The sequence below is a fragment of the Salmo salar genome, chromosome 13 (assembly GCF_965601325.2).
Source record: "Salmo salar chromosome 13, fSalSal1, whole genome shotgun sequence".
Classification (NCBI taxonomy): Eukaryota; Metazoa; Chordata; class Actinopteri; order Salmoniformes; family Salmonidae; genus Salmo; species Salmo salar.
The window spans coordinates 99953659-100097837 of record NC_138303.1 but is presented as its reverse complement, the minus strand read 5'-3'; the positions used below and the strand labels follow the sequence as shown (position 1 = coordinate 100097837).

The 144179-nt window shown below is 43.3% G+C and overlaps 5 protein-coding genes across 18 annotated transcripts; 1 reads left to right on the top strand and 4 right to left on the bottom strand.

Annotated features, from left to right (window-relative positions):
• Positions 1-28458: 28458 nt before the first annotated feature.
• LOC106568351 (protein prune homolog 2) lies at positions 28459-49789 on the bottom strand. Of its 5 annotated transcripts, none has more exons than XM_014138628.3 (11): positions 49684-49789; positions 44524-44599; positions 43992-44201; positions 40047-40223; positions 39593-39695; positions 38794-38925; positions 36835-36921; positions 30862-30960; positions 30729-30767; positions 30203-30250; positions 28459-29973 (listed from the first exon to the last, which is right to left on the bottom strand). In XM_014138628.3, the coding sequence occupies exons 2-11, from the start codon at positions 44576-44578 to the stop codon at positions 29943-29945; spliced, it is 981 nt and encodes a 326-aa protein (XP_013994103.1). In that variant the 5' UTR covers positions 44579-44599; positions 49684-49789; the 3' UTR covers positions 28459-29942. The 5 variants fall into 5 exon arrangements, with proteins under 5 accessions (XP_013994103.1, XP_013994105.1, XP_013994100.1 ...); XM_014138630.3 differs by lacking the exon at positions 49684-49789 and adding an exon at positions 47856-48057 and having other exon boundaries at positions 30199-30250; XM_014138625.3 differs by lacking the exon at positions 49684-49789 and adding an exon at positions 47856-48057.
• Positions 49790-49817: 28 nt separating this feature from the next.
• Positions 49818-67589, bottom strand: LOC106568350 (guanine nucleotide-binding protein subunit alpha-14). Its single transcript, XM_014138624.3, has 7 exons — positions 67336-67589; positions 53683-53867; positions 53375-53529; positions 53027-53155; positions 52539-52668; positions 52129-52282; positions 49818-51800 (listed from the first exon to the last, which is right to left on the bottom strand). The coding sequence occupies exons 1-7, from the start codon at positions 67454-67456 to the stop codon at positions 51607-51609; spliced, it is 1068 nt and encodes a 355-aa protein (XP_013994099.1). The 5' UTR covers positions 67457-67589; the 3' UTR covers positions 49818-51606.
• A 1449-nt stretch (positions 67590-69038) lies between these two features.
• LOC106568348 (guanine nucleotide-binding protein G(q) subunit alpha) lies at positions 69039-90466 on the bottom strand. Of its 2 annotated transcripts, XM_045692505.2 has the most exons (9): positions 90163-90466; positions 89603-89780; positions 88506-88690; positions 87617-87771; positions 87469-87525; positions 87166-87294; positions 86771-86900; positions 73635-73788; positions 69039-70948 (listed from the first exon to the last, which is right to left on the bottom strand). In XM_045692505.2, the coding sequence occupies exons 1-9, from the start codon at positions 90223-90225 to the stop codon at positions 70761-70763; spliced, it is 1239 nt and encodes a 412-aa protein (XP_045548461.1). In that variant the 5' UTR covers positions 90226-90466; the 3' UTR covers positions 69039-70760. The 2 variants fall into 2 exon arrangements, with proteins under 2 accessions (XP_045548461.1, XP_013994098.1); XM_014138623.3 differs by lacking the exon at positions 87469-87525.
• Positions 90467-93462: 2996 nt separating this feature from the next.
• Positions 93463-104925, bottom strand: LOC106568347 (heterogeneous nuclear ribonucleoprotein K). 9 transcript variants are annotated; one of them, XM_014138613.3, is made up of 16 exons: positions 104663-104925; positions 103232-103341; positions 102426-102523; positions 102132-102188; positions 100809-100852; positions 99619-99691; positions 99387-99500; positions 98980-99108; positions 97591-97898; positions 97334-97387; positions 96847-96889; positions 94789-94804; positions 94557-94589; positions 94375-94442; positions 93873-94120; positions 93463-93756 (listed from the first exon to the last, which is right to left on the bottom strand). In XM_014138613.3, exons 2-15 carry the CDS (start codon positions 103290-103292, stop codon positions 93917-93919), a joined length of 1302 nt encoding a protein of 433 aa, XP_013994088.1. In that variant the 5' UTR covers positions 103293-103341; positions 104663-104925; the 3' UTR covers positions 93463-93756; positions 93873-93916. The 9 variants fall into 9 exon arrangements, with proteins under 9 accessions (XP_013994088.1, XP_013994090.1, XP_013994091.1 ...); XM_014138615.3 differs by having other exon boundaries at positions 93951-94120; XM_014138616.3 differs by having other exon boundaries at positions 96847-96886.
• Positions 104926-114156: 9231 nt separating this feature from the next.
• LOC106568346 (BDNF/NT-3 growth factors receptor) lies at positions 114157-141117 on the top strand. The gene is made up of 16 exons (XM_082960515.1): positions 114157-114426; positions 117696-117770; positions 119495-119566; positions 121837-121905; positions 122008-122168; positions 124134-124270; positions 124677-124809; positions 125901-126215; positions 127111-127145; positions 127259-127358; positions 127605-127796; positions 128692-128822; positions 129109-129281; positions 133552-133792; positions 137173-137331; positions 139701-141117. Exons 1-16 carry the CDS (start codon positions 114221-114223, stop codon positions 139884-139886), a joined length of 2385 nt encoding a protein of 794 aa, XP_082816641.1. The 5' UTR covers positions 114157-114220; the 3' UTR covers positions 139887-141117.
• Positions 141118-144179: the final 3062 nt, after the last annotated feature.

The following is a 144179-nucleotide window of genomic DNA, read 5'->3' as shown; positions in this document are numbered from 1 at the left end:
ACCAATAGTAAGCGGAATAATAAACATAACCTAAACCAATAGTGAGAGGAATAACAATCCAAATGTAAAAATGTTTTACTTCAACTCCCATGAACCACAGAGTAGAAAGGGGCATGTCTCCATCTTTGTGTGGGCGTCGGGTAACGGTGTGCGGAGCGTGGACCACTGCTCCTGTTATGGCTACACCAACAGCATCTACACCATCTCCATCAGCAGCACCACCCAGACCAGGGTCAGCCCTGACTACCTAGAGCCATGCCCCTTCATACTGGCCTCCACCTACAGCTCCAGCTCCACCAACAGACAGAGAGCCAGGATGTTGAGTCTGGATACATACCGCATTTGGGGATCAGTTCCATTTCAATTCAGTCAATTCAGTTTACTTTCTGAATTGACTTGAAATGGAATTGGCCCGAATCTGTAACGCCCTGGCCATAGAGAGGGGTTTTTAATTCTCTATTTTGGTTAGGCCAGGGTTACATGGGTGGGCGTTCTATGTTTATTTTTCTATGTTGGTTGGTTTCTTTGGTTGGCCGTGTGTGGCTCTCAATCAGGAACAGCTGTAGTTTGTTGTTGCTGATTGGGAGTCATACATAGGCAGCCTGTTTTTCCTTTGGGGTTTGTGGGTGATTATTTTCTGTTTAGTATTGTACCTAGCAGAACTGTAGGCTGTCGTTCATTTTCGTGTTTTGTTTAAAGTGTTTCTATTAATTAAATATTGAATATGAACACTCACCACGCTGCGCTTTGGTTCCCTACTTCCACAGACGACGGTCGTTACAGAATCACCCACCAACAACGGACCAACAGCGGAGGAAGGAGAAGCACCAGGAGAGGGGCAGTATGGACTCGTGGACCTGGGAGGAGATCAGAGCCAGAGTGGGCCCATGGAAGAAGGCAAAGGAGGACCGGGAATATTACAGTGGAACGCCGATAGCGTTCAAACTGGAGAGGCAGCCCCAATAATTTTTTTGGGGGGGGCACATGGACAGATCGGCGGAGCCGAGGATGGAACCAGAGCCAGTCGGGGTAAAATTGGAGGGGAGCGAAGCAGAGACTGTTAAGGAGTTGATGGGTAAATTGGAGGAGAAGAATATGAGAGAGCTATTGTGTTGGTGTATTAGGCACGGCATTCGCCCTGCAGAGCGTGTCCTAGAAATAATGTCACCTGAGTTAATACTTCATACTTGTCCTGAGGTGCGTGCTAGCCGTCTGGTAAAGACAGTACCAGGCCCACGCACCAGGCCTCCAGTGCATCAGCCCAGTCCTACTCATCCTATTCCTGCTCCTCGCACTAGCTCTGAGGTGCATGTATCCAAACTGGTCACTTCCAGTACCAGCACCACGCATCAGGCTTCCAGTGAGGCAGCCCAGTCCAACTCAGCCTGTTCCCGCTCCCCGCACTAGCCCTGAGGTGCGTGTCTCCAGCCTGGTACCTCCTCTACCAGCCCCATGCATCAGGCTTCCAGTGCATCAGCCCAGCCTCAAGAGTCCAGAGACAGTGCCCCGTCCAGAGGGTCCGACAACAGTGTCCAGTCCAGAGTATCCGGCAACAGTGGATCGTATGCAGACTCACTAGTTTGCTCTGGACGTTCGTAAATCCAGAGCTTTGTGAGATTGTCCATTGGTAAATTCAGAGCCTTTCACTCTCGCAGCATTCAGAGCGCTCTGAAATCGGAGTGGATAGCCAGAATTAACAATGTCTATTGAAATGCACAATGCCTATACCACTTAGCTAAGAATGATGTGAATAATCAAGTCAATAAACGTTGGGTAGTTAGTTTGATAGCAGGTAGTTAATATACCGCCTGGCAAGTTTGACGTATTAGTAGCTAACTAACGTTAGGTAACTAGCTAACATACCGGTACAAACTGCTGCAATGCAATGCGGTTCGTAAGGATAGTGTAGCTAACAAATTATTAGCCAACATAATGTGTAACATAACTTATTTGAAAAGTCATTACTTTATTACATTGATCAACGTTTTCTTAACATTTGTCGTAATTTGTTAAAGCAATGAATTTGTATCCGCTCTCATCGGACTTCGGCTGTATATTCTCCTCAAATTTGAAAACGTTGTGAAGCCACGCCCATTTGCTGAAGAATTGCCTTATGGGTGTCACGTCCTGACCAGAAAAGGGGTCATTTTGTTATTGTAGTTGGTCAGGACGTGGCAAGGGTGTGTTTGTTTTGTGTGTTTCGGTTTTTTGGGGGTTATGTTCTATATTAATATATTTCTATGTTTGTTCTAGTTCTTCTATTTCTATGTTTAGTTTATTGGGTTGACCTTCAATTGGAGGCAGCTGTTCCTCGTTGCCTCTAATTGAAGGTCCAATTTAGTAGGGGTGTTTTTCCATGGGTTTTGTGGGTAGTTGTTCCATGTATAGCTGTGTAGCCTTACAGGACTGCTTTTCGTCGTTGTTTTTGTTTTGGTTTCCTTCTAATAAAAGAAGATGAGTATTCATATACCCGCTGCGTTTTGGTCCACTTTTTATGACGTACATGACAATGGGCCCTAAAAGTACTGTTGTATACTTTGTATTTTGGTGATTTTAGTACGACATCCGGGAACTTTTGACATACTAACTATACCCATACTATGACCAATAAGCATACTATATACTCAATTCACATCACAAATAGTATGGTTAGTGCGGTTAGTATGAGTATTCAAACACAGCTAATGAGAGAAGTGATTTTTTTTTTCTTTGTTGTTGATTTTCTCGAGTTTCATGCATACGCAGTTCGGCACGACACGACCATTAGTCCTGATGACATCGCCTACGAGTGGCGAGCGTAATCAGGGATTTTTATTGGAGAAGCAATTTTTAGGCATCTTCATAGTAAACTATTTGATTTTATAGTTACACAGGCCCTATAGTTACAGGCCCTAGTTACAGGCCCTATAGTTACAGGCCCTAGTTACAGGCCCTATAGTTACAGACCATAGTTACAGGCCCTATAGTTACAGGCCCTATAGTTACAGGCCCTAGTTACAGGCCCTATAGTTACAGGCCCTATAGTTACAGGCCCTATAGTTACAGGCACCTATAGTTATAGGCCCTATAGTTACAGGCCCTAGTTACAGGCCCTACAGTTACAGGCCCTATAGTTACAGGCACCTATAGTTACAGGCCCTATAGTTACTTGCCCTATAGTTACAGGCCCTATAGTTACAGGCCCTAGTTACAGGCCCTATAGTTACAGGCCCTATAGTTACAGGCCCTAGTTACAGGCCCTATAGTTACAGGCCCTATAGTTACAGGCACCTATAGTTACAGGCCCTATAGTTACAGGCCCTATAGTTACAGGCCCTATAGTTACAGGCCCTATAGTTACAGGCCTTATAGTTACAGGCCCTATAGTTACAGACCCTATAGTTACAGGCCCTATAGTTACAGGCCCTATAGTTACAGGCCCTATAGTTACACAGGCCCTATAGTTACAGGCCCTATAGTTACAGGCCATATAGTTACAGGCCCTATAGTTGCAGGCCCTATAGTTACAAGCCCTATAGTTACAGGCCCTAGTTACAGGCCCTATAGTTACAGGCCCTAGTTACAGGCCCTATAGTTACAGGCCCTATAGTTACAGGCCCTAGTTACAGGCCCTATAGTTACAGGCCCTATAGTTACAGGCCTTATAGTTACAGGCCCTATAGTTACAGACCCTATAGTTACAGGCCCTATAGTTACAGGCCCTATAGTTACAGGCCCTATAGTCACAGGCCCTATAGTTACAGGCCCTATAGTTACAGGCCCTATAGTTACAGACCATAGTAACAGGCCCTATAGTTACAGGCCCTACAGTTACAGGCCCTGTAGTTACAGGCCCTGTAGTTACAGGCCCTATAGTTACAGACTCTAGCTACAAACCCTAGTTACAGGCCTTATAGTTACAGGCCCTAGTTATAGGCTAAAACTTGGGCTGCAAATATTTCATTGTCAGAGAAACTCCTGGCTCTATTTATAATGTACTGAGAATATTATTTTAGTATTACGACATTATAATATGCTATACAGTCTTGTATGTGTGACCCTGATCCAGCCCACTGCTGACCTGGAGGGATGTGCAGCACATTATTGTCAAAACGTCACAGGCCAGTCACCAGACCGCCCATGACTGGCACTACAACGGAGCTGGATACAAGGGTATCTGGTTTGATTGAATTTGTTCCCCATACTCTGTGCAAACCAAAAATGTAGTTGTTGTTCCTTTAACACTTAGCCACAGAACACTTAAGGGGCTTTCTTTCATTTATATTTTTATTGTCATTTTCTATTAACATTCAAGGAAACATAGAATGACTTGATGTAAAAAGGAACAACCATGACTGTAACACTACACAACAAATGACAAACAACCACATTTAGGCTTTCCTATCTGATTGGCTCACTAATTGCTTCATTGATTGAGTCTATTGGTTTGTTTGTGTATTCGTTCTTCCTTCCTTCCATCCATGCATCCTTCCTTCCATACATCCTTCCTTCCTTCCATCCATACTTCCTTCCTTCCTTCCATCCATGCATCCTTCCTTCCATCCATGCATCCTTCCATCCTTCCTTTCATCCTTCCTTCCATGCATTCTTACTTCCTTCCATCCATGCATCCTTCCATCCATGCATCCTTCTGTCGTGGAAATTACCACCAGAGACACCTGAAGTCAATCTTAAATTAATCATTCTTTATTAACTGCAAGCTGGAGAGGGCACAGTCAAACTTAGATGCATAAAGTACCGGTCTGAAGTGAGCTCTGCCGGGGCAGTCCCGTTAGTTATTTTATAAACTGCTTACACAGACAAGCTACATAGGCATTGTTCATAGGGTTTGTTCCTGCATGTGTCTGGCACCGTATCCTATCTTAACTTATAGAACATATTCTGGGCGTTCTGCCAAAAGGTCTGAGGAAAGGGTATGACCGTCTCTCCCTCATATCTCTACCCAGCACCTACAGGAACCAATGATTGTATGTGACAAGATGTACAATTCAAGGCTGTGTCCAGACTATACATTTTTCCTCCACAATTCCATCCTTCCATCCATCCATCCATCCAGTCATTAATTAATTGAACCGTTCATTCATTCGTTCATTCATTCATTGGTCGTGAGTAACCTGTATGAATTTGGGCTGTTGAATGCAGAGAGTACGGTGAAGAAGGCTGAGCGATGGAGACTGGTCCTCTCCCAGCATGTGTGTGAAGAGGCTTCCATCCAACACAGCAGGAATGGGACTGGCTGCTACCCATCATAGATAAAATCCTCTATTTTCTCTGAAGCATATTCATCTCCACAGATAATTATTAAGCACCATCTCTCTCTCATCCCCCTTTCTCTCCCTTCTCCCCTCTCGCTCTCTCCCCTCCCCCTCTCGCTCTCTCCATCTCCCTCTCTCTCTCTCTCCATCCCCCACTCTCTCCCTCCCTTCCCCCCCACCCTCGCTCTCTCCCCTCTCCCCCATCTCTCTCTCTCCCCATCCCCCTGTCTCTTTCTTTCCCCCTTCTCTCTCACCTCTCTCTCCCCTCTCTCTATCTCTCTCCCCCCTATTTCTCTTCCTCTCTCCCCCCCTCTCTCTCTGCCCCCTCTCTCTCTTTCTCCCTCTCTCCCCCCCTCTCTCTCTCTCCCTCCCCTCTCGCACTCTTTCTTTCTCATATAACACAACTATTTCTTCAGGCCTTGTGATGAGGTCTGTGTATGACTCCACTGGCTGCTCCAGCCATCCCCTGCAGCACATTGTCTATCTGGAGCACGTCGTCATCCAAGTCACTATCACCCAGAGTCACAGAGGTGACCTCTCCTCTCCAGGTCACTCATTTCACACGTATGGGCCAAACCGAGCTGAACTGTACTGAGCTGTCTTGGTTACACATCCACTCATAGTTGCTGGAACCGTGAAAACGACAATGTGAAAAGGGACTATCTGAGCCAACACAATAGGGTTCAGGTTGGCATATTAGTGTGAAAAGGGTATTATACTGTAGTATGGTCACTCCACCCACTCATAACAAACTCTAAATATATTTTGATGATACTAACTGACTGATGTGCTGAGTGAGTTAAAGTGATAGTTACTTAGAAATTAGTCTGTACGATTTTTTCTTACCTAAAACGTGGACCATGTCCCACACCATCTGCTGTAGAAGCCAGATACATCCCTCAATGCCAAATGAATAGGAAATGTAGAATCACACAACAGATGGCATGGGACGTGGACTCATGTGGACATCGGATGACATTGGGTATGAAAACGTACTGACAAAGTTTGTATTTGGAAAGAATCCAGAAGTGACAGTGTACCAAGGCCTATGTTGAATCTTGGTTTGGGTCACAGTGGCAGTATATCATGCAATGGTTGCATTTTTGTCCTGGTCATAATGGCACTATATGTAGGATCTGAGTGTACAAAACTTTAAGAACACTTTCTTAATATTGAGTTGCACCCCCACCTTTTGCCCTCAGAACAGCCTCAATTCGTCGGGGCATGGACTCTACAAGGTTTCAAAAGCATTCACAGGGATGCTGGCCCATGTTGACTCCAATGTTTCCCACAGTTGTGTCAAGTAGGCTGGATGCCCTTTGGGTGGGGGAGAATTCTTGATACACACGGGAAACTGTTGAGCATGAAAAACCCAGCAGCATTGCAGTTCTTTACACAAACCGGTGCGCCCTGTTCAAACGCACGTAAATCTTTTGAGACTCATCATCAGTCATACCTGGACTTTATTACTCCCTTGATTACTTACCCTTTATATAACACTCTTTTGTTATCAGTCATCAGGTATAATTGTTTATGTTTCTATATCAGACGCTTCTCTTGGTTTGTATCGCTCCATGTTCGTTATTATTAAACTCACTATCTGCACCTGCTTCCTCAATCCTTGCGTCTACGTTACAGAATACTACCTCAACAAATGGAAGCAGCAGTTAACCAAGACATCTCCCAGATGGTCGGTGAACAGGGACACCTCCTTCATCAACACCATGACCAGCTGGCTCATTTGGGGACGGCTACGGATGAGGTCCCCCGCGTTCTTTCAACATTACTCAAGAGGCATCATCTCCAAACAGGGGAGGATTCTCTATCACAAATCGACCCAGCGAGCCAGTAATCGCGATGGCCATCCGTCTGGATAACCTTCTTCGGGGGCATTGGTACCCCCATCGCCTCTCTCCCTCCTCCGTTGATCATTTCGAGTCAGAGCCTGAACCCATGGAGGTGGGGGCCACATGTCTCTCCGCGGCTGAGCGACGCCCTCGTAGACAGCTGGGGCTCTGTCCTTATTGCGTACAGGTGGGGCACCAGTTTCAACGGTGTCCAATATGTTCTACCCAGGGTCCACAGGAGCAGAGGGACAGCCACGTGTTCATCCAACGAAGCCTTCCGCCTACTAAAGGGTCGTTTCACCTCCACCCATTGCTTAAACATCCAGATCCTTCCCTGCCCTTCATGGTGTTGGTGGACGCTTCAGAAGTAGGTGTGGGGGCTGCTCTGTCCCAACGTCAAGGTAATCCACAGAAATTGTATCCATGTGCATATTACTCTAAAAAGCTGTCTCTTGCAGAGACAAACTATGATGTTGGCGATCGGGAGCTCCTGGCGGTGAAGTTGGCATTAGAGGAGTGGAGATACTGGCTGGAGGGCGCCCAGGAGCCATTTCTCATCCTCACCGACCATCAGAACTTGGAGTACATATGGACAGCGAGGCGACTGAACCCGCACCAAGCCAGGTAGGCCCTTTTATTCACCAGATTCGATTTCACGCTGACATATCGCCCAGGTTAAAAAAACATCAAAGCTGATGCCCTGTTCCGTCTCTACGATTCGGGAGAGGTTCCTGTCTTGAGTGCACCCATAATCCCACCCTCTCGAGTTGTAGCCCCCGTGCTCTGGGACATGTGGACATTCGCAAGGACCTGGAGAGGGAACCCGCACCTGCCACCTGTCCTCCTGAGCGCATCTATGTTCCCACGGGGATATGGGATTGGTAATTGACCTGAGTCATAGCCCCCGTGCTCTGGGACATAGATGTGGACATTCACAAGGCCCTGGAGAGGGAACCCACACCTGTCACCTGTCCTCCTGAGAGCATCTATGTTCCCACGGGGATATGGGATCGGTTATTGGCCTGGGTGCACACAGCTGTTGTCTCTGGACATCCATGTATTACCCGCACCATTCAAATCAAATCTAATTTTATTTGTCACATGCGCCGAATACAACAGGTGTAATAGATCTTACCATGAAATGCTTACTGACAAGCCCTTAACCAACAATGCAGTTAAGAAAAAAGTGTTAAGAAAATATTTACTAAATAAACTACAGGTTAGGGGTACAGGTTAGTCTAGGTAATTTGTACATGTAGGTAGGGGTAAAGTGACTATGCATAGAAAATCAGTAGCGAGTATCAGTAGTGTGAAAAAAAGGGGGGGGGGGGGGTCAATGCAAATATTCCCGGTGCCCATTTGATTAATTGTTCAGCAGTCTTATTGCTTGGGGTTGAAGCTGTTAAGGAGCCTTTTGGACCTAGACTTGGTACTCCGGTACCACTTGTATTGTGGTAGCAGAGAGAACAGTCTGACTTGGGTTACTGGAGTCTTTGACAATTTTTTGACACCACCTAGTATATAGGTCCTGGATGGCAGGATGCTTGGCCCCAGTGATGTACTGGGCGGTACACATTACCCTTTCTATGCCGAGCAGTTACCATACCAGGCAGTGATGCAACCGGTCAGGATGCTCTCGATGATGCAGTTGTAGAATGCTTTGAGGATCTGGGGACCCATGCCAAATCTTTTCAGTCTCCTGAGGGGGGAAAGGTCTTGTTGTGCCCTCTTCACAACTTCCTTTTGTGTGTTTGGACCATGATAGTTTGTTGGTGATGTGGACACCAAGGAACTTGAAAAGCTCGACCCGCTCCACTACAGTCCATCGATGTGAACAGGGGAGTGTTCGGGCCTACTTTTCCCGTTGTCCACGATCATCTCCTTTGTCTTGCTTACATTGAGGGAGATGTTGTTGTCCTTGCACCACACTGCCAGGTCTCTGACCTCCTCCCTATAGGCTGTCTCATCGTTGTCGGTGGTCAGGCCTACCACTGTTGTGTCATCAGCAAACTTAATGATGGTGCTGGAGTCGTGCTTGGCCATGCAGTCGTAGGTGAATAGGGAGTACAGGAGGGGACTAAGCACACATCCCTGAGGGTCCCACATGTTGAGGATCAGCGTGACAGATGTGTTGTTTCCTACCCTTACCACCTGGGGGCAGCCCGTCAGGAAGTCCAGGATCCAGTTGCAGAGGGAGGTGTTTAGTCCCAGGGTCCTTAGCTTAGTGATGAGCTTTGTGGGCACTACAGTGTAGAACGCTACGGTGTAGAACGCTACGTTGTAGAATGCTGAGTTGTAGTCAATGAAAAGCATTCTCACATAGGTGTTCCTTTTGTCCAGGTGGGAAAGGGCAGTGTGGAGTGCGATTGTGTCATCTGTGGATCTATTGGAGTGGGTCTAGGTTTTCTGGGATGATTGTATTGATGTGAGCCATGACCAGCCTTTCAAAGCACTTCATGGCTACCGACGTGAGTGCTACTGGGCGGTAGTCATTTAGGCAGGTTACCTTCACTTTCTTGGGCACAGAGACTATGGTGGTCTGCTTGAAACATGTAGGTATTACTATTATTTCAGGGAGAGGTTGAAAATGTCAGTGAAGACAGTTGCCAGTTGGTCCGCACATGCTCTGAGTTCACGTCCTGGTAATCCGTCTGGCCCTGCGGCCTTGTGAATGTTGACCTGTTTGAAGGTCTTGCTCACATCGGCTACGGAGAGCGTAATCACACAGTCGTCGGGAACAGCTGTTGCTCTCATGCATGCTTCAGTGTTGCTTGCCTCGAAGCGAGCATAAAAGGCATTTAGCCCATCTGGTAGGCTCGCGTTACTGGGCAGCTCACGGCTGGGTTTCCCTTTGTTGTCCGTAATAGTTTGCAAGCCCTGACACATCTGACGAGAGTCAGAGCCGGTGAAGTAGGATTTAATCTGTTCTGATTAAATCCTACTTCATAGTCCTGTATTGATGCTTTGCCTGTTTGATGTTTCATTAGAGGGCAGAGCAGGATTTCATATAAGCATCCGGATTATTGTCCCGCTCCTTGAAAGCAGTAGCTCTAGCCTTTAGCTCGGTGCGGATGTTGGCTGTAATCAATTGCTTCAGGTTGGGATAAGAGCGTAAGGTCGCTGTGGGGACGACGTCATCGATGCACTTATTGATGAAGCCAGTGACTGATGTGGTTAACTCCTCAATGCCATCGGATGAATCCCAGAATATTTTGTAGTCGGTGCTAGCAAAAAAGTCCTGTAGCGTAGCATCAGCGTCATCTGACCACTTCAGTATTGAGTGAGTCACTGGTACTTACTGCTTTAGTTTTTGCTTGTAAGCAGGAATCAGGAGGATGTAATTATGGTCAGATTTGCCAAATGGAGGGCGATGGAGAGCTTTGTAAGCATCTCTGTGTGTGGAGTAAAGGTGGTCTAGAGTTTTTTCCCTCTGGTTGCATGTGACATAGAAATTAGGTTAAACGGATTTAAGTTTGCCTGCATTAAAGACCCCGGCCACTAGGAGTGCCGCTTCTGGATAAGCATTTTCTTGTTTGCTTATGGCCTTATACAGCTCGTTGAGGGCGGTCTTCATGCCAGCGTCGGTTTGTGGTGGTAAAAAGACGGATATGAAAAATATGGATGAAACCTCTCTTGGTAGATAATGTGGTCTACAGCTTATCATGAGGTACTCTACCTCAGGCGAGCAATACCTAGAGACTACCTTAAAATTAGACATTGCTCACCAGCTGTTTAGTCCATCTGGAAAGTACTGGTAGCCCACCTTGGCGCAGGAAGTCACTCATTATGTCAATTCCTGTTCTGTATGTGCCCAATCCAAATACCCCCGGAACGCTCCAGCAGGGAAACTCCTTCCCGTGCCTCAGCATCCCTGGTCTCATCTGTCGATTGACTTTGTCACTGATCTCGCCTCTTCTGTTGGTTTTATCACAATTTTGATGATAGTGGAAAGATTCTCTAAATCATGACGTTTCATCCCTCTCTCTGGTCTACCTACTGCTCTCCAGGTCGCTGAGGCACTGTTCCAGCATGTCTTTCAGCACTATGGCCTTCCCGGAGGATATCGTCTCCAATCGTAGCCCCCAATTCACATCACGTGTATGGAAGGCTTTCATGGAGAAGCTGGGGGTCACAGTCAACCTCACTTCCTGGTACTGGCCTCAGTCTACGTTACAGTCCTGCCCATTCACCCTCTGAATGGCACACATACACAATCCATGTCTAAATTGTCTCAAGCCTTAACAGTCCTTCCTTAACCTGTCTCCTCCCCTTCATCTACACTGATTGATGTGGATTTAACAAGTGACATCAGTAAGGGATCATAGCTTTCACCTGGATTCACCTGGTTAGTCTATGTCATGGAAAGAGCCGGTGTTCTTAATATTTTGTACACTAAGTGTATTACACCATGGTTGTGTTTGGGTCCAGGCCTCTTGACCACTCTACTGAAGGCTGGGACCACTCACTGCTGGGAGGAGAAAGCAGCAGGAGAATGGAGTCTGGAGATCCTGGATACTACCTCTCAACAGAAGGACAACAGTGAATCAGGTCTGCCAAGCTATACTTTTACCACCATTCAATACCACAAGAAGTACACCAGATATCAAATAATGCAATTCATGAGTAGGGCCCTGGGGTATTTCCTGATCATGTGACCATGCCAGGAAAAACTCAGGGCCCTAGTTGATCCTGGTCAGGTCATGTGATCAGGAAAAACGATAGTTTATTTCAACTCTTGTCCACAGGGAAATTGAGTGTTCTTTAGTGCTTTATGGCACCTCAGAGAACACATACTCCCTGCGGCGTGAGCAAGTCCGCTCAGCAGAGCTGCCAACTGATGGTGGTGACCTCACTGAGGAATACAGAGGTGAGTCACCTTACCCGCTGTCACAGAACAACTCTGGTACAAGACAACACACAATTATCACACCCTTTTATAGCCAAGCCAACGGAATCCAACTACTAATTGTAGCCTGTATCAGAGTTCTATGTGTTTAAGGAGTAGCTTTTCAATTCCTCACACCGCAACCTCTCTTTTGTAGCCCTATTTTTTTATCCATATTGTTGTCCTATTTTCTTATCCATATCTCACAATATACCGCGCAGCTCTGCGGCTTTGAAATCTGTAGGATGGAATATTCAGTATATGTCCCATATGGAGACAATCCTAGTAATGCAACATCATCCAACCAACCAACGAGGCATGTGTTTTTTCTCTTATAGGATGTGTGTGTCTGCATGCCTGGCAGGGTTCTGGTGTGACAGACGCCGCTGTAAGAAGTACTTCTCTTCCTGTGAGAGCTACACGAGCAGTCACAGTGACCAGGGTTCCAAAAAGGTTATTCGGCTATCCCCATAGGAGAACCCTTTTGACACCATCTGACCATGGGAACCAATGGCTGCGCGGTCAGCTGTGGCAACAACTACCTGGACCACGGTATGTCCCGGGATGCATTCCGAATGAGACCCTATTGCCTAAGTAGTGCACTACTTTTGGCTAGAGTCTCATAGAGGTCTGGTCCAAAATAGGGCACTGTATAAGGAATAGAAGGCGATTTCAGACTTGCCCCCTATGTTGTGAGGCTGAGAGATGAAGACAGGTCTCCTCCCACCAGTAGTGTAGGGAGGCCATTATATCTCCATTGTATGTCCCTATTGTGGTCCCATTTTGGGATCCTGGTGACTTGGGAGGGGTAGAGAATAATGCGTAGGCAGTTTTTTTTAATGATATTATGCTGTATTGTAAAAAACAAGATGATGTCTCTACTGAATACATGCTTAATGAACAATGCATTTACGTCAACTGGAGTGGACTTATATTTAGCAGATATGAACGCTTCTATTGTTGTGTTTTCCCCACAGATGTGAATGTGTGCAAGAAGTGCAGTGGAAACTGCTTGAGATGCACCTCTGCGAACATCTGTACGGAACGCAAACCAGGCACAACCGATCCCTCTGATGACGCCTGAATTACCAACTCATGCATTTCAACTCCGTACACAGTGATTCTCCATCTCAGCCACAGAGAATACTAATTCACACACTCGCAGAGATTCTAAATCTATTGCAAACAAAACAAACTCCTATCTTTGTCATATCATTTTGGAGTGTGTGCTCTAGGTCGGAACACTGAGCCAAGATAATGGTTGCTCTCTCTAGCTCTCTCTCTCTCTGCCTCTCCTCTCTCTCCATCCCTCTCTCTCTCTCTCTCTCTCTCTCTCTCTCTCTCTCTCCATCCCTCTCTCTCTCTCTCTCTCTCTCTCTCTCTCTCTCTCTCTCTCTCTCTATCCAGCTCAAATCAAATTTTATAGGTCGCATACACGTATTTAGCAGTAATATCTAACAATTCACAACAATACACACAGATCTAAAAGTAAAATAATGGAATTAAGAAATATAGAATATTATGACAAGCAATGTCATTATATATATGTCATTATATATATATATATAATATTTAGTATATCTGTAGAATACGTAGGATAGAATAGTGTATATAGAGCAATAGTTGAATAGGATGGTATTGACTAAAATACAGTATAAAATGAGTAAAACAGTATGTAAACATTATTAAAGTGACCAGTGTTCCATTATTAAAGTGACCAGTGATTCCATGTCTATGTACATAGGGCAGCAGCCTCTAAGGTGAAGTATTGAGTAACCAGGTGGTTGCCAGCTAGTGACAGTGACTAAGTTCAGGGCATAGTACTGGGTGGAAGCCATTTAGTGTTGGCTATTTAACAGTCTGATGGCCTAGAGGTAGAAGCAGTTTTTCAGTCTCTCGGTCCCAACTTTGATGCACATGTACTGACCTCGCCTTCTGGAAGATAGTGGGGTGAACAGGCTGTGGCTCAAGTGGTTGTTGTCCTTGATTATCTTTTTGGCCTTCCTGTGACATTGGGTGCTGTAGGTGTCCTGGAGAGCAGGCAGTGTGCCCCCGGTGATGCGTTGGGCAGACCGCACCACCCTCTGGAGAGCCCTGCGGTTGAGGCCGGTGCAGTTGTGTACCAGGCGGTGAGACAGCCCGAAAGGATGCTCTCAATGGTGCATTTGTAAAGGTTTGTGGGTCTAGGGGCCAAGCCAAATTTCTTCAGCCTCCTGAAGGACCTTCTTCACCACATTTTCTATGTAGGTGGACCATTTCAGATTGTCAGTGATGTGTACGCCAAGGAACTTGAAGCTTTTCACCTTCTCCACTGCGGCTCTGTCGAAGTGGATGGGGGCATGCTGTCTCTGCTGTCTCATGAAGTTCACGATCAGTTCCTTGTTTTGTTGAGGGAGAGGTTATTTTCATGGCTCCACTCTCCCAGGGCCCTCACCTCCTCCCTGTAGGCTGTCTCGTCATTGTTGGTAATCAGGCCTACTACTTTTGTGTCGTCTGCAAACTTAATGATTGAGTTGGAGGCGTAGCTAACAAATTGACAGCCAACATAACGTGTAACGTAACTTATTTGAAAAGTTATAATTTTTTTACATTGCTCAATCTTTTCTTAACATTTGTCATAATTAGTTAAAGCAATGAATTTGTATCCGCTCTAGTCAGACATCAGCTGCATATTTTCCACCATTTTCTTCAAATCTGAAAACGTTGTGAAGCCACGGCCATTTTCTGAAGAATTGCATTATGGGCCCTAAAAGCACGGAAATAGTGTCCACTGCTTGTATACTTTGTATTTTGACGTATTTAGTACGACATCCGGGAACTTTTGGCATACTAACTATATCCATACTATGACCAATAAGAATAGTACGTACTCAATTTACGTCAAAATGGTGCGGTTAGTACGGTTAGTATGAGTATTCGAATACAGCTATTTTTGGGGGGAGTTTAGCGGTGTGACTGCATCTGGGGCATTACGCAAGGTTAAGTTTAGATCCTCAGTTAGGTGGTTAACAGATTTTTGTACTTCGACGTCCTTGGGTAAGGGAAGGGAGTCTGAAAGGGCATCAATGGAATCTTTGGGTTGTCCTCGAATTTGTAGCGCGGCTTTTGATAATCCTTGGTTGGGGTCTAAGCAAATTATTTGTTGCGATTGCAAACGTAATAAGATGGTGGTCCGATATTTGACTATTATTTGCCATGACTACAAGTTCTGATAGGAATTCAGGGAACTCAGTGCCTTTGTGTTTTCCATGTAGAAAAGTACCAGGAAAGCCATGGGAAGTGCCATGCATGTGACGCCACGTGTCTGAAGTGTACCGGCCCAAAGACAGAAGACACCCCTCTAGGTGAGTCTATGGTGAGGACTGTATCAGCTGTAGCCTCTCTAGGTAAGTCTATGATAGGACTGTATTATCTGTAGCCCCTCTAGGTAAGTCTATGGAGAGCTGTATCATCTGTAGCCCCTCTAGGTAAGTCTATGCTGAGGACTTTATCAGCTGTAGCCTCTCTAGGTAAGTCTATGGTGAGGACTGTATCAGCTGTAGCCCCTCTAGGTAAGTCTATGGTGAGGACTGTATCATCTGTAGCCCCTCTAGGTAAGTCGATGGTGAGGACTGTATCAGCTGTAGCCCCTCTAGGTAAGTCTATGGTGAGGACTGTATCAGCTGTAGCCCCTCTAGGTAAGTCTATGGTGAGGACTGTGTCAGCTGTAGCCCCTCTAGGTTCATTGAAGTGACATACTGTACAGTTCAGCCATGGATGTAAAATGGTGATGTAATATTATGTTCCTCTCTGACCTCTGTTGCTCTCTTCCTGTGTTATCCTGTCTGAGACACTTCTTTTTACAAATAAAAAGTGCATTCTGGTAACTTTCCATTCCCTTTTGGTAACACTAGGAAACACAAAAACACAATTGTCCAAGAGGATAAACAAAAAGGTCCAGCGCTTTTTACAGGCAATGAAAGTTCCAGATTGCACTTTTTAAGAGTTTCAAGTGTTGTTTGTCACAAGCACAAGTAAAGTGAAGTATCGGAAGCAAATGTAGTTTAATAGTTAGGTGCTGTTGACTCATTGTCTCAGGTCTCTGGATGAGGGTCTCTGTGTGCCCAGGGGAAGTACCAGTCTGATAGGCAGTCCCACCTGTGTGACCACACCTGTGCCAAGTACCTGGATGGAGGGCCTGCCAACTGCACCATCTGTGACACTGGTGTGGGCAAAGGACAGCTGTCATTCAAACTGGCATGGTCCAGTGGACATGTGCTCTGGCTCTGGGACAAACAAAGACACGTGCTTCTACATCTGCGTTGCTTGCTGTTTGGGGTTTTAGGCTGGGTTTCTGTATAGCACTTTGTGACATCGGCTGATGTAAAAAGAGGTTTATAAATGCATTTGATTGATTGATCGCATTTATACCACTAACAAAATTATATTTTACTGTAACAGACTCATTTGTGTAATCTGCCTGCCTGTCTGCCTGCCTGCCTGCCTGCCTGCCTGCCTGCCTGCCTGCCTGCCTGCCTGCCTGCCTGCCTGCCTGCCTGCCTGCCTGCCTGCCTGCCTGCCTGCCTGCCTGCCTATTTGTTTCCCTCAGATTCAACATGGACCGCTGACTGCGCTGTAACTCCTCCTACTACATCACTGATGGAGTCTGCAATCGACTAGTGTGGAGAAGGTGACAGACAGAGCCAGAATGTTGTGATGTTTGATGTTGTTATTATATAATGCCTTTTTCTGCATAACGTATGAACATGAAAAAGAAAAGCATTTCTGTCTCCATAGATAATCGTAATTCCCCTTTTCCCATCTGTCTGTGTTGCTCTCTCTCTATCTCTGTATGTCTGTCTGTCAAATCAAATCTAATCGTATTCATCACATGCTTCGTAAACGACAGGTGTGGACTAACAGTGAAATACTTACTGTCTGTCTGATTCTCTCACTCTCTCTGCCCCCCTCCCCCCTCCCCCCACACACACACACCTCTCTCCCCTCTCTCTCTTGAAGGTGAGGGGAGGATCCAGATTGGGAGGACTGTTTGGCCTGTGAGGAGGGCTGTAAGAAGTACTGTGTAAGTTAGTCTATCCCATGTGAACCTTTCCTGAACTCCTATCTAACAGTTTGAGCACGGTTGTTGAGGGCCATGGGGAGAGAAGTAGGATGAGAGGATGTCTGAGTGTGTTCCTCAGATAACCCCAGGCATTGCCTATCCTGCACTGACAGCTTTTACAAGTAAATAGGAATGAAAATGTTACAAAAAATATTCTTAATCTTAAAGCTGAAATCTGTAACGGTGAAACTGTCACCTCCGTTTGCGATATTACAACAACCAAGAAGTTACTTCGAACAACAAACACAGTTTTATTTTTTCACTCCCTGCTGCTGTTATCTTGGACCAGGTGTCTCTTGAAAATTACATATACATTTTTAACTAACCTTGATAACTAAAGCTTGAATAAAAAGTATAATTGCACGTGCGATAAAACAGCAGATAGTGTACAGCTATTTTCTTACCACGATGGGCCTCTTCTCTGTTTCTTTATGTGGATTTAATGTTAATGAAACTCCCTTTATATTATCAAATGTGACCCCAACTCTTAATTAATGTGTGATATGTAAAGCTATGGGTAAGTGTGGAAGATGACACAAACCAACCTCTCCCATGGGTTTAAATTCCAAGATGGCTACTACAAGAACTGCCCAGCGAAGACATACAGGGTAGAGGAGGAGATGACCTGTGTGCCGTGTGATGAGAAGTGTATTAGCTGTGACGAACATGAATGCTACTAGTGTCAGACCGACCTCTTCTTATCAGGTAAGGATTGTGTGTGTGTACTATTGTGTGTGTGTGTGTTCTTGAATGTTTTAAGGTATGCTCTGTTCCACCCAGAGGGGAAGTGTGTGCCAGAGCATCCAAACGGTTTCTACGGAGACGAGGACACCCCGGAGTGTGAGGAGTGTCAATCTGACTGTGTGACGTGTAACGGTTCCAACATTAATGATTGTGTGTTGTGTGAGTAGGGGAAGAGCCTGGAGGAAGGAGAGTGTGAGGAGGGGAGGAGCCTGGAGGAAGGAGAGTGTGAGGAGGGGAGGAGCCTGGAGGAAGGAGAGTGTGGGGAGGGGAGGAGCCTGGAGGAAGGAGAGTGTGAGGAGGGAAGGAGCCTGGAGGATGGGGAGTGTGAGGAGGGGAGGAGCCTGGAGGCAGGAGAGTGTGAGGAGGGAAGGAGCCTGGAGGATGGGGAGTGTGAGGAGGAGAGGAGCCTGGAGGAAGGGGAGTGTGAGGAGAAGAGGAGCCTGGAGGATGGGTAGTGTGAGGAGGGGAGGAGCCTGGAGGCAGGAGAGTGTGAGGAGGGAAGGAGCCTGGAGGATGGGGAGTGTGAGGAGGAGAGGAGCCTGGAGGAAGGGGAGTGTGAGGAGAAGAGGAGCCTGGAGGATGGGGAGTGTGAGGAGGAGAGGAGCCTGGAGGATAGGGAGTGTGAGGAGGAGAGGAGCCTGGAGGAAGGGGAGTGTGAGGAGGGGAGGAGCCTGGAGGATGGGGAGTGTGAGGAGGAGAGGAGCCTGGAGGAAGGGGAGTGTGAGGAGGGGAGGAGCCTGGAGGAAGGAGAGTGTGAGGAGGGAAGGAGCCTGGAGGATGGGGAGTGTGAGGAGGAGAGGAGCCTGGAGGATGGAGAGTGTGAGGAGGGGAGGAGCCTGGAGGATGGGGAGTGTGAGGAGGGGAGGAGTCTGGAGGAAGGAGTGTGAGGAGGGGAGGAGCCTGGAGGATGGGGAGTGTGAGGAGGAGAGGAGCCTGGAGGATGGGGAGTGTGAGGAGGGGAGGAGCCTGGAGGATGGGGAGTGTGAGGAGGAGAGGAGCCTGGAGGAAGGGGAGTGTGAGGAGGGGAGGAGCCTGGAGGATGGGGAGTGTGAGGAGGAGAGGAGCCTGGAGGAAGGGGAGTGTGAGGAGGGGAGGAGCCTGGAGGAAGAGGGTGTGAGGAGGGGAGGAGCCTGGAGGAAGGGGAGTGTGAGGAGGGGAGGAGCCTGGAAGAAGGGGAGTGTGAGGAGGGGAGGAGCCTGGAGGAAGAGGGTGTGAGGAGGGGAGGAGCCTGGAGGATGAGGAGTGTGAGGAGGAGAGGAGCCTGGAGGAAGGGGAGTGTGAGGAGGGAGGAGCCTGGAGGATAGGGAGTGTGAGGAGGAGAGGAGCCTGGAGGAAGGGGAGTGTGAGGAGGGGAGGAGCCTGGAGGAAGGAGTGTGAGGAGGGGAGGAGCATGGAGGAAGGAGAGTGTGAGGATGGGAGGAGCCTGGAGGAAGGAGAGTGTGAGGAGGGGAGGAGCCTGGAGGATGGGGAGTGTGAGGAGGAGAGGAGCCTGGAGGATGAGGAGTGTGAGGAGGAGAGGAGCCTGGAGGATGGGGAGTGTGAGGAGGGAAGGAGCCTGGAGGAAGGGGAGTGTGAGGAGGGGAGGAGCCTGGAGGAAGAGGGTGTGAGGAGGGGAGGAGCCTGGAGGAAGGGGAGTGTGAGGAGGGGAGGAGCCTGGAAGAAGGGGAGTGTGAGGAGGGGAGGAGCCTGGAGGAAGAGGGTGTGAGGAGGGGAGGAGCCTGGAGGAAGGGGAGTGTGAGGAGGGGAGGAGCCTGGAGGAAGGGGAGTGTGAGGAGGGGAGGAGCCTGGAGGAAGGGGAGTGTGTCTCTGAACAGGACTCCTGCCCTGCTAACACCTTCCTCAGTCGTGAGATTTAAAGGATCACTTTACTGTAAAAATATCCAGAAAAGGGGGTATTCAGAAGTTCACCTATACTGCAGAAAACTATTTGGTACGAAGTGGATATTACCGCACTTGCAGGGCAATTTCATAAATGTATTTCATTACACAGGTTATTGTTAGATAATTGCTAATGAAGTTGGCAGTCTTGACTTTACCCTGCAAGAGAGTTTGTCACATTGGTGATGTACCTTGCTGCAGCGAAGGCATTTTGTAACAGCAACTTTTTAATCCCACCGACTGTGGTTGTAGGCTATGATTATAATGAGAATCATTTGTTGGTACTGTGTGATCTTTCCCCTGCAGGGGAAGGAGAATGTGAGGCCTGCCATGCCTCATGTGACTCATGTTCAGGAGAGGAGGAGAACCAGTGTAAAACCTGTGTAAATGGTCTGTCATACCATAGTTCTGCCTGTCAATTTGTCAGTGTGTGTAGTGTCAGACTGTGTGTGTAGTGTTTGTTTCCTGTGAGGTCAGCTTATTAACCCTGTGAAAAGAGAAAGATAAGCACATCTCACTAGTTCAGTTGCAGTCCTCTGACTGCATTAAAGCATTCCATTCTTTCTGACCGTGGCAGTGTGTGTTCTGACCGTATCCTCCCTGTGCTCCTCTCAGGGCGGTTCCTGTCGGCAGAGCAGGCGTGTGTGTTGAAGTGTCCAGCAGGCTTGTTCGCCAGCCGGCTGAGCTGTGTGTGTGTGAGGCATGTCCTCAGGGCTGTGTGCAGTGTGTGGACACGCAGCGCTGCTCCTGCTGTCAGGTGGTACGCAAGGCCCTGCTCTACCTGCAGGATGGACAGTGTGTTCGTCAGATCACTGGATTGCTATGTATTGGCCATTGAGAGTCTCTGAAGCCTTCGGTCGGCCATAGTGGCACTCTCCAGAAGAAGCAGTCCTACATAGGAATGAATGGAATTCTACAGTATTTCAATAAAATATTTCATGGCCAAAGTTAATGAGGTTAAGAATTAACAAAAATTAAGGAGAGGACCAGACTTGAATGCAACCACTTTAACTAGTTACCTTGAATGTACAGTAGCTCTCTAGCAACTCAACAAGCACCAGCTGCTACCAATTGCCTCCACGCCTGTTTGCAACGCTTTAACTAGTTGCCTTTAACGCAGCTCCTCAACAAACATCATCTGCAAATCATTGCTAATCAGCCTCCCCACCTGTCCTCACTCTCCTTAATCACCTGTCACCCTACTTAAGCCTGACCAAACTAGCATTCCTCCTCTTTGTTCTGCAATGTCGCGTTGCACAGCTCTGTGCGTGACCATCCTTATCAAGAGTCGCCGCATAACAAGTTAATTGTAATGTTTTGTTACAGCTCACACCTGCTCCCGTCAGGCTATCTCCCTAACCTCTACTCTGTTCGTCTCTCAAACTCGCTCTTGGTGTTTCATTCTTTAGAGTTTTATTTAGTTTTCAATTGCTGTCTTCAGTCTCTTTATATCCATCGTTCTTCTCATATCACGGACCAGCAAGCTACCTGCTTTCACCACATTTCTCCTCTGCCAAGCCGGCCAGCTCCGCGGCTTATTTCCCATCGTGCTCTCCTGAGGGCATTTCCCGACTATCCACTGCCCTGTTTCACCAAACGCACTAGCACATCTCCGGGCCACATGCAAGCCGCATGGCCCGCTCCATGGTGGACCTGTGAGACCGTGCTGCCAATCATCGCTTCTGAGTCCCAGCTATTCAACCATCATCAGTACAATAATTAATTTTGTAATACAATACATTCATTTCCATTCACATTAAGGGTAATTGATAAAAGCTGTTTGGCACTCTTCATTATGCCATTAATTAAAGTGTGTCCAGGGTCATGTGCCACACTTCATGTGACTGCAGGCCACACAGTATCATATTGCATACTTTTTTTTTAATGGCATCTGTCCAGCCATGATTGTTCTCACTTGTTATTTTGCTCTCTTGTGCCCCTTTACTTCCACTAAACTACTTCTCTCTCTCTCCGGTTGGTTGGCTATGGCTGCCCCTCCTGCCGGGACCACAACCACCTCCACCCATGTTGCCTACCGCATGATGACACCACTCACCCGAGAGCCACCATGAAATCCCCTGATGCGTCTGCTGCATATTCATTCCAACACCACCAACTCAGCCTCCAAGCCTCAGATAAGGCCTCAGACTTCAACCCAGGCCCCCAAACCATCTTCGGCAGTGGCTTCTCTCCCAGCCTCCGATTACAACTTGGCATCCGACACAGCCTAAGCCCTTGCAGCTACAGCTCCCCTTGATGGCCCAGCAGGCCAGCTTTCTCACTCCCCCGTCTCTAAATACCTGACACAGCTACACGTTCCTCTCCCCTGCTGTCTTTTTATTTATATATTTTTATTTCCCCTTTATTTAACCAAGTTCTCATTTACAACTGCGACCTGATGACCGACCTGCGACCTCTCACTACCCCGGTCTCCATGCCGGCAGTGAACTACCTGCATCCAACAGCTGCTCTGGCCCCCCAGCTCCCTTTCCTCTTGCTACTATTTTTCTCTGGTGCCACTGGACCTGTGACTGTTGCTCAGGCAGTGGCTCACTTACCCTCTGCCAGCGATGGCCTATCTCTCAGCATACTGCTTCCTCTACTCCCCTCTCATGCTCTGTCTCTGCTGGCCATTGCCTGCTCTAGCCTCTTGACTACATCTTCACAGCCTCTGGCTCCTTTTGGGTCTCACTGGCCCTGTGACCGTTGCTCCGGCAGTGGCTCACCCACTATCTGCTAGTGTTGACCTCTCTTTCCCTCCTTGTCTTGTTGACTTCTGACTCCTGGCTACCTTGCCTATCTTCACAGCCTCTGCCCCCCCCCCCCCCCCCCTCCTCCCACTCTCACTGTCCCTCTGGTCCCACTGCACCGTCTCCCCTCTCTGCCAGCAATGACCTCTCACTTCCCCACCTACTCAGTCAGTTATGTGCCCACTGCCACCACAGTGTTCCGGTCCCTGGCCCTCCTAGCCGCGACCCTGTCGCAGTTCAGTGAACCAACCGTCTCGCTGTTCCAGGCTTCACTGCTGGCCTCTCTGGCCTCCCGGCTACATAGCCTGCACCATCACAGCCTCTAGCAGTGCTCCCCCTCTCAGGTCCAACTGGCGTCGTGTCCACTGCTACAGCAGTGGCTCATCCCCTCTCTGCCAGTGACGACACTCTCTTCCCCCCAGGGATCACTAGCCCGGTGAGTGCTGCAGCGGCTCACCCCCTCTTTCTGCCAGTGAGGTCCTCTTCCCACCTCGGGCTGGCCTTTGACTGCTGCTCCCATGTTGACACAACCTCCCTCTCCACCAATGACCACCTCAAACTTCACCTCTAGTCCCACTTGTCCTGTGACCGCCACCCCTGCAATGCCTCTCCTTCTCAGCCAGCGATATGTGCCTGCCCCCCCTTCTGTGGCTTGGCTCCTGCCCCCCCTCCTGTGGCTTGGCTCCTGCCCCCCCTCCTGTGGCTTGGCCCCTGTCCACCTCCCCTCCTGTGACTTGGTTCCTGCCCTCCCCTCCTGTGGCTTGGCTCCTGCCCCCCCTCCTGTGGCTTGGCTCCTGCCCCCCCTCCTGTGGCTTGGCTCCTCCCCCCCCCCCCCTGTGGCTTGGCTCCTGCCCCCCCCCCCTGTGGCTTGGCTCCGCCCCCCCTCCTGTGACTTGGCTCCTGCCCCCCCCCCTTCCTGTGGCTTTCTTTCAGTTCAGTGAGCTGATTGCTTTGATGTTTTCACTGCTGGCCCCAGCCCCGCCCTCTGGCTCACCATTCCCTCTACTTGAGACTCCAAGCCAAACTCTACAGTCCACCCTCTGGATCTTTCATCTGCTGCCCTTGGCTTCGTTTATCTGGTCCATGCTCATTCCTGACATCATTCCATTTCCTCATACATATTCTAAACCCATTTCAATGTCTGGTTCTTAAACTCATCAACATGTATTTGTCATTGTAGTGGGGACCGTAACATTAGTATTCTAAAGAAATGCATGTTTTATTTGTATGTTTAGCTCACATAATTTAATTTAAAATAGGCATTAAGGTGTACCAAAACATTGCTGAAGGTCCCCAAGAATACAGTGCCCTCCATCATTCTTACATTTGAAGTTTGGAACCACCAAGACACTTCCTAGAGCTGGCCGCTAGGGGCCAAATTGAGCAATCGGGGGAGAAGGGAGGTGAGCAAGAACCTGATGGCCAGTCTGACAGAGCTCGAGTTCCTCGTGGAGATGGGAGAACCTTCCAGTAGGACAACCATCTCTGCAGCACTCCACCAAATCAGGCCTTCATGGTAGAGTGGCCAGACGGAAGCCACTCCTCAGTAAAAGGCACATGACAGCCTGCTTGGAGTTTGCAAAAATGCACCTAGAGGATTCTGATCATGAGAAACAAGATTCTCTGGTCTGATGAAACGAAGATTGAACTCTTTGGCCTGAATGCCAAGCATCACATCGGGAGGAAACCTGGCACCATGCCTACAGTGAAGCATGGTGGTGGCAGCATCATGCTATGGGGATGTTTTTCAGTGGCAGAGACTGGGGACTGGTCAGGATTGAGGGGGAAGATGAACGGAGCAAAGTATAGAGATCCTTGATGAAAACCTGCTCTAGAGCGCACAGGACCTCAGACTGGGGCGAAGGTACACCTTCCAACAGGACAATGACCCTAAGAACACATCTAACACAATGCAGGAGTAGTTTCGACACAAGTCTCAATGTCCTTGAGTGGCCCAGCCAGAGCCTGGACTTGAACCCGATCAAACATCTCTAGAGAGACCTGAAAATAGCTGTGCTGCGACGCTCCCCATCTAACCTGACAGAGCTTGAGAGCATCTGTAGAAAAGAATTTGAGAACCTCCCCAAATACAGGTTTCCCAACCTTGTAGCGTCATACACAAGAAGACTCGAGGCTGTAACAAAGTTACAGGGTCTGAATTAGGGTTGGAAACTTTCCAGTAAATTTCTGGAATTTTCCATGGGAAGTTAAGCCCTGGAATTTTGGGAATTCTGCTTAAATTCATCAAAAAAGTTAGCTTATAACGTGAACCTTTTTTGTGGGATACACAAGGCAATTCTAGGTATTGTGGCATATTTTGGTTAAACTATCCCCAATCCAATGGAATTGCAACCCTCTGCATGCACAGTGCATTCTTCCATCACATGTGCAGTGCACTCTTCCATCACATGTACAGCTGATTCTCAAGATCTTGCACACTAATGAGATGCTATTGAGCCCACACTAATACACTGTCTGAGCCAAAGACTACATGCTTTCTGGTAAGTTGTGATTAATACTGGATGGGGTGAATATATTTTATGACATGGTTTTTTTGTTAACTAGTAAATAGTAGCCGACAGCAAAGCGTGTTTTAAATCATTTCTAACTTGTTAACAAGTTCTGCTAGTTAGTTTTTGCTACCATGTGGGTTTTAGCTTGCTTGAGCCTGCTAACTGAGTGTTAATTCACTGGTTTCCATACATGTTTCATTTTAAAACATTTATCTTACAAAGGAGTTGTTTAATCTAACTGCTTAACTATTTATTTGTAAAAAAAATTCTAATCTTTACAGGAAAATGCCACGGGCACTATCTGATGTGTGGAGACATTTCACGCAAGCTAATGTAGAAGGAAAATCTGTGTACATTTGCAAATATTGTGCCAAATCATATGTGAAGAATGCAACAAAGATGCAGAATCCTCTGGCCAAGTCCATAAAGTTCCCTCAGTGCTCACAACAAGTGACCTCTGACAAAAGTCCCTCTACTTCTGTTCGAGGTGAAAATGATGAATCAGGCACCTTATCGATAGCAACAGCTCATGGTCCACCTGGAATCAGAAGTTTTTTGACTCCATGGAGGAACGTAGTCAGAGAAATGCTGATGAATGTCTTGCTCGAGCTGTGTGTGCAACTGGTTCACCTCTGATGCTCACAGGCAATGTGTATTGGAATAGATTTCTGAATGTTCTTCACCCAGCATACACCCCTCCAACCAGACATGATTTATCTACTCATTTGCTGGATTCCGAGTTCAACAAAGTTCAAGTGAAGGTCAAGCAAATCATAGAGAAAGCAGACTGTATTGCAATCATATCTGATGGGTGGTTGAATGTTCGTGGGCAAGGAATAATGAGCTACATCTCCACCCCTCAACCAGTATTCTACAAGAGCACAGACACAAGGGACAACAGACACACCGGTCTCTACATTGCAGATGAGCTGAAGGCAGTCATCAATGACCTTGGACCACAGAAGGTATTTGCACTGGTGACAGAACTTGAAGGCTTGCGAACTTGAAGGCTTCTTGGTCTAAAGTGGAGGAGTCCTACCCTCACATCATACCCATTGGCTGTGCTGCTCATGCATTGAATCTACTCCTCAAGGACATCATGGCACTGAAAACAATGGATACACTCTACAAGAGAGCCAAGGAAATGGTTAGGTATGTGAAGAGACAAGTTATAGCAGCAATCTACCTCACCAAGCAAAGTGAAAAGAATAAGAGCACCACATTGAAGCTGCCCAGCAACACCCGTTGGGGTGGTGTTGTTATGGTTGACAGGCTCCTGGAGAAGGAGTCTCTCCAAGAAATGGCCATATCACAGTCTGCCGATATGGACAGCCCCATCAAGAGGATCCTCCTGGATTATGTATTTTGGGAGGGAGTGGTAAGCAGCCTGAAACTCCTGAAACCTATAGCAGTAGCCATTGCACGGATTGAGGGAGACAATGCCATCTTGTCTGATGTTCAGACTCTGCTTGTAGATTTAAGAGAGATCCGTACTGCCCTGCGCATTTCACTGTTGCTCCTTGCAGATGAAACTGCAGTTCTGAAATACATCAAAAAGCGTGAAGACTTCTGCCTGAAGCCCATACACGCCGCAGCGTACATGTTGGACCCCAAGTATGGACCCCAAGTACTTACCCCCTGAATCAAAGAAGATACTTTTGAGATTCACCCTGTTTGTATATTCGCCTCACCCCTTGTCATCCTCAGCTTTGGTCAGGATTATGAGTACTGTGACGGTTCCTGTCTGGACTGTAGGGGGCCTGGTCCATACAACTGCACCATTTGTCCTGCCCATGCCATCCTCACAGCCGGGGGGCTCTGTCTGCTCTGCTGTCAGAACGAGTAGAGGGACTCCACAGCATCGGGAGTGCTGCAACTACAGAGACGAGGTGGGCTCTGTTCCAACATCCCGACTAGGCATACCCCTTAGAGCAGACCAGGGTTCAAACACTATTTCAAATATCTTGATTGAGCTTGCCTGGTGCAATAGAACCAGTAGAAAAACAAATTGAAATGTATTTGTCACAATGCTTCATAAACAGGTTTAGACTAACAGGGAAATGCTTCCTTACGGGCCCTTCCTAACAATGCAGAGGCCAGTCGATGGATCTCACAGAGGGCTGGCCGGGCCGGGTTAAAGATGTTAAATACATGGGTCAGGATGGAACAGTCTACAGGAAGTTCAGGTACGGGCAGCCAGGGGAAAATGACGAGAGCTATACATTTGAAGGGTGATATATCTTTAGCAGGATTTTTCTCTTTCTGCCTCATCTCTCACGCTCTCTCTCGTTGAATCTCTCTTTCTCTCAGGGCTTGCAGCCATCTTATTTGTCCTTGTTTGATATAAAACACGAAAAGCTATTTGATGCTGAGGTGTTTTATTATTAAATGCTGTTCATACACAAAATTGTATAGGTTGTCAAATACCAGTTATTTTTAACATTTAGGGAAAAAGTATATTTTTTTATTTGACTTTTTGGTTTATTTTGTCTGACTTCAACCACGGCCCCTGAAATACAGTATCATGTGCAGTGAAATCAGTTTCAAAATATTATTCCTCTTTCGTAATTGTGGGGGTGTGTCACGTCCTGACCATAGAAAGCTCTTATTTTCTATGGTAGAGTAGGTCAGGGTGTGACTGGGGGTTGATCTAGTTTATTTATTTCTATGTGGGGTTCTAGGTTTGATTTTCTATGATGGGGATTTGTATGATTCCCAATTAGAGGCAGCTGGTTATCATTGTCTCTAATTGGGGATCATACTTAAGTAGCATTTTTTCCACCTGTGGGTTATGGGATATTGTTTGTATATTTTGAGTTAGTGCACGTAGCATTCTCTGTAGTCACGGTTCGTTGCGCCTCGTCGGTCCAGGATATCCTGCGCCGGCTCTACGCACTGTGTCCCCAGTACGCCTTCACAGCACAGTGCGTCCTGTGCTAGCTCGCCGTGCGAAGGTGGTCATTTGTCCAGGACGAACGACAGTTTTTACCTTGTCAGCTCGGGGACTCGATCTAGCAACCTTTCGTTTACTGGCCCAACGCTCTAACCACTAGGCTACCTGCCACCCTGTATACATTGGGCACCAAATAGCAGAATAGACAATCAGGCAGGAGCTACATGGACTTATCCAATTAGAAATGCTAAGGGCTGGATACAATCTGTATCGTGGAAGATCTGCGTTAAAATGTAAAGGTAATTTTAGATTGAGCCAACATATTCAGCGTCTACTGTGAATGCAGTCTCCGCAAACGCAGGAACATTGCCTTTTAAATTTCAATCGCAAATTTTCCCGCAATACTTCTGCGATACACATTAAATCCAGCCCTAAACCTTAAAGAATATCACCCTGGTGGTGTGATAGGAAGGCCAATGACCTTCAAGTATGGCTAATAAGGATGCAAATTCATCACTGGCCATTTCATTCACAAATGAATGCAACTGACATTGGCATAGATGGCACGTGAGGAAAAACACAGGAGAATTGCTCAGGGTAAAACAATTTATTGATTTAGTGTTCCATCATATTACACACAATGTTGAAGGCCATCAATCTGAGGAAACATGCATTGACACACGCATACACCCACACATGGGATGCGAAATTGTGCTTTACAGAGACCCACGCTGCTCTCTCTGTCCCACTCTGAGGTCATATCCTGTTTGGTGCAGCAAGAGCCCTAGACGGTGAATATGTAGAAAGTCTGACGGAAGCACACACTGACAGGACACACACACACACACACACGGCACGCTCAACTTATAGGACAGGTATCTGAAAGGACATGCTCTCACAATTTACTGACAGCTTGTTTTCACACATTATCACTTGGTTACACACAGAAATATATTTCTATGGTTACACACGGCATCCTCTGTATTTCAGATTAATTCAACGTGAAAACATCTAGAGATTTTAGTGGTAAAACACTTTCATCAAGATCCATGGTAATAAGATCAACAACAACAAAAAAGATTGAGACGTGTAACTTGGTCATTTCCTAAGGGGACTAGGTTTTATCATGCCATCGATATGTCAGATTGATTTTTGACATACCATCGTTGATGTGCTGTTGTCTCAAGGACATAATGACTTGTCTAAATTCCAGATGGACTAACATTAAAGGTAGACGCAGCGATATGATGTAGATGCAGAAAGTCAACAGCATGGTGGGTCAATTTCCGCAAGAACTAAGAGCAATGAAGCGTGAAACTCAACTTCCCCGCTGTTTTGGTCCTGTGGCTACCATACTGTGGACACCGTGAAGTGTGCACCTGCACAGATACTGTGTGATTGAAGTCTTGCATTTCTCTCATTTCAATATCTGCGGTGCTGCTTGTGGCAACGTCAGTTCACTGAGTCTACCTTTAAAGGATGAGATATTATTGCTTCACTGCTGCTCATGCATTATTACCAAAGTACAACATTAACTTCGATGCTAAGAATGGAAGTATGTACTGTACTGTGAGAGACCATGTGTTATTATGTCCTTAACAAACTATCATGTATGTGGATTTACAGTGTCAAGCATCTTAATACTGGTCCTGGGCAACCCACTTGTGTGCAAATTCTGTTACAACCCAGCACACACACCTGATTATTCAACTAATCAGCTAATCATCAAGATCTTGGTGTGCTATCAGGTGTGTTAGTGCTGGGAAGAAACAAAACAGTGCACCCCTGTGGGTCCCAAAGACCAGGATTAAGAAACCCCTGGTGCTAATCTAAAGTCTGTCAATGGTGTTGTAGATGAATGTTATGGTGGTGTTATAGGATACTGCGTCGGAGTGCTAACAGGGATTATGGAGTGTTTTCATAGTCGTCTCCGTGTCTGACAAACACACAGGAATAGTACATCGGTCTTAATGTTTCTAGTGTACGAAACATTCAGGAGTTTTAAAACAATGTGAAATTCCATTTTGAAGCAAAGCCACAACCATCCATTTCCAGTGGTGTTGAACACCACTTTGTCTAGGAGCTGTTCATGTTGGTTTTATCGGCTCTGCAGAGGAAGAGAAGCCAATGAAACAGAGGCAGTAATGTTAGAGGCAGCATCCCAAATAGCAAACTATTCCCTAATATAGTGCACTACTTTTGACCAGGGCCCTATAGGGAATAGGGTGCCATTTTTTGGACGCTGCCTTAGTGTTTATATGAAAGACAGACAAGCCAGACAAGGCCATCTCTCTTCAGACTGCACTTAAACAAGTAGCTTTAGTGGTCTTACTGACTCTGGTCTCCCAGACGTCGGCTCAGGTCCCTGGAGGAAGCTGCTCACGCTACAGAAGAAAAAGGAAAACAAGTCAGAAGGGAATCTGGGGTGCTGTGGTAAATATATCAAGGGCTACATTCTGTGGACCATATTGAATCAATGGTATTCCTTGTGGGGAAAGCCGAACCAAATATAGTCAAACGAGTATGTTTCTCATTGGAATTCTACATCTCTTTCTCAGACTCATCTTACTCACCATCTGTGATATATCACCATAATTAATCATCAATAAACCATAGATTATGGTAATACATGGAAGACAAATGCCTTGCGGGATACATTTATCACATTTCCATATTATTACAGAGTATGAAAGTAGTCAGAAGAAACACACAGGCGAGAAGGCTGATCCAACCTACAAGCCTTTCTGATCTTAAACAGGATCATGTGATAGATGGGAGTCTAATTAAGAGAAAACAGACATGGGGGGTACATAGTTTCTGTTTCTACAGCCGTAATAATAAGGGAAGGGAGTCAATGCTTACGTCGAGCTCAGCGCCGCTTCCTTCAGCTCCTCGTCAAGGCTAAGAGGGGAGAGTTGACGACGGAAGATAGTCAGTTACAGTGAAGAGGAGGAGAGGAGAAGAAGGGAGAGAGGAATGTGTAGACCGGGCTCACCTAATGATGCACTCTGGGATGTGGACGTACTCCATGGGAATGAGTTCCTGCAGCTCAGCCAGGCTGTTCACGTACTTTATCTTATTACTGAACTTGGTGCTGTGACAAAACACACAAACACATATGTAAGTGGATGTGCACACTCCTGCTATCTTTATCTGCCAGATTATTTTATTTGAACAGAAATGTACAGAGTGTACAAAACATTAGGAACACCTTACTAATATTGAGTTGCACCCCCTTTTGCCCTCAGAACAGCCTCAATTCGTCTGGTCATGGACTCTACAAGATGTCAAAAGTGTTCCACAGGGATGCTGGCCCATGTTGAACCCAATGCTTCCCACAGTTGTGTCAAGTTGGCTGGATGTCCTTTGGGTGGCGGACCATTGATACACACAGGAAACTGTTAAGTTTGAAAAACCCAGCAGCGTTGCAGTTCTTGACACACACCTACTACCATACCGCATTCAAAGGCACTAACATCTTTTGTCTTGCCCATTCACCCTCTGACTGGCACACATACACAATCCATGTCTCAATTGTCTCAAAGCATAAAAATCATTTTTTAACCTGTCTACCTCCCCTTCATCTACACTGATTTAAAGTGACATCAACAATTGATCATAGCATTCACCTGTTCAGTCTATGTCATGTAAGAGTAGGTGTTTTGTACACTCAGTGTATACCATGCTTTCATGAAGTATTCACATCCCTTGACTTTCTCCACATTTTGTTGAGATATTTTGTCACTGGCCTACACAAAATACCCCATAATGTCAAAGTGGAATTATGTTGTTTGAATTTTTTTAAGGAAAATAATTAAATATGAAAAGTTGAAATGTCTTGAGTCAAGTATTCAACCCCTTTGTTATGGCAAGCCTAAATAAGTTCAAGAGTAAACATTTGCTTGACAAGTCACATAATAGTTTGCATAGACTCACTTTGTGTACAATAATAGTTTTTAACATGATTTTTGAATGACTTCCTCATCTCTGTACCCCACACATACAATTATCTGTAAGGTCCCTTAGTTGAGCATTGAATTTCAAACACAGATTCAACCACAAAGGCCAGTTAGGTTTTCCAATGTCTCGCCGCAAAGAAGGCATCTATTGGTAGATGGGTAAAAAAAGCAGACATTGAATATCCCTTTGAGCATGGTGAAGTTATTCATTACAATTTGGTTGGTGTATCAATACACCCAGTCAATACAAAGATGTAGACATCCTTCCTAACTCAGTTGCCGGAGAGGAAGGAAACCACTAAAGTAATACTGCAAAAATTGGGCAAAGCAATTCACTTTTTGCCCTGAATACAAAGTGCTATGTTCGGAGCAAATCCAATACAACACATTACTGAGTACTACTCTCCATATTTTCAAGCACAGTGGTGGTTGCATCATGTTATGGGTATGCTTTTATTTAACCAGGTAGGCCAGTTGAGAACAAGTTCTCATTTACAACTGTGACCTGGCCAAAATAAAGCAAAGCAGTGCAACACAAACAACACAGATTTACACATGGGATAAAGAAACGTACAGTCAATAACACAATAGAAAAGTCTATATACAGTGTGTGCAAATGTAGTAAGATTTGGGAGGTAAGGCAATAAATAGACCATAGTGGCAAAATAATTACAATTTAGCAATTAAACACTGGAGTGATAGATGTGCAGAAGATGAATGTGCAAGTAGAGATACTGGGGTGCAAAAGAGCAAAAAATAAATAACAATATAGGGATGTGGTAGTTGGGTGGGCTATTTACATATGGGCTGTGTACAGGTGCAATGATCGGTAAGCTGCTCTGACAGCTGATGCTTAAAGCTAGTGAGGGAGATATAAGACTCCAGCTTCAGTGATTTTTGCAATTCGTTCCAGTCATTGACAGCAGAGAACTGGGAGGAAAGGCGGCCAAAGCAGGAGTTGGCTTTGGGGATGACCAGTGAAATATACCTGCTGGAGTGCGTGCTACGGATGGGTGCTGCTATGGTGACCCGTGAGCTGAGATAAGGTGGGGCTATACATAGCAAAGACTTATAGATGACCTGGAGCCAGTAGGTTTGGTAACGAATATGAAGCGAGGGCCAGCCAACAAGAGCATACAGGTCGTATATGGGTCTTTGGTAACAAAACGGATGGCACTGTGATAGACTACATCCAATTTTCTGATTAGAGTGTTGGAGGCTATTTTGTAAATGACATCGCCAAAGTCAAGGATCGGTAGGACGGTCAGTTTTACGAGGGTATGTCTGGAAGCATGAGTGAAGGATGCTTTGTAGCGAAATAGGAAGCTGATTCTAGATTTAATTTTGGATTGGAGATGCTTAATGTGAGTCTGGAAGGAGAGTTTATAGTCTAACCAGACACCTAGGTATTTGTAGTTGTCCACATATTCTAAGTCAGAACCATCCAGAGTAGTGATGCTTGACGGGCGGGAGGGTGCGGGCAGTGATCGGTTGACGAGCATGCATTTAGTTTTACTTGCATTTAAGCGCAGTTGGAGGCCACGTAAGGAGTGTTGTATGGCATTGAAGCTTGTCTGGAGGTTTGTTAACACAGTGTCCAAAGAAGGGCCAGAAGTATACAGAATGGTGTCGTCAGCAAGAGCAACATCACTGATGTATACAGAGAAAAGAGTCGGCCCGAGAATTGAACCTTGTGGCACCCCCATAGAGACTGCAAGAGGTCCGGACAACAGGCCCTCCGATTTGACACACTGAACTCTATCTGAGAAGTAGTTGGTGAACCAGGCAAGGCAGTCATTTGAGAAACCAAGGCTTTTGAGTCTGCCGATAAGAATGCGGTGATTGACAGAATCGAAAGCCTTGGCCAGGTCGATGAAGACTGCTGCAGAGTATTGTCTTTTATCATTGGCGGTTATGATATCGTTTAGGACCTTGAGCGTGGCTGAAGTGCACCCATGACCAGCTCGGAAACGAGATTGCATAGCGGAGAAGGTACGGTGGGATTCGAAGTGGTCGGTTATCTGTTTGTTTACTTGGCTTTCGAAGACTTTAGAAAGGCAGGGGGATGACCGCAGCCGCTTTCCATTCTTTAGGGATCTCAGACGATACGAAATAGAGGTTGAACAGGCTAGTAATAGGGGTTGCAACAATTGCGGCGGATAATTTAAGAAAGAGATGGTCCAGATTGACTAGCCCAGCTGATTTGCAGAGGTCCAGATTTTGCAGCTCTTTCAGAACATCAGCTATCTGGATTTGGGTGAAGGAGAAATGGGGGAGGCTTGGGCAAGTTTCTGTGGGGGGTGCAGAGCTGTTGACCGGGGTAAGGGTAGCCAGATGGCCAGACGTAGAAAAATGCTTATTGAAATTCTCGATTATCGTAGATTTATCGGTGGTGACAGTGTTTCCTAGCCTCAGTGCAGTGGGCAGATGGGAGGAGGTGCTCTTATTCTCCAAAAACTTTTTTGAGTTTGTGCTACAGGATGCAAATTTCTGTTTGAAAAATCTAGCCCTTGCTTTCCTAACTGCCTGTGTATATTGGTTCCTAACTTCCCTGAAAAGTTGCATATCGCGGGGGCTATTCGATGCTAATGCAGTACGCCACAGGATGTTTTTGTGCTGGTCAAGGGCAGTAAAGTCTGGAGCAAACCAAGGGCTATATCTGTTCTTAGTTCTACATTTTTGAATGGGGCATGCTTATTTAAGATGGTGATGAAAGCACTTTTAAAGAATAACCAGGCATCCTCTACTGACGGAATGAGGTCAATTTTCTTCCAGGATACCCGGGCCAGGCCGATTAGAAAGGCCTGCTCGCTGAAGTGTTATAGAGAGCGTTTGACAGTGATGAGGGGTGGTCTTTTGACCGCGGAACCATTACGGACGCAGGCAATGAGGCAGTGGTCGCTGAGATCCTGGTTGAAGACAGCAGAGGTGTATTTAGAGGGCAGGTTGGTCAGGATGATATCTATGAGGGTGCCCGTGTTTACGGATTTAGGGTTGCACCTGGTAGGTTCCATGATAGTTTGTGTAAGATCGAGGGCATCTAGCTTAGATTGTAGGGCGGCCAGAGTGTTAAGCATATCCCAGTTTAGGTCACCTAATAGGACAAACTCTGAAGATAAATGGGGGGCAATTAATTCACATATGGTGTCCAGGGCACAGCTGGGGGCTGGGGGGGGGTCTATAACAAGCGGCAACAGTGAGAGACGTATTTCTGGAAAGGTGGATTATTAAAAGTAGAAGCTCGAATTGTTTGGGCACAGACCTGGATAGCATGCCAGAACTCTGCAGGCTAACTCCACCCCCTTTGGCAGTTCTATCTTGGCGGAAAATGTTGTAGTTGGGGATGGAAATTTCAGAATTTTTGGTGGCCTTCCTAAGCCAGGATTCAGACACGGCTAGGACATCAGGGTTGGCGGAGTGTGCTAAAGCAGTGAATAAAACAAACTTAGGGAGGAGGCTTCTGATGTTAACATGCATCAAACCAAGGCTTTTACGTTTACATAAGTCAACAAATGATAGCGCCTGGGGAATAGGAATGGAACTGGGGGCTACAGGGCCTGGGTTAAGGAGGAGTAGGGTAAGGGTATGGCTAAAGGCTATAAGAACTGGTCGTCTAGTGCGTTGGGGACAGATAATAAAAGGAGCAGATTTCTGGGTGTGGAAGAATAGATTCAAGGCATAATGTATAGACAAGGGTCACTACTACGCTAGCAGGGGACACAGCGTTCAGAAAAGATAGTGGGCCGGGGCTAGTAGATGCTTCTTTGGCGAAATCGTAACAGAATAGCCTGTTGAGACCACATCGAGCGATCACGTCGGCAGTCCAGTCGTGATGGATCGGTGGGGCTCCGTGTCGACAATAAAGGGACCAGGCCAATTGGCAAAGGAGGTATTGTAGCCCTGGAATTAGCTGATAGATGGGCCTATCTCGAGGCTAGCTCAAGGCAAGCTGCTGCTTACTTCAGGACAGTGGCGTTAGCTAACAATAGCCACTCGTTTGCAGCTAGCTAGCTGCGATGATCCGGTGTAATGATCCAGAGCGGCAGGAATCCGGTGATATGGTAGAGAGAAGCAGTCCGATATGCTCTTGGTTGATATCGCACTGTGCAGACTGGCAGGTGTTGTCCGAGCTAAAGCTGGCTGATGACCGGGAAAAAGGTGAAGACTGCTAGCCATGGCTAACAAGACTAGTTGCTAGTTAGCTGGCTAGCTCCTGATGGAAGTTCCAGTTATAAGGAATAAAAATAGCAGATCCATACTACATTGGATGAGGTGGGTTGCAGGAAAGTATATTTAGTTCGTAGATAGAAAGTGAGATTAAGATATATACGAAAAAGACCGGCTATTTACACGGGATAAGACACGAGAACAAGACAAAGACATGGATGCTTGTGATTGTTCAGGATAAAAATAAAGTTAATGGAGCGAGGCACAGGCAAAATCCTAGAGGAAAACCTGGCTCAGTCTGCCTTCCACCAGACACTGGGAGATGAATTCACCTTTCAGCAGGTCAATAACTAAAACACAAGGCTAAATCTACACTGGAGGCATTTAACTAGAAGACAGTGAATGTTCCTGAGTGTCCTGGTTACAGTTTTGACTTAAAACTGCTTGAAAATCTATGGTAAGACCTAAAAATGGTTATCTAGCAATGATCAACAACCAATTTGACAGAGCTTGAAGAATTTTTTTAAATAATAATGAGCAAATGTTGGACAATCCATGTGTGGAAAGCTCTTAGAGACATCCTAAAAGACTCACAACTGTAATCACTGCCAAAAATGATTTAATATATCAAGATATACTAGTTTTCCTTTTCTTTATTATTTTTTTTCTTTTTTCTTTTTTTTTTTTTACAAATGTTAGACTTTTCTTGCACTTTGACATTAGAGTATTTTGTGTAACTCCTTGACCAAAATAAATGACAAATCAATTTTAATCCCACTTTGTAACAACAAAACGTCATGGGGTGTGAATACTTTCTGAAGGCACTGTCTACATGTGTTTACCTTATGAATGGCCTGGTGATGGCGAGGATGGTCCGTATAAACCAGGACGGGTGGACAATGATGAAGGATTTCAAATTCTTCCTGAGCCTGTAACCAAACATTCATAAAAATTATCATATTCAGTGTTTGTATGTTGTGACATGATACAATGTTATTACAGTTGAACACATGGGGAAATACAGTTCAAGTCGGAAGTTTACGTACACCTTAGCCAAATACATTTAAACTCAGTCAGCAATTGTGAAAAATACAGTTTTTCACAACTCCTGACATTTAATCCTATTAATAATTCCATGTTTTAGGTCAGTTAGGATCACTACTTTATTTTAAGAATGTGAAATGTCAGAATAATAGTAGAGAGAATGATTTATTTCAGCTTTTATTTCTTTCATCAGATTCCCAGTGGGTCAGAAGTTTACATACACTCAATTAGTATTTGATAGCATTGCCTTTAAATTGTTTAACTTGGGTCAAACTTTTCGGGTAGCCTTCCACAAGCTACCCACAATAAGTTGGGTGAATTTTGGCCCATTCCTCCTGACAGAGCTGGTGTAACTGAGTTAGGTTTGTAGGCCTCCTTGCTCGCGCACGCTTTTTCAGTTCTGGCCACAAATTTTCTATAAGATTGAGGTCAGGGCTATCTGATAGCCACTCCAATACCTTGACTTTGTTGTCCTTAAGCCATTTTGCCACAACTGTGGAAGTATGCTTGTGGTCATTGTCCATTTGGAAGGCCCATTTGCGACCAAGCTTTAACTTCCTGACTGATGTCTTGAGATGCCTTAATATGTCCACATAATTTTCCATCCTCATGATGCCATCTATTTTGTGAAGCGCACCAGTCCCTCCTGCAGCAAAGCACCCCCACAACATGATGCTGCCACCCCCGTGCTTCACGGTTGGAATGGTGTTCTTCGGCTTGCAAGCCTCCCCCTTTTTCCTCCAAACATAACGATGGTCATTATGACCAAACAGTTCTATTTTTGTTTGATCAGACCAGAGGACATTTCTTCAAAAAGTACGATCTTTGTCCCCATGTGCAGTTGCAAACTGTAGTCTGGCTTTTTTATGGCGGTTTTGGAGCAGTGGCTCTTCCTTGCTGAGCGGCCTTTCAGGTTATGTCGAAATAGGACACGTTTTACTGTGGATATAAATACTTTTGTACCTGTTTCCTCCAGCATCTTCACAAGGTCCTTTGCTGTTGTTCTGGGATTGATTTGCACTTTTCGCACCAAAGTATGTTCATCTCTTGGAGACAGAACGCGTCTCCTTCCTGAGCGGTATGATAGCTGCGCAGTCCCATGGTGTTTATACTTGCGTACTATTGTTTGTACAGATGAACGTGGTACCTTCAGGCATTTGGAAATTGCCCCCAAGGATCAACCAGACTTGTGGAGGTCTACAATTTTTTTGAGGTCTTGGCTGATTTCTTTTGATTCTCCACTGATGTCAAGCAAAGAGGCACTGAGTTTGAAGGTAGGCCTTGAAAAACATCCACAGGTACACCTCCAATTGACTCAAATTATGTCAATTAGACTATCAGAAGCTTCTAAAGCCATGAAATCATTTTCTGGAATTTTCCAAGCTGTTTAAAGGCACAGTCAACTTTGTGTATGTAAACTTCTGACCCACTGGAATTGTGATACAGTGAATTATAAGTGAAATAATCTGTCTGAAACAATTGTTGGAAAAATGACTTGTAACATGCACAAAGTAGATGTCGTAACCGACTTGCCAAAACTATAGTTTGTTAACAAGAAATTTGTGGAGTGGTTGAAAAACGAGTTTTCATGACTCCAACCTAAGTGTATGTAAACTTCCGACTTCAACTGTAAGTACATGTTATCACATTTTATCCCGTGGTCCTGACTCTATCCCCTTGCACTTTTTCATACAACAAATATAATTAATTCCTCCATCTACTCATCCATGAATCAAACATTGTAAAAAGCAATCTACCTTCTGTCAATCATCTGGTAGCACTTCTTGAGCCAGCCCATTCCAGGCATCCTCCTGTGGGGCGTGGCTCCGTTCAAATAGACAATCATATAGTCCTCTGCCACCATCAGCTCCAACGTGCTGATCACATACCTGCCGGCAGGACATACAGCAGGGCAAGTACACATCAAACTACTATCACTGACTTCGCTGATAACTACTTTATTGAGGGAAAATGTACTTACTACCACTGTGATATGAGGTTGCCTCACCTAGCTATCTTAAGATGAATGCACTAATTGTAAGTCATAAGAGCATCTGCTAAATGACAAAAACGTCAAATGTAAATCAATCTAGTAACTAGATTGTAGTGTATGATTTAAAACATGTCCAAAGAGTAGAGAAACATCTGAAATATCACTGAAATGAAGAACAAGCGAGGAGTATGACAGTGAACGATTGGAAGGTACATGTAGAATAGTTACAACATTGCTCTTCAAGTTATTTTTCTTGAAAATAAAGACAGACAAGAACTTAACCATAAAACGCAATTAGTTATCAGTATATCCATCAAATAATCTACAAATAATGTGTGTATTTGTTAGGTCACAGGTCTACGTTTCAAACCAGGGATAGGGGAGTAAGGTCGGGAATCATTCCGATCCACACAAGATCTGAGTAATAGCTTGCTTGACATTTAAAGGTAATTTCAGATTAAGCCGAAATATTCAGCATTTATAGTGAATGTGATCTCCGCGTACATCACCTTTAAAAGGTGCCTAAGCCAGTACTAATGAGAGTGAGGATAGGTGCAACTTACAGGAAGAGGTTCTCCATGACTTCATGGTAGTCCTCACTGTCACTGTCTGGGAGGAAACACGCTGCAAACACTATGATGGCGTTCACTCCGTTTCCATAGTACCCTGATGAAGGAAAAATAACACTTCAAAAGAAATATTAAAATATTACCCACACTACAACAGTTTACAAGAGTACCCTGTCTCAGAGGCTAGATCGTGGGTTGGGTGTGGGTTGGGTGGGGTGTTTGGCTGTTTCGTTTCTCAGTTTGTTTGTATTTCTTTCTGTCATCTGCCATCAGTGTGTCAGTGTATGTCTGAATATTACATTTTTTACCTGTAATTAAGTCCCATTACATTCCATGAGATGAAAATCTGTTTTGTATGGGAGACCCCATCAAGAGAAAGGAGGTACAATAAGGTATATAACAAAAGAAGGTATAAAAACACCAAACAACAATCAGAACTTTCCTGTACCTCCATGGGATATAACTCTCTGGTAGGGCTCGATGATCTTCATGTTGATGCGGTGTTCCTGCTCTCCGATGACCACAGCCCTCCACAGCTTCGCATCCTGACGCTCCTCCGCTGCACTGCACGTAGGAATCGGCTCACACGGCTCTTTTGATGTGTTACGATTGGCTGTCAGGGGTTCTGGTTTGGGGAAAAAAACAGAAACACAGCTAGTAGAAAACAGAGACGTACTATAAATCCAACAACAAACATTTTCTCTGCAATGTTCCGGAACTCCAATTTGAGCAGCAGCAGCTGAAAAATGAGCTCCTACAAATATTGAAATTTACATGGTTTTTAGAGTGAAGTACATCGGAAAAAAGCAAAAGAAAACTGCAAGACTGAATAGGAGAAAAAACAAGCAACAAACAAAGAAGATAGGCTTTTGAAAAATAACTATTTTTCCTAAAATTGTAGTTATCTTAGCAAGCTGAATTGTTTACCAGTTGCTAAGCAGTTGCTAGGGACTCTTTTGGAAGAAGCTAGCTAGCTAACGAAGAACAACAAAGAATATCTAGTTAACAGAAGAAAAGAAAGAGAAAATCAGGACAGAAGAAAAAGGATATCAAAGTGAAACAGTTCTCTAAATACACAGGAGACAATAATACAAGAAACAACACTTCTGTAGCTTGTCAACTATGTGTCTGTCTATCCCTGTTCTCTCCTCTCTGCACAGGCCATACAAACGCTTCACACCGCGTGGCCGCTGCCACTCTAACCTGGTGGTCCCAGCGCGCACGACCCACGTGGAGTTCCAGGTCTCCGGCAGCCTCTGGAACTGCCGGTCTGCAGCCAACAAGGCTGAGTTCATCTCAGCCTATGCTACCCTCCAGTCCCTAGACTTCCTGGCGCTGACGGAAACATGGATTACCACAGATAACACTGCTACTCCTACTGCTCTCTCTTCGTCTGCCCACGTGTTCTCGCATACCCCTAGAGCATCGAGCCAGCGGGGTGGTGGCACTGGAATCCTCATCTCTCCCAAGTGGACATTCTCTCTTTCTCCCCTGACCCATCTGTCTATCTCCTCATTTGAATTCCATGCTGTCACAGTTACCAGCCCTTTCAAGCTTATTATCCTTATCATTTATCACCCTCCAGGTTCCCTTGGAGAGTTCATCAATGAGCTTGACGCCTTGATAAGTTCCTTTCCTGAGGATGGCTCACCTCTCACAGTTCTGGGTGACTTTAACCTCCCCACGTCTACCTTTGACTCATTCCTCTCTGCCTCCTTCTTTCCACTCCTCTCCTCTTTTGACCTCAACCTCTCACCTTCCCCCCCTACTCACAAGGCAGGCAATACGCTTGACCTCATCTTTACTAGATGCTGTTCTTCCACTAATCTCATTGCAACTCCCCTCCAAATCTCCGACCACTACCTTGTATCCTTTTCCCTCTTGCTCTCATCCAACACTTCTCACTCTGCCCCTACTCGGATGGTATTGCGCCGTCCCAACCTTCGCTCTCTCTCTCCCGCTACTCTCTCCTCTTCCATCCTATCATCTCTTCCCTCTGCTCAAACCTTCTCCAACCTATCTCCTGATTCTGCCTCCTCAACCCTCCTCTCCTCCCTTTCTGCATCCTTTGATTTTCTCTGTCCCCTATCCTCCAGGCCAGCTCGGTCCTCCCCTCCTGCTCCGTGGTTCGACGACTCACTACGAGCTCACAGAACAAGGCTCCGGGCAGCCGAGCGGAAATGGAGGAAAACTCGCCTCCCTGCGGACCTGGCATCCTTTCACTCACTCCTCTCTACATTCTCCTCTTCTGTCTCTGCTGCTAAAGCCACTTTCTACCACTCTAAATTCCAAGCATCTGCCTCTAACCCTAGGAAGCTCTTTGCTACCTTCTCCTCCCTCCTGAATCCTCCTCCCCCTCCCCCCCCCCTCCTCCCTCTCTGCGGATGACTTCGTCAACCATTTTGAAAAGAAGGTTGACGATATCCGATCCTCGTTTGCTAAGTCAAACGACACCGCTGGTCCTGCTCACACTGCCCTACCCTGTGCTTTGACCTCTTTCTCCCCTCTCTCTCCAGATGAAATCTCGCGTCTTGTGACGGCCGGCCGCCCAACAACCTGCCCACTTGACCCTATCCCCTCCTCTCTTCTCCAGACCATTTCCGGAGACCTTCTCCCCTTCCTCACCTCGCTCATCAACTCATCCTTGACCGCTGGCTACGTCCCTTCCGTCTTCAAGAGAGCGAGAGTTGCACCCCTTCTGAAAAAACCTACACTCGATCCCTCCGATGTCAACAACTACAGACCAGTATCCCTTCTTTCTTTTCTCTCCAAAACTCTTGAACGTGCCGTCCTTGGCCAGCTCTCCTGCTATCTCTCTCAGAATGACCTTCTTGATCCTAATCAGTCAGGTTTCAAGACTGGGCATTCAACTGAGACTGCTCTTCTCTGTGTCACGGAGGCTCTCCGCACTGCTAAAGCTAACTCTCTCTCCTCTGCTCTCATCCTTCTAGACCTATCTGCTGCCTTTGATACTGTGAACCATCAGATCCTCCTCTCCACCCTCTCCGAGTTGGGCATCTCCGGCGCGGCCCACGCTTGGATTGCGTCCTACCTGACAGGTCGCTCCTACCAGGTGGCGTGGCGAGAATCTGTCTCCGCACCATGCGCTCTCACCACTGGTGTCCCCCAGGGCTCTGTTCTAGGCCCTCTCCTATTCTCGCTATACACCAAGTCACTTGGCTCTGTCATATCCTCACATGGTCTCTCCTATCATTGCTATGCAGACGACACACAATTAATCTTCTCCTTTCCCCCTTCTGATAACCAGGCGGCGAATCGCATCTCTGCATGTCTGTCAGACATATCAGTGTGGATGACGGATCACCAGCTCAAGCTGAACCTCGGCAAGATGGAGCTGCTCTTCCTCCCGGGGAAGGACTGCCCGTTCCATGATCTCGCCATCACGGTTGACAACTCCCTTGTGTCCTCCTCCCAGAGTGCTAAGAACCTTGGCGTGATCCTGGACAACACCCTGTCGTTCTCCACTAACATCAAGGCGGTGACCCGATCCTGTAGGTTCATGCTCTACAACATTCGCAGAGTACGACCCTGCCTCACACAGGAAGCGGCGCAGGTCCTAATCCAGGCACTTGTCATCTCCCGTCTGGATTACTGCAACTCGCTGTTGGCTGGGCTCCCTGCCTGTGCCATTAAACCCCTACAACTCATCCAGAACGCCGCAGCCCGTCTGGTGTTCAACCTTCCCAAGTTCTCTCACGTCACCCCGCTCCTCCGCTCTCTCCACTGGCTTCCAGTTGAAGCTCGCATCCGCTACAAGACCATGGTGATTGCCTACGGAGCTGTGAAGGGAACGGCACCTCCATACCTTCAGGCTCTGATCAGGCCCTACACCCAAACAAGGGCACTGCGTTCATCCACCACTGGCCTGCTGGCCCCCCTACCTCTGAGGAAGCACAGTTCCCGCTCAGCCCAGTCAAAACTGTTCGCTGCTCTGGCACCCCAATGGTGGAACAAGCTCCCTCACGACGCCAGGACAGCGGAGTCAATCACCACCTTCCGGAGACACCTGAAACCCCACCTCTTTAAGGAATACCTAGGATAGGATAAAGTAATCCTTCTAACCCCCCCCCCTTAAAAGATTTAGATGCACTATTGTAAAGTGGTTGTTCCACTGGATATCATAAGGTGAATGCACCATTTTGTAAGTCGCTCTGGATAAGAGCGTCTGCTAAATGACTTAAATGTAAATGTAATGTAATGTAATTTTATTACAGAGAAATTAGGTATAGGGAATCAAATTTTCATTTTCCTTGATACAGCTTCCCAAGTGGTGAAATAACTTGTTTGGTATATTAGTCTGTGTCTGAAATGGACCTATACTGTAAAGTGCACTTAAGAGTGCCATTTGGGATGTACTCCTAGACTGACTCACCCTCCCAGTCCAGCTCATTGTCGGTGTAGTCCAGATAGTCTGTGTCGTCAGGCGTATCCAGGTCGTCCACGTTAATGTCCAGGTCATCGGGTGTCTCTAGGGCGTCGTCTTCACTCTGGTCCAGCGAAAGGCTGATACGCGGGGCGGAGAGCTTCTTCCTTTGTGAGGGGCCACCCGGCGTGCCCTGCAGGGGCAGCGAGTTGGGAGGGGCTACAGGGAGAGAGGGGGAAGAGTCACTGTAAATGTTAGAATGATCCATCTATCTCTTGTGGAGGGGTGGGTTATGGCATTTTGTCTGGATGTCTTCTGTGCTAAAGAACATTTGGACTTTTACATGATATAGCAGTAAATGTGCATTGGGAATGAGATAATGTGTCTGTATGAGTAACTAGCCTCATCATGCTGCTGTATGTAACTGTGAGAGTGTGCCTAATTAAGTAAACTGACAGCTCAGTCCTGCAGGTAGCCAAAGAGTAATGATGGAATAACAACCTATCACACACAGAGTTGCCGGTGTCTAACTGAGACTCACCTGGTCTGCCCTCGGCCACCTCTGAGTTCATCTTACTGTGAGATGCCAGGTCCATGCCCTCATCACCCAGCGGGACCTGAAGAGAAGAGACCAATGACATACTGAATACAGACTCAATAAAGAGTCTGTGTGTGTGTGCGTGAGCGTGAGCATGTGTGAGTTTGTCCATGTCAGAGAAGGCTGGTGGGAGGAGCTAACTCCTCTGGTGCAACTGTGTGTGTGTGTGTGTGTGTGTGTGTGTGTGTGTGTGTGTGTGTGTGTGTGTGTGTGTGTGTGTGTGTGTGTGTGTGTGTGTGTGTGTGTGTGTGTGTGTGTGTGTGTGTGTGTGTGTGTGTGTGTGTGTGTGTGTGTGTGTGCCTTATCTAAACAACAGGGCTTTCATTTCTTGCACCACAAAGATAGAATAGATTTTTCACTTCAACAGACAGGTTACAGGGTCACAAACCCTCTACTGTGGTCCTTCAACCTCTACATTGCTGGGGAAAATCATCATCCACAATAGTCCCCATCCTAAAACATCATCCACAATAGTCCCCATCCTAAAACATCATCCACAATAGTCCCCATTCTAAAACATCATCCAAAATAGTCCCTATCCTAAGACATCATCCACAATAGTCCCAATACTAAGACATCATCCACAATAGTCCCTATACTAAGACATCATCCACAATAGTCCCAATACTAAGACATCATCCACAATAGTCCCTATACTAAGACATCATCCACAATAGTCCCTATACTAAGACATCATCCACAATAGTCCCTATACTAAGACATCATCCACAACAGTCCCAATACTAAGACATCATCCACAACAGTCCCAATACTAAGACATCATCCACAACAGTCCCAATACTAAGACATCATCCACAATAGTCCCAATACTAGGACTATTGATACTGCGTACCAGTGAGAGCCTGACTGTGTTTTGTGTTTGCTCATACACACAGTGAGTGAACTCAGTTGGCAGTACTGTAGTACACACAGTCACACAGTCACATCTCCTACAGGCACACTGTTTTAAAGGATTGTGTCTCTATCATTGCTGCCGGGATTATTTGAATTTACCCCACTAGAGGGGAGAGGAGGAAGAGGGGGAGAGGGAGAAAAGGGGGAGAGGGAGAAGAGGGAGGGTGGATGAGGATCAGAAAAGGAAGGGGAGTAGAGTGGAGGAAGAGGGAGGGGAGTGGGAGGGAGAAGAGGGGAAGAGGAAGAAGAGGGGGAGAGTGGAGGAAGAGGGGTGAGGGAGAAGAGGGAGGGGAGTTGAGGAAACGGGGAGAGGGAGGGATGGGTGGGAGGGGAGTAGAAAAGAGGAAGGGGAGTGGAGGAAGAGGGGGAGAAGTAGATGAGGGAGGGGAGTGGGGGGGAAGACAGGGAGCGGGGGGAGGGAGGAGAGAGGGGAGTGGGAGGAAGAGGGGGAGAGGGAGAGGGAAAAGAGGGAGGGGAGTGGAGAAAGAGAGGGAGAAGAGGAGAGGGAGAACAACTGGAGCACCATGGCAGAGGCTGTACAGAACCTGTACAGAGCCTTCCCTGTAGCTCAGTTGGTAGAGCATGGTGTTTGCAATGCCAGGGTTGTGGGTTCGATTCCCACGGGGGGCCAGCACAGAAAAAAATGTATGAAATGTATGCATTCACTACTGTAAGTCGCTCTGGATAAGAGCGTCTGCTAAATGACTAAAATGTAAATGTAAAAATGAGAAGGAAGAGGGGAGAGGGAGAAGAGGGGAGGGAGGGGGATGAGGGTTGGGTTAAAGGTCGTCAGTTCTCTCCTTCTCTGTGAATTATCCATCTGTTTCTTGCGGGAGGAGGTGGAAAGAGGGAGGGCAAATCTGTTACATCATCAGCAGCCCATTCTCTTCTCTCTCTGCTGATTCAAATGTCCACACGCTCACTCGAGCACAGATTGGGCACAGATGCAAATGAACCAACGTGCACTCACGCACATGAAAATACTGAACTGATCCTAGTTTCTCTTCCAGACGGGAGAAGAAAAATTTGATTGCATTGGCAAATGCAACAAACAAAAAACATGCTGATTAGAATAGCTGAATTCCGAACAGCAAAGATGAATTACACACTGCTGATTGACACATACACACAGACACACGATCGGTATAGCAAGACCAGCATCAGCTGCTTTTCTCCATGGACGGCGATGAACCGCCTAATACACACACCGCAGCACAGCAACACAGTGCTGATGACAGCAGCCCCTCCCTCTCTCTCCCTCTCTTCCTGTCTGTAGAAAATAAATACATCTCTCTCTTCTGCCTTTTTCTTTATTCTGCATCACATTTAACCCATTCACTTACCACTACTGGGGCACAGGAAACTCTGTCCTTCTCTGTCTCAGAGCATGGATTTCAGCTGTATCTCCCTTTTTGTCTTTATTTTCCTCCCAGGCTCTTGGTAGAGATGCTCAGCTTACAACTGCTCACAGCTTCCGCCATTTTGTGGTCACATGACCCAGGCTGGCACCAAATAAGGGCAATCGCCTGCTTCTCCAGTTGTGCATGCGTGCGTGCGTGCGTGTGTTATTATTAGAGGCCAACTGAGAGCAGTTGTAAGCCTGACTGCGCAGCTAAAAGAGGTTTATATTATCCCTCAGGGCTAAAAGAGAAACAATGAGTTGAAAGGAAGCGGTAGAATTATAATGCATCCCTTGCTTTCACTATTTAAGACAATCAATGTATTTTAGAAGCCATTCCATGTTCTTTGATTAATCGAAATAAATCAATCAGAAAATATTGTAAATACGTAGCAGTGCTTTATGATGAGCATTAAACTGTATGACTACCACCGTTACTAATGTTCTAATTTTACGACCATTTTCTAGTTCCACCCACTATAAATGTTCAGTTATAACTACATCATGTCTGGTCACCTTAAATTGCTTCAGTGTCTCCTAAATAAACACACCTAGCTACATTCTCATTCATCTCCCATATTTCTCCATGTACAGTATCTGCCTTATTGTCTTCATTATAATATATATAATATAATATAATGCATATATATAATATATATAATATAATGCACTACCTAAGGATAACAAACACTTGATATTGCAAATCAAACAATAGAAAAGGAATACAGCATCTCCTCACCTAATGCAATCAAGAATTTAAAAAAATTAAAAACAGGAAGATCGAGCCTACTACACAATAGAGATGTGTAACTTTAAATTATGAGCAGGGATTTCAAATATACAGTAAATAGTTGAAAACACTGGTTGTTAAACCACAAAACTTCATTCTACATAGTTGGAAGACCTTTCCTCTGAGGAGAGCCTCTTTGGACGGCGCATGTTTGTTTGTTTAGTCACTCACCTCTGTTCTTGGTCTCGGTCTCACCAGTTAAACAGGAAGAGATAGGAGCCTGAAAGTGCAGCACACATGACTGCTGCCTTTTTGGTACAAAGGTCGTTGCCACGATGTCCTGCCACCGTCATACCTGTCTATATGTGTGTGTGTGCGTGTGTACACGTGTGTGTGTGTGTGTGTGTGTGTGTGTGTGTGTGTGTGTGTGTGTGTGTGTGTGTGTGTGTGTGTGTGTGTGTGTGTGTGTGTGTGTGTGTGTGTGCGCACATGTGTGTGTGTGCACACATGTGTGTGTGCGCGTGTGTACGTGTGTAAAAGAGAGTGTCAGACGAAGAACTGGGAGTACTGTTGTTAATTAACACCAGAGCTTGACTTGTGATAGAAGTGCAGGAGCTATCTTTTCCCAAGTTATCCATTATACTATGTTCACTGAAATTCACAAATTACATTATGCTATAGATACCTCTGATTATTCACTGTTAACGGTTAATACATATTTTCCTTGACTTCTCCATGACTTTTAACTACATTTTCATTAATATTAATATTATATATAGCTTACATGAAAAAGTAAGCATTATTGACACTGGAAAACTGCTGTGTCCAATCCCATGTAGACCTACCACCTCCTGCCATTGTGCCCTTGATCAAGGCACTTAACCCCCCACATAGAACGGCACTGTTAGTCACGTTGTCAACATGTGGTCAACGCTCCATCTGGAGAGCTCCTGGGTGTGCAGGCTTGGCTTTTTCAACATTACAACCAAATACATTTGTCTTTATAAAATTATTCCTGTTTTGGGGAGATCTATGCACACAAAGTTATTTGTCTATTAGGCTATTCTTAGAATATTGTAACTATGTCGCAGTTATATTGCTTCTGTTTAATCGAGGGGAATCCCAGTTTTCTAACAGTGAAGATTTATTTAGGCTATGCAGTGCTGGTGGAAAGGCAACAACAAAATGAATGCTTAGTTAGCTATAGGTATGTTTTGAATTGGCTATCTAGTTAGTCTGTCATTATTTTATACCTGCTGCTGAAATGTGGTTCTCTCTCACTCCTCGGGCAACCGCCCACTCGCAATGGCACACAAGCAGCACCACAGACATGCACTGAAGGGTAATTCCGATAACGGCTGATATGTAGTTTTTTTATTGATTGATCATATTTACAAGTATGCTTTCATGAATTACATTAACATTTAGGAAACTAATTTACATGACTTTCCAAAACCTGATTTGACCATTGGAACAGCACATCATGCCATTCAGGTTGGCACATTTTCAATCTGCGCAATCTCGAACAGTGTACTGTCATTCACAGATTCACAGACTAGCAGCAAATACATTTGAAGAAAGAGGAATCAGAAAATGAATGCCCACTCTCCATTGTTATTAAATGAAGATTCCGCCTTCCTTCTGCTTTGATTATTTGTTTTGCCTTGGTGTGTGAATCTGGGCCAGCGATAGGCTACTTGGTTTTTATAGAGGAATTGGTATGCAATTCCCCAAAAATGTCAAGTGCTGGTACGGTGTTCTGGACATCTCCAGCCCAAGTCAAGCACTGAAATACACAATCTGGGTTGTTCAAAAAGCCAATAATGAGGTGACGTACTATTCCTTATTATAATCCTTCTATTATATATTAACGCAATAAGGCACAAGGGGGTGTGGTGTAGGGCCAATATACCACAGCTAAGGGCTGTTCTTATACACAATGAAATGCAGAGCGCCTGGATACAGCCCTTAGCTGCGGTATATTGGCAATACCCAAAGTTCCTAATTGCTATTATAAACTGGTTAAACATAATGAGTAAAAATAAATGTTTTGTCATACCTGCTTTCAGCCAATCAATCCACCGGGTTTATAATAAATTACATAGACTATCATGAACTATTACAATATTAAACCACAGGTTAGTTCCCTACTCTACATGTCCTGTGAGAAATGAGACAGAACTCTCCATAGGGTCGATTTTAATGATTTATTGCTAAGATACCTGCACAAACATTGACAAACCAGTGACCATTCCAGAATCCTTTGAATGTGTTGATAATTGTGTTGATAATTTATTTGAAGTTTTATAGATACAAAAAAGGAGGAAAGTGTCAATTATAAAACATACACAATGTGAAACCACCTATTACAACAAAAATGTAAACTAAGGAACTTTGACTCTGTAGGCATATTTTCCCTTTACTTCCTCTTAACTTGCAGGGACTGTGCAGGCAGGATCGGCAACATTCTTCCCAGGGTATTTTTCTCATCAACCATGTCATACAGATGGAATAGCCTACTGATACCCCATCTCATAATATGGTAGATGTTCAGGAGACTGTCTGTTAGTTCTTACAATTCATACTTTTTACAATCAAATTCAATCAAATGTATTTTATAAAGCCCTTTTACATCAGCAGTTGTCACAAAGTGCTTTACAGATACCAAGCCTAAAACCCTAAAGAGCAAGCAATGGAGAAGCACAGTGGCTAGGAAAAACTCCATGGTTGTTCTTTGGGGGTTTAGGCTGGGTATCTGTATAGCACTGCGACAACTGCTGATGTAAAAAAAATAAAAAAATATATATATACACACAACCGTTCAAAAGTTTGGGGTCACATAGAAATGTCCTTGTTTTTGAAAGAAAAGGCCATTTTCTGTCCATTAAAATAACATCAAATTGATCAGAAATACAGTGTAGACTTTGTTAATGTTGTAAACGGCTGATTTTTTTATGGAATATCTACATAGGCGTACAGAGGTCCATTATCAGCAACCATCACTCCTGTGTTCCAATGGCACGTTGTGTTAGCTAATCCAAGTTTATCATTTTAAAAAGCTAATTGATCATTAGAAAACCCTTTTGCAATTATGTTAGCACAGCTGAAAACTTATGCTGATTAAAGAAGCAATACAACTGGCCTTCTTTAGACAAGTTGATTATCTGGAGCATCAGCATCTGTGGGTTCGATTACAGGCTCAAAATGGCCAGAAACAAAGAAAATTCTTCTGAAACTCATCAGTCTATTCTTGTTCTGAGAAATGATGGCTATTCTATGCGAGAAATTGCCAAGAAACTGAAGATCTCGTGCAACGCAGTTTACTACTCCATTCACAGAAGAGCGCAAACTGTCTCTAACCAGAATAGAAAGAGGAGTGGGAGGCCACGGTGCACAACTGAGCAAGAGGACAAGTACATTACAGTGTCTAGTTTGAGAAACAGACGCCTCACAGGTCCTCAACTGGCAGCTTCATTAGATAGTACACGCAAAACACCAGTCTCAACGTCAACAGTGAAGCGGCGACTCCGGGATGCTGGCCTTCTAGGCAGAGTTCCTCTGTCCAGTGTCTGTATTCTTTTGCCCATCTTTAATTTTTTTTTTTTTATTGGCCAGTCTGAGATATGGCTTTTTCTTTGCAACTCTGCCTAGAAGGCCAGCATTACAGAGTCGCCGCTTCACTGTTGACCCGCAAAACACCAGTCTCTATGGAGAGTTCTCAACGTCAACACTGAGCATGAGGACAAGTACATTAGATTCACAATAATTTGATGTTATTTTAATGGACAAAAAATGTGATTTTCTTTCAAAAACAAGGACATTTCTAAGTGACCCCAAACTTTTGAATGGCAGTGTACATCAAAATGTCTAGCTATGGTAAGAAAGTGTGTTATTCACGACCACAGTTACTCCGTAGCAAAACTGGAACCCCAAACTAAAATAACACGTTTGTAGCATATACAGATCTTTGACCACGCTAGTCCTAAACCCCTAACCCGAACCGATCCAGGTTTTCTTGGAAGACTGTGTCCCTGACAGCTTTGGAGACAACTCTGATGTTCTCTGTATCGGTAGCACAGGTGAAGTGGTTGTACAGAGATTTGTGACGCCCTATGTGCTGCTCTTTGTACATATTCAGGATGAACATCTTAGCAGACTCTGCATCTCTCTGTGGACCTTTAAAAAAAATACATTTATGAAAAATAATGTACGTAAAATACACTGGGAGTCGCTTCGGGCATAATACGGTCAGAGTTGGGGTCAATTCCAGTTCCTGTCACTTGAATTGGATATGGACTCTGTTTTTTTATATATAGGAATGAACTCTAATTCACTGGAATTTAGGTGGAATTGACCCCAACCATGGATATGTAAAAGTTATTGACACACACATATCAAGGCATAACTATCCAGTGTACTTAGGAAAGTACTCAGCAAGGTTGGAGTATACCATGAATATACAACTAAATGCATGACTACCAGTGTACTAGTCTAGTGTACTAACCAGTGAACGCTGAGAAGTAGTCTGCTAGGTTGGAGTGTAAGATCTTGTCCGCTAGGAGGTCTGTTTTGTTGAGGAAGAGGATGATGGAGGACTCCTGGAACCAGGGATAGGTGACGATGGTTGTAAACAAGGCTTTGCTCTCCTCTAATCGATTCTGCAAGGAACATAAACACATAGGAAGATTCAGATCGTGTTCAAATTTGTTATTGGTAGAATAATATACATCTAAAAACACTTAGGCTTGGAATTAAATTGAACCCTCCACAGCAGTGTTCACACAGCATCTTTGATTATACACTACTGCACACATACACAATGAAGGGAGTCTACCTGGCTGGTAGTGGTAGTACATTTTACAGTACCCCAAATAATTTATTTGACTTTATATGACCACGGGAGAAACAACTCACCACATTGGCGCTCTCATAGAGGACCTGGTCGTACTCGCTGAGAGCCACCAGGAAGATGATGGAGGTGACCCTCTCAAAACAGTGGATCCACTTCCTCCTCTCTGACCTTTGACCTCCAACATCCACCATCCTGGTAAAAACAACACGGAACACATCTCAAATCACACTCTATTCCAGCTATAGGGCACCACCTCTAGGGTGTCATTTAAAATGCTGCCATGGGGAATACTTCCTTCCCTCATTCCCTCCACTCTTCCTTGAAGTAATCACTGGTCTAACATTACTAAATAAGTGGAGGTAAGAGCTCAACTACAGTACATAGCTTTCAAAGATCCAAACAAGTTAGATCAGAGATTACTGCAAGGAAAGAAGGAAGGAAGGAAGGAAGGATGGGTGGAAAAAAGTATAGTAGAAGTATATAAACAGAACCATAGCCTCAGTGGACAACAAGGCTCTGACACCATTACTCCAATAGAGAGGTCACTGACCTGAAAATGACAGTCTTGAGGTCAAAGGGATACTCTATGATGCCAGTGGTAGGGACCCTGACCCTGAGGATATCCTGCAGAGTGGGGAGGTATGAGGGCGCAGCGATTCTGTCCAGGTCACTCAGGTAACTGTCATGAAAATAACAAGAAAATGCATTGGCAGTGGCACATACTTTGCTAAATACCCTAACACTAGATACCTGACTTATTATGGAGTGCATAGTCACATCTATCTATCTATGGATAAAGATCACACATTTGGCAGAATCAAGGAGCTGGGACTTGTTGAGTGTACACGCATGTATACCTTAGCTTGGACTGAGTGAGTGGGTAAAAGACAAATCTCACTATTTGGTAGAGTCAGAGAGCTGGTACTCCCTCCTACGCTCGTAGCACGTCTGCATGCCCTGGTCACTCCACAGTCTTCTGATGCCATCCACCTGCCATGGTTCCAGGTTGGTCAATATGTCTGCCTCCACCCTGCTCAGCTTGTCTGCATGGCTCTGGAACGCACAGAGATGTCGTTTTAGATATGGAAATAAAAACCTATTCATAGAGTAGATGTTCCTAGAGATTGATACTTAAACTTATGAACCAGCAAGCCCCTTTAGAAAAACACAATCATATGATATTGAATCTTCTGACAAGCTGCTTGCAATGTTCTGGTGATCTTTGAAATCAATCCGTAGGGTCTTCATGGCTTGGATCATTTTCTGAACAGCAATGACGATGTTCCCGTACACCAGTTTGGTGAAGCCTCGCTTGTCCTCCTCGGAGTAGCCAGTCCCATGGATAATCCTCATCTGCTTGATGAAGGTGCTCTTCCCACTCTCACCAGTCCCTGGGAAAGGAGAGACATGAGTCTGTGAATGTCAGTGTGTGTCAGGATTGGGCTCAATTTAGAATTGAGAGTGCCTCACAAATCCCAATTCAATTCTTGAATTTAAGTAGTAAACAGGATAAAGAATTTCAATTCAAATTTGAATTAAAGAATTTCACAAAATTCAATTCTATTTCCTATGAAATTCAAAATGCCTCTTCTAAATTAGGTCTAGTCGTTACAAATATACATATTGTACATAAAACATCAAACATGTTGTTATACACATGCATATCAAATATTGATGAAACAATAGATTTTCAGGACAATCTTAGAAGGAATGATCAACGAAAACAAACATTTATGCAAATATTCTACTAATTTCCTGTTTTTGGGACTACAAACTGTGGAGGTCTATTGGAGTCAATTCCAAAATTGTGAATTGAGCACAACCCTGAGTGTATGTGTGTTTCGTTTTACTATCCTTGTGGGGACCAGAAGTCCTCACAAGTATAGTAAAACAAGGAAAATATTTTGCCGGTCCCCACAAGGAAAAATGGTATTTATGCTTATTTTTTATTTTTGAATGGGATTCAATTGTTTAGTCCAGACAAGGATAGTAAAACAAACGTGTGTGTGAGAGTTTATGTACGCATGTGTACGAGAATGTGTGTGTTACATGTGGGTGTGTGTTACATAAAAGGTACCACTGTATCCACATGCATTGCATACTTTGGCTTATTGGCCAATAATATGACCTTTAGAGCAGGAAAACATTGAGAAGTTTGTTAACTAAAGCTGAAGGATAAGATTGGTTTGACCTTTCTTCAATGTCCTGTAATGCTTAACGCATTCCTAAAATAACCTAAGAACAATCCATGTTTTGATAGTAAGTAGTAAAATGCACCGTGTGAACATTTTGCAATAGTGCAGTAGGCCTTCATGTAGCTATTACAATAGTACGGTGTGGCTAGTAATCATTTCACTATGAGAAATTCTGACATTAAATTGCATTGTAGTTGGGCTCACATGTTGACTGTTGCATTAAAATGCAAGCCAGGATCAACTACTGCCACTTGTCCACATACCACACATAGCCATAACTGCTGATCAGAGAGATAAAATGTGCTAGATGACAGATTGGATAGAAGAGAGATGCAGGTGACTCAGTTTATTTAGATAAGTGTGACGGTAGGATAGAGGCTTTCAGCAAGTGCTTCTTGGTCCCTCTCCAAGTAGTTTTGAAGGATTGTTCTATGAATGATAATGCCCACTCACCATCAGTCACCTCTAGACTACACATTCAGTCACACTTTGTACAGTACATTTAAACTATGTCATGCAGAGGTACAGACAGTCATTTAAAAAATGTAGCCTACTGTTATTCGACCTGACTGTAATTACTCTGCCAGTAATACTAACCTTTTTCAGGACTGAAAATCACCAAGACAAAAAGTGTAGCCTTGTTCTGAGTGTCTGCTCAATTATCTACTGGTTTAACAGGTTTCTATGTGGAGAATGGGGTTTGGAGTGACTCATACCTATTCAACTACCCAGGGCTTCTCTGGAGAACAACTATGATAAGAAAACTTGTTCTGTCAGGGAAGATGCAGCATACTATTCCATAGAGGTGATATATAGACTAGATGTTTATCTCATGGTGCAGGAGGGGATGGCTGCTGTTTTACGGGTCCTAACCAATTGTGCTATTATAATATTTATTTGCATGGTTTGTAACAAATTGTGTACATAATGTTTCTTCTAATTTCTCTTATGACTGAAAATAGCTTCTGGATATCAGACCCCCTGTATATAGCCCAGTGGCTGCTGAGGGGAGGATGGCTCATAATAAAGGCTGGAAAGGAGCAAATGGAATAGCATCAAACCATGTGTTTGATGTATTTGATACCATTCCACAGATTCCGCTCCAGCCATTACCATGAGCCCGTCCTCCCCAATTAAGGTGCCACCAACCTCCTGTGATATAGCCTTGTTATTGTGTTACTTTTATGATTCATTTTTTTTGTAAATATTTTCTTACCCCTTATTTTCTTAAAACTGCATTGTTGGTTAAGGGCTTGTAAGTAAGCATTTCACAGCAAGGTTGTATTCAGCGCATGTGACAAATACAATTTAATGTGATTTGATTTGATGATTTGATGTCTAAAGAAAGCAAGTTTATAGGCTACATTGTTTTCAAATAAATATAAGGCTATTTTAATTATTAAACATGTATATGGTGGATTATTCAGAACTTCCACAGCTTCGATTTACTTCTAACTGAAAGCCTACCGCCCCCCCCCCCCCCCCAAAAAAAAAAAAACGACAAAATTGTTATGTTCTTCCATGATTTCAAGTTAGTAGCCTTTTATTGGACAGACTAAATGGTAGGCCTATGTGGGCCGCAAAATCAAATCGTACCTAGCACCCTGAATACCCCTGCAGATTTAGAGGTCCAATGTAGCCATTTTATCTCAGTATTTCTGGGTAACAATAAAGTACCTTACTGTGATTGTTTATTTTTCACAATTTGAATTGAAAACAACAATAGCTTCTTAGCAAAGAGCAAATTCTCAAGCAAGAATCTTGCTAGGAGTGTCTGGGAGTGGTCTGAGTGGGTAGGGGAAACAAACATATTGGGGAAACAAACATTTGATTTATTGATTGAGACGGCAGAAACAAACATGGCATTTCACAAGTCTTCTCCTTGCCTTACTGATGTTTGCATTTATTTACATTCTGTATAAAAACAGATTTTCATAAAAACAGATTTTATGACAATGGCTAGGTTTCAATCCAATTTTGTGACAGATTTTCATGTGAATATTTTACAATTAACTGATAAAGTGGACACTGGACAGGTTTAGATATTGGCAGAGAGGTTCGAAACTCTAAATGTGACCCGTTTCAGGAAACTAGGCATATGTCGTGGGTCACTACCTCACAGGAGAGCCATTTGAACTTAAACCTTTTTTGTTTTTATCAAAATAGTTTTGGGGGCAGAAATGCCTTCTCAAACACATTAACCTTCATGTGCCTTAGTAAAAAACTTGTATGTAAATACGAAAAAAACATTTTAATTATGAGCCTAGTTGGTTAGGCCACAGAAAAAGGCAGCAACCTTCTCGCTAGCCATGATTGCCTGAGATAATGAGTGCCGAGAGATGAATTTGGATTGGTGTGCCATATAGCACGCTTCTGTCTATTTGAGCTGGTCAGTAGGTAATCCTGTCAAAAGCAACTTTTTTTAAAGAATTGCGTATTAAAACGTAACAAAAAAAGAGTCGACTATGCAAGTATCCATTTTATTAGAACTTCACTGCAACTACTGTTCAGATTACTCTCGTCTGAGTGTGCCAGAGTGACTTGACACAACAACGGGCCAAGCAATGGAAACGACACAGGACGTCTTATGCATTCATCCATGTATACGGGTAAGTCTAGCAACAGTTTCAGATATTACACATTTCTAATTTTGTCAGAAAGTTGCTAAAGCATACTGTTAGCTAGCTAGGCTTGCTTGTTAACATTGGCTTGCTTGCTAACATTACGTTTATGATCTGTGTGTAGTAATGTTATCTCAGAATACCATTTCGCATTGCTAGTTATAGCCTAATGTTAGCTAGCTAACTAGCTAACATTTAACCTATTTGGTTAACTTTAGCTAGTTATGACAATCGGTTTCTATTGCTAGTACTCTATGGATTAAGATTATGGTTCAATGTTTAGCTAGCATGTCTAAACAAAAGACTCCACTTTGCCAGATGATTACATGACCCATCAAGTTAGCCAGGTATGTCTGACGGTGATTACGGCTATCTATTGTATAATAATGCCAAAATATTTGTATCTGGAATTTGTCTTTCAGCATCAGTAGAACCCTCCTGACTCTCCTCCACCAGTCATACAAGGAGAATGGTCTAATGCCTCCCATCAAAATAAGAGCTGGCCCAAGCAAGCACAGGTTACACCTGAAGAATGAGGACGAGTGGTGAACTTCATCAACAACTACGCAGAGGATAATGCAATAGTATTACCAGGACGCCACCCAGGACACAAACACTTTGGTGGAAAGCTACTGCCATTCCATGTGACAAAAGCAGAAGTGTGGAGTCTCTACAAGGAATCGATGACAACACTTGGTATGTAACGCATAAGCAAAACGTTTTGATTATTTAATTGACCTCAAACACGATTGGCACTACTTTTATTGTTCTAACATTATTTCTGTATTTTCTAGAGATGCGTGTAATCGGGCTGTGTGTTATTTTAATTTCCAGTTTCCAAGATTATGTTTCCGTATACAGTGCTGCTGCTCTGCACATTTGTAGGTAAGTGAAACTTACCTGATAATGATTCATTAAAAAATGATCTTACGTTTTACGTTACATTTTCTTTTCATTTACTTAATGTTCTTTTGTTTTTTGCAGGTGCACTATCATTCTGGACCCTACGCAGCCAGGTCCCATTTCCTTTTAAGCTCCTTGCAAGTGTGGCTTGTTTGGTGTCCACTGGCTTCCAGTTGAAGCTCGCATCTGCTACAAGACCATGGTGCTTGCCTACGGAGCTGTGAGGGGAACGGCACCTCCGTACCTTCAGGCTCTGATCAGTCCCTACACCCAAAGAAGGGCACTGCGTTCATCCACCTCTGGCCTGCTTTCCTCCCTACCTCTGCGGAAGCACAGTTCCCGCTCAGCCCAGTCAAAACTGTTCGCTGCTCTGGCACCCCAATGGTGGAACAAGCTCCCACACGACGCCAGGACAGCGGAGTCAATCACCACCTTCCGGAGACACCTGAAACCCCACCTCTTTAAGGAATACCTGGGATAGGATTAAGTAATCCTTCTAACCCCCCCCCCACCCTCCCCCCCAAAAAAGATATAGATGTACTATTGTAAAGTGGTTGTTCCACTGGATATCATAAGGTGAATGCACCAATTTGTAAGTCGCTCTGGATAAGAGCGTCTGCTAAATGACGTAAATGTAATGTAATGAATACCACAACAAGTCAACTACTTGATTGATGAAGGCATGACATCCAGCAAAGGCATCAGCGCAATCAACTACAAGCCTAATTTCTTCACCAACTACGGAGTTTGGGAAAAACATATGTACCTAATTTGTGATAACTGCAGTGGCCAAAACAAGAACAAGTTTGTGCTCTGGTATTGTGCCTGGCGGACCCTGCACAAGCTCCACCACAATCTGGACCTTCACTTCCTGATCACAGGCCACACCAAGTGTGCCCTCGACTGGTGCTTCAGCCTCACCAAAGCAGCGCTTCAGAAAGACCAGAGTGAACACTGTCTGAGATTTCTGGTGTTGTGAAGGACAGCACTGTGACAGGGGTCAACATCCCACAGCTGGTTGGACTGGAGGATGGTACGGTGCTGGTGGAAAAATACTGTATGGCTGGCAACAACACGTTACTCTGTACTCCGCTGCCACAGTTCAAGCAGTACCAGCACTTCAGGTGAATATTATTTTCATTGCATTGTATGAGGTTATTCTTCTAATCTAAACTTGGAAGGTGAAATGATGTTGTGCAAGGTTGTAATTAATTTTTTTGTTGTTATTTCCTGTTTTACATTTTCGATGCTCTGGAGCCTGGTGTTATTGTCGCCAAGGAGTGTTCGGACTCAGTCGGGACCAGGTTTCAGCTGCTGCGCAACGCTAACACCCTTCCTCCCATAGATGGTCTGCCTGTACAAGCACAACCTGGACTGGACACAGCTAGACAAACATGTTTTTGAGAAGATCAGGGAGTTTTGCGCCGAAGAGGCTATGGACATCACATGCCCTACACCAAAGTCAAGGGCAAGAGAGAAACAGGCTCTCAGAATATAGATCCCCTTGTTCATGCGTGGTTCGGACGGCCCAGTCATCAGTACTATCTGCAGTGCCTCTATTCTAATGACTCTCTCCTAACACACACTCCATACGTTGATGCTACAATTATAATTTATTATCCTGCTGCTCAGCCACTTTATCGCTGATTGTATGTATATAACTACCCCATCTATCACTGATATTGTTCTTGTACATACTGTATATTATTTTATTTCTTTGACACTATCTATTTCTGATATTGGTACTATGCAAGTAACCATTTGGCTGTACCGTTTACACCTTCTGTAGACACCCATCCACTTGGAAATATGTGGCTGGGGGTATCATGTATCATGGTGCCGGAGAAGATGGCTGACATTTTACGTGCTCCTAACCAATTGTGTTTTTTTGCCCTTTTTTTTTAGCGTTCTTTGTAACTTATTTTTATTTTTTTACTTATTCTGTACATAATGTTGCTGCTACCGTCTCTTATGACTGAAAATAACTTCTAGACATCAGAACAGTGATTACTCACCACGAACTGGAAGAAGCTTTTTTTTCCTTTAACCTGTCTTGGCTAGGGGGCAGTATTTTCATGGCCGGATGAAAAACGTACCCAATTTAAACAGATTACTACTCTGGCCCAGAAACTAGAATATGCATATTATTAATAGATTTGGATAAAAACACTCTGAAGTTTTTAAAACTGTTTGAATGGTGTCTGTGAGTATAACAGAACTCATATGGCAGGCAAAAACCTGAGAAGAATCCAAGCAGGAAGTGGAAAGTCTGAGAAATGTAGTTCTTCTTTTGATTCTCTATCGAACCTACAGTGTCTGTGGGGTGACGTTGCACTTCCTAAGGCTTCCATTGGCTGTCTAAAGCCTTCAGAAAGTGGTTTGAGCATTCTCCTGTCACTGGGCAGATAATAGGAGCTCAGTTACTGACTGGTCTGCCTGGCAACAAAGGGATTGGATATGCACTGTCACACGAGCACACCGTTCCTACTTTTTCTTCTTGAATGAATATGCTATTGTCCGGTTGGAATATTATCGCAATTTTACATTAAAAATACCATAAAGGTTGATTTTAACTTCTCTAGGGCCAGTGGGACGATTTCGTCCCACCTACGTAACAGACAGTGGAATCCCGTGGCGCGTTATTCAAATACCTTAGAAATGCTATTACTTCAATTTCTCAAACATATGACTATTTTACACTATTTTAAAGACAAGACTCTCGTTAATCTAACCACAATGTCCGATTTCAAAAAGGCTTTACAACGAAAGCAAAACATTAGATTATGTCAGCAGAGTACCCAGCCAGAAATAATCAGACACCCATTTTTCAAGCTAGCATAGAATGTCACATAAACCCAAATCACAGCTAAATGCAGCACTAACCTTTGATGATCTTCATCAGATGACAATCTTAGGACATTATGTTATACAATACATGCATGTTTTGTTCAATCAAGTTCATATTTATATCAAAAAACAGCTTTTTACATTAGCATGTGACGTTCAGAACTAGCAAACTTCCGGTGAATTTACTAAATTACTCACGATAAACGTTCACAAAAAACATAACAATTATTTTAAGAATTATAGATACAGAACTCCTCTATGCACTCGCTATGTCCGATTTTAAAATAGCTTTTCGGTGAAAGCACATTTTGCAATATTCTAAGTAGATAGCCCGGCATCACAGGGCTAGCTATTTAGACACCCACCAAGTTTAGCCCTCACCAAAGTCAGATTTACTATAAGAAAAATGTTATTACCTTTGCTGTTCTTCGTCAGAATGCACTCCCAGGACTTCTACTTCAATAACAAATGTTGGTTTGGTCCCAAATAATCCATAGTTATATCCAAATAGCGGCGTTTTGTTCGTGCGTTCAAGACACTATCCGAAAGGGTAAATAAGGGTTACGTGCCCGACGCGTTTCGTTACAAAAAAATTCTAAATATTCCATTACCGTACTTCGAAGCATGTCAACCGCTGTTTAAAATCAATTTTTATGCCATTTTTCTCGTAAAAAAGCGATAATATTCCGACCGGGAATCTGTGTTTTAGTACAAAGAGAGAGAAAATAAAAACATGGTGTCGCCCCGTGCACGCGCCTCAACTCATTGTCCTCTGATAGACCACTTAACCAAAGGCGCTAAAGTTTTTCAACCAGCGGCTGGAATTACATAATTCAGCTTTTTCCCGGGTTCTGAGAGCCTATGGGAGCCGTAGGAAGTGTCACGTTACAGCAAAGATCCTAAGTTTTCAATAAACAGAGCCAAGAAGCCCAAGGAATGGTCAGAGAGGGTACTTCCTGTACAGAATCTTCTCAGGTTTTTGCCTGCCATATGAGTTCTGTTATACTCACAGACACCATTCAAACAGTTTTAGAAACTTTAGGGTGTTTTCTATGCAAAGCCAATAATTATATGCATATTCTAGTTTCTGGGCAGTAGTAATAACCAGATTAAATCGGGTACGTTTTTTATCCGGCCGTGTAAATACTGCCCCCTAGCCCTAACAGGTTAAACAGCGTTTGACATGCTTCTAAGTACGATAATGGAACATTTTGACTTTTCGTCTCTCATTCTGCGCTCGTGCGTTATACCTTTGGATAAGTGATCTGTACGCACGAACAAAACTGAGGTATTTGTACATAAATATGGATTATTTCGAACAAAAACAAAATTTATTGTGGAAGTAGCAGTCCTGGGGGTGCATTCTGACAAAGGTCAGCAAAGGTAAGAGAATATTTCTAATACTTATTCTGAGTTTAGGTTGCCCCGAACTTGGCGGGTGTCTGAATAGCTCACCGTGATGGCTGAGCTATGTACTCAGAATATTGAAAAATGTGCTTTCTCCATAAAGCTATTTTAAAATCTGACACAGCGGTTGCATCCAGGGTTAGTCTATCTATAATTCTTTAAATAATTGTTATTTATTTTGTCAACGTTTATGATGAGTATTTTTGTAAATTGATGTGCACATTCACCGGACGTTTTGGCGGGAATACATTTTCTGAACATCACGCGCCAATGTAAAATGCTGTTTTTGGATATAAATATGAACTTTATCGAACAAAACATACATGTATTGTGTAACATAATGTCCTAGGAGTGTCATCTGATGAAGATCGTCAAAGGTTAGTGCTTCATTTAGCTGTGTTTTGGGTTTTATTGACACATGTCCTTGCTTGGAAAATGGCTGTGTGATTATTTTTGTCTATGTACTCTCCTAACATAATCTAATGTTTTGCTTTCGCTGTAAAGCCTTTTTGAAATCGGACAATGTGGTTACATCAAGGAGAAGTGTATCTTTAAAATGGTGTAAAATAGTTGTATGTTTGAGAAAGTTGAATTAAGACATTTTGTTGTTTTTGAATTTGCCGCCCTGATATTTCACTGGCTGTGTCCCGCAGGTGGCGTAGCCCATAGAAGTTAACAAGTCCGACAAGCCCGAAGCGAAGGACATACTGCTTTCCCGGGAACAGGCCCAAATCCCCATCATTTGTGTGAAGAAAAGACGGAGAAAAAGAGGACGGAGGTCGGACTGCCTTCTGAGAATTCGTAGGCGATCAAATAAACCCCCACTTCCTTCCGTTCTACTAGCTAACATTCAATCATTGGAAAATAAAATTGCCAACCTACGAGGAACATTAAACTACCAATGGGACATTACAATTTCTAATATCTTATGCTTCATGGAGACGTGGCTGAACGACGACATAATCAACATACAGCTTGCTGGTTATATGCTGAATCGGCAAGATAGAACAGCGGCGTCTGGTAAGACAAGGGGGGGGTCGGACTATGTATATTTGTAAACAACAGCTGATGCACGATATCTAAGGAAATCTCAAGATTTTTCTCACCTGAGGTAGATAATCTGTAGACCACGCAATCTACCTAGAGAGTTTTCAACTGTATTTTTCGTAGCTGTCTACATACCACCACAGACCGATGCTGGCACTAAGACCGCACTCAATGAGCTGTATTCCGCCATAAGCAAACAGGGAAACGCTCATCCAGCAGGTGACGCTCCTTTAATGCAGGGAAACTGAAATCCGTTTTACCAAATTTCTATCAGCATGTTAAATGTGCAAGCAGAGGGAAAAAAAACTCTAGACCACCTTTACTCCACACACAGAGACACGTACAAAGCTCTCCCTAGTCCTCCATTTGGCAAATCTGACCATAATTCTATCCTCCTGATTCCTGCTTACAAGCAAATATTTAGGCAGGAAGCACCAGTGACTCGGGCAATAAAAAACTGTTCAGATGAAGCAGATGCTAAGCTACGAGACTGTTTTGCTAGCACAGACTGGAATATGTCACGGGAGTCTTACGATGGCATTGAGAAGTACACATCAGTCATTGGCTTCATCAATAAGTGCATCAATGACGTCGTCCCCACAGTGACCGTACGTACATACCCCAACCAGAAGCCATGGATTACAGGCAACATCCGCACTGAGCTAAAGGTTAGAGCTACCGCTTTCAAGGAGCAGGACTCTAACCCGGAAGCTTAAAGGAAATCCCGCTATGCCCTGCGACGAACCATCAAATAGGCAAAGCATCAATAAAGGACTAAGATCGAATCATACTACACAGCTCCTACGCTCGTCAGAACTGGCAGTGCTTGCAAACCATTACTGACTACAAAGGGAAACACAGCCGAGAGCTGCACAGTGACACAAGTCTACCAGACGAGCTAAACTACTTCTATGCTGGCTTCGATTCAAATAACACTGAAACATGCATGAGAGCATCAGCTGTTCCGGACGACTGTGTGATCACGCTCTCCGCAGACGATGTGAGTAAGACCTTTAAACAGGTCAACATTCACAAGGCCGCAGGGCCAGATGGATTACCAGGATGTGTACTGCGAGCATGCGCTGACCAACTGGCAAATGTCTTCACTGACATTGTCAACCACTCCCTGTCTGAGTCTGTAATACCAACATGTTTTAAGCAGACCACCGTAGTCCCTGTGCCCAAGAACACTAAAGTAACCTGCCTAAATGACTACCGACCCGTAGCACTCACGTCTGTAGCCATGAAGTGATTTAAAAAGCTGGTCATGGCTCACATCAACACCATTATCCCACAAACCCTAGACCTACTCCAATTTGCATACTGCACCAACAGATCCACAGATGATGCAATCTCTATTGCACTCCACACTGACCTTTCCCACCTGGACAAAAGGAACACCTATGTGAGAATGCTATTAATTGACTACAGCTCAGCGTTCAACACCATAGTGCCCTCAAAGCTCATCAATAAGCTAAAGACCCTGGGACTAAACACCTCCCTCTGCAACTGGATCCTGGACCTCCTGATGGGCCGCCCCAAGGTGGTAAAGGTAGGTAGCAACACATCCGCCACACTGATCCTCAACACAGGGGCCCCTCAGGGGTGTGTGCTCAGTCCCCTCCTGTACTCCCTGTTCACTCATGACTGCACGGACAGGCACGACTCTAGCACCATCATTAAGTTTGCCGATGACAACAGTGGTAGGCCTGATCACTGAGAATGACGAGACAGCCTATAGGGAGGACGTCAGAGACCTGGCCGTGTGGTGCCAGGACAACAACCTCTCCCTCAACGTGATCAAGACAAAGGAGATGATTGTGGACTACAGGAAAAAGAGGACCGAGCATGCCCCCATTCTCATCGACGGGGCTGTAGTGGAGCAGGTTGAGAGCTTTAAGTTCCTTGGAGTCCACATCACCAACAAACTAACATGGTCCAAGCACACCAAGTCAGTCGTGAAGAGGGCACGACAAAACCTATTCCCCCTCGGGAGACTGAAAAGATTTGGCATGGGTCCCCAGATCCTCCAAATGTTCTAGAACTGCACCATCGAGAACATCCTGACTGGTTGCATCACTGCCTGGTATGGCAACAGCTCGGCCTCCGACTGCAAGGCACAACAGAGGGTAGTGCGTACGGCCCAGTACATCACTGGGGCCAAGCTTCCTGCCATCCAGGACCTCTATAGCAGGCGGTGTCAGAGGAAGGACCTAAAAATTGTCAAAGACTCCAGCCACCTTAGTCATAGACTGTTTCTCTGCTACCGCTCGGCAAGCGGTACTGGAGCTCCAAGTCTAGGTCCAAGAGGCTTCTAAACAGCTTCTACCCCCAAGCCGTAAGACTCCTGAACATCTAATCAAATGGCAACCCAGACTATTTGCATTGCCCCCCCACCCCACCCCCTCTTGTATGCCACTGCTACCCTCTGTTATTATCTATACATAGTCACTTTAATAACTCTACTTACATGTACATATTACCTCAATTACCTCGACTAACCGGTGCCCCCGCACATTGACTCTGTACCAGTAGCCCCTGTATATATTCTCGCTTTTGTTATTTTACTGCTGCTCTTTAATTACGTTTCCTTTTATTTCTTATTCATATTTTTTTAAATGCATTGTTGGTTAGGGGCTTGTAAGTAAGCATTTCACTGTAAGGTCTACACCTGTTGTATTTGGCGCCGTTGACTAATACAGTTAGATTTTATTTATAGCATTTCTTTCACATGACACAGCAATTTAGTGTGTCTGGGTAAGCGTCATCTAATATTTATAAAATATTTCTATCTGGACACTTTCTGTTTGCCTGGAATTTTTCCTTATTATAGGTGACTACTAACTGCCACTGTTAGTCTTAATCTTTACTACACTACTCACTGTTTTGCGCATGACCTCCCGTGTGAATCCTTAAAGAGATGGGTGGGGCTGGCTTAAGAGGGTATGAACAAGCCTTCCCTGCGGCTCAGTTGGTAGAGCATGGTGTGTGCAACGCCAGGGTTGTGGGTTCGATTCCCACGGGGGGCCAGTACAAAAAAAAAAAATGTAAGAAATGTATGCATTCATTACTGTAAGTCGCTCTGGATAAGAGCGTCTGCTAAATGACTAAAATGTAAATGTAACAATGCTGAATGGGTGTAGACAAAGGAGAGCTCTCCAGTAGGTACCAAAACATTGAAAGGCTATTTTCTCAAAAGTGAGTTTACAAGTTTGTCAACTTTCAAAGCAGAATTACTTTCCCATTGTTCCTCAAATGCAGTGTATGATATACAATTTTGTAGCTCTGAGTCTCTACTTGTATCCAATGCAAAAAACACAATTTCAACTTTTGCTACCTAATACGGATTTGAGCCAGCCGGTCACCTATTTCTTATTGGTCTACTTACTAATTTACCGCTAAAACAGGCCGACATATCAGGCAGTCTTTTCAAACAGCTCTTACACTAAAAAGGGATTATCTTTGTTTTCACCATTTCACAGTATTATTCCAACCTCCTTCCACAGTATTATTCCAACCTCATAGTGTGGAAATACATTTAAAACCCAGGAAATGTAGTTTTTGACTGCACTGGGTCTTTAAATGGCACTGATCCATAGCAGAGTAAAGACAAGTTGAGTTACGAGTTCAAACTAAACCGCAGAGAATGGGAACCACTTGAGGAAAGTCAAATGTTCATTTGCAAGATTAAAATAATTGTCGAAACGCTATCTAGACTAGGCCTATTTCTCTAACAATTATTTATTGACATAAAGTCAACTTGGAGTAGCGTAGTTAACTATGCCTCGCGCATAAAGTTGCCGAATAACCAATTATACAAATCATACGCCATGACTCACCTAAAAGCAACAACTTTATCTCCCGGTGAGATTCTCTCTTGTCCCGGCGAAGCTGTCTCTCAATCTCCTGATGTATCTTATTTCTCTCCAATTCTTCAGCCGACATACAGCATTCACCCATATTGGTGCCGTGTTGTAGCCGTCCGTAGGTAAGGTGAGGCAGATGGATAATGATTTTTATTGCAACCAGGGGGATGCGGGTCAAGATAACGTCCTCCGTCCCTGTCAAAATTCAGAAGTCATGCTTACGTGAAGGAACCGGATCGCATTCCTAACATGCATTTAAACCAGAAGCAGGTGATGTAAGCCAGGGTCTCCCAAACTCGGTCCTGGGCCCCCCCTAGGTGCACGTTTTGTTTTTTGACCTAGATGATTCAAATGACCAAGTCATCATCAAGCTTTGATTATTTGAATTGTTTTGAATTATTAATCAAATGGCCACCTGGACTATTTACATTGCTGCTACTCACTGTTTATTATTTATGCATAGTCACTTTACCCCTACCTACATGTACAAATTACCTTGACTAACCTGTACGCCACAGATTGACTCAGTACCCCCTGTATATAGCCTCTTTATTGTTATTTTGTGTGACTTTTTATTCAATTTTTTACTTTAGTTTATTTAGTAAATATTATCTTAAACTACATTGTTGGCTAAGGGCTTGTAAGTAAGCATTAAGGTCTGATTTTGATTTGAATCGGCCATGCGTTGTTCTAACGACTCTCGTTGGTGGTAGGAAGAGTAGACCAAAGCACAGCGTGGAAAGTGTTCATGATTCCTTTATTCAGAAAAACACTTAAACAAAATACCAAAAGGCAAAAACGAAAGCGCACAGTTCTGTCAGGCACGGACACTAAACAGAAAACAAGATCCCCCCCCCCCCCCCACACACACACACACACACACACACACACACACACACACACACACACACACACACACACACACACACACAAGTTGGGTTGTAATTATTTTACATTTTACAGGTAAGGTAACTGTCACCAAGTAGGGTAGGCTTTTCACCATACAAACTGGGCTGTTCTGTTGATATTGTAAACCCACTGGGTTTATAGGAGTGTGCCTGCCAGTTGAACAATGCAACAATGACCTCATTATATTTTACATTTTAGTCATTTAGCAGACACTCTTATCCAGGGTGACTCAGTTAGTGCATTCATCATAAGATAGCTAGGTGGGACAATCACATATTACAGGCATAGAAAGTATATTTTTCCTCAATAAAGTAGCTATTTTTATCTAAATGTCCTCATAAAGGAGTAGCCTAGCCTAGTATGATTCTGACCTGTGAAGCCTACAGGAAAGTGTCACTATGATAGCACCCACCTTGGTCTCTTTTGGTGCCAATAGTATCCAGCTCTAAATCAGCAGCAGGACATCCATCCCGGCAGCAATGCTGTCTGTCTTTGACCAGATGGATATCACTGAAATGATTTGAGAGGCTAAACTCTCACAGCTAGGAAAAGGCAGACAGACTTTAAATGCCATGACAAACAATGAGTGGCAGCATAATCTTCCAACACCATCTACGGTGTTCTCTATGCCATAGATTCTAATGGTAATTGCCACACAAATATACACAGTAGCTGAAAAAAGTGCAGAGAAGGATGTTCCATAAATTGGAATGATTTATTCCATCACTCCTAATTTCAAAACATGGACAAAATAGCTCCGAAGATAATTTGACATAAATGTGAAATATATATGCTTTATTTTCAATCGAGACTTTAAAATGGCACATAACGTCAGGGTGTGTGAAGATTGACACAAATCGAAAACCTTGTGCAGAAAACCTTCTGATTAGTTCTTTAATTTATATAAAAATGTAAGTACTTATTTTTACTCTCAAATTACATATATTTATGATTCAAAAAATTAGTTCAAGAAATGAATGCCTGTGTTCAAAGCAGGTCATTGGACCCAACATTCTCATTCAGCAGGTAACAATTGCAACACTTTTCATTTTACAGGACCTTAAAACAGAAAATCACTGTATCAGTTTCTATTTACAAAGTGCAAGGAAGCATATACTACATATGGGGAATCATTTTCAGCCCTTATCACAAATAATCTTGAAACCAGAGAGTGATTCGATAATACTCATTAAAGTTTAAATTCCCTAAACTGATACTGTGCCAAAGCAATACAGTACATCTCCACTGAGAATACAAAGGACTTTCAAAAGGCAGATGTTATGGATCAACGATAGACCTTGTATAAATGTGATAACATTCCCTCATTGGATGAGGAACAGTATCAAGATGCACCATTTAGTGGGAGCTAATATGCTTATTTTATAACACTGGTAGCTGACATGTACAGTATCACAACTGAAAAGTGTTGATAGTCAAATGCGTTTTGGCTGAAATTTGATGGTACAGCGTCAGATTTCACCCTTCTGTAGAGGGTATTCAGTCAATAGAGGTAATATTAATTTGGCAACACTTAGCTATACACCAATAGAAAAACAACAAAATGTGTCAATTGTGCAAATAATACCTGTTTGCTAGTTTACGTGTTCTAGGTGATGATTATGACTGTTTCTTCTATCCTCTGACCCAGAGAATGACTACTCATTTTAAATACGTAAACAATGTATTTAATACACGTCTCATTACAAAAAACACATTATAGACTGTGCAATGTTTGGGGCCTTCATGGGGTCCTTCTGCGGGAGGTGGGGAGAGCATACATCTATATTTTTTGTATTTTTTTGTAGTGGTTGTGCACCCCTGCTAAATGCATATAGGGGAAACACTAGTGTGACTATGACCCACTGGAGAATGTAAGGTGAGGTGATTCATAGCAGTTATCTAAATGTCCACCAGACTTTCTTTGACAAGAGAGCCGTCGGTCAACAGTCCTCAGAGAGACACCAGGCACATCAAAGCACTTTTAACTCTCATCTGATGAAATGTGTGTTTACACTGTTATAATGTGTTTTAAACGGTTTACAAAGAGTTCTCAATAACTCTCAATGTACACCAGAATCCTCTCTCTTCAAAAAGGCGCAGTAATATTCATCATCACGATGCACCTGGTGAACAAAATCAAAGATACCCATAAACAAAAAAATAATGCAGTGGTGAACAGTTGAAATAATACAGTCATTTATGTAAATTCTCTGTAGGGTTTCACCGTAGTGAAAGACAACCAGACATACTGAAGTAGTCTATCTGTACTATGGCTCCAGGCCCTGGTCTCTGGCTGCAGCTTTTGGAGCAGATTGCATTAAAGTCTGTAACTGCGGTGGGCTGGAATCTTTAAACCAGGTTGTACTTCTTCACATTGCATTAAAGAGTCTAACTGCGGTCGGCTGGAGTCTTTAAACCAGGTTGTACTCCGTAAAATTCAGCTTGATTCTTTAATCCAGGTTGTACTACTTCAGATTCAGCTGTAGCCTTTAAACCAGGTTGTACTCCTTCAGATTCAGTTGCAGAATGAAGTCCTTGACGGCGGCAAAGACAAATCGAATGTTCTCCGTGTCAGTGGCACAGGTGAAGTGGGAGTAGATTTTATCGCAATCTGGATTCAGGTCCACAAACATCTTCAAGATAAATTCTCTTCCTGCCTGTGGGTCTCGCTGGGGTCCTGAGAGGAGATATGATTAGTTATATGATTCATGAAATAATGGCACATCAGTTAATTTAACTCTTATATCAATCTAAACCAATATATTAAATATTGTTTCATTTCTGGTTAAATGAACAAGGTATTGACCCAGCAGGACTGAGAGGGAGGGTGTTTGAAAGTGTACTGCCCACCGATTGTCTTAACTGGAACTGTGTGTGTGTGGTTTGAACATTGATTGCTTGTGAATCGCCTTCGGTGGCCACAGGGACCAAGAGATTACAAATTGCACCGCCAAGGATCGATTACAGGCCATAAGGGGCAAGGTCTTGTAAATGGTGTTAGACGGCTGCATCATATACATACAATAGTTTATTTATGATGTGCATTGTATTTATATGGTTTATTTAGGGTGTTTTTATCTATAAAGTATACCGGTAATATGATACAGGGCCGGCGCAAGCACCCAGTTTTTAAATGGGTTTTATAGTAAGGACATGTAATTTAACTGTAAAAATATATTACCGTGTAATGTGGCATGAACACAACCAGTCATGATGTTTTCATCTGATTGTCAAACAATTCACTTAAAAAAGTAGGTAACCTTTGCACTTTTGTCCAAAATAATTCCAGCATCTGAACAGTGCATCTGAACAGTTCACCCGCCAACTTTCTCAAGTGGCTGAAACTATCTCACTGGAGAAAGCATCTGAGTGAGCGAAACAGCACACCTCTGTCTTACTAGATCTAGCCAATGTACTGTATCTGGCACTGTCTGACCCCCAAAAAAGTATGACATGCTACTCCTTCATGGGGGGGGGGGGGGGGGGGGGGTCAAGTGCTGGTTCATTTGTTACCGTGCATTCAGAAAGTACACAGACCCCTTGACCAACAATGCAGTTCAAGAAAGAGTTAAGAAAATATTTACCAAATAAACTAAAGTAAAAAAAATAATAAAAAGTAACAATAAAATAACGAGGCTGAATTTTTTTTATTTAACCTTTATTTAACTACATCATACTATAACTAGGCAAGTTCTGTTTTTTATTTTTAATACGTTTTCAAAAAGTTCAGAAAACCTGTTTTCGCTTTGTCATTATAGCGTTATTGTGTGTAGATTGACGAGGAAAAATGTGTATTTAATACAGCTTTGAATAACACTGTAATGTAACAAAATGTGGAAAAAGTCAAGGGGTCTGAATACTTTCCGAATGCACTGTATGCACATACATATATATATTTATTTGGTAAATATATATATTTTCTTAACTCTTTTTTGAACTGCATTGTTGGTCAAGGGGTCTGTGTACTTTCTGAATGCACGGTAACAAATGAACCAGCACTTGACCCCCCCCCCCATGAAGGAGTAGCATGTCATACTTTTTTGGGGTCAGACATGGCCAGAAAAAAATAAAAAATAAATATATATATATGTGCATATGGAAAGTATTCAGACCCCTTGACTTTTTCCACATTTTGTTACATTACAGCCTTATTCTAAGCTGTATTAAATACACCCATATATATCAAATACTTTTTTATCTAAATGTTCTCATAAAAGGAGTAGCCTAGCCTAGTATGATTCTGACCTATGAAGCCTACAGGAAAGTGTCACTATGATAGCACCCACCCTGGTCTCTTTTGGTGCCAATAGTAGCCAGCTGCAGCTGACACTCACATATCCTATTGGCCTATGTCCGTCAGTGTGCACCACATTGTATCGTAGACAGAAAAGCCCCTTCTGTAATATGCAATTAGGGTTAAGTGCCTTGCTCAAGGGCACATCGGCAGATTTTTCACTTAGTCAGTTCAGGGATTTGAACCAGCAACATTTTGGTTTCTGGTCAAACGCTCTTAACCACTAGGCTTCACATACTGAGCCAGAGGGGTGCTATTTGGCCGCCTTTCCTTCCAGTTCTCTGCTGCCAATGACTGGAACGAACTGCAAAAATCACTGAAGCTGGAGACCCATATCTCCCTCACTAGCTTTAAGCACCAGCTGTCAGAGCAGCTCACAGATCACTGCACCTGTATATAGCGCATCTGTAAACAGCCCATCCAACTACCTCATCCCCATACTGTATTTATTTATTTATCTTGCTCCTTTGCACCCCAGTATCTCTACTTGCACATTAATCTTCTGCACATCTACCATTCCAGTGTCTAATTGCTATATTGTAATTACTTCGCTATCATGGCCTATTTATTGCCTTACCTCCCTTATCTCACCTCATTTGCACTCACTGTATATAGATTTTTCTTTTTTCTACTGTATTATTGACTGTATGTTTGTTTATTCCATGTGTAACTCTGTGTTGTTGTATGTGTCGAACTCCTGTGCTTTATCTTGGCCAGGTCGCCGTTGTAATTGAGAACTTGTTCTCAACTAGCCTACCTGGTTAAATAAAGGTGAAATAAAAAAATAAAAAAATAACAATTTGCTCACTCGGATGCTGAGATTGATGCGTCTTTCGGCGCGCATCTCGGCCAAATAAATGATCAGTATATCAATATTTTATTTGGACGGGCAATGAGGTACGGTATGGCGGGCCAGGCCCCCTAAGGCCTGCCCATAATGCCGGCTCTGACACGATAACTGAATGCTAATCAATTTTGCATTGGTAGTTTATGATCACATTTAGCTGGTCCATGCAAATTGAGCTCTTGTCTTTTTTTCATAAAATCCATGAAAAAAAGGAGTTCTTACCATCATATTCAGGGAAGTAATCCACCAGATGTGAGAACAAGATTTTCTCCTGCATTAAGTCAATCTTATTCAAGAATAGAATGATTGAGGAATCTTTAAACCACGGGTAGGTTATTATTGTCCTGAACAATGCTTTGCTTTCCTCCATTCGATTCTGTGGAAAGTAAAAAAAAACACAATGTTAAAGAGACAAACTGTATTTGCCCCCTCTTTTTTTTCTAACCCCATGTTCGTAAATTCAATCTGGAGTGCCAGAGTGCGCTCAGAGTGCGCTCTGGGCATTCGTAAATTCAGAGCTTTGTCATTGTCCATTCATAATTTCACAGAGTTTCACTCTTGGGGAGTCCGCTCTGGCTGAGGAGTAGGGTTGATCCAACCCCTCTGATATGGATCCAGATTACTACCAAAAGGTTGAACGTACGTATCGTTAGGATCCTAAGAAAATCCATACGTAAATTGTTAGGATCGTAAGAAAAGCTACGCTTGAAACATGAACGTAAGCGTGAAATTGAATCTGTTGTTAGGTTCTTATTTTTCAGAGTAAATAACTCACAGACACTAGAGAAGCTTGACCAAGTTTAATTCTTCCCAAAGGGTCGACGCAGCAAAAAAACATTTCTCACCATCACAAGTATATATACTCTACTTTAGACACACCTCTCTCTCCAATCCTTACATCTTATGGTTCAACAGGAAGAGGGTAACAGGATACTAAAACCATTATTTCTCCCTTCAGGGGATCTGACCTGACCTCCTGACCCCAACCCCTCCTTCGCCTAATCCACAGATGTCCTCTCGTATCACCTATTGCACTCCCGTGACTCTCTCCCATCCACCCAGCACATTCCACAGCCACTCTGTCTTTCTACAGATCTCACTCCTTTATATACTATGTGTATGATCTATCATGTCTTTAACATCTCAATGGTCAAAGTTTAGGCCAAATCTAACAATGTGAACATTCAAAAACCATGTTACGATTACAGAGTAACATTTTAGGTTTTGCACTACTGCACTATTTTAGCACTACTGGGTGATCTGAAAAGTCATAGTCAATCGATTAATAATATAATAATTATTTTAGCAAGAAAATTCTCTTTCATTTACAATCTGTAGAAACTATGGAAAACTTTTGTGAAACAGCACAGTTTAAAAATATATGGCAAATAGTAAAGAGATAGAAGGGAGGGGTGGAGTGGAGACAAGAAAAAAGTGTTGAAAGGGGATAGAATGCAGTCGGACCATCAGATAATTGGCTTATACATTACTCTTACTGAATTTCCACATAGGCGAGGATATTAGAAATTTAATCAAAGCCTATTGGATGATAACTTGTTTTTAAATAGGACAGAGGAATTTATAACTGATTTTTTTTTACATAACATAGGTACAGCAAATATGATTTTTGTATGGGACACTTTTAAAAATGTGCCTTTAGAGGCCATGGAATTCAGTACTCATCTCTAAAACAAAAGCAATTTTGGGTCAAAGGTGTCCATACTAACAAAGGAAATAGAAGATCTAACAGAACAGATAGCAATAAAAACTGTACCATAGAGGCTCATAGAGGAAAAACAAAAAGAAATGGAGGAACTTATTCAACAAAGATCAAGTGTAATATAATATATTAGAGTGTCTAGTTTGAACACAGACACTACAGAGTTAAATGTTGTATTTATTGTTAGGGGTAGATCAGTTTTAATATTGCATATGGATTGTAGCTTCCATCTATGTAATTGTCTGCATCACTTCCAATTTTATATATATATATATATATATATATATATATATATATATATATATATATATATATAGACTTAGGTTGGAGTCATTAAAACTCGTTTTTCAACCACTCCACAAATTTCTTGTTAACAAACTATAGTTTTGGCAAGTCGGTTAGGACAGCTACTTTGTGCATGACACAAGTCATTTTTCCAACAATTGTTTACAGACAGATTATTTCACTTATAATTCACTGTATCACAATTCCAGTGAGTCGGAAGTTTACATACACTAAATTGACTGTGCTTTTAAAAAGCTTGGAAAATTCCAGAAAATTATGTCATGGCTTTAGAAGCTTCTGATATGCTAATTCACATAATTTCTGTCAATTGGAGGTGTACCTGTGGAACGTACTTTGGTGCAAAAAGTGCAAATCAATCCCAGAACAGAAAGGACCTTGTGAAGATGCTGGAGGAAACGGGTACAAAACATAACCTGAAAGGCCACTCAGCAAGGAAGAAGCCACTGCTCCAAAACCGCCATAAAAAAAGCCAGACTACGGTTTGCAACTGCACATGGGGACAAAGATTGTACTTTTTGGAGAAATGTCCTCTGGTCTGATCAAACAAAAATAGAACTGTTTGGCCATAATGACCATCGTTATGTTTGGAGGAAAAAGGGGGAGGCTTGCAAGCCGAACAACACCATCCCAACCGTGAAGCACGGTGGTGGCAGTATCATGTTGTGGGGGTGCTTTGCTGCAGGAGGGACTGGTGCACTTCACAAAATAGATGGCATCATGAGAAAGGAAAATTATGTGGATATATTGAAGCAACATCTCAAGACATCAGTCAGGAAGTTAAAGCTTGGTCGCAAATGGGCCTTCCAAATGGACAATGACCACAAGCATACTTCCAAAGTTGTGGCAAAATGGCTTAAGGACAACAAAGTCAAGGTATTGGAGTGGCCATCACAAAGTCCTGACCTCAATCCCATAGAAAATGTGTGGGCAGAACTGAAAAAGTGTGTCCGAGCAAGGAGGCCTACAAACCTGAGCCAGTTACACAAGCTCTGTCAGGAGGAATGGGCCAAAATTCACCCAACTTATTGTGGGCAGCTTGTGGAAGGCTACCCGAAACGTTTGACCCAAGTTAAACAATTTAAAGGCAATGCTACCAAATACTAATTGAGTGTATGTAAACTTCTGACCCACTGGGAATGTGATGAAAGAAATTAAAGCTGAAATAAATCATTCTCTCTACTATTATTCTGACATTTCACATTCTTAAAATAAAGTGGTGGTCCTAACTGACCTAAGACAGGGAATTTTTACTGGGATTAAATGTCAGGAATTGTGAAAAACTGAGTTTAAATGTAGTTGGCTGAGGTGTATGTAAACTTCCGACTTCAACTGTAGATAATACCTTTGATACAGTGGAAGCAATACAAGATTATAATATTTACAGAAAAGACAAATGCCAATGGTGGAGGTGTTGCAGTTTTTATTCAGAACCACATTCCTGTAACGCTTAAAGAGGATACCATGTAAAATACCATTGGAAGTAATATGGCTACAGGTTCATCTGCCTCACCTAAAGCCCATTCTTGTGGGAAGCTGCTATAGACCACCAAGTGCTAATAGTCAGTATCTGGATAGCATGTGTGAAAGCCTTATAATGTACAGTTACAAGACAAAGTATGTGAACCCTTTGGAATTACCTGAATTTCCACATAAATTGGTAAAAACATGTGAACTGATCTTCCTCTAAGTCACAACGATAGACAAACACAGTGTGCTTAAACTAATAACACACAAATTATTGTATTTTCCCTGTCTATATTGAATACATAATTTAAATACTCACAGTGTAGGTTGGAAAAAGTATGTGAACCCCTAGGCTAATGACTTCTCTAAAAGATAATTGAAGTCAGATGTCAGCTAACCTAATCAATGAGATGAGATTTAAGATGTTGGTTAGAGCTGCCCTGCAAACAAAACAAAAAAAACACTCACAAAATGTGAGTTTGCTATTCACATGAAGCATTGCCTGATGTGAACCATTCCTCGAACAAAAGAGATCTCAGAAGATCTAAGATTAAGAATTGTTGACTTGCATAAAGCTGGAAAGTCTTGATGTTCATCAGTCCACGGTAAGACAAATTGGCTATAAATTGAGAAAGTTCAGCACTGTTGCTACTCTCCCTATGAGTGGCCGCCCTGCAAAGATGACTGCAAGAGCACAGTGTGAATGCTCAATGAGGTTAAGAATAATCCTAGAGTGTTTGCTAATGATTTACAGAAATCTTCCTGAACATGTTAACATCTACGTTGATGAGTCTACAATACGTAAAACAGTCAACAAGAATGGTGGTCATGGGAGGACACCATGGAAGAAGCCACTGCTCTCCAAAAACACATTGTTGCACGTCTGAAGTTCGCAAAAGAGCACCTGGATGTTCCACAGCGCTACTGGCAAAATATTCTGTGGACAGATTAAACTAAAGTTGAGTTGTTTGGAAGGAACACACAACACTATGTGTGGAGAAAAAAAGGCGCACCAACATCAAAACCTTATCCCAACTGTGAAGTATGATGGATGGAGCTGTCACGTCCTGACCCTTGTAAGAGGTCATTTGCCATAGTAGAGCAGTCAGGGCGTGACAGGTGGTTGTGTTGGGTGGTTTTGGGTTTTCTGTTTATATGTGGGGGTTTTCTAGTATTCTATTTCTATGTTTTGTTTTCCAGGTTTTGGCCGGGTATGGTTTCCATTCAGAGGCAGGTGTCTTTCGTTGTCTCTGATTGGAAGCCATACTTAGGCAGCCTGTTTTCCTTTGGGGGTTGTGGGTAGTTGTTTTCCATTTTGTATACGTACCTGACGGAACTGTTGACTGTCGTTTTGTTACTTTGTTGAAGTGTTATCATAAATAAAAGAAATATGAGCACTTTACATGCTGCGCCTTGGTCCCCTTTCAACGACCCTTGTGACAGGAGCATCATGGTTTGGGCTGCTTTGCTGCGTCAGGGTCTGGACAACTGGCTTTCATCGACGGAAAAATGAATTCCCATGTTTCCAAGACATTTTGCAGGAGAATGTAAGGCTATCTGTCCACCAATTGAAGCTCAACAGAAGTTGGGTGATGCAACTGGACAATGACCCAAAACACAGTAGTAAAGCAACAACAGAATGGCTTCAACAGAAGAAAATACGCCTTGTGGAGAGGCCCAGTCAGAGTCCTGACCTCAACCCGATTGAGATGCTGTGGCATGACCTCGAGAGCGGTTCACACCAGACATCCCAAGAATATTGCTGAACTGAAACAGTTTTGTAAAGAGGAATGGTCCAAAATTCCTCCTGACTGTTGTGCAGGTCTGATCCGCAACTACAGAAAACATTTGGTTGAGGTTATTGCTGCCAAAGGAGGGTCAACCAGTTATTAAATCCAAGGGATCACAGTTTTTCCACCCTGTACTGTGAATGTTTACACGGTGTGTTCAATAAAGATATGACATTTTGTTTGTGTTTGTCTATTGTTCATATTGTTTCTGTATAAATTGTTCATGACCAATTTATACAGAAATCCAGGTAATTCCTAAGGGTTCACATACCTTTTCTTGCCACTGTATGTGATATCAACAGAGAGGTATATTTTCTGGGTGATTTATATATTGACCAGCTTTCGTCAAGCTGCCAACTCAAGAAAAAGCTTAAAACGGTTTAGGTTATCAGTCAACCTACCAGGGTATTTAAAAACAGCATAGAAATGAAATCATCAACATGTACTGATCACATCTTTACTAATGCAGCAGGAATTTGCTTGAAAGCAGTACCCAGATCCATTGGATGTAGTGATCACAATATAGTTGCCATATCTAGGAAAACCAAAGTTCCTAAGGATGGGCCTAATATAGTGTATAAGAGGTCATACAAGAAGTTTTGTAGTGATTCCTATGTTATTGATGTAAAGAATATATGTTGCTCCGTGGTGTGTAATGAGGAGCAAACAGACACGGCACTTGACACATTTATGAAATTGCTTATTCCAGTTACTAATAAGCATGCACCCTTTAAGAAAATGACTGTAAAAACAGTGAAATCCACGTGGATTGATGAGGAATTTAAAAAGTTATAATTGAGAGGGATGAGGCAAAAGGAATGGGAAATAAGTCTGGCTGCACAACCGATTGGCAAACTTATTGCAAATTGAGAAATCATGTGACTAAACTGAATAAAAAAAAGAAGAAACTACACTATGAAACAAAGATGAATGATAGTAAAAAGCTTTGGAGCACCTTAAATTAAAATCTGGGAAACAAGGCAAACTCAGCTCCATCATTCATTGAATCAGATGGCTCATTCATAACAAAACTAACTGATTATATTTTCAATTTAAACCTACTAAAATGTCTGTGCCCCTAGGCTTGGAGGGAAGCAAAAGTCATTCCGCTACCTAAGAACATTAAAGCCCCCTTTACTGGCTCAAATAGCCGACCAATCAGCCTGTTACCAACCCTGGAAAAAGAATGAACTGTCTAACAGAACACAGATGGTGTTCTTTAATGGAAGCCTCTCCAACATAATCCAGGTAGAATCTGGAATTCCCCAAGGCAGCTGTCTACGCCCATTACTTTTTTCAATCTTTACTAATGAATTGCCACTGGCTTTGAGGAAAGCCAGAGTGTCTATGTATGCGGATGACTCAACACTATACATGTCAGCTACTACTGCGACTGAAATTACTGCTACACTTAACAAAGAGTTGCAGTTAGTTTCAGAGTGGGTGGCAAGGAATAAGTTAGTCCTAAATATTTCTAAAACTAAAAGCATTGTATTTGGAACAAATCATTCACGAAACCTTAACTAAATCTTGTAATAAATAATGTGGCAATTGAGCAAGTTGAGGTGACTAAACTGCTTGGAGTTACCCTGGATTGTAAACTGTCATGGTGAAAACATATTGATACAACAGTAGCTAAGATGGGGAGAAGTATGTCCATGATAAGGCGCTGCTCTAACTTCTTGACAGCACTGTCAACAAGGCAGGTCCTACAGGCCCTAGTTTTGTAGCACCTGGTAGAGGTCGACCGATTATGATTTTTCAACGCAGAGAACCGATAATTGAAGGAACAAAAAAGCCGATACCGATTAATCGGCCGAATTTTAAAAATGTATTTGTAATAATGACAATTGCAACAATACTGAATGAACACTTATTTTAACTTAATATAATACATCAATAAAATCAATTTAGCCTCAAATAAATAATGAAACATGTTCAATTTGGTTTAAATAATGCAAAAACAAAGTGTTGGAGAAGAAAGTAAAAGTGCAATATGTGCCATGTAAGAAAGCTAATGTTTAAGTTCCTTGCTCAGAACATGAAAACATATGAAAGCTGGTGGTTCCTTTTAACATGAGTCTTCAATATTCCCAGGTAAGAAGTTTTAGGTTGTAGTTATTATAGGAATTATAGGACTATTTCTCTCTATACCATTGTATTTCATATACCTTTGACTACTGGATGTTCTTATAGGCACTTTAGTATTGCCAGTGTAACAGTATAGCTTCTGTCCCTCTCCTCGCTCCTACCTGGGCTCGAACCAGGAACACATCGACAACAGCCACCCTCGAAGCAGCGTTACCCATGCAGAGCAAGGGGAACAAATACTCCCCCATGCTATGGGGTGATGCGCACGGTGTCGAGGCCGAGCATCCACAGGCCGGTGTGCTCGGTGCCAGCGTCCCGCATTTGCCGGGGGGAAGCGGGCACCCAGCCAGTAGGGGTGGTGCCAGTCCTGCGCTCGAGACCGCCAGTGCGCCTCCACGGCCCAGTGTATCCTGTTCCCACTCCCCGCACTAGCCCTGAGGTGCGTGTCTCCAGTCTGGCGCCTCCAAAGCCAGCACCACGCACCAGGCCTCCAGTGCGTCAGGCCAGTCCAGTACGTCCTGTTTCCGCTCCTCGCACTAGCCTTGAGGTGCGTGTTTTCAGTCTGGTACCTCCAGTACCAGCCCCACGCACCAGGCCTCCAGTGCGTCAGCCCAGTCCAGTTCGTCCTGCTCCTGCTCCTCGCACTAGCCCTGTGGTGCGTGAAAATAGTCTGGCGCCTCCTAAGCCAGCCCCACGCATCAGGCCTTCAGTGCGCAGCTCCAGTCCAGAGCTTCCGACGACAGTACCCTGTCTAGAGCCTCCAGCAACAGTGCCCCGTCTAGAGCTTCCGGCGACAGTTCCCAGTCCAGTGGGTCAGCGACATCCTACAGTCCGGAGCCTGCAAAGACGGCCCACAGTCCGGAGCCGGCAGAGACAACCCACAGTTCGGAGCCGACAGAGACGGCCCACAGTCCGGAACCGGCGCAGCCAGAGTCGCCCTCCAGTCCGGAACCGGCGCAGCCAGAGTGGCCCTCCAGTCCGGTGCTTCCAGAGTCGCGTTTCAGCTCAAGGTCTCCAGTGTCGTGCATCAGCCCGAGGTCTCCAGTGATGCGCATCAGCTCGAGGTCTCCAGCGACGCCCTTTAGCCCTGAGCCTTCAGCGGGGGTGGACAGGTTAGGTTGGGGACTAAGGCCGGAGCCTGAGCCACCTCTGTGGTAGGAGGATTGGGGAGTGGGGGGGGTGTTGCACAAGAACTGTCGGTGACGGTGGCCACCCTCCCTTCCCTCCCCTGTAGTTTTGGGGATTTGTTTTGTTGTGGGTTATTGTTTTGTTAGTTTTTGTTTCAGGTGCATCCGGGGTCTGCACCTTTGGGGGGGGGGGGGGGGGGTACTGTCACGTCCTGACCAGTATAAGGGGTTATTTGTTATTGTAGTTTGGTCAGGGCGTGGCAGAGGTGTGTTTGTTTTGTGTTGTCGGGGGTTTTGGGGTATTGTTCTATGTTTTGTATTTCTATGTTCTTTCTATGTTGTGTATTTCTTTGTGTTGGCCTGGTATGGCTCTCAATCAGGTACAGCTGTACATCGTTGTTGCTGATTAGGAGCCATACTTAGGTAGCCCTTTTTCCACCTGTCTTTTGTGGGAAGTTGTTTTTGCACTGCTATGGTTAGCCTGCAATACTGTTTAACTGTCGTTCGTTTTCTTGTTTTGTGTAATGTTCTAATAAAAGTATTATGAGCATTCACGTACCCGCTGCATTTTGGTCTACTCACTACGACGGCCGTGACACATACACACACGATAACATACTCACTATACATGGGTTTTGTACTGTATATATGTGGTAGTGGTGAAGTAGGGGCCTGAGAGCACACAGTCTGTGAATGTATTGTAATGTTTTTAAAATCGTATAAACTGCCTTCATTTTGCTATGACCCAAGGAAGAGCTGCCTTGGCAGCAGCTAATGGGGATCCATAATAAATTAAAATATTGAAGCTGATCTACCCCCTAAAAAACATTTTTTCAACAGATCTTGTGTTTCAATTCTGACATACAATAATACCTTTCAGAGTTTTGGCAATTTCATCTCACCAACAAAAAAAACGTACACCAAACAGCCTGTGAGAAGTGCTACCCAAACAAGCATAACACAGTATAAAAACAATGGAAGGCAGGGCGACCGGAAAGACGTATTCTGCACGTTTTCAAGTTAAAAGTCTCCATTCTCTATTACTCCTCAGTTGAGTTTACTTCACATTTAGGTAGCTAATGTAATGGATTTGTTTGCCAGCGTGAGTCTAGATAATACTAGCTGTATTATGCCTACAACAGTAAAGTTTCAGTCTGCTACGTGTATCTCTATAGCATGGGCATATCTCTGGGTGACGTGGACATCCCCATGCATACACCTTATAAAAATATGACTAATTCAATATTGCACCATCCCATTCTCTGTGCTCTGTCTGCAATCATAACCAGTAGTATCTACCAGGAATAATGAAACATAGAACAAGAATAGATGTTTGGTGAATCTATGAATTATGTATGACCACTGGAGTTTTTGCAACTAAAATCTTGCTAAAGCATATTCTGTAGGAGGGGTTAATATACATTTAAAATAATTGGACATGATTTATATGAATCAGGTCATGAACATACAGTTCACTCGGAAAGTATTCAGACCCCTTAATTTTTTCCACGTTACAGCCTTATTCTAAAATGGATTAAATTGTTATTTTCCCTCATCAATCTCAACGCAATACACTATAAAGACAAAGCAGAATCAGATTTGTAGACATTTTTGCAACGCCAAAAAAAATGAAATATCACATTTACATAAGTATTCAGACCCTTTTAACCAGTACTTTGTTGAAACACATTTGGCAGCGATTACAGCCTCAAATCTTCTTGGGTATGATGCTACAAGCTTGGCATATGCCTTTATTTGGGGAGTTTCTCCCATTCTTCTCTGCAGATCCTCTCAAGCTCTGTCAGGTTGGATGGGGAGCGTCGTTGCACAGCTATTTTCAGGTCTCTCCAGAGATGTTTGATCGGGTTCAAGTCCGGGCTCTGGCTGGGCCACTCAAGGACATTCAGAGACTTGTCCCAAAGTCACTCCTGCGTTGTCTTGGTTATGTGCTTAGGGTCGTTGTCCTGTTGGAAGGTGAACCTTCGCTCCAGTCTGAGGTCCTGAGCGCTCTGGATCTGGTTTTCATCAAGGATCTCTCTGTACTTCTCCGTTCATCTTTCCCTCAATCCTGACTAGTCTCCCAGTCCCTGCCACTGAAAAACATCCCCACAGCATGATGCTGCCAGCACCATGCTTCACGTAGGGATGGTATTAGCCATTTTAGAATAAGGCTGTAACGTAACAAAATGTGGAAAAAGTGAAGGGGTCTGAATACTTCCCGAATGCACTGTATGTACTTTGAAATGAACAAGGGAGAGGTTAAACGTAGGCTAAGTCTGGCATAAGCTTATTCCCACACTTTACAATAACTCTGTTGCAATGGTTTTAGGTAGTCTCCTTATAGGCTATTCCTTCCATCACAACACTGCTGCCCAGTTGAAGAGCTTGTGATCTCCATGCAGCACCACGCGCCTTCAGAAAAGTACCGCTCAGCCTCAGAAGATGCCCTTCTGGAGGCATTCAGCCATAGAGTCATTATACCCTAATGTAGGCTTATTTGCCTACTAGCCAAATAAATTGCAGAGCATGCATGATGGGTGACACTCGTTATTCCAACATATTTTAACATTTAATTAATCCTTCATTCAGTTCAGTCAGTCAGTATGTCATCCATTCAGTAATTTGTCTGAGTTGCAATAGGAACTAAATCAAAGAGAATAGAACAGTCTTTTCCGTTTGTTTATTGAAATCCATGTGTATTCAAAATTATCTAAATTCTCCAAAGTTCTTTACCCAATCACTTTAATAATTAAATGTTTAATTTAGGCATATCCAAAAAAAAAAAAATAGGCATTCAACTTGTAGGCATTGCAATTTAAGCTATCATTTTGGGTACTGGTCTCTTGCGGAATAATGTTAGAACTCTATTTGTGTTTTATAACTGTTTATATTATAACGCTCCCCTTATAAAGAGACCCTAGCTCACAGGCCTCTAAATATAGCCTCTAAATACATTTTCAACAAAATAGTTGAAGAAGCACGTGCAGTGGCTGATGGGGAAAACAGATCTGGCAATAAGAATAGGCTATAGAAAGTCTTGACCATTTGGGACTCCTTGGCTATTTCGCTCAGGACAGGTTATTAAAGCCAATACTTTATTTATTGATATGGATATAACCTCTGTGTGATGGGGTTGTGCAATGCAAATGGCTATAACAAGCTGACATGCAGAGTGGAATTCACAAATACAACACTCAAAATGCCTAATATAAGGCCAACTGTCCGTGCTCCCAAATACTGGAAAAAGTGTGATTCATTAGGTTACATGATCACCACAATATCCCCACGGGGCTATAAAAATAAATTATGCAATTATATGGCCATTAAATAACACACAACAGCATGGCATATTTATATAGTGGAATAGGCCTAGCATAAATCATATATACTTTCTATTTTGCATCTCAGGCGGTTATTCTAGACAAGGCTCTTCTGTGTCTTCATCACAAGTCATTTGCTGAAGGCCCAAGCCTATACTACACCATCTACTGATATAACGTTGTTATTGAATGCAGTTCTAAAACAAGCTCTAGACTTTTATTTTGGAAATGAAACCAGAAGCTGCAAACCCTAACGTCTGGGCTAAAGTTGCTTGATTGACTAGCTACATTCGGTTCATGTCCTTTGCAGATGCCACATTACTGACAAAAGTTTGTACCCATAAAAAAGATTTGTAACCGAGTAAAGGGAGACATAAAGTAAGAATTGAACGTGTAAATGTTAATTCATAGTCGTAACACATTTACAGATCTATTTTAACGTTTACGTTTCATTTTTCACGCATGGCTTTTCTTACAATCCTAACAATATGTACGTTCAACCTTTTGGCAGGTATCTGGCTCCATATTCTGACCTCACAACAGCAGTCAAGCATCCAAGCTAACTGGCTAATGTTGGCTAGCTTACTAGCTACTTCCAGACACAAATGAGAGAACACCTCACTCTGACCATTTTACTCGCCCTAGCATAGCTGGTTAGGCTGTTTTCATGTTACCCAGAGTGTTGGTGACTGTCACTGTGCTGCTGGATCCAGTGTTCTACACAGTCAGTGTGGACGATTACTTTGCAGTGATTGTGCAAGATGCAAATACTGTACAAAAAAACAGCCCTTGTTTTTGTTCCAAGAATCATTACAGTGACTGAAGGGCTCCCCCTGCAGGTGAACACTAAGCACAACCCCTGAGCTGGTCAAAGTCCAGTTCAAATGTAGCATGCGCGTTACAAAACAAACGTGAGTGTTCCTATTAAAACTTTGGGAGCATTCAAACAGTGTGTGGGGTATTCTCCTTTTTCTCTGAGAACATGTAGCCTGGTCCCAGATCTGTACGTGCATTTAGCCAACTCCTACGACTATAGGAGTTGTCATACAACAATAATCAGAGGGGTTGGCTAAACTCCAACCCTATGACGGAGTGTGAATGGATATCAGCTGAGGCAGACAGACGTTGGGCTCCGGGAAAATCTGGGTCATCTTCACATAACTGGTTTGGGCTGATTCAACATTTAGCGCTGGAACAATGTGCCTCTGTGTTCGGACTGACTAGGTGGTTATCTCTCTCGTGGATCCTCTACTCCACTAGCAGAGATCCAATCATAAAGAGATAGCAAGAGGGAGAGAGTTTGGCCAACTTTCTAGTACAATGCCATGTATCTCTGCCTCTAAGCATTCAATCAATCCATTCATAAGTTCAAGCAGCTCAGTTAGGTAGCTCGGTTTAGAAATGTCAATATTCAGCGGATTGTCATTGGTCAGTATTGTCCAGGAGGCGCCAACGTGGCTGCCGTGGATTTTAAGAGCACCATGTCCTCTAAGAGCACCATCATGCTTTGGACTGTTGAAAGCGCAATGAACAAACTTACCTCATTGTCAGACTCTACCAGGACCTGGTCATATTCACTGAGAGCCACCAGGAACATGATGGAGGTGACATTCTCAAAGCAGTGGATCCATTTCCGCCTCTCGGACCTCTGGCCACCCACATCCACCATTCTGAGAACAGCAGCACAGCACCATGATGTTTAGGGGCAACTCTCAACAGGCAGGTATAGAGAACACAGAGCTCTTAAGGGTTATGATGAGTTATTACATTAACATCAATATGTACTGTACAGAAAAGCAAGGAGATGGAGAAACATCAATTTGTATTTGAATAATTCAAAATGGAGTCTTTTAATACCAGTTACTTTTCTAGGATCATCTTGATCAATTGTGTTCAGCAGACAGGGATAGAGTAGTAGGCTATGTAGATGTTTACCTGAAGACCACACTCTGGAGGTCAAAGGGGTACTCTATGATGCCTGTGGTAGGGACCCTGACCCTGAGCACGTCTTGCTGGGTCGGCACATAAGATGACTCAGCTATACGGTCCAGTGCATTCAAGTAGCTGAAAGGGCATGAGAGAAATGGGGTTATTTATTATTATTATTATTATCGTGTTAACAGTTCTGTTACTCATTAGATCACTTCTCAGAAAAACACAGAAGTCATAAGATACAGATCTTTCACCTGACTATCACAATAGCAATCAATCTGGCCATTGGATCGCGTTATTGTTTACCTGAATCTGCACAGCCTTTTATGCCTGAGATGGAACTGGTATTGGACACAGTGGAAACTATTTGGGAAGAGTGTGGGGAGTAGTCACTGGTCTGTGTCCACTCACTATTTGGCAGTCTAAACTCGAGGTTTGGTATTGGTTTACTCACTATTTGGCAGAGTCTGAGAGCTGGTATTCCCTCTTCCGATCGTAGCATTCCTGGATCCCAGGGTCATTCCATAGACTCTTAATGGCGTCAACGTACGGATTTGTAAACATTGTGACCTTCTCCACGTCCACTTCAATGACAATATTTGCATGGCCCTGAAATAGGAGAGAGAAAGAGAAGGGGAAAGAGATCATTACATGAGAGAACTAAAGAGGCATTTGTCTGAGTGATCATGTTTGTTGTAAATGGAAGCCAAAGGATTGTGTCAGCTTGGCCTCAGACCTATCTAGAATTTAAATGGGTGTTAGTGCGTGGCAGTTAGCACATAGCTGGGAGGTAGTGAATTTGTATGATTACTAGGCCTCATATAGTGGCTTTAAGGTAAGGGATAGAGAGCTACGTGATTAAGCAATGTCATTTTGTCTCTCTTGTGGCATATTGGTCCCAGGAGTTGCCCTACTTTACGTGTGTGCCAACAGTCAACCACATGTGTACCTTTTACAAGACCTTCAGTCTGTCATCCTGCTCAGTAACTAATGACATCACCAACTAGGCAGAAAGTAAATAAAGTTACAGATATCATAACGACATCACCTGATCCTTTACTACAATCCTCACTGAGCCTCAGAGACTTTAGAAACAAATAAAAGGTCTGTACAAACATGGGCCTAGCCAGGTCCGGAAGGTTTTTCTGACAATGAAAAGCTTTTAGCCTAGAGGCTATAACTAAAGCCCAGAGTGTTTCCAGAGTGGTGTCAAGGCCTGGAAAAACTCAAGTATATAAAATAAAATTATGGTGCAAAAAAAAAAGAAATGTGTGTGTGCCAACACAAAATGTTGGCAAAAAAAACAGGCAAAGTTGGTATAAATGGAACAACAGAAGGGTCACCTGGTTGTCTTCACACTTGTAAGGGATCTGAAGGGTCTCCATAGCGTGGATCATGGACTGCATGGCAGTGAAGATGTTCTGGTACACCAGCTTGGTGAAGCCTCGCTTGTCCTCCTCGGAGTAGCCCGTCCCATGGATGATCCTCATCTGCTTGATGAAGGTGCTCTTCCCACTCTCACCAGTCCCTGGGAAGAAAAAGCTCAGAGATTAACTCTGTTTGACTTTTAAATTACCCACACAGTAGCCTGCCACTGCTGATGAAAGCCAATGCACATTTTAGGCTTATAATAGAGTGTCATTTTTATATTATCAATTTGATGAACACGCGAAGTGTAGATTAAACTATTGCTGAGTAACCCAATGTTGATACAACAGTTTATTGTAGTGCAATGTCTTTGGTACTCTGTGATGTTTATATAACTTAAATATGTAGAATAATTTATTAAGTTCACACATCCAGCTCACAACTGTCACCCTGCTGGGAGCAAAATAAGTTATAACTCAAGGAAAGAATGTTGACAGCAACCAGGCTCATGTAGTTTGTTAGGTGACTAAGGAAGGGTTACCATTGCTACTGTAAACGTTGGGTTGTTTAATTGCATAGTGGCCACATTTCTTAGAAATCAATCAATTCTTATCATGGATCACTGTCCATTTAGGTTCGGAGTTCAGAAATATTTTCCTGTGACAGATACAACACACAATAGACCACATAACAGATTATCCTTGTGGGAGGAGCTACATGAGGACAGGCTCATTGTAATGGCTGGAATGGAATCGATGGAAATGAGTCAAACATGTGGTTTCCATATGTCTGATGTGTTTGATAACTTTCCAAATATTCCATTCCAGCCATTACAATGAGCCCCTCCTCCTACAGCTCCTCCCACAAGCCTCTGAAACATTGTTTTCTTGGAAATATCTCAAATAAATTCAAATTGCCAGGCAATGTTTTTTTTTTAAATAGGCATGTGCATTTAAATAACAGATACAATGTACACTGATAGAGTCAGTGATACAATGAACATGTTTCAAATAATGATACAATGTCATATCAGTGCTTTGAGTGGTAATTAGAACTGTGATCGTTGGTTTACCGAGAAGCAACAGCTTAAACTCGCGGCGCGAGTCTTTCTTGTCCCGGCGAAGCTGTCTTTCGATCTCGTCGTTGATCCGTCGAGCCTCCTTTCCCTCTTCGCTGAGGCAACAGGCCCCTACGGAGCCCAAAGTCATGACTCTCTTGATAACACTTACTTTTGGGTCGAGGAGGTAGGCCTATATTCCAAAGTGAAATAAAAAAAATCAACAACAACAACAAAAATATTTAAAAAATTGTTAAGGCGAAAAACATTTTGTCACTTTGTTAAATAAATTGTTATATTTAACTAAAATAAATGTCCTCCCTCAGCACTGGCTGAATTTTCTATCTACAGTGCCATGCATAGCCTACGCTCTAGAGTCCACAGTAAAAGCCAAGCGTAATAATGCGAATACAATTCCCAGAAACTGATTGAACCTTTGGCAGAAACATAAATAGACCACTTGTTATTTTATATTTATGTAAACTACAGTCCCATTACGAAATGCAATAGGAGCCAATCCGTTGGGAGAATGAATAATGAAATACCAACATGTAAACAGAAAAGCAAATCTTTACCTCCAATAGTTGAACTCCGGGTGTGGTGAGTGAATATGGCGGACTTTTACTCCATATCACCATAAATTTATAAAAAACGAAATTCCATTATTCCACAGGAGTAACAAAAAATAATCCCATATCACAATACGTTCCTTTTGAATTTGTCTTCATTGAAGAAGCATTGCTTAACGTTATTATATTTTTTCTATTGTCCCCTTTGCTTGTCCCATCTGTAATTTCATTAGGTACAGAATACAGTGTACTCTGACTGGAGTCTATGTGAACCTAGCAGCAAAAAGGCAAGGAGACATAAAAATAAAAGTGCTCTACACAGTAAAACATTTTCTTCATATTCATCCACCCTTTTATCATTCTTCTTCAACATCTCTCATCCTTGCCTTTATTTACGTTTTTCTCTTCATCATTATTCTACATCTTAATCATTTTCACCAACATAAAAAGTGTGGGCCCATGAATGGGCTGTGTCGGACAGTGTCTCTCGAAGTAGAGGACTCTTATTTTCACACAATTCTAGTCATTATTGCTGCCAGCTGCTGTCGTGTTGTGCTGGCGTAACTCAAGCCCCGAACCATGTGACGTTAGGAGAGGGTGTGTTTAGATGGGAAAGGATCATGAAGGCATGTCGCTCAATATGTTACATTGTAATGAAACAACTGTCCCGTGGCACATAAAAAGGGTGGGCAGTTCAGTACTTAAATAAACACTTAACATATCTTGGATTGAAGAATATAGAGGCTAATTTCACAAATGTTAAATGTGTTATTACATGTTATTGACTACAGTATACCAAAAACTAGGAACACCACGGAGGGCCGAGTGTCTGCAGGTTTTCGCTCCTCTCCTGTACTTCATTGATAAATTAAGGTCACTAATTAGTAAGGAACTTCACTAACCTGATTGTCTCGGTCTTAATTTAAAGGAGCAGTGGTGGAGAAAGTACACAATGTCATACTTGAGTAAAAGTAAATATACCATAATAGAAAATTACTCAAAACTTAAAGTAACACAGTAAAATACTACTTGAGTCAAATAAAGTATTTGGTTTTACATATACTTAAGTATCAAAAGTAAAAGGAAATGCAATACATAATTTCAAATTCCTTATATGAAACCAGACGGCATGATTTAAAATAATAATACTTTACAGTTAGCTAGGGGCACACTCCAACACTCAGACATAATTTACAAACAAAGCATTTTTCTTTAGTGAGTCCTCAGATCAGAGGCACTAAGGATCACGTGTCCTCTTGATAAGTGACTGAATTGGACATTTTCCTGTCCTGCTAAGCATTCGAAATGTAACAAGCACTTTTGGATGTCAGGAAAATGTTTGGGTGTAAAAAGTACTTATTTTCTTTGGGAATGTAGTAGAGTAAATGTTGTCAAAAATATAAACGCGACAAGTAAAGTGCTGGTCCCATGTTTCATGAGCTGAAATAAAAGATCTCTGAAATTTTCCATAAGTACACAAAGGTTATTTCTCTCCAATTTTGGGCACAAATTTGTTTACATCCCTGTTAATAAGAATTTCTCCTTTACCAAGATATTCCATCCACCTGACAGGTGTGGCATATCAAGAAACCGATTTAATAGCATGATCATTACACAGGTGCACCTTGTGCTAGGGACAATAAAAGGACACTAAAACAACACGATGCCACAGATGTCTCAAGTTGAGGGAGCGTGCAATTGGCATGCTGACTGCAGGAATGTCCACCAGAGCTGTTTTTATTAATTTAACAAGGCAAGTCAGTTAAGAACAAATTCTTATTTACAATGATGGCCAAACCCAAACAACACTGGGACAATCGCCCTATGGGACTCCCAATCACAGCTGGTTGTGATACAGAATCAAACCAGGGTCTGTAGTGACAGCTATAGCATGGAGATGCAGTGCCTTAGACCGCTGCGCCACTCTGGAGCCCTAAAGCCAGAAAATGTAATGTTCATTTCTCTACCAGAAGCCGCCTCCATCATTGTTTGAGAATTTGGCAGTAACTCCAACCAGCCACACAACCGCAGACCACGTGTAAACATGCCAGCCAAGAACCTACACATCTGGTTTCTACAGCTGCGGGATCGTCCAAACTCATTCTGATTGGCTGGGCCTGGCTCCCAAGTGGGTGGACCTATGCGCTCCCAGGCCCACCCATGGCTGTGCCCCTACCATCATGTGAAATCCATAGACTAGGACCTAATGAATGTATTTCAATTGACTGATTTCCTTATATGAACTGTAACTCAGTAAAATCTTTGAAGTTGTTGCATTTATTTTTGTTCAGTAAAGTAGATACCCCAAAAAATTACTTACGCATTTTTACACCACTGGAAAGGAAAAACCAGCAGACACAAGGCCCTCCATGGAATAAGTTTGACCTGATCTACACTGATTGAAGTGGATTTAACAGGTGACATCAATAAGGGATCATAGCATTCACCTGGATTCATCTGGTCAGTCTGTCATTGAAAGAGCACGTGTGCTTAATGTTTTGTATACTCGGTGTATGTTAATACAGAACTCAGATGTCACAAGGTGGCACATGAATCATAGCCTTAGTCAACTAGGTATTACTTAATACTCATGATGCATTACTTGTAGAGAATGCCTGCCATAACAGCTACACCTAACTTCTCCTTGATACTGAAAGCAGTTTACTGAAAATATCAAGTTGATTTTATTACAACCATTTTATTCATTGCATCTAGGAAATATGGAAAAATAACACAAAACCTCCCCCCACATGTTTAGTAAATGGTGGCACAGACTTTATTACTCAGACTTGCAGCAGATACTACACCCCACAGACAGGTAGAGATTAACAGGGGTGACATGCCACTCATATGGAAAGAAAGGCTGCATTCCCATCCCAAACTGACTGGTGTCTACAAAGATCCCATCTAAAATTTTAAAAATGCTTACAAACCGACAAAAAAAAAAGAAACTGGCTTTAGCCAGTCTAAATGGATCCAAATGTCAATGATTATGTATTAAAGGAATTATATCAAGTCCCTCCCCGTTAACCAGCTGAAATCATGTAGAAAACTTAAAATCAACAATACTTTATTTTAGCCCTATCAGTCTCCCAACAAAATGAAACAATCCTAGCACTCTTATTCATCCTATGACACGATTACTGTACATTTTTATACAGCCCCTTATCTTTCAGCGGGGGAAAAAAATTAAGCTAAATGTATATATTTTTTTTAAATCAAAAAATGTTTCTTACAAAACAAGATTACATTCTGCATGCTGTACTGACTGGGAGGAGGAGCGTCTCAGGGGAGGCCAAGAGTGAACACAGACAGGTTAGTTTACTCCAAGTACAGAACAGCAGAATAATCCGGAAAGAAAACCCCCAAAAAACAAGCAAGGCAACAAAAAAAAAAGAAATAAAATAAACTGGGATACACTCATCCGACAGCTTTGAGAGAATTTCCAAACTTCTTATTAAAAGGTGTTAGATGACAGGGTGGAGGGCAAAGAACTACCCAAAGCAGAGGAATGTTGGCTCTGAATAGCGGGAGCGAACAGGCATGGCAGATTGGCTCCTCTTCCCTCTTTAGAAGAACCGACCAGAGTACTGCTTCACACTGCAACAAAACACAGTGGACAAGTGAATAAAGGGACCCTAGGAGTAATTTCTAGAACTACTTTATGTTCAATTTCATTTGTTAGTCATGAACGGCTCATTTCTTTCCTTGATTACCACGGATAGGGGACAGGGATGAATAGGTTTCCACCATACTGCTTTCAGCGGAGACGAGGAAAGGGTGCTAGCACGTGCCTGTTCTGCAGTAGATACTGGGCGTTCTGGATCTGGTCCTGTGTTCCATTGATGGTGATGATGCGGTCCTCGGAGCCCTCTAGTGGCTCGTCGATCTTGATGGACGCTCCCGACTCATGACGGATCTGCTTGATCCGCTGCCCGCCCTTCCCAATGATGGAGCCGGCCAGCTACGACAAGTGAGGAGCCAGGGTTACTTCTCCCCAACAATGTGATCGGTACAATGACAACCAGGTAAAGGGGGCACAGGGTTTTGGGGGGGAATATCAATCACGTATGAATAAAGGCTGATGTGGGAACTTTTTGACCAATTGGGAAGAATCTCATCTCGGTTCTTCTCATGAATATATTACAGGGATGTCTGTTGATCTGTGGTAAGGGGTGTTATTACACTTGGGACTGTGCTGATTAAACCTTTACTCACATCCTTGGGGATGGTAACTTGTGTTGTGATGACGGGACCCCCGATGTCACTGTATGACCCTCGGCCACCTGGAGAGAGACTCAGAATTTATCCTCTTGTGGAAAGTCCTCAAAACGACACGAAAACAAATACAGAAGCAACAAAATGAGACATTGATACAAATGTGATTTATTTGCACTCACCAGACTGAAAGGGCTCCCACGAGGAAGTGTTGTCTTTGAAAATATGAAGGGAGGAAAAGGAAGGATAACAATACATCACACCGTGGCTGGCAGACCACATAGACAGACCAACAAAGGACAGGGGGGAGAGCTGGTGGTGCTTACTAGACAGAAAGAACTCTTCTCTGACCAAAGAGACATTCAAACAAGAGTGTAGAGACTACCATGACCAGAAGAAACTCAGAGGACTCACCACCGTATCCACCACTCTGTATTCAGTAGAACATAGGGAAAGAAAGACGAATTGAGAGACTTATTACAAGACTGAAACATTCATTAAGTAAAATACTGGTTTAAATGTGTTTGATACTGAGCTCCATAATTTGTGCATATGAATCTTAGCTGCCTTATTCATTTTCTACTATGCATGTTATTGGTACGACCCGACCAAACCCGTCCGTGAATCGCAATGGTTTCACCTGAAGTTCATTTGTTAGTTTGGCTCCAGATTATGTATTCAGCTGCTCCTTGGTAACCAAGGAGACAACTGTTGCCAGGCAACAAGAGGCCTAACCAGTGTGTTCACTCTGAAGAGCAGCGCCAGTGTCCAAAACACCATGATTTCACTTGGGCAGGATAATAATCCCAATCCATTTACACACGTACAGTGCATTTGGAAAGTATTCAAACCCCTTCCCCTTTTCAACATTTTGTTATGTTACAGCCTTACTAGAAAATTTATTAAATTACTTTTCTTCCTCAATTTACACACAATACCCCACAATGACAAAGCCAAAACAGGTTTAGAAATTGTTGCAAATGTATTAAAAATAAAAACAGAAATACATTATTTACATAAGTATTCAGATTCTTTGCTATGAGACTCAATTGAGCTCTGGTGCATCTTGTCTCTAATCATCCTTGAGATGTTTCTACAACTTGGAGTCCACCTGTAGTAAATTCAATTGATTGGACATGACTTGGGGAAAAAAACACCTCTCTATATAAGGAGCATGTGCATGTCAGAGCAAAAACCAAGCCATGAGGTCGAAGGATTGTGCCGAGGCACAGATCTGGGGAAGGGTACCAAAACATTTCTGCAGCATTGAAGGTCCCCAAGAACACTGTGCCCTCCATCATTCTTAAATGGAAGTTTGGAAACACCAAGACTCTTCCTAGAGCTGGCCTCCTGATCAAACTGAGCAATCGCGGGAGAAGAGCCTTGGTCAGGGAGGTTAACAAGAACCCGATGGTCACTGAGAGCTCCTCTGTGGAGATGGGAGAACCTTCCAATAAGGACAACCATCTCTGCAGCACTCCACCAATCAGGCCTTTATGGTAGTGGCAAGACGGAAGCCACTCCTCAGTAAAAGGCACATGACAGCCTGCATACAGTTTGCCAAAAGGCAAACAAGATTCTCTGGTCTGATGAAACCAAGTTTGAACTCTTTAACCTGAATGCCAAGCGTCACTTCTGGAGGAAATCAGGCACCGCTCATCACCTGGCCAATACCATCCCTAAGGTGAAGCATGGATGGCAGCATCATGCTGTGGCAATGTTTTTCAGCGGCAGGGAATGGGAGACTTGTCAGGATCGAGGGAAAGATGAATGAAGCAAAGTACAGAGATCCTTGATTAAAACCTGCTCCCGAGCACTCAGGACCTCAGACTGGGGCGAAGGTTCACCTTCCAACAGGACAACAACCCTAGGCACACAGCCAAGACAACGCAGGAGTGGCTTCGGGACAAGTCTCTGAATGTCCTTGAGTGGCCCAGCCAGAGCCATGACTTGAACCCAATAGAACATCTCTGGAGAGACCTGAAAATAGCTGTGCAGCAATGCTCCCTATCCCACCTGACAGAGCTTGAGAGGATCTGCAGAGAAGAATGGAAGAAACTCCCCAAATACAGGTGTCCCAAGCTTGTAGCGTCATACCCAAGAAGACTTGAGGCTGTAATCCCTGTTTCAACAAAGGACTGAGTAAAGCGTTTGAATACTTCTGTAAATGTGTGTTTTTTTTTTTATAAATGTGCAAACATTTGTAAAAACCTTTGTTTACATTGTCATTATGAGGTAGTGTGTGTAGATTGATGGGGGGGGGGACTATTTAATCCATTTTAGAATAAGGTTGTAGCATAGAATGTGGAAGAAGTCAAAGGGGCTGAATTGGTTCCGAATGCACTGCAACTAAAACCAGTTAAAATGCGTGTCGACTTGCCTACTATTAAAAACACCAGGCAACAGACTGAAGCTGTCACTCTTCCATGCTAAACCCTCATCTAAAACACTTAACATGCTCAGGTCACTCACCATGCTGTCGTAGCGGTCTCCTGGTCTTCCTCTCCTGTCGCTGCTTAGATAAGAGGGAGGGTGTCGGGGGTTAACATGACAAGATAAGGTTCAGTTCACCACCTCTGATGAACTGATGTCAGCCCATTGGTTTGGGGGCTGCTAAGTCTGTAATATACAAGTGTGATGCCAGTCCCCCTGAAAGTGTGAAGAGCCAAGTTGTTTTTTAAAATCCGTGTTGATAAGAAGACACTGACATGGTGTTCTTATAGTCATCTATTCATGGGATGAGCGATCATGTTTACAAAATAACTACTGTGTCATGGGTAGAACTGTATTGACGGTCATTAAATCAACAGAAAAGGATTAAACCCAACATTTGACAGAGATGGTAATCTCCACATCTGAGCGAGCCATTCTCCAAATGACTAACTCGATTTGGAGAGGTGAAGGAGTTCCACCCTAACCACTCTGCAGGAGCTGCCTTTGTTTTACACAAATGACTTACTTTGGTCTGTCGTCCATGTTGCCGTGATAGCTCTGATGAGAGAACCGGTCCCCTCTGCAACCACACGACAGGGTCAACATGACTCAGTGGAAATGTGTCAGAAAAGATTCCTTTAAAGGATTAGTCCAACAAAGTAGGGTCATGTTCATTCTAGTTCTTTGTACTCAGGCACAGCGAAGGCACATGGTTATAAACGTCACTGAGTGACTGATGAGGTGATAAGAGGTAGCCATAAACAATAATTGAAAGCTCCTTACCCTCCTCTTGGGGGTGGTGGTAGGGGGAGGGGCAGGTTTCGAGCGCGGCTCCCTCCACGTCCTCTGGTTGGCAGGGGAGGGGGCGGACCCCGGCGAGGGCTCAAGTCGTCATAGTCCCGTCTGGAGGGGGGCATGGGTCGGCCGCCGCGGCCGGGGGGCATGCGCTCAAAGCCACCCCGGCCCCGTACGGGGAACCCCCCCATAGGCCGCCGGCCCCGCTCCTCGAACATCATTGTGAAGCCGCCGTAGTCGTATGTCTCGTCGTAGAAGTTGGGGTCGTAAGGCTGGGCGCGCCCTTTGATAGGAGCCTGAAGATAGATAATACTATGAGACCATTGTTGAGATGCTACATATAGCTGCCAAAATAAAGGAGATGAGGGCTACAAAGTAAATTGAAAGCAGGTGCTTCCACACAGGTGTAGTTCCTGAGTTAATTAAGAAATGAACATACCATCATGCTTAGGGTCATGTATAAAAATGTCCAGTGGCCCATTATTTTGGCTACCATGGATAGAATAGATCTCAGTGAGTTTGAAAGAGGGGTCTCAAAGGAGCATAGGGATTTAAAGGGTGTGTGTGTTGCCAGTCACCAGATTTCAAATCAATTGAACACTTATGGGAGATTATGGAGCGGCACCTGAGACAGTTCTCCACCAAATGATGTAATTTCTCGTGGTCATTCCTTAATTTTGCAAGTTACCAATATAAAATTAGTTTTGCTCTGGAATGACTACAATGTCAACAACTGTTGTAAATGGAATATATAAAAACAAACAAAAAGCATCTGCTGTTATTAAACAAGTACAATTCTAGTTTGACTGACTCATTGAGTTTCCATGTTTAGACACTGGTGATGGTGAAGTGTGTCGCGGTCACTGGCTCAGAACGGAACTCACAAGGGCTGGCACAATTACCGTATAATCCTTTTACCGACAATTATAGAAGACTTACAGTAGGGAGTTTAAAAACCAAAGAAATTGTGGAACGAACAGCTGACTAAACACTGGGCGGCCAGGCAATTATGCAGTTGAGTCAGTTTCCACGGTAACAGGGACCCTTTACAACACAATGAAACTTTGTTGCTCCTTGCTGAAATAAGCAAGGTGTTGTAGCAAATTAGTCTTTGGTTGCTTGATGAGTTGGCCATTTGAATCAGCTGTGTAGTGCTAGGGCGAACACCAAAACATGCACACAGGGGGGTCCCCAGGTCAGCGTTTGGGAAACCCTGGCCTAGGCAACAGCCCTCTGTCTGCAGAAGCACAGCAGAAAATGTGCGTGTTAAAATGTATCCGCACCCTATTAAAACTACTATAACGGAGACCGCGTCATTTAGCTGACCAATAAGTCATCCAAAATTCCATGACCGTCACAGACCTAACTCTCACCCACCTCAGATACCAACTCCAGGATAACTTTGATGCAATCGACAACACGGTCTGGCTTTCCTCCAACCAGAACCACTCGGTCAGTGGAGTGAGGACAGCACTCCTGGAATAGCTTGATGGTAGTCTGGGTGTTCTGGTGGAGACAGGAAGCCCAGCATGAAATAGACCCATAATACAACAGGAAGACGCAACACAATGCCATATGTTCAAAATGGGTTTGACCAGTCTTCAGCTTTGAGCATTAAATGAGATCTTCAATACATTTCCCATAACCATTTGTGGACAAGTGGGCAACAAGAAAACCTGTTAGGGCAGATCAAGCACATGCAATCTATGCACTTCAGCTTATTCTTGTAAATGAGTATGGACTGAGTCAAGTCAGCATTTGAAATTAGTGGGAACCCATCTTACCTCTCTTAACTCCTTTATCTTGGTACCCTTCACCCCAATGATGCCTCCGGCCAAACTCTGATGGATCAGCAAACGCAGCTCGCAGTCAAAATCAATCCCGTTATAATGCTGGTACTAGGAAAAAACAGGTACAGATCAGTCAGGTGAAAGAAAGCCTTTAGCTCTTGACTTTGAGGATTAGGAAAAAGATAAACCTATATGTGTATATCTCTGGAGGCCACGGGGCACTCACCTCTTCCAGAGTAGGGATAATCTTCAGCAGAATCTCTCCGATAGTCTCAATATCTGCACTCACACTCAGGATCCTGGTAAGGTATAGCATGTGGCCAAAGGCAACAAGGCAAAACAGAGGGAGGACAAAAAGCAAAAAATAAAGAAAAACTTATTTCAAGACGAAGACTCCTATGAAGCACAGAGCTAAAAAAAAAAATGTAACGTTTAAAAACAAAAAGAAAACGAAGACTTTCCCAACACTGGACTGAAATGTGAGCAACTTGAGGTGTGCTCGTTTATCTCACATCCAACAAGAGAGAGAGGCTTTAGGATTACAAAATGAAGCACAAGGCTGACCACTGTCTGGAGGGAGGGGGCTCTGTCTGGAGGGGGGGGCTATGTCTGGAGGGAGGGGGGCCTTTTAACCATCACCACCAGCACTTGAGGGGGGAGAAAGAAAAAAGTTAATTAAAAAAACCTGCCATCACAATCGTGCCACCGGCACACATTCTCAGTGACAGGGAGTCGGAAGGTAGAAGAGAAACAAAATAAAGAAAGCAGGGGGATGTGAGTGGTAACCACTAGGTGGTGGACAGGATAGACGGTGGAATGAAAGGTTTGGCAGGCAGTCTGGACTGATGGGGGGACTGAGAGAAAAACAAGAGGGGAGAAACCTAACGGAGGATAGAGAAACCCAACGGGGAGATGTAGCACAAGGGAGAAAAAAAGAGAACAGTGATGAGTTAGAGTGGGCGGAGCTTGAGCACTCAGATCATGAACAGTGATGTTGAGAACAGTGGGGTGGGGGAGGGGCGCGGCAGGGAGTAGCAAGGTGGGCCACAAGGACAGAGCGGGAAAGATCATTGGATTTCCACAAATCACAATTAAAAATACCACAGAAAGGTAACAGCAGCCAACAGCTGGGCTCCTCCCATTTAATATGATCTACTGAAAGTAGGTTCATTGATTTCATTTCTAGTGACAAAAAGGTCCAAATTAAATGGAAATACTTGAATGTGGGGGAAGAAGGGTAGAGTGGGGGAGAAGACAGAACAATTCAAATGGAACAATACACGTCTCTTGATAAAGGGAGAGGGAGGGGGGTTCTATATGTAGAAAATGTTCAAATGAAACAGAAGGCAGGCTATCAAAGACATGTGTTTTTCTCTGTTCTAATCAGGCAGTGAGGCAATAACTGGTGGGACATACCGCTCTGGGCCACTGCTGTCAGGGACAGATACACTGGCATTGTACTGCATTGGCCGTGGAGGTTGGCATTGGGCAAGGGCATTCAATCACAAGATGTCAAGTAAGGTGCCCGTTTAGGGAGGGGCACGTTTGTGGGCGGGCGGCGGGGCGGGGCAGGGCCAACCGGGGTGTCAGGTGGGCGGGCGTTCAGGGGCGAAGGTTGGGCCAACGTCAAGGTGGGCAACGCAGGAGGGGCATGTCGATCCAGTACATGGGCAACGGAGGAAGGTGGCCAAAAATAACAAAGTAAAGGAGAGGGAAGAGGGGGAGAAGGAATACATTTTAATTGAATACACGCTATACTCCATCACTATATAGCTTCCAAAAAATAAAAAATAAATAAAAAAGATGGTGAGTGTACAAGAAAAAGGGCAGCTGTACTAAGCCAGCTCTAGCAAAGACACTTAGCTAAATGGACTGCATAGATACTACAGAGGCTGTAATATACTATAGGTCCGCTCAGGCTTTGAGACACCTGTTTAAAGGGGGTTTTAGGGCATCACCACAGTCCGGTATTGCTTCAGGGATGTAAGGGGCATTAGAAATCACGTTCAGAGCCTAGTAGAGGATAGTTCCATTTTATCGGAAACACAAGAAAAATGCCCCCACCCACACTCTACCCCAAATCTGATCCAATCAAGCCAAACCATGTCTGTTCACATGAGCCAACCTATAGATGTGTCATTTGGGAAAGAGAATCTGACTACTGTACAAAAACACCGCAAATATCCCTCCAAGTGTTCACAGACATGCAACATTTGACCAATTCCACAGTAACAGAATGATGCAGAGACTCCGATTTTTCATTTTAAAAATGTAAACCAACAAAAAAACAATGATTGCAACAAAGTAAATGTGTTTTTTGTTAAATGTTCAGTGGAAATTGTTGAAAGTAGTCCATGTGCATAGAGTTCTATGGTAGGTTTAACTTTCCAAGTCATTGGTTTTTGTTTGACATACATTTCAAAGTGAAAAATCTAAGTCTCTGCATCATTCTGTTAATGTGGAATTGACCCAATCAAGTCAAACAATACATTCAGATAACAGAATGACTGTCTATAGATGGGAGATGAGATATAGATAGATGTGCGTGTATATATAAGAGGGAAACTATTTAGTACAGGGGTTACATTTCTTGAATAGGACGCATAAGGGTTGTCATTAGAATGGGGTAATTGGATACCATAATATCTATGAAAATGTCAGGTTTATAAGGACATAAATATAGCTTTACAGCAAATCCCCCAGTGGAGGAAAGAATTTGACAATGCCAACTGTACTCACGTCTGTGCGTAAGGCTTTTATATTCTTGCCACCCTTTCCGATAACAGCTCCAGCATTCTGAGGAGAAACAAGAGTGTTTCCTTAGGAACAGAGTAATGGGTCTGAGAGTCCGCTGAATGATATGAAACTTGGAAGATGGGATGTGATTAGCAAAACTCAGAACACCAGAAAAACACCTACCTATCCAGGAAGACATACAGATGTAAGAAATGGCATTGCTGATTTCACACAGTAAAGGGAATTCCTTATTTAAAAGCAATAGGGCTAAAATCCCATTTCTGTTGCAAGGCTTACTTTGCTCTGCAGTAGTACACGCAGCTCCACCATCTCATCAGTGTTGCGAGAGCGTTTGAAGGCCTGCTCCTCCTCCATGTCCTCGGCAGGGCGTTTACCTGGAAGGAGAAACCTGGAAAGTTAGCCTAATGCATTGTTCTTCCCAATACGGGTTCCAGCCAAAAGTCAGGCGACAGCATCCACCCAGCCCCTACCAGTCCACTTCCTGGATTAAAATTAGACGGAACTGCTCCTGAAACAGTAGTGACCTGGACAAGAGAAACACATGGCCATCTGACATACACACATGGTGCCAGCATGTAGCTATACCAGTAGTCCAGGGATTTACATTAAAGTCTGAAAAGTATGGGCAGGTCAGCAGTATTTTTTGGTTGCACTTAGGATCACTGGCCCAAAAATTGTAATTAGCCATCTACACCCAGAAGTGCAATATATTGCTGGCCTTTCACCTACACATAGGGGAGGAACCAGAAAAATCAGTAATGGAATTATACGTATTTTGGTTGTTAATTGAAAAAAATAACATATCAAAGCAGGCTTAACTTGTCTGTGCCATAAATTGTCTGTATTTTACTTAAATAATGGGGAGGAACCAGAACGATCAGTTTTAGGCTACTGGAATTCTTTAAAAAGGTTTGATTGTTTGGTTCACTTGTCCAAGGAAAATCGGACATCCCTTAATGTCAATCCCTGTAGTCCCTTCTGACTGATATCAGCTATTAGAGAAAAGCAGTGTTATATGTCTAGTCAAGGCAATTGCATGGCTTACACACAGCTTTGATGAGGCACTGCCAAAATAGCCTTACCGTTAGTGTCAGTGTTGCTGAAAGTGGTCTCTTCTTCCTGCTGCTCGATTTCTGTCTCCATTGTCTTGCACCAGCGGTGAAATGCGAACAGGCTCCTCTCTGTGGATCTGCTGTGTGAAGGCAACAATGTAAAATGAGGCTATGCCTTTTGAGGACACTGAGGCTGCGCCAGACACGACTGAGGGAAACTCACCTCATGATAAAATCCTCACCAATCCAATCTTGTCACTAATCAAACCTGTTGTTGCCTTGCCCCTATTTACAATTGTAATTCCTATTAATTCTTGGCCACAGGATACACAAAAGTGTTCTCTACTAGAATACAATGGAATGTATCCCAAATCACTGCCCTTGATATGAGTGGAAACCACTTGACATAATCATGATAACTGGGCTAAAATGAAAATAGTACCCCCCCCAACAAATTGTAGGAGGTAGCTTGAGTCATTGTGAACCGCTAGCTAGGTAGTTATGATGTGGGTGTAGTATGCTCTGCCTCAAATATTATGAGAAACTATTTCTGGATGCCTGCAAGCCAATGAGTTCCATTAAAAAATAACCGGATGATGACATTAGCTAGATACTTAGCTAACGTTCGTTGACGACTGACGCAGATGTTACTACTAGCAGCTGTTAACTAGTGAACTAGACAACATGCTAATGTTATACATGGAAACACTAAGTAATCTAGCCAAATTAACGTTTGCTACACAGAGTAGCTAGATTATTTCCGGTGTTGCTACATTGAAGGTTTAACTAGTTAACTTGACTTGCTTCTGCACAAACACATAGATTAACGTTAGCTAACGTTAACTATATATTTTTTAGTCAGCTATTAGCCATGTTGGTTTAGTTTAGCTGTCGGACTAACGTTAACTAGCCGTCTTAACCTGTATTAACTAACGCGAAACGTTAGCCAGGTAACGTTAGTTATTATCACATTGGCTAACAACCTGGCTGCGTTAGTTAGCCACCAGCAGCTAACGTTAGCTAGATAACTAACAACTCATCTGTACAAGTAGCCAACATACATGCGCTGTTACTTACAGTGTAACGTTAGTGTATGTAAGCGGCCTAGTGTCGTTTAACGATTGGCTGAATAAGTTAACTTGCAGCACATAGAGTCCAAATAATTGTAATACTTAACTAATGTTAGCTGACGTTCTCAAAAGGGGAAAACAAATTAGATGGTATCTAGCTAGTTAGATGCCGTTAGGTAGCTAAATTAGCTAGGCTAGATTGCTAACGTTAGCTACATAGCTAGCTACCGCTAGTTAGCGTAGCTAATATTAGCGATAGAGTTCACGAGGCTTATCCCCAACTGAGCCTAAAAGTGACTTAATTCTCATTGACCGATTACAACGCAAATGAACTAACAAACAACCTCTTTATAATCTAACTTTAACCACAAACCTAAAATATTTAACAAACCTTCAGCCAAACCGCGTTCTCCACAGCAATTTCTTGTCCTGAAATTGTCAGCAACCAAAACCTTCCGAATACAGTGAAACAGCAAAATAGGGAGTCAGTCTACTGTCTTCTTTCACTGATTGGAGAGGGCAGGTTCGAGATTGGGTATATCAGTTGTCTCTCAAAGTCAACACGTCTTCAAAGAAATGTAAGAGGTCGACAAATTAGCTGACGCTGGGCACGAACCTTTGATTTACCAATCATGCAGAGCTATGTGAGAGTCGTTATAGCAACTGGGCGGGACTTACAAGTCCCGAGCCCCAGAGACCGTGCCTATCAGTACCTACCACTCAGTGGCGACCCGTCATTCAGGACAAGTGAGGCTCCACATTTTTAGCAACAAAAAAAAAACAACCAAACAAATGAATACTTTTTTTTATTAGGGGGGGCTTGCATTAATACGTGTCACAAACCAGTTTGCAAACAATGTAAAAAAAATAAATATATATATCATTCAGTTAATAAAGCTGCACACACACATGGTCTCTTTTTTGTTTTCTTGAGTAAAGCAGCTCCAAAATGCAGGTGTTTCAGCCTAGCCCAGTGCTTTCTGTGGTGATGGGGCGAACCAGCAGAAAATAGGAGCATTGCGCCGTGATTGGCTCAGTGTTCCGTCACTCATGGGGACAGTACGTCACCGCCAAGTTTAAGTCCTTAGTAAGGGTAGACATCCAAAATTTCAGCCCTTTGGATCCTGCCATAGAATTATATTACAAGTGCCTTTCCAATAAGGTTCAAGGTCACTGGCCACAGATAAAATGACGTCAAATCACGTTATATGTACAGTAGCTTTGATTGGACTGATCATGTCAACATCTTACTTTCAAAGTAAGCTAGCAAGTCATCATCATGAATCTAGTCAACAATCTACTTGCAAATCCTTTTTAATCCTTATCATACGAAGAGAAATAATGAAGAGAAATTATAGATAAAACGTATCGGTACTCATCGGCCATTGGACAAAGATTACACAACAAGGTGGAAATCGCAAATTCAACAATGAGTGGTTTGGAAGGAATCAGTGGCAAACTGCAAGCATTGCAAAGCAACCACTAACGTTAGCCTGCTATTCAATGGAGTGGCTGTGTGTTTTTTCTTCTGAGTTCCCAACATAAATACAGAGAATGCCAGACTTTGATGACAAAGTTTGATGACAAAATTTGCCCACAAAGGACGGCCGCGCCCCCTGCACAAGGTGAGTCCAAAAATGTCTTGTATGCTGCTGCATAAATTATGTAATATGCAAGGGTGATATGTATACTGTAGCTAAGAAAGTAATACTAAGTGTATGTTGTGTAGTAAGCTGTTAGTAGCCCATGTGCCTCACCCTAATAATTTGGTCTATTTTCACCAACGCGATATTGTACACACATCGTTCGTGGCAGATGTGTGCTTGTTTTGTACAGCTTTGACAGTGCTACTGATAGTAGTGGTGGCGCTTGGCTTGCACGTGCAAATTTAGCACACACAACATTCTATAATAGAATTGTGTTATTTGACGTGTCAAATTAAAAGCTTATTTAATGTGTCAAATAGTGTTATATGACGTGAATCTTTTTGACAAGCAAAGACACAAACGGCGTTCAATGTGCCTCACACTAATAATTTGGTCTATTTTCACCTCTTCATTTCGCCTACTGTTCTAACTTGGTGGTGCACATATAGCCTATAACCTGTTTTAGAGAAACGTAATAATCGAATATTGTAAGAACTTTCATTGTCTGTTTATATGCCCCTTTTATTTATCCTACGGTTCTGACTTGTTGTACAGGGAGTACACTGTAAGAACGGCCCATGTTCTCAATTCTGTCACTGTACATTTCAAAAGTGCTGAACAAATAGTTATATTGACTACATCCGTCGTCACTCGCTCATTAATGTCTTAATTGAAATTAGGGATTGCCTCTTATCCGCTTGTCGTCCTCTTATCCCATAGTTTGTACATCTCAATTGTCAGTAGAAACCACATTTGTTTAAGCAAGTCAGCCATATCAGCTATGTTTTTTAAAAGGCAGTAAATGAGGCTGAATGAACTGTTTCACTGCCAGACAAGGTTCAGCTGAAAGCCAGGTGTAGCAGTGGTAAGGTGTTGGGACTGCTGTTGGGACTCTGCTGTTGAGACAGCTTCATGTATACCCTAACAGTTTGTGGGCACCGTTTGTCACCATTATAGTGCAATTCATGTATTGTTTAGTGTTGTGTTATGTAGTGACTTCACTGGCATGCACCCCACATTTATTTTTTTGCCCCACCAAGATTTACATTATAAAATCGCCACTGTGTACGCTGAACAAAAATAAAAATGCAACATGTAAAGTGTTGGTCCCATGTTTCATGAGCTGAAATAAAAGATCCCAGAAATGTTCCATACGCACAAGAAACATATTTCTCTCAAATTTGTATACATCCCTGTTAGTGAGCATTTCTCCTTTGCCAAAATAATCCATCCACCTGACAGATGTGGCATATCAAGAAGCTGATTAAACAGCATGAAAATTACACAGGTGCACCTTGTGCTGGGGACAATAAAAGGCCAATCTAAAATGTGCCGTTTTGTCACGCAACACAATGCCACAGATGTCTCAAGTTTTCAGGGAGCTTGCAATTGGCATGCTGACTACAGGAATGTCCACCAGACCAGTTGCCAGAGAAATTTGTGTTAATTTCTCTTCCATTAGCTGCCTCCAACATTGTTTTAGAGAATTTGACAGCATGTCCAACCGGTCTCACAACCGCAGACCACGTGTATGGCATCCTGTGGGCGAGTGATTTGCTGATGTTAACGTTGTGACCAGAATGGCGGGGGGGTTATGGTATGGGCAGGCATAAGCTAAAGACAATGAACACAATTGCATTTTATAGATGGCTATATGAATGAACAGAAATACCATGACGAGATCCAGAGGCCCATTGTGAGGCCCATTTTTTTAAGGTATCTGTGACCAACAGATGCATATCTGGATTCCCAGTCATGTGAAATCCATAGATTAGGGCCTAATCGGTTTATTTCAGTTGACTAATTTCCTTATATGAACTGTAAATAGGTAAAATCTTTGAAATTGTTGCATTTTGCGTTCATATTTTTCTTCAGTATATTTTGCAGTACATCTGTGCATGGAGTGCGTGACTGAAATATTGACAAAACATGAAATGTGTAAAGGGGAATGAGGTTGACACAGCTTGACACGGGTAAGATATGTTACATCGTGAACAGATGAAAAGATTTACAGGTTACCAAGTTTCCTACGTTATAGTAGGTGGTCATCATTGCAATGATTCAGAAAAAACTATGTAGCCTAACATCTGTTTTCAAAATGTAGCCCAAGCTAATTGTTCAGTCATGCATCGACTTACATTGGTTTTATTACAATGTAACAATTACTATTGGATACACTGCTCAACCATAAGTCTTTTCATTAATCAAAATAGGAATGCCCTCTGGTCCTCCTTGTAGAGACAGTTGGGGTCCCTGCAGAATTGAAAGGCGGTGGGGCACCAATCTTAGAAATGACTTGATAAGAAGTAGCTGATTAACTCTGTTCTCATACAGTATTCAGACCCCTTTACTTTTTCCACATTTGCTACGCTACAGCCTTATTCTAAAATTGATTAAATAAAACATATTTTTTTGCAAATGTATTAAAAATAAAAAACAGAAATATCTTATTTAAATAAGTATTCAGACCCTTTGCTATGAGACTTGAAATTGAGCTCAGGTGCATCCTGTTTCCATTGATCATCCTTTAGATGTTTCTGCAACTTGATTGGAGTCCACCTGTGGTAAATTCAATTGATTGGACATGATTTGGAAAGTTGACAGTGCATATCAGAGCAAAAACTAAGTCATGATGTCGAAGGAATTGTCCGTAGAGCTCAGATACAGGATTATGTTGAGGCACATATCTGGGGAAGGGTACCTAGAAAGTTCTGCAGCATTGAGGGTCCCAAAGAACACAGTGGCCTCCATCATTCTTAAATGGGAGAAGTTTGGAACCACCAAGACTCTTCCTAGGGCTTGCCGCCTGGCCAAACTGAGAAATCGGGGGAGAAGGGCCTTGGTCAGGGAGGTGACCAAGAACCTGATGGTCACTCTGATGTATTAAGAGTCCCCAGAGTTCCCCTGTGGAGATGGGAGAACCTTCCAGAAAGATAATCATCACTGCAACACTCCACCAATCAGGCCTTTATGGTAGTGGCCAGACGGAAGCCACTCATCAGTAAAATAAACATGACAGACCATTTCGAGTTTGCCAAAAGGCACCTAATGGATGCTTAGACCATGAGAAACAATATGTTATGGTCTGATGAAACCAAGATTGAACTCTTTGGCCTGAATACCAAGCGTCACGTCTTGAAGAAACTTGGCACCATCCTTACATTGAAGCATGGTGGTGGCAGCATCATGATGTGGGCATGTTTTTCAGCGGCAGGTACTGGGAGACGAGTCAGGATTGAGGGAAAGATTAACAGAGAAAAGTACAGAGAGATCCTTGATGAAAAACTGCTTCAGAGCCCTCAGGACCTCTGACTTGGACGAAGGTTCATCTTCCAACAGGACAATGACCCTAAGCACACAGCCAAGACAATGCAGGAGTGGGTTCGGGACAATTCTCTGAATGTCCTTTAGTGGCCCAGCCAGAGCCCGGACTTGAACCCAATCTAACGTAAATCTAACGTCTCTGGAGAGACCTGACAGAGCTTGAGAGGTGGTTGGAAATTGGCAGAAAAAGCTTGTATTTTTGGTTCAAAAGAGATTCAATACAGTACAATATAGTTTGTATCCTTCTGTACTTGACTTCCCCATCTAGGTACAATTGAGGACATGTGACTTCTATCAAACTATTTGAACCCTCATTAGTCAATTTCTGTAATAACAACAAATTTCTCAATTTCTTGAGTGAATTGGAAAGCTCTTGGATGATGTCCTTTATCTTGGTTATGCAAAATGCCATTTCTCCCTGATTTGCCAGGCCTATTGAGATAGGCAAGTGTCAACTATAAGCAAAATAAAGAGCTCTCATCCTTCTCTCAAAGTCTGAGCCAGTTACCATGGAGACAGATATCATTCCGTACTTGATGTTTCTCATAGAAAATCCTGCTTACACATTTTCATCTGCATCCATAGCGACACTTGACATTGTCCATGCTATTTTGAAAGCCCTTAGTATCCATAGCGACACTATCCATCCAGGGTGTGTGTGTGTGTATGTGTGTGTGTGGATCAGAGTGATGAGTTTAGGCAAAGAATACCTCAGATCATGTCCAATAGTGTCTGGTCAAGAGGTTAAGCACTAAGGCACCTCACATTCACTCATTCCATCATGTCCCCCCCAGAGCCATGTATTTAGATGTAAATACATGACTCTGGATACTCTACCGATTGTTCAGTGAGTAAACCATTCAAACGAATCTGATCCTAATGAACAAATGTGAACAAAACATGACCTCATAGAATCACTCTATAGTACCAATCCCACACTACTCTGTTCTATCTAATACATTGGGTAAATCACAACTGGATACTATCCTGTTTCTATTTCTATTCTTCATAAGTGCCATGTGATTAAGCTAAGGTACAGGGGTAGAAAACGTATGCACATGGTTGCAATGTTTTATCCAGCTGACTTTATTGTTGGTCTCATTTCAATAACCATTGATGTCTGAAGTGTCCTTCACTTGCACATTGTGCTATTTCTGTGATCACTGAAAGACCTTGTCAAAATGATAGCACTTATCCCACAGAGATACAATGGTCACACAACATCACAGCAGCTGTGTGTGTTGTTGACCACCCAGAATGAGAAGAACTGTGTCAAGTGACACTACCAGGGGTAGTTGATTTACTTTTGCTCAAGTGGAAAAGTTCCCAGATTTAAAAAGTTGAACTGAGCATATTACATATTTTCTAATAATCTATATCACTCTGTTGTATTTCACTGGCTATTCAATATGCTTCAATATGCTAACGTCAGAATCACTCTTTTTTAAAATGAATAGATAGCCGACATATTTCATCTCATGACCCCCAAATAACATGGGTCCACAAACATTTAATTTTAAAACCATATGCTAGGTTAGGCTATTTTTGCTTTGACAAATTACAATGAATAGCTATTTCTCCACTGTCTTTCTTCCTTGACTGGGATGGAAGACTCATTTGAAGCACACACAGTCATATTTTGTTTAGTAATTATTTTTCATAGACGCAGCCCTACTTGTGCGTCAAACTGCACGTCACACTGGTAATGGCCATCCATGGAGCTGTGGTATTGTTGTGGAAGAAGCACTGTCTAGGCCTATGGAACGAGTTTGTGGGTATTAAGAATAAAATTGGCACATCAAATATAAGTAATGTAATTACATTTTATTCAAATATTCAACCCCCTATTATAATTAACTTAAATATGAGGGTGATGTAGGGCTATAGTGAGTAGCCTATTCCCAACTATTTTTCAGAATATGTGTACATGATAAGCATGCAAATTGAAAGCTGTTGAATTAAATAGTCCTAAAACTGATAAATGTTGATAAACTGTCAGCAATACATATCACTGTCTCGAGCGTCTTAACCATCTCCCTTTAAAAGCAATTCCAGTGATGGCTGGCGGAGATGCGCTCGTACACAGCCATAATCAATAGACGAATGCAGGTACCCTGCCTCCATGCACAAGCGCTCTGTCGCGCAACCTGGTCTCAGAGCATTTAGTATTATTCTGTACGTAAATCCGAGGTTTATTTATTTGTGGTGTCCATTATCCATTTCGTATCTGTTAAGAATTAAAATTCGTATGGTATGTTACAAATTGAAATTCGTCTGATATGTTACGAATTTGCAATATAATACTATTTCTGAGTTTTCTTGACTCCAAGATGGCGGGTTACTGTTTGGCTTGCTGCTGTTGTTTGAGCGCCATACTCAGATTACTGCAAACGTGTGCTTTCGTCGTGAAGCTTTTTTAAAAATCTGACACATTAAGGAGATGTTTATCTAAAGTTCCATGCATAACACTTGTATTTTCATCAACATTTATGATGAGTATTTCTGTAAATTGATGTGGCTCTCTGCAAAATCACCGGGGTTTTGGAGGCAAGAACATTACTAAACATAACGCCCCAATGTAAACTGAGATTTTTGGATATAAATATGAACTTTATCGAACAAAACATACATGTATTGTGTAACATGATGTCCTATGCGTGCCATCTGATGAAGATCATCAAAGGTTAGTGATTAATTTTAGCTGTATTTCTGTTTTTTGTGATGCCTCTCCTTGCTTGGAAAATGGCTGTTTGGCTTTTCTTGTTTAGGTGGTGTCCTAACATAATGTAATGTTTTGCTTTCGCCGTAAAGCCTTTTTGAAATCGGACACTGTGGTTGGATTAACGAGAATCTTATCTTTAAAATGATGAATCATACTTGTATGTGTGAGAAATTTTAATTATGAGATTTTTGTTGTTTTGAATTTGATGCTCTGCTATTTCACTGCCTGTTGTCAAATCGATCCCGCTAACGGGATTCGCGTGTTAAGGGGTCACTTAGAGGTTAACCTGTCTGGGAACCTGGGACGTTTGCATCCCATCCTAGTCAACAGCCAGTGGAATCGCGTCGCGCGAAATACAAATACCTCATAAATGCTATAACTTCAATTTCTCAAACATATGACTATTTTACACCATTTTATAGATACACCTCTCCTGAATCGAACCACGTTGTCCGATTTCAAAAAGGCTTTACAGCAAAAGCAAAACATTAGATTATGTTAGGAGAGTACCCTGCCAAAAATAATCACACTGCCATTTTCAAAGCAACAAGCATGCATCACAAATACCCAAAAACACAGCTAAATGCAGCACTAACCTTTGACAATCTTCATCAGATGACACATTCGTAGGACATCATGTTACACAATACATGCATTTTTTGTTCGATAAAGTTCATATTTATATATAAAAACAGCATTTTACATCGGCACGTGACGTTCAGAAAATATTTTCCCTCAAATGCTTCCGGTGAAACAGCGCTACAATTTACAAAATTACTATTTGAAAACATTGTTAAAATTTAATATTGTCATTCAAAGAATTATAGATTAACATCTCGTGAATGCATCCGCATTGCCAGATTTAAAAATAACTTTACTGGGAAATCACACTTTGCAATAAACGAGGTGCTATGCTCAGAAAAATAGGCTAGGCGATACAGGTTAGCGCCATCTTGGAACCATCTAAAATCAAATATAATATTGTAAATATTCCCTTACCTTTGATTATCTTCATCAGAAGGCACTTCCAGGAATCCCAGGTCCACAACAAATGTAGTTTTGTTCGAAAAAGTTAATAATTTATGTCCCAATAGCTCCTTCTTGTTAGCGCGTTCCGAAGGCTACTCATAATGTACGAGGCGCGCGGGACTTGTCGTCATGAATGTGCAAAAAATATATATTTACGTTCGTTCAAACATGTCAAACGTTGTATAACATAAATCTTTAAGGCCTTTTTCAATCAGAGCTTCAATAATATTCAAGGCGGACGATTGCATTGTCTTACTAAACGTTTCGGAAGGAAAGGGTGCCCACGGGCGCTCGCGTCATAGTAGTAAAGGCCCTCCCCCTATGACCAACTTTCCAGGCCTCTCGTTCGGTCAGTTTTTACCGGAGAAGACTCAAACCACTTTGTAAAGGCTGTTGACATCTAGTGGAAGCCGTAGGAAGTGCTCAATGAATCCTAACTCACGGTGTGTTTCATAGGCAAAGTGTTGAAGGTGATTCCACAAATCAGATTTCCACTTCCTGCATGGAATCTTCTCAGGTTTTGGCCTGCCATATGAGTTCTGTTATACTCAGACACCATTCAAACAGTTTTAGAAACTTTAGAGTGTTTTCTATCCAAATCTACTAATTATATGCATATTCTAGTTACTGGGCAGGAGTAGTAACCAGATTAAATCGGGTACGTTTTTTATCCGGCCATGCAAATACTGCCCCCTAGCCCCAACAGGTTAAGTAAATGTCTTATTTAACCACACCAAACATAACATATCATATTTATTCGAGTGTCCCGGATTTACGTTCACCATGTTACGTCTAGTCTATGAGAACAGGCTGTGTCGCTACATCGCCACGCATTCTGACTCCACCGTGCTGTCTCTCTTATTTCGATCTCCATCAGTACTACATATGAAGAAGAATCACCACGACAACGGTTTGCTCCTCAAAACATCGGGAGCACAACGTTTGACCATGCAGAGACAGTCGCTCGGCCCCTAAGAAAGAGACGGGAGAGGCAGCACCAGGACGGAGCACTTGACACCTTGCTTCACGGCATCGATATGCAGTAGTTTGATACCAATTCTGCGGAGACAGGGATTGCGCATTCGTGATCAACTGTAGTCTCATTCGTGGTGCCAAACTGATTAATTTGGCGATAGGGGTGGGGGTGGGGGGTGGGGGGGCGGGGGGATTCATAATATCCAGATTTGATCAATAGCCTACCGTACTGTGGGATATCGTTGGACCTGCGATGGGCTCCAACGTAGGGGGAAATGGCATGGCTCGCTCGGGAATCTTTATCGTGTTGATGGGGTTGTGGAGATTTAGCTCTGCTTGCCCTGCATCCTGCACTTGCAGCATCTCAAGGCTTGTTTGTATCGATCCTGACCCAGGGATCGAGGATTTCCCTATCCTTACGTTAGATGACATAGAAATGGACATCAACATCACCGATATGTAAGTAAAATGAATAGCTACACCATTGTAGACATGGTAAAGCCTACAATGAACTGCACAATTGTATAAAGGAACGTTTTTAAGCACACCAATGTCAGATTGCTAAAACAAATACATACAAAAGGGGCGTCTACTATGCCATAGACTACAATGCAGGCTGTTAAACTCTCATGTTTCTCAGTTTTGTATGGAGACAACAAGCAACAACAAGCAAAGATAATAGTGTGGGATAATTATCATGCTAAGGAGAGTTTTGTGCTTGTGACTGATTGTGTGCGACTGTGTGTGTGAGCTTGCGTGTCGGGTGGTGTGGGTGCGCGCTGTTTGGAATATTTGAATTCGGTATTTTCCTCTAGAAATCAGGGCCATGCAGTGATAGTATGAAGGCATCTTCCTCTAGAAATCAGGCCCGTGCAGTGATAGTATTAAGGCATCTTCCTCTAGAAATCAGGGCCATGCAGTGATAGTATTAAGGCATCTTCCTCTAGAAATCAGGCTCATGCAGTGATAGTGGAAATTATATTATGGAGGATTATGGCCCGATGTCTGCCGTGGCCCCAAAATACAGGGACTGGGAAGCACGAAAAAAAACACGACGGAAACATGTCAGATAATATTATGGACTCGAATCTATGTTGCCCTAACAAAATACCCAACGTAGCAATGGACTATGGAGAGGTTCTTGCCAATATCAAACAGATACAGTGCCTTCAGAAAGTATTCAGACCCCTTGACTTTTCCCCCATTTTGTTACATTACAGCCTTATTTGAAAATGAATTAAATACATGTTTTTCCTCAGCAATCTACACACAATACCCCATAATGACAAAGCAAAAACAGGTTTTTAGAAATGTTTATTTATTAAAAATTAAAATAGAAAGAAATACCTTATAAGTATTCAGACCCTTTGCTATGAGACTCGAAATTGAGCTCAGGTGCATCCTGTTTCCATTGATCATCCTTGAGATGTTTGTACAACTTGATTGGAGCCCACCTGTAGTAAATGCAATTGATTGGACATGATTTGGAAAGGCACACACCTGTCTATATAAGGTCCCACAGTTGACAGTGCATGTCAGAGCAAAAACCAAGCCATGAGGTCGAAGGAATTGTCCGCAGAGCGACGAGACAGGACTGTGTCAAGGCACAGATCTGGGGAAGGGTACCAAACAATGTCTGCAGCATTGAAGGTCCCCAAGAACAGTGGCCTCATCATTCTCAAATGGAAAAAATTTGGAACCACCAAGACTCTTCCTAGAGCTGGCTGTCCGGCCAAACTGAGCAATCGGGGAGAAGGGCCTTGGTCAGGGAGGTGAACAAGAACCCAATGGTCACTCTGACAGAGCTCTAGAGTTCCTCTGTGGAGATGGAAGAACCTTCCAGAAGGTCAACCATCTCTGGAGCACTCCACCAATCAGGCCTTTATGGTAGAGTGGCCAGACGGAAGCCACTCATCAGTAAAAGGCACATGACAGCCCGCTTGGAGTTTGCCAAAAGGCACCTAAAGACTTTCAGGCCATGAGAAACAAGATTCTCAGCTCTGATGAAACCAAGATTGAACTCTTTGGCCTGAATGCCAAGCGTCACATCTGGAGGAAACCTGGCACCATCCCTACGTGAAGCATGGTGGTGGCAGCATCATGCTGTGGGATGTTTTTCAGCGGCAGGAACTGGGAGATTAGTCAGGATCGAAGGAAAGATAAACAGAGCAAAGTACAGAGAGACCCTTGATGAAAACCTGCTCCAGAGTGCTCAGGACCTCAGACTGGGGCAAAGATTCACCTTCCAACAGGACAACGACCCAATGCACACAGCCAAGACAACGCAGGACGGGCTTCGAGACAAGTCTCTGAATGTCCTTGAGTGGCCCAGCCAGAGCCCGGCATTGAACCCGATCGAACATCTCTGGAGAGACCTGAAAATAGCTGTGCAGCGGCGCTCCCCATCCAACCTGACAGAGCTTGAGAGGATCTGCCGAGAAGAATGGGAGAAACTCCTCAAATACAGATGTGCCAAGCTTGTAGCGTCATACCCAAGAAGACTCAAGGCTGTAATCGCTGCCAACAGTGCTTCAACAAAGTACTGAGTAAATGATCTGAATACTTAAGTAATTGTGATATTTCAGTTTTTTATTTTTGATAACTTAAGAAACATTTGTAAAAACCTGTTTTTGCGTTTTCATTATGGGGTATTGTGTAGATTGACGAGGAAAAATGTCAAGGGGTCTGAATACTTGGCAGTGTATGTAGCTCAAGGTCACAGTGGTATGTGTATAAGACAGTTTTCTTGCCATTTATTAGGCTTAGGCCACAATTTTTGAATTGCCAGAGGTGCACGGGTTGAGGTCTGTGTAGAGAAGAGAGTCTATAGGCCTTACCACTGAAAGTTGTTGGTGATAGTGAATTGTATCAGGCTTGTTATTGCAGCATATAGATTTAGATTAGATTTATCACATTTCAGTACAATATGTCTAAACAATACATGTATATTCATGCTCTGATCATTCTCAGAGTAAGATGTAGTCTAGTGTAGAGTACTGTAGATTAGTGTGCCTGTCACGTACATGGCTCCTAAACAAATCCAGATGGTGAGCAAACTATCACCACCAGCGTGCAGGTGCCAAACATCTAGACAGGGTGGTGTTGTATTTAACTGTTTTGTCCGAGACCCTGTCCACCTTCCTTACTTTAATCAAAGGTAAACCTTCATTGATGATGGTCTACTGGCATGTCACCTTGGCATACAAGGCATTTTCATTAAATATTGAATATTTAACATTTTGTTAATTCTAAACAACCATCACACATCCAGGAGTTGTGTACTCTAGCATAAAGATGTATCTATCATCTTAGCTGTTCTAGTCAGTAGATAAAGTATTTGGAGGAGTGTCTGAAGAGACACCAGTTTCTACCACTATCAAAACAGTTCAGAATCCTGTATAACTGCCCAACATGGGCATGATGGCCAAATACTCAGATATTTCCATATGTTTGAAAATACTATCCATCTATTGTCCCTGTATATCATCAGACACTAAATGCCTAAAAATGGCTTGAGAAGTACTTTTTAAACCTTGGTGAAGGTCTATTGACCAACATGTTGGTTTGCGATACATTGTGGACCATACAAGAATGTCAGTGTGCTGGTGTTTCTTTATGAAGAATTTTGAAAGGGAGTGTTATTTAAAATACTAATTTAGGGACAAGAACATGAATGTACTTTATTTGTAATTATAATAATTTGTAAATGTTGTATTTACATTTTACAGATACATTGCAAATCAAAATCGACTATTTGACATCAATGATAACAGCTTGAAGTACTACTCGAATCTCAGAAATCTGTAAGTATTAGTACTACTCAAATGTTAAGGTCATTACCCAGACTATTGTAGCATGTTATGGAATATGTATACAGTCATGGCCAAAAGTTTTCAGAATGACACAAATATTAATTTCCACAAAGTTTGCTGCTTCAGTGTCTTTAGATATTTTTGTCAGATTTTACTATGGAATGCTGAAGTATAATTACAAGCATTTCATAAGTGTCAAAGGCTTTTATTGACAATTACATGAAGTTGATGCAAAGAGACAGTATTTGCAGTGTTGACCCTTCTTTTTCAAGACCTCTGCAATCCGCCCTGGCATGCTGTCAATTAACTTCTGGGCCACATCCTGACAGATGGCAGCCCATTCTTGCATAATCAATGCTTGGAGTTTGTCAGAATTTGTGGGGTTTTGTTTGTGCACCTGCGTCTTGAGGATTGACCACAAGTTCTCAATGGGATTAAGGTCTGGGGAGTTTCCTGGCCATGGACCCAAAATATCAATGTTTTGTTCCCCGAGCTACTTAGTTATCACTTTTGCCTTATGGCAAGGTGCTCCATCATGCTGGAAAAGGCATTGTTCGTCACCAAACTGTTCCTGGATGGTTGGGAGAAGTTGCTCTCGGAGGATGTGTTGGTACCATTCTTTATTCATGGCTGTGTTCTTAGGCAAAATTGTGAGTGAGCCCACTCTCTTGGCTGAGAAGCAACACCACTCATGAATGGTCTCAGGATGCTTTACTGTTGGCATGACACAGGACTGATGGTAGCGCTCACCTTGTCTTCTCTGGACAAGCTTTTTTTCTGATGCCCCAAACAATCGTAAAGGGGATTCATCAGAAAAAATTACTTTACCCCAGTCCTCAGCAGTCCAATCCCTGTACCTTTTGCAGAATATCAGTCTGTCCCTGATGTTTTTCCTGGAGAGAAGTGGCTTCTTTGCTGCCCTTCTTGACACCAGGCCATCCTCCAAAAGTCTTCGCCTCACTGTGTGTGCAGATGCACTCACACCTGCCTGCTGCCATTCCTGAGCAAGCTCTGTACTGGTGGTGCCCCGATCCCGCAGCTGAATCAACTTTAGGAGACGGTCCTGGCGCTTGCTGGACTTTCTTGGGCACCCTGAAGCCTTCCTCACAACAATTGAACCGCTCTCCTTGAAGTTCTTGATGATCCGATAAATGGTTGATTCAGGTGCAATCTTACTGGCAGCAATATCCTTGCCTGTGAAGCCCTTTTTGTGCAAAGCAATGATGACGGCACCTGTTTCCTTGCAGGTAACCATGGCTGACATAGGAAGAACAATGATTCCAAGGACCACCCTCTTTTTGAAGCTTCCAGTCTGTTATTCGAATTCAATCAGCATGACAGAGTGATCTCCAGCCTTGTCCTCGTCAACACTCACACCTGTGTTAACGAGAGAATCACTGACATGATGTCAGCTGGTCCTTTTGTGGCAGGGCTGAAATGCAGTGGAAATGTTTTTGGGGGATTCAGTTCATTTGCATGGCAAAGAGGGACTTTGCAATTAATTGCAATTCATCTGATCACTCTTCATAACATTCTGGAGTATATGCAAATTGCCATCATACAAATGGAGGCAGCAGACTTTGTGAAAATTAATATTTGTGTCATTCTCAAAACCTTTTGGCCACAACTGTAGATAAGGTTATGTTGAAGTGTGTTAATATGTAACCGTGACTTTAAAAAAGTTCTCTCTTTCTAAATCTCCCCCTCTGAACCAGAACGGTGACAAATACGGGACTGACTTCTATCTCATCAGAAGCCTTTTTCAACAATACAAGACTTCAATATCTGTATGTACTGCAGTCTTTGATTGATCCTCTGTTTGGTGTTTTTCTTCTCATCCTTCTCCTCACAGATTTAGTTAATGTACTCTCAAAGAGCAAATCTAGGGGCTACAAGTCAGTCAAAAACAATTAAGCCAAGTTCATATTATAGGGAAGTAGATTTTTACTATTTACCTCACACTGAAGTCATGACTTCTAGTTGTGTGGTAATTCTGGTCCAAATCTGCATGGATTGGCATGATGATGTATAGTCAAATGGTAAGGCTCATGGCTGGGTAACAGGACAACATGCTCAGCAAACAGTGAGGAACATTGTGTTTAATTGAGCAGTGTGATCACTGCCAATAGAGATCCTATTAAATTACTAGAGGAGCTATGTCATAAAACCAAAAACGTTCCAGAATAGGGTGAAAATGGCAGCCATATTGGTCAGGGAGAAATCCAAACCAGTCTATTTGGAATGAATGGCAGTAGAGGCATAATCCTGATTTTATTTATGCAGGAAAGGAAAATAAAAGTAAGACGTGATAAATAAGAAATGGTGGAATAGAATTATTGTCAACCTAAAAGTGTAATATAATTATAAATGCAGTTTATATGGGTTATATACCAATTTTCTGTATAGATAGCCTCTAAAAATGTGTTTTCTTGGAAAGCTGAGTGCTATTATATGATGCAATAACAGTACTTGTTGCATTTACAACTTGTCTAAATCCTATCATCAACAGATTTCAGCCCGTGTATGACTGCATTGTTTGATTGGAATGTTGGCGTATTGGCAGTTAATTCTTTAAAATGTATGGAATCATTGGGCTCCCGAGTGGTGCAGCAGTCTAAGGCACTGCATCTCAGTGCAAGAGGCATCACTACAGTCATTGGCTCGAATCCAGGCTGTATCACATCCGGGCGTGATTGGGAGTCCCATAGGGCGGCGCACAATTTGCCCAGCGTTTTCCGGGTTTGCCCGGGGTAGGCCGTCATTGTAAAGAAGAATTTGTTTTTAACTGACTTGCCTGGTTAAATATATGTATCCTTTTTAATTCCTCTAAAATTATCTGGCTAGCTAGCTACAGTATGGATAAATTCTTCAAATTCATTATTTTATACAGGGGTTGGAACCGGTTCAGGGAACAGAAGCAAAAACCTGAAAATAAAGGAAGGAACAGAATCAGAAAAGGGAACGAAAGTGCTGTATACTGTTCCAGAACCATCATTTGAAAAGCACGGGAACCAGTTAATAACTTTATTTTATGTTCCAGGCATTTTTTTTTTCAGTCCCACTAATAATGCAACAAGGCGCCTATGCCAAAGCCCTCACTCCATCACACATAAACTTATTCCAGTGTCTGCCTGCCAGCTGTAAATCTTTGCCTATATGTGTGTGTAGGCAATGTGCCCCTCTCCCTCTGAAGTATAGGCTACTGTAGCCTACTGATGACGTTACAAGCGTGATTAAGAAATTATAGAGGGATTTTTAATTGGAGAAGAATGGATTAACCTTTTCAGTGCTAGTTACGTATACTATAGTAGTCACATTTCACATTGGATTTATTAACTACAAAAAGGTACGACTTGTTTTTAATTCTGGTGCCGCTCTGCACACACAAACATGTTTGCTAGCTAGCTAGCACTGGTCCAACTCTCAGAGGTTCAAAGACATTCAATGTTCCTCTAAAGAAGCCACTCCTTCGTAGGTATAATACAGTGGCCCTAAATTCAGATAATGCATGTCATAACAAGATGCCCAGCACTTCAAGCCTCCCACCCCACTGGAACAGTGGAATGGAACAAAAAAAAGAATGGTTCTGTTCAGAACGAAACGATTGGAAAATAGTTTTGGTTACAACCCCTTACACAACATCTTATCAAATCACTGGCAAACCACGGTTGACCAACTCCCTGACCAAATTGTCTGACCTTTATCCCATCATAAGAAGGTTCAAGTCCATTCTAGTATTCCAATATCTATGTTACTGCCACACAAGGGAAGGATTCTAATCAGTAGGAGAGGCGTAAGAGAGGAAGTAATCCTGTCCGCACACTGCAAAGATAATGGCTGGACTCATCTATCGAAACCATACTTTTTTCAATGCATAGTTAAACTGTACAAGGTGCAACATTTGAAAGGTGATAGAGCAAATAGAGCAAGCGTTCCAGCATCACATACTGTTTTGTTGTAACGACACACTGGTTATATACATTGATTATATTATTTATGTCTGACCTACATGAGTTGCTTCATTGTAACCTTTATGATGTATTACTTTGACTTGTAGGAATCTGAGAGACAATAACTTGTCAACACTGTCCTGGAGGACATTCATAAACTTAAACATGACATCTTTGTAAGTACCTATCTCTATTTACTACGTTATGGGACTTGTGTTATAGATAAAACTATAGCATACTGTGTGTGTGTGTTAATGCTCAGTTTTTTTCCCCTCTAGTCCTCTCCTGTCTGGTAACCCTCTGGAGTGTGTATGTGAGAACATGTGGATCAAACTGAGGCTGCAAGAGGACATTGACAGTTCAGAGAGTCAAGAGCTGGAATGCATAGATGACCTTGGAGTGAGGAGGTCCATCTCCAGATTCATTCTCCCTGATTGTGGTAATGAGAGAGAGAGAGAGAGAGAGAGAGAGAGAGAGAGAGAGAGACTTGGCAAATCTGACCATAATTATATCCTCCTGATTCCTACTTACAAGCAAAAATTAAAGCAGGAAGCACCAGTGACTAATGCGAGGCAAATAACACTGAAACATGCATGAGAGCACCAGCTGTTCCGGAAGACTGTGTGATCACGCTCTCCGCAGCCGATGTGAGTAAGACCTTTAAACAGGTCAACATTCACAAGGCCGCAGTGCCAGGCGGATTACTAGGATGTGTACTGCGAGCATGCGCTGACCAACTGGCAAGTGTCTTCACTGACATTTTCAACCTCTCCCTGGCCGAGTCTGTAATACCAACATGTTTTAAGCAGACCACCATAGTCCCTGTGCTCAAGAAGACTAAGGTAACCAGCCTAAATGACTACCGATCTGTAGCACTCACGTCTGTAGCCATGAAGTGCCTTTAAAAGCTGGTCATGGCTCACATCAACACCATCATCCCGAAAACCCTAGACCCACTCCGAATTGCATACCGCCCCAACAGATCCACAGATGATGCAATCTCTATTGCACTCCACACTGCCCTTTCCCACCTGGACAAAAGGAATACCTACGTGAGAATGCTATTCATTGACTACAGCTCAGCGTTCAACACCATAGTGCCCTCAAAGCTCATCAATAAGCTAAGGACCCTGGGACTAAACACCTCCCTCTGCATCTGAATCCTGGACTTCCTGACGGGCCGCCCCCAAGTGGTAAGGGTAGGTAGCAACCCATACGCCACACTGATCCTAAACACAGGGGCCCCTCAGGGGTGCGTGCTCAGTCCCCTCCTGTACTCCCTGTTTACACATGACTGCACGGCCTGGCACGACTCCAACACCATCATTCAATTTGCCTATGACACAACAGTGGTAGGCCTGATCACCAACAATGACGAGACAGCCTATAGGGAAGAGGTCAGAGACTTGGCCGTGTGGTGCCAGGACAACAACCTCTCCCTCAACGTGATCAAGACAAAGGAGATTGTGGACTACAGGAAAAAGAGGACCGAGCATGCCCCCATTCTCATCGACGGGGCTGTAGTGGAGCAGGTTGAAAGCTTCAAGTTCCTTGGTGTCCACATCGACAACAAACTAACATGGTCCAAGCACACCAAGACAGTCGTGAAGAGGACATGACGAAACCTCTTTCCCCTCAGGAGACTAAAAAGATTTGGCATGGGTCCTCAGATCCTCAAAAGGTTCTACAGCTGCACCATCGAGAGCATCCTGACTGGTTGCATCACTGCCTGGTATGGCAACTGCTCGCCTCCGACCGCAAGGCACTACAGAGGGTAGTGCGTACGGCCCAGTACATCACTGGGGCCAAGCTTCCTGCCATCCAGGACCTTTATACCAGGCGCTGTCAGGAAGGCCCAAAAAATTGTCAAAGACTACAGCCACCCTAGTCATAGACTGTTCTCTCTGCTGCCACATGGCAAGCGGTACCGGAGCGCCAAGTCTAGGTTCAAGAGGCTTCTAAACAGCTTCTACCCCCAGGCCATAAGACTCCTGAACATCTAGTCAAATGCTACCCAGACTATTTGCAGTGCCCCCCCACCCCCTCTTTACACCACTGCTACTTTCTGTTGTCATCTATGTATAGTCACTTTAATAACTCTACCTATATGTACATACTACCTTAAATAACCGGTGCCCCTGCACATTGACTCTGTATCGGTACCCACCTGTATATAGTCTTGCTATTGTTATTTCACTGCTGCTCTTTAATTACTTGTTACTTTTATTTCTTATTCTTATCTGTATTTTTTAAAACTGCATTGGTTTGGGGCTTGTAAGTAAGCATTTCACTGTAAGGTGAAACCTGTTCAACACCTGTTGTATTCAGGCATGTGACTAATACAATTTGATTTGATTTGTACAGTAAAACAACGTTAAAAGTTATATTTACGTTTGTCTCACAGAGGCTCCCGCAGTGGAGGTCAGTCCCTCTATCGTCACAAAGACGGAGGGAAGTGATGTCACAGCAGTGTGTAGTGCAACAGGGTCTCCTGCCCCTGAGATCTCGTGGAATTTGGACACCCTCTTCACCAGCTATGAGGTGAGATGATGTTCTTTGTTTTGGTATATTATGAAGGCACAATCCTCTGACTATTACTAGAGCTAGGATGATGAGGCCATGTTGGCATGGAATGACTCCTGGCTTTATATGTAACTGAACCACATAACACTACATTTTATTCATTATTTTACATGAAACTTGTCACAAGTTTTTACATTTCAATACATATATTATGAAAAGCAATATCTAATTGTATTATAATAGTAACAGTACATTATTCCATACTTTTATAAGGTGTTTTAGAACTTACAGCATTTAAGATTTTAACTCCAGATTTTTCACTATGATCACAATGATATGTTATTAACTGTATCTACCATGTATTATATGTAACTATTAATAATAACACTAATTGTTGCTCTAATAATGATAAATGTATTTACAGGTCAATGTCTTGGAGCTGGAAAGCAATCTGACACTGTCAGGTCTCTCGCCTTCGGACAACGGCAGAGTGATCACTTGCAATGTGGAGAACGTAGTCGGCCAAACCGAGGCTTACCTCCAACTCAACATCCTCTGTAAGGACGTGTTCTGTTGTGTTGAGTACATGTGCCTTTTTTATTTACATTTTATTCTGGCACTGTGGTTGCAAAATGTAAAATGTAATTTTCACGGATGATTCTACAGTGTTTATTCCTGTATCTATAGCATCCTTATATTTGTCTACATTCTGAAAGACTTCCTCTGGTGACTCTGTCCTTACTGAAAATAATGTTTCTCACTTCTCCTTTAGTACCGTAATTTCCGGACTATTAAGCGCACCTGAATATAAGCCGCACCCACTGAATTTTTTTACTTTTATTATTTTGAACATAAATAAGCCGCACATGTCTATAAGCCGCAGGTGCCTACCGGTACATTGAAACAAATGAACTTTACACAGGCTTTAACGAAACACGGCTTGTAACAAAAGTAAATAGGCTTTAACGAAACACGGCTTGTAACAAAAAATAAAAAATTTGCAGTAAGCTTTAGTTGTCTTTTTGCACTGAGTCAATTCCTCACGCTGCTGTTTCCAACGTCTTATCATCGAGTCATTAAGACCAAGCTCCCGTGCAGCAGCTCTATTTCCTTTTCCAACAGCCAGATCAATCGCCTTCAACTTGAAAGCTGCATCATATGCATTTCTCCGTGTCTTTGCCATGATGAGGGTGACAAAATGACTACCGTAATCAGAATGATGGGAAGTGTGAGAGCGCTCGATCTAATTTAAACAGTAAATTAAAAAGTTGTTTGACCTTAACCCGTTCGGCAATTTCATTGGTCTAATGAAAGCTTCATGCCGCCAAAAAACTGAGCACGTCACAGAATGCCGGAAAAATCCATATATTAGCAGCGTCATTGTTTAAGCCGCGAGGTTCAAAGCCTGGGAAAAAAGTTGCGGCTTATAGTCCGGAAATTACGGTACTGTCCACTATCCCTCAACAATCTGATTGACTCTACATGCCTTCCTGTCACCTTGCTATATTCTTCTCCTCCTGGTTGCCCTCAATGCCTTACCATAACCTCCCTCCCACTGCACTCCTCCAGACCTCCTTCCTCGTGTCTAGCACCCACTCCCAGTATCCTGTGACTATTCTTCCTTTCCTGTTCCTGTTGTCTCTGTCAGTTTGCCCTACTATCCTGGAGCTGCTGGAACCATTGAGACTCCACCACTGGTGTATCCCTTTCAGTGTGACCGGGAACCCCAAACCCAAGCTGCAGTGGTACCACCAGGACCAGGAGCTCCACGAACAAGAGTATATCAAGACTGAGATACACAAGAGCCTTGGAAGCGTTCACCACGGCTGCCTGCAGCTTGCCAACCCGACTCACATCCACAACGGGCAGTATACGCTGGTGGCCAGGAACGAGTTCGGGGAGGACCAGAAAGTAATTGACGCCCACTTCCTGCTCCCGCCAGACGAGGGCGACTATCCCTCAGGTCTCACTCCTGTTTAATTTATAGTTACTGCAATTCTATATAAGATGTTATATAATCGATATATATGTCAGAAAAAAAGAGTGCTATGTAGAACGATCTGTCCCCGTAGGACCTGAAAAAAGTTTCCAGATAGAACCCTTTCAGGTCAGATAAAACCGTTTTTGGTTACAAATAGCATCCTTTCAAGGGTTTTATTTGGAACCAGATATTCTATGTGGAACCAAAATGGTTCTATATGACCTGAAGACTCCTACGGGGACAAATGGTTCTATACGAACTGAAGTCTCCTATGGGGACAAATGGTTCTATATGAACTGAAGTCTCCTACGGGGACAAATGGTTCTACATGGCACTCTTTTTCTGAGAATATACTGTTTTCTGTATAGCATAGTATATTAACGGATGTATATGAATAACACGTCAACTCCCCTTTTCACTTTTTTTCAGAACAGCCATATTACCCTTGTAAGTATTTCTTAAGACGTTGCAATTTTGCTAAGAATTATCATTCTAAAATGTGCTGTTACAGAGACATGTATGTATGTGTTTTTCTCTTGACATGACATTAAGTTTAAGAGTTTAGGGATAATGACAGATTGACGATTCCTGCCTTGTCATTATTTCAATGTCCTCTGTCCACTGCTCGTCCTGTGCTGTGGGATATCATCACCATGCTGGTCCTTAGACACCACTGGTAGGTGCTTGAACTTTGAAATCCTGTGGTCAACATTACATGACGTAGCTAACACATCTTTAATACTGTACATATCCCAACCAGACAGTATTTTCAGCGTTTGAGAGGAAATTAGATTAGATTATGTACTTCAATGTAAATGTTTGTATGCTTAATTCTGTTTTCATTCTGTATTAAATATGACTTGTCTTTTTCTCTCAGACTCACCACTACCCCCAATAGACGACAGTGTGGCAGTAAGTTAACATACACGCCATCATTTGTCATGCATGGTTATTTATATACAGTACTATAATGTAGTGCACTGATATTGGCAGGTATTTTATGTTGTTGAATGGTGTTTTCCCAGGTGTACGTAGTGGTGGGAATCGCTGGTGTGGCATTAATTGTATGTGTTCTGATGGTGATCATTCTGAAATATGGAAGAAACTCTAAGTTTGGGATGAAGGGTAAGCTTTTGTCTTTAATCTCAGTTGAGTCGTTTTCCAGACCTGTATTAAGACTTGCGGGACTCAGTTGGATTCCCATTTAAATGACAATGAACATTGTGCACATTTCTGCAGTATATTTAGTCCCACCACATTCCAGCTTAAGTTTTGCCACATAACAACATACAGAAGTTAAACATGAAAAAGACCTCTCACTCCTGTCATAATTATATTTCCTCCCACTGGGCTCCTCTGCCTCCTCCTCAGGCTCCTCCTCCTCGGTCATCAGTAACGACGATGACTCCGCCAGTCCTCTTCATCACGTCTCCAACGGCAACAACACCCCGTCGTCCTCGGAGATGAGCCACGATGCGGTGATCATTGGAATGACAAAGATCCCTGTCATCGAGAACCCGCAGTATTTCCGCCAATCTGGCAGCATGCTGAAATCAGACACATGTGAGTTACCGTGGCGCCAAGGTCTGCCGGTGGTGTAACCTAGTCTTTTTCTGATAAATCCATGACAGGGACACTGCGACTGGACTGTCTTCTCCATCCACTTCCTGTCTGATGTTACCGTGGTGATGACTTTGGTTGACCTCTTGCCGTGTGACCTGCAGTTAATGCTGTAGTATCAGACTGTACGGTAGAGAGGCTATCACTCAGTGGAGGCTGCTGAGGGGAGGACGGCTCATAATAATGGCTGGAATGGAGTCAATGGAATGGCATCAACCACGTGATACCATTCCATTGACTCCATTCCAGCCATTATTATGAGCCTCCCCTGCTATCACTGGACATACATTCTGACCATAGATAGCTTTGGTAAACCCAGACAAACACATCTGACTTTTGCACTTGTTGACCTGTGAGAAATGTAGTTCTGTTAATGGCTACCATAACGCCTACCATAATGGCTACCAAACTGGTCTGACAAGTGAACAGTACATCATTCTATTTTCGACTGTGGATATCCTCTATACAGCAGTAGACTAGGGCTGTTGATATAGCTTCAGTGTATGTAATGAGTAGGGCCAGGAGGTTTTCCTGACCTCTTGACCTGACTAATTATAACTAGGGCCCAGAGGTTTTCCTGGTCAGTTCACCCTTAGTAATGGGCCTTGTATGGGCCTTGGGCGGCAGGTAGCCTAGAGCATTGGGCCAGTAACCGAGCCGACACAAAGAAAAATATTTCAATGTGCCCTTGAGCAAGGCACTTAACCCTTATTTGCTCCAGGGGAGCCGAAATACTATGGCTTACCCTGTAAAACAAAACATTTCACTGCACCTATCCGGTGTATGTGACAAAACATCCTTTTTTCATAGCCTAACTGTGTCTCTCTTTACATCCCAGTTGTCCAGCACATCAAGAGACACAACATTGTGCTGAAGCGTGAGCTGGGAGAGGGGGCCTTTGGGAAGGTGTTTCTGGCTGAGTGCTACAACCTGACCCCAGATCAGGACAAGATCCTGGTGGCTGTCAAGGTAAAGTACGGCCATCCACGCAGTTATTTCAAACTATCAACATACACTTTACAAAGGTTAAATAATGAAACAATGGGTCTTTTTGTTCTGGCTTTGATATAAAAAATTGCGGTTTGTGCTTTTCATTGTGAATGGTTTTGGATAATAGCACCACAAACTAATATCTCTTTGGATTTAATTGAACTTTGTAGGAAGGAGACTTTGAAAAATTCAACAATCCCAGCATTCAATTATGATAATTATGTGTGCATGCGTACCCATGCACGCACATCCCTTTCCTCCTCAGACGTTGAAAGAGGCCAGCGAGAGCGGCCGTGCTGACTTCCACCGGGAGGCGGAGTTACTGACCAACCTGCAGCACGAGCACATCGTCACCTTCTACGGCGTGTGTGTGGACAGCGACCCGCTCATCATGGTGTTCGAGTACATGAAGCACGGCGACCTCAACAAGTTCCTCCGGTACCGTCCTGTGTCCCGATGTCTACCTTTGTCCATTCTTCCTGTGTCTGTATTGAATAGAAAGAAATAAGACGTGGAATTTTGGCACAAAGTGTACCAGTCAAAAGTTTGGACACACCTAGTCATTCAAGGGTTTTTGTTTATTTGGACTATATTCTACATTGTAGAATAATGGTGAAGACATCAAAACTATTAAATAACACATACGGAATCATGTAGTAACCAAAAAAGTGTTAAACAAATCAAAATATATTTGAGATTCTTCAAAGTAGCCACCCTTTGGCTTGATGACAGTTTTGCCCACTCTTGGCATTCTCTCAACCAGCTCCACCTGGAATGCTTTTCCTACATATGCTGAGCACTTGTTGGCTGCTTTTCCGTCACTCTGCAGTCCAACTCATCCCAAACCATCTCAATTGGGTTGAGGTCAAGTGATTGTGGAGGCCAGGTCATCTGATGCAGCACTCCACCACTCTCCTTCTTGGTGAAATAGCCCTTACACAGCCTGGAGGTGTGTTTTGGGTCATTGTCCTGTTGAAAAACTAATCATAGTCCCACTAAGAGCAAACCAGATGGGATGGCGTATCGCTGCAGAATGCTGTGGTAGCCATGCTGGTTAAGTGTTCCTTGAATTCAAAATAAATCATTGACAGTGTCACCAGCAAAGCACCATCACACATCCTCCTCCATGCTTCATGGTGGGAACTACACATGTGGAGATCATCCGTTCACATACTCGCATCTCACAAAGTCACAGTGGTTGGATCCAAAAATCTCAAATTTGGAATCATCAGACCAAAGGACAGATTTCCAACGGTCTAATGACCATTGCTTGTGTTTCTTGGCCCAAGCAAGTCTCTTCTTATTATTGGTGTCCTTTATTTATTTAAAAAAAATATATTATTTCACCTTTATTTAACCAGGTAGGCTAGTTGATAACAAGTTCTCATTTACAACTGCGACCTGGCCAAGATAAAGCAAAGCAGTGCGACACAAACAACAACACAGAGTTACACATGGAATAAACAAACATACAGTCAATAATACAATAGAAAAAAGTCTATATACAGTGTGTGCAAATGAGGTAGCATAAGGGAGGTAAGGCAATAAATAGGCCATAGTGGCGAAATAATTACAATATCGCAATTAAACACTGATAGATGTGCAGAAGATGAGTGTGCAAGTAGAGATACTGGGGTGCAAAGGAGCAAAATAAATAAAATAAATAACAGTATGAGGATGAGGTAGTTGGATGGTCTATTTACAGATGGGTTATGTACAGGCACAGTGATCTGTGAGCTGCTCTGACAGCTGGTGCTTAAAGCTAGTGAGGGAGATATGAGTCTCCTTTTTTGCAGTTCATTCCAGTAATTGGCAGCAGAGAACTGGAAGGAAAGGCGGCTGAAGGAGGAATTGGCTTTGGGGGTGACCAGTGAAATATACCTGGTGGAGCACGCGCTACAGATGGGTGCTGCTATGGTGACCAGTGAGCTGAGATAAGGCGGGGCTTTACCTAGCAAAGACTTATAGATGACCTGAAGCCAGTGGGTTTGGCGACGAATATGAAGAAAGGGCCAGCCAACGAGAGCATACAGGTCGTAGTGGTGAGTAGTATATGGGGCTTTGGTGACAAAACAGATAGCACTGTGATAGACTGCATACAATTTGCTGAGTAGAGTGTTGGAGGCTATTTTGTAAATGACATCACCAGCAGCAAGAGCGACATCATTGATGTATACAGAGAAAAGAGTCGGCCCGAGGATTGAACCCTGTGGCACACCCATAGACTGCCAGAGGTCCGGACAACAGGCCCTCCGATTTGGCACACTGATCTATGTCTGAGAAGTAAATGGTGAACCAGGCGAGGCAGTCATTTGAGAAACCAAGGCTGTTGAGTCTGCCGATAAGAATGTGGTGATTGACAGAGTCGAAAGCCTTGGCCAGGTCGATGAATACAGCTGCACAGTCTCTTATCAATGCCGGTTGTGATATCGTATATGTCATGTCTTTGGCATCATTAAAGTGAAGACTGTTATTTTATCAAATCAATTCTCTGTAATTATTATTACGTGGTTTAACTAATCGTGTAAATGTGATTAACTAGGAAGTCGGGGCACCAAGGACAATCTTCAGATTACAAAGTTAGAATTTTCCTAATATAACTTTTCAGATATTTTAATATCTGATCAATTAGTCTTCTAATTAATGAATTATTCTTTACCTCATGTTAGTCTCATTCCAAAGGTCGTAAGTTGTTGGTTATCTGCACGAACCCAGCCTTCAATATGAATCATCCATACATCAATTGTCTTAATCATTTATTTACTAACTAACTAAATAATAACAGAAATGTATAACAAACAATAATATATATGGTTACAAGGAAATGATAAGGGAAGTGGGTGTGGACTGAGAAGGCCGGGAAAGACAAGAGACACTACACAGTTGATAATTATAATAATTGAAATGCTAAGCCTTTGCACATGAATGCTCACTCATTCGGGAATAATTGCAATCAATATATCTATTTACGCTCAGTGTGTCATCATGATCTCTGTAGGAATCGTCCGTCTTTCTGTTGGAAAGTTCATCTGAACTTCTCTTTGCGTCCCTGGAGTCTTTCGTGGTTAGGATGGATACTTCAGAGTCCCATTCAGAAATCTTATAGAATAGATATTTCGGCGGTTGTCGGTCTTCACATTCAGTCAACATAAATTCTAGCTGCAGACTAGTAATTAGTATCGAATATTTGCTCTTATTCTGTCGGTATCGATAGTCTCAGAATTGAACCATTTCCACCAGTGTAGCCAATGCCCCTCGTGGTTTGGTTAGGAATTCAACAACTGAGGAATGCATGGTCTCTACTCAAACCTTAGCCCTCTCGGTAATCGAGGTACGCTTGGTCTGAAGTGGTCTTCTCCAGGTGGGGTTTATATTCGGAACAGCAGAAGAGGGCTGTCCCATGACGCCAGATCAATGTCTGTGCTCATGGGGCGGGCCAATGACTTAGTTAAATTTTAAAGGGAATTGGATTCTCTTTCATTAAACAGTTTAAAATCACATTACATAATTTCACAAAGTTTCATCTTTACTCATTCATTTTATACAATAATTAGATGCAAATGTCATAACAGAAACTCTTGTATAAACAGAGTTATGGTAATGTGGCTGTATTGCCTCTCATGAGGTCACAAACATTAGACAAAATGGACCGGTCGTAGCTGGATTCTCCACGACAGTTTACACATTCTCCAAAACATGGATATTGTTCAGTTCTCAAGTTCTGTGAGGTAGAAGTTCCTTTGTTCTACTGTGAACCCTCTCTCTATACTGCATGGCCGGGGGGGGGGGGGGGGGGGTCTCCTCCAGGAATTTACGACCTGAGATAACAGAGCCTGGGTGTAGGGGGAAGAGAGAGGTGGTGAGAGAGAGAGAGAGAGAGAGAGAGTTGGTGCTTGCTATATAAAAAAAGAGGGCCACGTCATGACAGTTAGGACCTTGAGCGTGGCTGAGGTGCACCCATGACCAGCTCGGAAACCAGATTGCATAGCGGAGAAGGTAAGGTGGGATTCGAAATGGTCGGTGATCTGTTTGTTAACTTGGCTTTCGAAGACCTTAGAAAGGCAGGGTAGGATAGATATAGCTCTGTAGCAGTTTAGTAGTAGTTTCTTTGCAGCAATACAACCACGAAGGCCTGATTCATGCAGTCACCTCTGAATAGTTGATGTTGAGATGTGTCTGTTACTTGAACTCTGAAGCATTTATTTGGGCTGACATTTCTGAGGCTAGTAACTGTAATGAACTTGTCCTCTGCAGCAGAGGTAATTCTGGGTCTTTCTTTCCCGTGGCGGTCCTCATGAGAGCCAATTTCATCATAGCTCTTGATGGTTTTTGCGACTGCACTTAAATAAACTTTCAAAGTTCTTGAAATTTTTATTTGACCAAATAGGGCTATGTTCTGTATACCATTTGTTTAACACTTTTTTTGGTTACTTCATGATTCCATATGTGTTATTTCATACGTTCATGTCTTCACTGTTATTTTACAATGTAGAAAATAGTAAAAATAAAGAAAAATCCTTGAATGAGTAGGTGTGTCCAAACGTTTGACTGGTACTGCATGTTAGTTTGATGGTGATACTGTATTTGAATTAAAACTGGATAACTGCATTGCAATGCAAGCGTATGAGTTTGCACTTATCCTTCGCTGTAGTCAGCTGTAGGTAACTATAGTTTGCATTGTGTCTGACCCACCTATGTTGTGGTGCAGGTCCCATGGTCCTGACATGGTGCTGATGGCTGATGGGCAGCACAGCATGATGGTGGAGCTGACCCAGTCCCAGATGCTGCACATCGCCCAGCAGATCGCTGCAGGCATGGTCTACCTGGCCTCCCAGCACTTTGTCCACAGAGACCTGGCCACACGCAACTGTCTGGTGGGAGAGAACCTGCTGGTCAAGATTGGGGACTTTGGCATGTCCAGGGACGTGTACAGCACCGACTACTACAGAGTGAGATACATACATACATACATACATACATACATACATACATACATACATACATACATACATACATACATACATACATACATACAACAGCAGGACAGGAATACTCTCAAATGTATAATTTAAATTTTGTTCTGGTTTTGGTTTGTAACAGCCATGCAGTTACAGCAATAGTTATTTTAACAAAAAATATTTGATCTATTTTTAATGCCATTTAAATGCAAATTCTATAATCTGCATATACATGCTGTTTCCATGGTTATAGGGGGCAACAGTGCAAATTGCACTGGTAGTTTTTTCCCTGAGCAAGGAGTTCATGGTTGACTTTTCGTCAACAATTGCGACGCAAATTTAGCCGTGAATTCTACTACACTGTTTTAAAGCAAGTCCGTTTTTTTTACTGTTCTTAAAATACCAAGATTTCATGGAAACTCCTCTCCAGTATCTAACCCATTTCAGATAATGTGAGGAAAAATAATCTACCATAGCGGCTAGCCCAATCTGTTTCTGCTTTACCCAACTTTATTGTTGTTGTAATGCTGCACTGGGATTGGCTAGTTAAAGCACAAACCGATTGGGTGACCAGGCTAGCTGTTACTATCTAGTCTACTGTAACGATCGTCGTCGGGTGACGAGGAAGCAGACCAAAACGCAGCTGGGAGCGAACACATGTTTATTCTTTTACACTGAAATAAACGCGTACACAAAATCAAGAAAATGCCGATACGTTAACTGCTCAAACACAAAGAGGCAACACCCCACAAACAGCGTGGGGGAAAAAGGAACTTAAATGTGATCCCAATCAGAGACAACTAGCGACAGCTGTCTCTGATTGGGAATCGACAGAACCCAACATAGAAATAAACCACATAGAGCTAACACAAGGCTATAACGCAAACATAGAAAACAAACCAAGGAAAAATACCCAACATGACACACCCTGACCCAAAATACCCGAGTTCACCTGGTCAGGGCGTGACAGTACCCCCCCCCCCCCCCAACGGTGCGTACTCCCGGCGCACCAAACTTAAGTCTATTAGGGGGGGGGGGGACCCGGGTGGGCGCCTCACCCTCGGTGGAGGCTCTGGCCCCGGGCGTGTTCTTTCCTCCGCCTCCACCTTAGCCCTACCCCTCTGGCCCGGGCTGGACCACTGTGGAGCGGCATGCTCAGGCTCTGGAGCGGAGCCGTCGACCGGAACAGGATTGGGCACCGGTGGACTGGACACGGGCCGTGCCGGACTGGGAACACGCACCACTGGTTTGGTGCGGGCAGCAGGAACGGGCCGGGCCGGACTGGGAACACGCACCACTGGCTTGGTGCGGAGAGCAGGCACGGGCCGGGCCGGACTGGGGACACGCACCACTGACTTGGTGCGGGGAGCAGGGACGGGCCGGACAGGTCTGTGGACACGCACCGTGGGCTTGGTGCGGGGAGCAGGGACGGGCCGGACAGGACTGTGGACACGCACCGTGGGCTTGGTGCGGGGAACAGGGATGGGCCGGACAGGACTGGGGACACGCACCACTGACCTGGTGCGGGGAGCAGGAACGGGCCGGGCCGGACTGGGGACACGCACCACTGACTTGGTGCGGGGAGCAGGGACGGACCGGGCCGGACTGGGAACACGCACCACTGGCTTGGTGCGGGGAGCAGGAACGGGCCGGGCCGGACTGGGGACACGCACCACTGACTTGGTGCGGGGAGCAGGGACGGGCCGGACAGGACTGTGAACACGCACCGTGGGCTTGGTGCGGGGAACAGGAACGGGCCGGACAGGACTGGGAACACGCACCACTGGCTTGGTGCTGGGAGCAGGAACGGGCCGGGCCGGACTGGGGACACGCACCGTGGGCTTGGTGCGGGGAACAGGAACGGGCCAGACAGGACTGTGAACACGCACTGGTGAACTGAAGCGTGGAGCCGGTTTAGCCACTCGTCCTGGCTGGATGCCCATCCTAGCACGGCATGTGCTGGGCATGTCCACCGGGCGCACTGGCGACACAGCGCGCAACTCCGCATCCCATGGCTCCTCCTCCAGATCTTCCCTCAGCAGGTCCTCAATCAACCGCCTCATCTTTGTCTCCTCCTCCGCCGTCATCCCCCACGAGAGCAGTGGTCTGGGCTCTTCCTCTGCCCTTCCGGACCACCCCATTAGCCCCCCCCCCAAAAAATATGTGGGGTGTCTTCCGGGCCTCCTCGACCGCCGCCTGCGACTCCGTCCACCGGCTGGCATTACCACCTCGACCTGGGAATCCTTCCGCCAGGGTCCTTTCCCCGACATGATCTCCTCCCAGGTCCAGAACTCCTTACCCTCGCGAGCCCATCTCTCGCGCTCCTTATCCTCCCGCTGCTTGGTCCTGGTTTGGTGGGGTGTTCTGTAACGATCGTCGTCGGGTGATGAGGAAGCGGACCAAAAAACGCAGCTGGGAGCGAACACATGTTTCCTCCGACACATTGGTGCGGCTGGCTACCGGGTTAAGTGGGCATTGAGTCAAGAAGCAGTGCGGCTTGGTTGGGTTGTGGTTCAGAGGACGCACGGCTCTCGACCTTCGCCTCTCCCGAGTCCGTACTGGAGTTGCAGCGATGAGACACGACTGTAACTATCAATTGGATACCACGAAATTGTGGAGAAAAATGGGTAAAAGTAACAAAAAAAATGTATAATAAAAAATAATATTATAGACAACGCTATAGTAATCTTAAGCCAGTAATATGATTTGTTAGTTCCAGACATGTTCTGTCTCCCAGTCAGCCACAGACCTAGGGTCTATGTAGACAACAGTACTCTCTGCTGCTGACTGGCACACTCTGGGGACAATCAATACAAAACAGATGAATGTAACTGAGACCCAGCATCCCCCAATCAGATAGCAGCATATGAATAGGGCCACTCACTAATACACAGATAGGAAGACCAAGAATGCAGCTGAACAGCACTTGGCTCAACACATGGAATAATTAGCCAGTTATTGTAAACCGACAATTGTGATGTCAATATTAGCCATGGCAGAAGATTGTTAATACTATTACAGGCAAAAAATGTATTGTGCAAGTTGGGTTTAAATACATTTTTTTTTTTATATATATCACATCATGACATTGCATTCCACGAGAACTCTAGGCCCACACACAATATACATTTGTGTACATGTCATGTTAACCAAAGGCCTTATCGTGTAGGTAGGTTACTGACCTGACTGACATAGTCCTTTTAGCTACTTGTGGAGCAAAGTGACTCAACACCTATCCATTTATCCCCTTTTCGGGGGGGGGGGGTAGCTTATTTTCTTCACTATAGTTTGTTCCAACCTTCATCTCCTTCATTTGACCTTCACTGTGGTTTTCCTGGATGGTTCCTGATGGATCCTTTGTTTGTTTCCAGGTGGGGGGTCACACCATGCTGCCCATCCGGTGGATGCCTCCTGAGAGCATCATGTACCGGCGGTTCACCACGGAGAGCGATGTCTGGAGTCTGGGCGTGGTCCTCTGGGAGATCTTTACCTATGGGAAGCAGCCCTGGTACCAGCTCTCCAACAATGAGGTCAGTAGTCTCTTATGACGGACAGCAGCACTCAGTGGGATTTGGTTCTGGGTTCTGAGACGACACGGTCAGAGACAGAAGCTCAAAACTTTCCTAAAGTAGATTGACTACACTGGTAGCATAGTTAGGGCCTTGTGTTTTGGACAGTCATGTTACATGACCTGGATTTTAAACTCTTATGTAATTTTTTTTCAACAAACTGTCCCCTTTTATTTTTATGTCAGATCGTCCGGCACCATCCTCAGACAATTGCTTTAATTTGTGGTGTAATTTTTGGAAAATACTTAAAATAAAGGTTCAAATTGAGGTCATGTGACATGATAGCCCAAAACACAGGTCCCAAACCATAGCACCTGACCTCCAATGATGAGATTTATCTCCAAATACATCACTCTGCTGTTGTCTCTTTTTCTAATCCTAGTTACAGTAGGTCACATTCGTATTGTCCACATAGATTTGAAATGTATCATGAATATACAGTACCAGTCAAAAGTTTGGACACACCTACTCATTCCAGGGTTTGTCTTTATTTTTACTATGTTCTACATTGTAGAATAATAGTGAAGACATCAAAACTCTAAAATAACATTTATGGAATCATGTAGTAACCCAAAAATTGTTAAACAGATCAAAATATTTTATATTTGAGATTCTTCAAAGTAGCCACCCTTTGCCTTAATGACAGCTTTGCACGCTCTTGGCATTCTCTCAACCAGCTTCATTAGGTAGTCACCTGGAATGCATTTCAATTAACAGGTGTGCCTTGTTAAAAGTTAGTTTGTGGAAGTTCTTTCCTTATGCGTTTGAGCCATTCAGTTGTGTTGTGACAAGGTAGGGGTGGTATACAGAAGATAGCCCTATTTGATAGAAGACCAAGTCCATATTATGGCAAGAACAGCTCAAATAAGCAAAGAGAAATGACAGTCCATCATTACTTTAAGACATGAAGGTCAGTCAATCCGGAACATTTCAAGAACTTTGAACGTTTCTTCAAGTGCAGTCTCAAAAACCATCAAGCGCTATGATGAAACTGGCTTATGAGGACCGCCACAGGAAAGGAAGACCCAGAGTCACCTCTGCTGCAGAGGATAAGTTAATTAGGTAATGGCCTCTGAAATTGCAATCCAAATAAATGCTTCACAGAGTTCAAGTAACAGACACATCTCAACATCAACTGTTCAGAGAAGACTGCGTGAATCAGGCCTTCATGGTCAAATTGCTTCAAAGAAACCACTACTAAATGACACCAATAATGAGAAGACTTGCTTGGGCCAAGAAACACGACCAATGGACATTAGACCGTTGTAAATCTGTCCTTTGGTCTGAATTTGAGATTTTTTTTGTTCCAACCACCGTGTCTTTGTGAGACGCAGAGTAGGTGAACAGATCTGCGCCTGTGTATTTCCCACCGTGAAGCATGGAGGAGGAGGTGTGATGGTATGGGTGTGCTTTGCTGGTGACACTGTCAGTGATTTATTTAGAATTCAAGGCACACTTAACCAACATGGCTACCACAGCATTCTGCAGCGATACGCCATCCCATCTGGTTTGCGTCTAGTGGGACTATGATTTGTTTTTCAACAGGACAATGACCCAAAACACACCTCCAGGCTGTGTAAGGGCTATTTCACCAAGAAGGAGAGTGGTGGAGTGCTGCATCAAATGACCTGGCCTCCACAATCACCTGACCTCAACCCAATTGAGATGGTTTGGGATGAATTGGACCGCAGAGTGAAGGAAAAGCAGCTAACAAATGCTCAGCATATGTGGGAACTCCTTCAAGACTGTTGGAAAAGCATTCCTCTTGAATCTGGTTGAGAGAATGCCAAGATTGTGCAAAGCTGTCATCAAGGCAAAAGGTGGCTACTTTGAAAACTCTAAAATATAAAATCTATTTTGATTTGTTTAGCACTTTATTGGTTACTACATGTGTTATTTCATAATGTTGATATATTCACTATTATTCTACAATGTAGAAAATAGTAAAAATAAAGAAAAACCCTTGAATTAATAGGTGTGTTGAAACTTTGGACTGGTACACAGGGCGGCGCACAATTGGCCCAGCGTTGTTAGGCTTTGACCAGGGTAGGCCGTCATTGTATATAAGAATTTGTTCTTAACTGACTTGCCTAGTTAAATAAAGATTAAATAAAAATAAAATAAATAAAGTACTGTACATTTCCCAGCAATCTATTAAATAAACCAGTCTAAAAAACATATCACCATGGTGAACCTCACATTTGTTTAGATGCTGTTATCATATGAGCAGTGGCTTCCTTGATTGCCCCTGTGGGGATAAATACATTTCATTTGAATTAAATTGAAAAAGTACTGTGCAGTGGAAGTGACCCGTGGTGCTCCCCCTAAAGGTGATTGAGTGTATCACCCAGGGGCGCGTGCTGCAGCGGCCGCGTTCTTGTCCAAAGGAGGTGTACGACCTGATGCTGGGCTGCTGGCAGAGAGAACCCTACATGAGACTGAACATCAAAGAGATCCACAGCCTGCTCCAGAATCTGTCCAAGGCCTCGCCTGTCTACCTGGATATTCTGGGCTGAGTGAGTCTGGTCGGCTGTGTTTGTGTATGGGTGGGAATGAGGGTGGAGTTGTGTGCATACGAGCGAGCATACTGTTTGTATGGGTGCGAATAAGGGTGGAGTTTGTGCGTGTGAGCATACTGTATGTGTATGGGTAGGACGAGGGTGGAGGTGTGTGTGTGAGCATACTGTATGTGTTTCTGTGTGCTGATTGTGCTTCTGCCTCCTCATCACATAGACAAAAGCCTTACATTTGATTGCGATTTCCTTTCCTTGTCCATTTGAAAATACTCTTAGGATTCGTTTCTCAAACCCAGATTAAAAGAATCCCGGAGTAGGCCCAATTCTGGTTTAGTTAATCAAGAGCAAAAAGTAGGATTTCATAAACATCAGTTAACCTTGAATTACATACTCCTGGACTTTGACGGGGATTTTTTAAATAATAGTCTGAGAATAACTTAATAATGTCCATGAAACCAAATGATCAGTAATCTTTATTAAATTGTAATTTAGTCAAGGAGTAGGCCAAATCTGGGTCAGCGAAACAGATCCTTAATGTACATTGTTTATTGTACTGTGTTTGCTGGTGATAAACTGAGGGAAAATGACTGCGTGTCAAAATCATCATGGACACGTGCCAACATGGATACAGCATTTCCTTGTTCCTCCTAACATGAGGAGGATCATCTCGTGTGTAGCGACATATAAAGTCGAGACGTGCAAAGAAAACTAAACCCATTGCAATGAAGTAAGGCTTACCGCTTATATGGATGTCATGGACTATTTTTATGATGTGAGAACTTTCTAATTGATGTCAAGGGCTCTTGACTCTGTTGTTTTCATGTTAAGTCATGTCTTTACATTTTCATTTGTGACTGGACTCTGTTGTCATCATGGCCAACCAGAGCTGTGGAGTTGATATGTTGGCACTTGAAGGGTACCTCTTAGGACTTATAATGACTTCATAACACGTTCATAAGCAGTATGTAAGCATATCATGAATGTTTTTCCCCATGTATTTATGAAATGCTAATGTACTGCAGTATGTAGGGTTATGAATGTTATGTTAAGTCTCTATGTAGGTTCCCTCAGTCCAGAGAGAATGAGAGCCATTCATCCACACAAGCAACACCGTTAATCCCCTGAGTGTTAATATCCATATGTGCATATTACGAAAACAGTTTAATTTTATTAAAATAAGCGTTTACCTTTTAAAAGACAATGGCATCTCTATGCCATATTTATTTATAATTATTTTTTTATTTTGTATTATAATTTTTTTTTGTATTAATGTTTTCTGGTTGTGATTCATTATCAGTGGTATTTTCTATCTGAATATATTTTGCTAGCTACTGACATTGTCCATTGTCCATGTAGAAGGTGTTGGTGTTTTGAATGTGGTTAGAATGCACTACACATGTCAGTCTTAACTGCATAACTAAAGCACAGTGAAAAATATCCTAGTATAAAGTTGGAACAGGGAAGAACTTTGAGTTGCCTCAACTCAAATCACAGCAGTATGGAAGTTGAGCATAGGATAACATTGTCCTTTTGTTTTGAATTTGTGAAGAGCACATTCACCAGCAATGGCTTTGATAGAGCATCCCCTTTATCCTCCACCGTATGATTCTTTTGGTGGCCCATAACTCTACTACACTGTTTGTTTTGCATTTTCAAAGGCAGCTTTACAAATGTTGTTGAAGTTATTGTTGACATTGATAAAATGTTACAGTATATTGAAGCTGATAGGAAATTATGGATTTTGCCTTTGAGGATATTTGATTTATTTCAGCTGTATGAATCGACAGAGTATGGGCGCTGCTCTTAGTATGAGCCTTGAGTTAGAAAAGATTTTCTGGTAGAATGCCCCAATTCAGCTATTTATGCACTTAAATTACTAATTTACTTGTTTCCATTTTGTATAGCATATTATTGCAACCAGGGTGTGATTCTGTGATCTTACATTGATTGATATACAGTATATATCATATCCTATAACCGTGGGTGATTTTATTTGCCCCCCAAGTTCTCTGATCAAAAAATAATTATATATTTTTATTTTTGGACATAAGAATGTAAAAACACCATGAAATCAGCCCCAATTGATTTTGATTTCGTAAATATGTCCCAAAGTATTACCACGCATAATAGAGATATACAGTTGAAGTCGAAAGTTTACATACACCTAAGCCAAATACATTTAAACTCAGTTTTTCACAATTCCTGACATTTAATCCTAGTAAAAATTCCCTGCCTTAGGTCAGTTAGGATCACCACTTTCTTTTAAGAATGTGAAATGTCAGAATAATAGTAGAGAGAATGATTTATTTCAGCTTTGATTTCTTTCATCACATTCCCAGTGGGTCAGAAGTTTACATACACTCAATTAGTATTTAGTAGCATTGCCTTTAAATTGTTTAACTTGGGTCAAATGTCTCAGGTAGCCTTCCACAAGCTTCCCACAATATGTTGGGTGAATTTTGGCCCATTCCTCCTGACAGAGCTGGTGTAACTGAGTCAGGTTTGTAGGCCTCCTTGCTCGCACATGCCTTTTCAGTTCTGCCCACAAATTTTCTATAGGATTGAGGCCAGGGCTTTGTGATGTCCACTCCAATACCTTGACTTTGTTGTCCTTAAGCCATTTTGCCACAACTTTGGAAGTATGCTTGGGGTCATTTTCCATTTGGAAGGCCCATTTGCGGCCAAGCTTTAACTTCCTGACTGATGTTGCCTCAATATATCCACATAATTTTCCTCCCTCATGACGCCATCTATTTTGTGAAGCGCACCAGTCCCTCCAGCAGCAAAGCACCCCCACAACATGATGCTGCCACCCCCGTGCTTCACGGTTGGGATGGTGTTCTTCGGCTTGCAAGCCTCCCCCTTTTTCCTCTAAACATAACGATGGTCATTATGGCCAAACAGTTCTATTTTTGTTTCATCAGACCCGAGGGCATTTCTCCAAAATGTACGATCTTTGTCCCCATGTGCAGTTGCGAACCGTAGTCTGGCTTTTTTTATGGTGGTTTTGGAGCAGTGGCTTCTTCCGTGCTGAGTGGCCTTTCAGGTTATGTCGATATGGGACTCGTTTTACTGTGGATATAGGTACTTTTGTACCTATTTCCTCCAGCATCTTCACAAGGTCCTGTTGTTCAGTGATTGATTTGCACTTTTTGCACCAAAGTACGTTAATCTCTAGGAGACAGAATGCGTCTCCTTCCTGAGCGGTATAACGACTGCATGGTCCCATGGTGTTTATACTTGGGTACTATTGTTTGTACAGATGAATGTGGTACCTTCAGGCATTTGGAAATTGCTCCCAAGGATGAACCAGACTTGTGGAGGTCTTCAATTTTTTTCTGAGGTCTTGGCTGATTTGTTTTTATTTTACCATGATGTCAAGCAAAGTGGGACTGAGTTTGAAGGTAGGCCTTGAAATACATCCACATGTACACCTCCAATTGACTCAAATGATGTCAATTAGCCTATCGGAAGCTTCTAAAGCCATGACGTCATTTTCTGGAATTTTCCAAGCTGTTTAAAGGCACAGTCAACTTAGTGTATAGTATGTAAACTTCTGACCCACTGGAATTGTGATACAGTGAATTATAAGTGAAATAATCTGTCTGTAAACAATTGTTGGAAAAATTATTATTAAAACCATGCACAAAGTAGATGTTCTAACCAACTTGACAAAACTATAGTTTGTTAACAAGAAATTTGTGGAATGGATAAAAATGATTTTTAATGACTCCAACCTAAGTCAAATCAAAGTTTATTTGTCACGTGCGCTGAATACAACAGGTTGTCACGAGTGCTGTCTTCGAATTCCCCGTCATAAATCAGCCAAGGCGCAGCGTGCCGGTAGTTCCACATATTTAATTTGTGAACCCGAACAAAACAAGAAACAGGTGAAACTGAAAAAACCGTGACGTTCTGGGGCTGCTCAAACGCAGCTGCACAAAAACAAGATCCCATGACACACAGGGAAAAATAGGCTGCCTAAGTATGGCTTCCAATCAGAGACAACGAATGACAGCTGCCTCTGATTGGAAACCATACCCGGCCAAAACATAGAACACAAAGCATAGAATGCCTACCCACCTATCACACCCTGACCTAACTACACAGAGAAAACACAGCTCTCCTAGGTCAGAGCGTGACACAGGTGTAGACCTTACAGTGAAATGCTTACTTAAAGGCTCTAACCAATAGTGCAAAAAAGGTAAGTAAAGAAATAAAACAACAGTAAAAAGACAGGCTATATACAGTAGCGAGGCTATAAAAGTAGCGAGGCTACATACAGACACTGGT

Excerpts from the sequence above, each read along its gene's own strand:
- LOC106568347 (XM_014138613.3), bottom strand. The coding sequence starts at position 103,292 with ATGGAGACAGAAATCGAGCAGCAGGAAGAAGAGACCACTTTCAGCAAC. Across the intron at positions 102,524-103,231 it reads CAGCAACACTGACACTAACG|GTAAACGCCCTGCCGAGGAC; the intron begins GTAAGGCTATTT and ends TTCTCCTTCCAG. Across the intron at positions 99,692-100,808 it reads GACAGCAGTGGCCCAGAGCG|GATCCTGAGTGTGAGTGCAG; the intron begins GTATGTCCCACC and ends ATACCTTACCAG.
- LOC106568346 (XM_082960515.1), top strand. The coding sequence starts at position 114,221 with ATGGGCTCCAACGTAGGGGGAAATGGCATGGCTCGCTCGGGAATCTTT. Across the intron at positions 128,823-129,108 it reads AGATCCTGGTGGCTGTCAAG|ACGTTGAAAGAGGCCAGCGA; the intron begins GTAAAGTACGGC and ends TTTCCTCCTCAG. Across the intron at positions 137,332-139,700 it reads ACCAGCTCTCCAACAATGAG|GTGATTGAGTGTATCACCCA; the intron begins GTCAGTAGTCTC and ends CTCCCCCTAAAG.
- LOC106568351 (XM_014138628.3), bottom strand. The coding sequence starts at position 44,578 with ATGGACCTGGCATCTCACAGTAAGATGAACTCAGAGGTGGCCGAGGGC. Across the intron at positions 36,922-38,793 it reads TACCAGATGATTGACAGAAG|GCTCAGGAAGAATTTGAAAT; the intron begins GTAGATTGCTTT and ends GTTTGGTTACAG. Across the intron at positions 30,768-30,861 it reads ATCCCAGAGTGCATCATTAG|CCTTGACGAGGAGCTGAAGG; the intron begins GTGAGCCCGGTC and ends CTCCCCTCTTAG.
- LOC106568350 (XM_014138624.3), bottom strand. The coding sequence starts at position 67,456 with ATGGGTGAATGCTGTATGTCGGCTGAAGAATTGGAGAGAAATAAGATA. Across the intron at positions 53,530-53,682 it reads TCAAAGATCACCAGAACATT|AGCCATGCAGACAAGCTGAG; the intron begins GCAAGCAGCTTG and ends TGTGCGTTCCAG. Across the intron at positions 52,283-52,538 it reads TCTATGAGAGCGCCAATGTG|AATCGATTAGAGGAGAGCAA; the intron begins GTGAGTTGTTTC and ends TGTTCCTTGCAG.
- LOC106568348 (XM_045692505.2), bottom strand. The coding sequence starts at position 90,225 with ATGGTGATATGGAGTAAAAGTCCGCCATATTCACTCACCACACCCGGA. Across the intron at positions 88,691-89,602 it reads GTTTAAGCTGTTGCTTCTCG|GGACTGGTGAGAGTGGGAAG; the intron begins GTAAACCAACGA and ends TTTTCTTCCCAG. Across the intron at positions 87,295-87,468 it reads AAAAGGCTGTGCAGATTCAG|CTACTTGAATGCACTGGACC; the intron begins GTAAACAATAAC and ends ATGCCCTTTCAG.